The following is a 144,179-nucleotide window of genomic DNA, read 5'->3' as shown; positions in this document are numbered from 1 at the left end:
ACTTTACTCATTTGGTCATAATGTAGCAGTTAAAATGATATTTCATAGAGTTTATAAAAACAGTGTGGATGCTTGTGCTACCATGACAAGTAGAAAAGACAAGCTACATTTATTTGATATACAATATTATGGACTTATAGATACAAATTAAAAAACACTTTATATAAAAGGTATAGAAAGTAAATAAGTGAAGGGAACAGTGATTATTTCCTGAGAGTGGGACTATGTATATGTGACTATTTTCTGTTTATTTAGGGCCACACCCGTGGCATATGGAGGTTCCCAGTGCTAGATCCGAGCCTCAACTTTGACCCCCACCACAGTTCACAGCAACCCTGGATCCGTAACCCACTGGACGAGGCCAGGGATGGAAACTGCATCCTCATGGATGCTAATAAGATTCGTTTCCACTGAGACACGATGGGAACTCCTGTTTTTCTGTATTTTCCAACTTTGGAAAATAAACAAGTTTTTAATGACAATTGTTTTTTATTGCCTTCTCTAAATATGGGCTTTGCTGATCAAAGCTTTAGAAATACAGAATGACAACTTTATTTCTTTCTTGTGGTAGCTAGCTTCTAAGCTGATGTCAATGATGCCAGATTCCTGATATTTAGGTCCCTGTATAATCACTTCCCCTTGAATGTCTGCTGGACCAAGTGAATTGAATCTAATAAATAGGATACAGCAAACAAGAGGTGATACCACCATTAAGATTAGGTTAGAAAAATTGGGGCTTCTGACTTACACTTTTTTCTCTGGCCCTCTCTTCTTGTTCTGTCTGATGAGAGCTGCTCTGTGGGAGGGTTTACATGGCATGGAATTAAGGGTGGTCCCCTACTGACAACCAGTGAGGGAGCAAAGCAATCAGTTGAATATATTTTAAGAAACTGAACCCTGCATAAATGAGCTTGCAAGCAGACCTTTCTTAGCATAGGTCTCAGATAAGATCCCAGTCATTTCAGAAACCTGATTTCACCATCATCATGAGAGACTGAAAATCTATACCTGGACTCTGACAACTCTGACCCATCGAAACTAACTTTATAATGTTAACCTGTTAAAATTTGCAGCAATTTGTTCTGTAGCCATATATAGCTAATAAAGATATGCTTCGACACTTTTAAACATTTTAGATTTTATCTCACCCAAATAGTCACAAAAAGACAATTGTGATTAAAGGGTGATCTAATAATAAATATAATGTGGTAGAAATCTGTAGCATAAATAAAAATCATCTAAAGATAATTCTAATCTTTTGAGACAAATGATTGTTGTCTTTAACATTTGGCTATAACCTAAATCCCTAAGACAAGGGCTGTCACAGAACTGACTGAGAATATAAGGATTGCAATACATGAGACAGAGTAAATAATAAAATGAATAAGAAGAAAAGGAGAAATCCATGCCTTGTATGTAGTCTTTGGAAAAGGAAATCTCTCTCTTCTTATCTTGCACACTGGGTCCTCCAAGTTTACTCAAAAGCAATTAGCAATAATAAGATTGAACAGGGCTTCTCTTCTGGATGATCTTCTAAGAAGGCAAGAATAATGACTAATTTCATTACATATCACAACGCAATACACTGTTACCCCTAAGTAATTTTTGTTCAATATGTTAATGGCCTTTATTAGAGCTTTTAAGGGTCAATATAAATGAATCTCACAAATATTTAAAAAGCTTTAAATAAGGAAGCATAAAAGATAGTGAAATTTATACGAAAAATTAAATATTATACATTAAAATGTATATAATACTTCAGTGTTTAGCTAGATAAGGATATAATGAATGTTTGAGGAGACACATGACAATAATTTACAATAAATATAGAATAATGTATTTACAACTAATAGAACTCACAGTGGCCATTTCAATCAAATGATCAAACTTTGTATCATGAATAGTAGCAAAACCTAACATTACAGACAACCTGACATGATACAGTATGAAATACCCAGCATCACTTATGACTTTTTGACTAAATGATTTAGCTTGATTTATATCCAAACTTTATGTGCAACTTCCAATTTAAAGGAACTACAAGGGATAGAGGACCAGGTTAAACAATACTTGGAGGAAACAATCAGATCCAGAATGAGGGTGCTGTATATAACAACTGGCCTGATGTTTTCAAAATGTCACTGTCATAAAATAGAAAAAAGATAAGAGAATAGCTCTTTATTAAATATTTAAAGACTTCTAATACATTTAGTTTTCAATTTAAAGACTCATTGGATCTTGCTTTTTTTGTTTTAAAGCAGTTATAAAAGACATTTATGCATGAAGAGAGATACAGGCCAAGCAAATGTAGCAGTAGTTTTAGCAATTGGTAATAGTTCCAATTTAACACCATAATACTTATTCAAAATCTGTTTGAAAATTTTCATAATAAAAAGTTCAGAAAGGATGCATTATTTTTTCAGTAAAGGTTACTGAAATAACTGATTATCTATAAAAAATGTAGATTCTTACTTCACAACAAACATTTAGAGGAAAGTGTAAATGAATATATTCATGGCCTTGGGGTAGAGGAGAATTTCTTAAACCTCTTGCAAAAGGCAAACCACAGAGGAAAAGAAGTACAAAGTGATTATATTAAAATTAAGAACTCTGATATATCAATAGACAACCCTCTTACCCAGAAAGAAGAGCATGACACAGAAGCTTATGAGTAAGTTCTTTATCAGGGTATATGATCTCAGGGAGAAGGAATGAGGGGCAAGGAAACCAAAGCAGGAAATGTGGGAGAGCCAAGACAAGGGTGGATTATCAATATGACAACATTTACTGCTTTATCTCACAGGAGCATCTGATTAGCCACATGAAACACATCTCAGAACTCTCTGTTTAGGGGGAGTTAGAGAATGGATTACTCCACTGACCTCCATACTGATGGTCAAAGTTTTCCCTCATGGATTATTTACTCTTTCGCACTTCCAGGTTCTACCTGCTTAAAACCTGAACGGGTTCTTGATTGTTTCATGGCCATAGCAACAATAGAGTGATGTGAGCCTGAGGTAAGAGCTTTGTCAGATTGCACCTTCAGACAGACAACTCGTCAGAGCTGGCACAAAAATGGTATCCTCAGCAGTGGCTAGAGTAACATACAAGTGAGGCCCAGGGGAACTGAAGATGTGCAAAGAGGTATCTGATACAGTCTACTGCTTCCACCTAAACACAAAACATAGGATAGTGATTACAGCTAGAGAAGGAGGTATGGGAAATGAATTCAGGAGTGTAGGAAGTATAGAGGAGTCTTCGAATATATATGTAATATTTTTAAGATCATATGTGAGGCAAATAAAATGTTCAGATTTGAAAAAACTGGATGGTACATAGATGGGTTATACTATTTTTGATATTATTCTCTATGACATTCAATGTAATGTATTTCAATATAAAATTCAAAATCCGGAGTTCCCGTCGTGGCGCAGTGGTTAACGAATCCGACTAGGAACCATGAGGTTGCGGGTTCGGTCCCTGCCCTTGCTCAGTGGGTTAACGATCCGGTGTTGCCGTGAGCTGTGGTGTAGGTTGCAGACGCGGCTCGGATCCCGCGTTGCTGTGGCTCTGGCGTAGGCTGGTGGCTGCAGCTCCGATTCGACCCCTAGCCTGGGAACCTCCATATGCCGCGGGAGCGGCCCAAGAAATAGCCAAAAAAAAAAAAAAAATTCAAAATCCAAGGCTAGTGTTTGAAGAGGTAAATAACGTTATAAATTCATGTCTCAACATAAAGTTATTCTTATCTTTAGGGTATATTATAATATTTTTATTAAAATTCAACCTTATTTTGGAGAGATGATTATTGGGTTGATACTCTTTGTATGACATAAAACCACTGGACATCTAACACCCTCATGATTTTTCACAGTTGTCAATACTAAAAATGTAATTTTATAATGTCAGTTTTAGTGACTGCCTTCTTTCTCTATCAACTTTGCAAGGTGGATTCCCTCACTTCTTGTGTCTGTTCCCCACAGATCTCTTCTCTTAGCATTATATATAAAAGAACAAGCCTATAAAGTTTTATTTCCTTATTCTAATTTTTATTCTTGGTATCCAGTTAAGATGTGTATGTGTTTATTTTGTTTCATGTAATTAGAATGTAAGTTCTATGATAGCAGACTGTATTTTTTTTTTCTTTTGTCTTTTTAGGGCTGCACCTGTGGCATATGGAGGTTCCCTGGCTAAGGGTCGAATCAGAGCTGTAGCTGCTGGCCTACACCACAGCCATAGCAACACAGGATCTGGCCCGTATCTTCGACCTACACCACAGCTCATGGCAATGCTGGGTCTTTAACCCACTGAGCAAGTCCAGGGATTGAAGCCATGTCTTCATGGATACTAGTTGGGTTTGTTAACCACTGAGGCATGATGGGAACTCCTTTTCTTTTTTTGTAGATAGCAGACTGTTGTGTTAACCGCTGTGTGGCTAAGATCTAGGAGCATTCCTGGCATATTTTAAGTACTAAAAAATACTTAATCAATGAATGAATGGAAAATAAATTACTTTTTAAAGTCTTGTTACACAGATGTCATATTTATTAATATCCTTCATTATTTTTCACATGAAAGTGGAGACATAAAGACAAGACCAAAGGTGCAAAAAATAGAACTCATATCTCTGCGTATAGATATAAATACACACACATACAATGCACATGCAAATCAGTGTTTGTTTATACACGTTTATACATCTATAAATGTGTGTATACACACAGGTAATACATATATACTCATACTTTTTTTTCAGTTAGAAGGACATGGACTTCTTTTTGTTCTAAAGAAGAGAAAAAGAAAACATTAACAATATATATTTACGTTATAACAGCTTCATCTCTTGAATTTTAAATTATCTGACTTTTTAGAAAAGCAGGAACTTTTCAAACTTACTTGAGTAATATATACCTTATTATAAATCAAATCAGAACCTATTTGAAAAACTAGACTTTTTGGACCATGAATTCCAAATTATTTAACATTTAATAATAGTTATTATAATAACCTATAACAGAAGCATTTCTGTAGTTAAAAATAATGTGATTTTTATAGGTTCTTCATTCTATTTGATTTATTTTATATTATTTAATTTGTGTTATGCTATAAAAAAACTGAAAACATTCTTGCTTAAGATTTAAACAAAGTAGGAAGGTGGGCTATTCAATCCGTATCTCTAATACTGTAGGCTTTTGGAGCATTGAATTAAAAGCACATACTCTTTTTCCCAGAACTGTTTTACTTTGTCAAGCTCATCTTTTGAAGCTACTGCTCCTCCATTTTTGCCTCGTTAAAGTTACAGTGAATAAATTTATCCTGGGTTAAGGATCCAGTGTTGCTGTGAGCTGTGATGTAGGTCACAGACATGGTTTGGATCCTGCATTGCTATGGCTGTGGCATAGACCAGCAGCTACAGCTCCAATTCAAACCCTAGCCTGGGAACCTCCATATGCTGCAAGTGTGGCCCTACAAAGCAAAAATAAATAAATAAGTAAATAAATAAATAAATAAATTTCTCCTGAGATGACATGGAACTACTATCAAAGGTACAGGAAATAAACAGAATGTATCACCCTCAAAAAAAAAAAAAAAAAAAGTAGGATAGTGGGCCAAGATTTTGACATAGGAAGACTCTGATCTCACCTCCTTCCATAGACATACCAAATCCACTACTACATATGGATTCATTCCCCAGGAAGAAGAATTGAAAAGTTGCTGACAAGCTTTCTCCAAGGCAAGGGATAAGCTAGACAGGTAGGAGAGGCAGAGATGCAGTCTTGCCAAAAACCCCACCCTGGCATGCCAACACACAATAACCAGGGATTTTGTGGGCTTGGAGCTTCTTTCTGAGGAGCATAGCATTTGTGCCCCACATTAGACACCCCAGCCCTTGGGACCTGCACCAGAGTGACAAGGCCCTAAAAATATATGGCTGTGGAAACCAATGAAAGGGGCTTACATCCAGGGGACCCAGAGAGCTGTGGAGCTCTCATACTCCTTTTGAGGGGCTTATACACAGACTCACTCTTTCCAAGAATCATTGCAAAGACAGCAGTTTGAGAGGTGACTGTATGATATGTGAAGGAGGTTCAGTTGCTAATCTTTGTTTTTCCTTTTTTGTCATTTTAGGGCCGCACCCTCAGCATAGGGGAATTCCCAGACTAGGATTGGAATTAGAGCTGGAGCTGCCAGCCTACACCACAGCCACTGCAACATGGGATCTGTGTCTGTGACCTATACTACAGCTCAAGGCAACTCAGATCCTTAACCCACTGAGTGAGGCCAGGTATCAAACCCACATCCTCATGGATACTAGACAGGTTCATTGCCACTGAGCCATGATGGAAATTCCTCAGTTGCTAATCTTAAGGAGTCTGCCAGAGGGGATTACCTGGTATTTTCCTCAGGGACAAAGGCTCTGAAGTGCATTGTTGGCACTTTCTCTTTGCCTTGTTAGTGCAAGCCAGTGCACATGGATTCGACCTCACTAAAGCCAAGGGTGAGTCCCACCCCCAATGTTCTGTCCCTGGCTTCCCTAAAACCACAGGTGTGCCCAGCCCCCAGCAATCTTTTCCGGCATTGCTAAAACCAAAGAATACCCTACCCTAGCTCTCCTCCTAGGTCTCACTAAAGTCATGGGCATGTCCCATCTCCAGCTCTCCTTTTCGGCATTGCTAAAACCATGAGTGTATCCTGTCTCCAACCTCTTTTGCAACCTCGCTAAAGCCACTGGGTAAGCACAGTCCACACAGAGGATGTCACTTGATTGTCTGGATCTGATGACCAGAGGGCTTATGATTCTGGGCCCCACAGTGCTGTGACAATCAGAATAATATTTGTGGGCAGGATACTACACCTGGGGTACTACACAGAAAACTGAAACACACTCACAGTCTGCACATGAAAAATACCCAATTATTTGTCTTGGAGCTTCAACCTGAGGAACAGGCTTCATATTTGCTCACACATCTAAAGACCATAGGGGTGCTCTCAGGGAACAAAGGCAGGGAAACACTATCTGTGAGCCCTCCCTCGACCTTTCCACAGCTTGCTGGTACCTCCCAGAAAGGAGCTTACATGCTCATCCAAAGCCCCAGTTTTTTTCAGTTGTCAACCATGGGATACCTCCTGATCTCCTGGTCTGGAAGTCAACAAGCCTACAATTGCAATCCCTCTGGACTATATATATTTGCATAATTTAAAAGCTGCTGCCTCAGGATCTGGCTTTCAATAGCCTGAATTTCAGTGCTGACTGAAATCATTCCTTTTAGAATACTGACAGATCTTCACACACCCTCAACAACTGAAACCCAGTAAGAGTAAATTTGGAGTTTCTGTTGTGGCTAAGTGGCTGAAGAAACCAGAATAGTGTGTCATTGAGGATGCAGGTTCAATTGCTGGCCTCTCAGTGGGTGAAGAATCTGGTGTTGCCACAAGCTGCAGCATAGGTCACAGATGCAGCTCAGATCTGGTGTGGCTGTGGCTGTGGTGTAGGCCAGCAGCTGCAGCCCCAATTCAGCCCCTAATCCTGGGAACTTCCATCTAGCTACTCAATCAAAAGTTTCAAGAGATGGCCAAGGGACTTGGGGTCAAGGGTGAAAGAAACAAACATGAATATCATGCTGCTTGCTACCATGTTAAAAAATCATCCTAAACCTCTGAACTAGAAATCTCATGTTTTTTACCAGTACCTTTGAAACTGTGGAAGGTTAACTTCTTAGATGGCAAGTAGAATAAAATCTCAGACCCTTAACTGTCTTTGATAGATTTTGGTTACAGGGAAAGGACACCATCAAAGAAATAGCCTCTGGAAGAGAAAGTATGAGGGCCTTGCAAGCCAGGTTTGGGATATGAAATGACTATCCAAGGGCCAGTAGTATATGATATTACACAAAAGGTGGGGGCAGGTGGTGAAAGTCTCCCACTGTCCTACCTATTTACTGAGTGTTTAGAGGCTGAGAAATGAGTTTAGGATTGAAATAAGCCACCCAAGTTATTTTTTTTTCCACTGTACAGCATGGGGACCAAGTTACACATATATATATACATACTTTTTCCTCCCTTTGTTGTGTTGCGATATATCTATACATAGTTCTCAATGCTACACGGCAGGATCTCATTGTAAATCCATTCGAAGAGCTGTTCTCGCCCGTTAATGCCCCCCCGCCCCTGGCCAGGCAGCCACAATTTTATTCTCCAAGTCTATGATTTTCTTTTCTGTGGAAATGTTCATTTGTGCTGTATATTAGATTCCAAGTATAAGCGATATCATATGGTATCATATGTCTTTCTCTTTCTGACTTATTTCACTCAGTATGAGTCTCTAGTTCCATCCATGTCACCCAAGTTATTCTGATTATCCCTATTCTCCTCCAAGTGACAATTTGTTCAATAAGTGGTGCTGGGAAAACTGGACAGCCACAGGGAAAAGAATGAAATTAGAACACCCCCTAACACCATACACAAAAATAAACTCCAAATGGATTAAAGACCTAGATATAAGAGCAGACACTATCAAACTCCTAGAGGACAACATAGGCCAAACACTCTCTGACATAAACGACAGCAACATCTTCTCAGATCCACCTATCAGAGTATTGACAATAAAAACAAAAATAAACAAATGGGACCTAATCAAACTTCAAAGTTTCTGCACAGCAAAGGAAACCCTAAACAACACAAAAAGACAACCCAAACAATGGGAGAAACTAGGTGCAAATAGTTGACTGACAAGGGATTAATCTCCAAAATTTATAAACACTTTCTGCAGCTCCATACCAAAAAAACAAACAACCACATCCAACAATGGGCAGAAGATCTAAACAGACAGTTCTCCAAAGAAGACATACAGATGGCGAAGAGACACATGAAAAGATGTTCAACGTCACTCATTATTAGAGAGATGCAAATCAAAACCACTCTGAGGTACCACCTTACACCAGTCAGAATGGCCATGATCCAAAAGTCTACAAACGATAAGTGCTGGAGAGGGTGTGGAGAAAAAGGAACCCTAGTACACTGTTGGTGGGATTGTACTGTGGAAAACAGTGTGTAGATTCCTCAGAAAACTAAACATAGAACTCCCATTTGATCCAGCAATCCCACTCCTGGGCATCTATCCAGATAAAACCACGACTCGCAAAGACACATGTACTCCGATGTTCATCGCAGCACTCTTTGCAATAGCCAAGACATGGAAACAACCTAAATGTCCATCGACACAGGAGTGGATCCAGAAGATGTGGTACATATACACAATGGAATATGACTCAGCCATTAAAAGGAACGAAAGACCAGCATTTTTAGCAACATGGATGGACCTAGAAACTATCATGCAAAGTGAAGTCAGTCAGACAATGAGACACCAACATCAAATGTTTTCACTGACATGTGGAATCTTAAAAAAAGACAGAATGAACGTCTTTGCAGAACAGATACTGACTCACAGACTTTGAAAAACTTATGGTCTCTGGAGGAGACAGTTCGGGGGGTGGGGGGATGTGCCTGGGCTGTGGGATGGAAATCCTGTGAAATCAGATTGTTATGATCATTATACAACTACAGATATGATAAATTCAATTGAGTAATTAAAAAAATGGAAAAATAAATAAATAAGTGGGAGCAGGAGAGGATTTTATCATGACAATAGAGAGCAAGCCTCCAGGCCCCAGCTAAAGGCAATGTGGCTATAGAAACTGAGCCAAGGAGTCTCCAAAGGTAAAGTGTATGATGTCAACAATTAAGATACAGAACTTCAGGTGGATCTAATGCATTAGAGACTCATTTAGGCTAGCCATGAACATCTTCCTGGCTTCTCAAAGCTGAGACTGTCTTGTTTACTTGCATGGAGCCCCTTTCTTTCCATGTCCCTTGATCCTTCCTTTTTGTTTACTCTAGTCTCAGTTTCTTTAAGCACAAAGATAATTAGGACTGGAACTTATCCTCAAAGAGCACCAAAAGCTATATGCACCCAAGTATAGGATAGTGAGAAATTTAGGGAAGGGAAGGATTGAAACTTTGATGACTCTGTTGGCACGCAAGTCACCATCATTCCTGGTTTCATCAGAGGAGGGTGGACTCAGATTTAACTGATAGCTTTTGTACTGGGTTCACAGTATGGAAGCAAAACTTAAATGAACTAGTGAGTGGGGTCATTTAGTTTCATTTAATGTTATCTTTGCCTCTACATCTAAATGTACAGTAGAAACTGATGTTACATGCTTGTACTTCCTTTTCTATTTTTACCAGAGAAGATTATCCCGGTTGGGAAAAAATATGGAAGTGCTATGCATTTAGGACCCATAACTCTATTGACCCCTTGGAGATACACGTTTCTCTGACTGATGATTTTTTCCCAATCAGAATATCTGACAAAGGGAAGCAGTTTCCACCTGGAAGCACCCCTTGAAATTTTGGACTCATTACCTCTTTTGAAAATCAACTTTTAACTTGCCATTGGGGCTTTTGCCAAAATTGAACTTCTAACCTAAAGAGGCCTTATAACTCTCTTGTCTGATATATCCATTTGGGGGTGGATCAAATAAAATTCAATGACTAATATGTTGAGAAAGATAAACAAACCTCATTTTTTAAATGGAAATAGTATATTCAAGAATATAGGGGATTTCCCGTCGTGGTTCAGCAGAAACAAATCTGACTAGCATCCATGAGGATGCAGATTCCATCACTGGCCTTGATCAGTGGGTAAGGATCCGGTGTTGTCATGAGCTGTGGTGTAGGTTGCAGATGCAGCTTGGATCTGGTGTTGCTGTGGCTGTGGTGTATGCCGGAAGCTACAGCTCCGATTCTACCCCTGAACCAGGAACTTCCATAAGCCACAATGTGGCCCTAAAAAGACAAAAAAAAAAAAAAAAAGAAAAAAGAAAGAAAGAAAGAAAAAAAGAAGAATACAGGAAACCTGGTCTCAGTGGCATCTTGATTTTATGTGAAAAAGTGGCAGCTATCCCTTTGGGAGAAAATGTATCACTCACTCACTCTGCCACCTGAAACAAAGCTGCTGATTCAATGCAGCCTGCAATTAATAGGTTTTCCTCTCAAAGTCCCTGCCTGATTCACTGATAGTTAGACTAATCTGAAACAATAGTGTCCACCAGGCAATGGTACCTATTAGACCTAAGCCCCAGCTATACGAAATTGAAAATGGTCATGGTCACTCTACTCAGAGGACAGAATTCAAGGCTGTTGCCATGCCTGCCTCTGGCCAATATTCTTCTTCTTCTTTTTTTTTTTGTCTTTTGTCTTCTTTGTTGTTGTTGTTGTTGTTGCTATTTCTTGGGCCACTCCCGTGGCATATGGAGGTTCCCAGGCTAGGGGTCAAATCGGAGCTGCAGCCACCAGCCTACGCCAGAGCCACATCAACGCGGGATCCAAGCCGCGTCTGCAACCTACACCACAGCTCACGGCAACGCCGGATCGTTACCCCACTGAGCAAGGGCAGGGACCGAACCCGCAACCTCATGGTTCCTAGTCGGATTCGTTAACCACTGCACCACGACGGGAACTCCCAATATTCTTCTTATTATATATAAGTTATATTTTTATTACTGCCGGTGGCCTAAATCTTCAGATGCCATTTAGAAAACTAGACTGGCAGATTAAAGACTTCCCTCTTTGGGGCTGTAAGCTGTCGCTAGTAAATGCATTTGCATTTACTATCAGAATTATGCATGTAGACGCCATGTGAGGGCCCATTCTTATGGGACTGACTGGAATCAAGGTGCCACTCAGGTCTGTACTGATCAAATTGCCAGCCATGTTGCCTGGATCTATCACCAGCTGCACATGGCAAAACATCCACCATCATAGACTGGGCACAAAGTAAAGGATCTATGTTTCTGATGCAGACACCACAACTGGGTACCAGATTTGTGATCCCTGCCAAAGGCTGACTTGGTTGTCTCATGATGGGAGAATCAGCAAAGCGTAAGTCACATTGCCTTGCTCACTTCTGGAAGAATGATTTTACTGAACTTTAGACTCCTTCAAAAGTTAAGTGTATTGTCTCATGACTGTTGACACTTTTTCAAACTACAGAGTTTCTGTTTCAGTCTGATTAGCTGATTCTAATCAGGCCACTGTAGACCTTAAAACTAATGTATGTCATTTGTTCAACTTTCTGAACAAGTTATAGTCTGACGATGGTTCACATTTTATCACAAAAGTGACTCAACAATGGATTGATGGGCCCTTCATGCTTCTTACCACTTACAGATATCTGTTACTGATGACCTCTTCAAAAATCATCTCAAAAAGACTTCTCACACTATCTTTCTTACCTCCTCCTGATCTATACATCTCAGTAAGTTTTATTACTGAATTTACCTTTTTCCACAAAGGAATCACCGCCTCTCAGCAGCTTCCTATAAAATCATCAGGACAAAAGGAGTGGGAGTCATTATAATGCCTTATATTGGAAATTCGCATTTTTCCCTGACCATTTCTGAGCATATTTCCCTCAGCAATTGCCAACCCTAGTGAATACACTTTCCAGATATAGCACAGACTAAAGGAGGCCTAGTAGATTCAAATTTAATTCTAATTAAATTTTACTAAAATGTCCTGGCCCCTTTAGCATCTGACTCTTCTATATGAAAGGTCTGGGTGTGAATAGGAGATGACTGGGGGAAAAGGTAAAGTATGGTTGCTCTAATAGAATACACTAATATTGTGAAGATTGAGGAAGAGGAAAACCTTACATCCTAGGGTATATGGGGAAGTAAAGGCTACTAATTAATTTTGTCTTTCACCTGGAGACTTTTCCACAAAGAAAAATGTCCCTGTGTAGCTCTCCCAAACTCTTGTTCACAGTTTAACTTTAACTGACTACTGCATCTTCTATGGCCTACTAGCTACATACAACCACAAATTAATTACTATTCTCCTCAACCTTACTGAGAAGCCTATCAGAAACAGTAGGAGATGGCTTCAGCTCCTGCACCTACCATGCATAGTTTCAGATGTTCCCCTTTTACAGTCATTCTGTTGGGAAGATGATTGCTATCTTGCTGATGATAGTCATGTAGCACATGTTTAACTGACTGCCCTCAGGCAGACCCTCCAAAAACAAGGACTGTATTCAATTACTAAACTGAATCTGGAATGTTAAGATTTACCCACTGGCTGAGGAGGTTTCATTGGAGGCACTATACACCCATGCCTTCTGATTATGTAGGTGCCACTGATGGTGCCCCATCCATTATCAGCAATGCTTTCTTTCCAGGGGCTTCGTGTATACCCTGTACTTCCTGTGTAAAAGTCAGGCATCAAATTGCCTCTCTGCAGAAAGTCTAGTGATATGCACTTTAGCTAGGCATGGTTATAAAAGTCCTTCAGGTATTAAGGAAGAAGTGCATTAGCCCTGGAAAACATGCAAGTCTGTCTTGATTCACTGGCCATGGTTGTTATGAAAGCTAGACTTGTCCTAGATTTCTTCTTTATGAATCAAGGTGGATTCTGTGTTATCAAATCCTCTTGTAACTGTATTAATACCTTGGGTCAAGTGAAAAAGTCAATTAAAAATACTTAAGGATAAATATACCTGGCTTTCTGTTATAGACTGAGTATTTGTGCCTCTCCTGCTCCCTAGATTCACATATTGAATTCCTAACACCCAATACAATGGTAGTTAGAAATAGGGTCTTTATAGAAGTAATTAAGGTTAAATTAAGTCATAAGAATGAGACTGTGATTTAATAAGATTAGTATCCTTATAAGAAAAGACACCAGAGAGCTTGTGTTCTCCTCTACCATGACACACACAGAAGAAAGACCATGTGAGGACTCAGCAAGAAGGCAGGCATCTGCAAGCCATAAAGAGAGCTCTCACCAGAAACCAGATTGGCCAGAACCTTCATCTTGGACTCTAGCCTCCAGACTGTGAGAAAATAAATTTCTGTCTTTTACATCATCTACTCTATGGCATTTTAGTATGGTAGCCTAAACAAACTAAGACACTTTCTAAGGTAGATCATGAGTGGGTTATGGCATTTGTTCAACTGATTAGATTCAGTAATTTGAGATTGGGGAAGGTATATGGTTGAAGGCAATATACTATATGATGTTTTCATCCTTATGCTTGGAACCTTATTGATAGTAATATTTATTAAATGCTGCATTATACAAATTGATCACAGCCCTGTTGGTCAGATTAATCTGAGTAGTTACATACTTAAGGGAAAAATTGACAGATGCCAAAATGGTATAGAAATGAGAGATGGATATTGTTGGGAGATAATTGATCAGCTCCTTGTTTTGGGAAAATCAGGGTGTTTCAAATATTTTGCTGTTACAACAATGTTGCAGTGAATAACCTTATCTATCTATCTTTGTACACATGTGAGTGTTTCTGCAGGAGAGACTCCTTATAATAGAAATGTTATTTAAGATATATTCATTTATACACCAAAATGCTGTAATCATTTATATACCTGTCAATATCTCCTGAGAATACCACTTTGCCTATAGTTGAAAAATTCTATGTTGTTTTAATTTTAATTTCCTGATTGCTGGTGAGAGTGATTACTTTGTCATGTATATTGACTATATTTCTTCTATAAATATTCTTTTCATGTGCATGCTAAATTTTCTATCAGATAGTTTTATTTTTTATTGAGTTATAAAAGCTCTTTATATATATGGATTTTTAGTTCCCTTTGTTGTGCATTATGAAAATATACCTTCCGATTATATAACTTGTTATGAAGCTATGTTAATGGTGTTTAAGCCATATAGAGATTTGAAAATTTTATAATCAAATTAGCTAATCTTCCTTTATGGCTTATAGATTTTTCTTATCTTGTTTAGGAATTCCCTTATACTCTACATTTATTTTCCTATATACTGTTCTAATTTCTTCTGATAATTCTCAATTTTTCTTGTCTATTGAAGTCAATAATTTATTGCACTTGACCACAGCCACATGTAAATATCTATCATGTGACATTTTAACTTCGCAGTTACTATCTACTCAAAATTTTATAATTTCTAATCTGTTAAATGCCATCTGTTATTTCTATTTTAGTTAGTTATCCGTGTTTATTGAAAGGTAAAAATATAACATTCTTATGAATTTATATATCACATTATCCTCAGGGCAATGGAAATTCTGTTTGATCTTTCATAGAGATATTCTAAAATTGACCCAGAATGTATTGTGCAACTATTTTTAGATGAGCATAATATAGCCTATGTAGGTGAAAACTCTTGTCCAAGGTCATAGTCCCAGTTATTATACGTTTGCATGTATATGCTTGTGTTTTCTGACTGAACCACATTGACTCTTAATTGAGACCAAAAAAGGAAAATGTTTATTGAGAAATATGTGTGAATGTTACAGAAGAAAGATTTTAATCAAAATTATGTATTTAATTTTTCCACTTCTGTTACCCAGCTGGAATCCAAGTTCTTCCTCATTCTACTGTTTTGGATGAGAACAGCTGCATGTGATGACATCGGCAGTCTTCTCCAGCCTTCTGCTTCAGGCAGCAGTTTATGACTTTTTCTTTGAAATTAGCTGGAACCATTTTAAGCATTTTCCATTTCCTCTAGGCACATGCAATACTGGGATAAGGATTACAGCATCTGTCCTTCTCAAAATTATACGAAATTTTTACAATGTGTTTTTTTTATTATTATTTGAGGGCCATCAAATTAAGAAGGTGAGGAGAGAAGTTTGTAGCTAGAGTAGATCAAGAAATAAAAACAGATGGGAAATGGTCAACATTTAGAGTGTAGGGGAGGAAAAGAGCACTTGGGAGAAACAGGGCTATTTCACATAAAAGTCGTTCTACATTGAGACGACCAGGTGCCTAAAAGATTAAACTTGATGTGTAATAGACACCACAAAAAGAATATTCCTGTGCTGGATTGGTAAAAGAATCTGGAATGCTCTGGAATTTCTTGCTGCATGAACTCCTCTGAGGACCGTTTTTGCTCATTCAGCCTCTCAGATCACATTCTAATGGAATCTTCTTTTCTAGTCAGCCTGCCATTCTTCCCACCTGGCCACACTCAGAAAAGCCTACTAATATTCTCCATTACCAATGGTCTTATAATGCATGGATAGGCAGAAATATCTAGAAGTTTCCTCAGAGAGAATTTGGCTGGAGGTAGACAATTAAGGAAAATAAGCAAGGCACAAACATAATGATAGAAAGAAGATTTTATCAATACCAGAGAAGAAAAATACAAGTCTACCACAAAATACAGAAAGGAATTCCATCCATAGAATAGAAGAATAAAAAGCCTTTCCAAACACATGTGCATGTGCACAGACACACACACACAACACAGCAAAAAAGGTTGTTGAGTTAATGGTGGGAGAAAAATAATGCTTTGGGGTATTGGAAATTTAGATTGATTCAGTTGCTTTTGCATGAGATATGATGCTTCTTAAAATTAATAGTACGAATTCCCTTGCCAATAATGTGATAAAGTGTCTGCATACTGTAAGCCTGAACCACAGTATGAAGGAAGTGATGTCATTTGTATTTTCTTATTTTACCTCATTACCCTCAGATTCTACTAGAAGTGTTCTGTCTTGTAAGGCCTGGCCCTCATTTGGAACCAGCTATTCCCCATTATAGTGCTATGGGATTATACCTTTCCCCAAGCATTGACAATTTTCAAATACCTGCTCAGCATTCAAAAGCCAAATTCTCCATGAAGACTTTCTTCACTTCCTTCCTTCACAGGCAGGTTAGTTATTTCCTGGTCCTGAGATCTCTTACAAGTTCTGTGTCTCTATTATTGTACTAAAAACACTGTGCTATAATTATCACCATCTTTGTCTCTTCCACTAGATTGTGCACTTTTTTGTGGTAGAAGCCCTATTTGTTTTGTAGCTCCAGATCTATAGCTATACCTGAAAAAGAATAAAAACTCAGTAAGGTTTAAAGGAATCATTATCCATTTTTATTATTATTGCTTATGATTTGTGGCTTTTTCTCTCTTCAGTGTTCTCCCCCAGAGATGTGATAGCCTAAGGATTCTGATCTTGTCTAATGTGCAAGTTAGTATGGTATGGCCTGAAAAATTGGGCACTATTTCTCTGTAGTTTTTATTTCTGATAAAGGGTACTTCGTCATTTTATCTGAGAAACATCTAAGCTTGCTTTCTCTCTCCACTATACTTTACTCTTTTCTTTAAGGTCCCATTTTGTGAATCACTAGGTATATTACACCAACTACTTGATTGCTAAATGTGTTTTTGCTATGACAGATGATAACACTACTTTTCCATTTTATTGTATGTTTACATTTCACATTATAGTCCAAGGATTTGAGAATCAATATGTGTTGTAGAAAGACCTACTGCAATAGTATTTTAGTTGTGTTGATTTCTTTCATGTGAATTGCATGATAAACATGTAATAAGACGTATCATTAAATATTTTTACTATACTGAAAAAAATTAAGATATGAGACTACTGTCCTGATTAGGGGATAAGTGAATGGATTTTTATTCTGGAAGGAGGAAATATTCTTTTAGAAATTGCTATGATTACCAACTCTTTCTATAGCACTGGTTTTGGTGAACTACAGAGAGTTCTGGTACATATATATTTTACACTACTATGCTATCCAACCTGCTTTCCTGATTTTCAAAGTGTATGGAAATATCTAGAGAGACAATGTTCCAAATTCATGTAGTACTTGGTAATGAGAAAACCCTGGGTGATTAGACAGCCCAGGATGGCCCTGAGCTACCTTCCGAAGTAGGTGATGCCATTTACACTCTTTCATAACCATTATGGTGTTTATTACTGTCAAACTCTAGAAGTGTTCTGTATCCCATTATTCCAGGCTCTGGGTTTTGGTTAGCTGTCAACTAATCCCAATTATGGTGCCAGGAGATGATGTCCTAAGGAGTGTTATTCACAGTGAGGTTTGCTGATGCCTTGCATTAGAGTTATCTCTAAAATGCAACTCCATTGGTCTAACTCCAGAACTACTGAATCGGAAGATCTAGAGATGCGGATCTGCCTCTTTAATAGGCTCCCCAGATAATTCTGATTCAAAATCTTGTTTGCAAACTACTGATCTATGATATTTTATTTCCTCACATAATCAACATCTAAAGGAGTCAGCCCCTAGGGATAGATTTACAGGTACCATGGCCCAAATTGGGAGAAATAATCTTTTGGTGAGATAGTCGATTCTTTCCATCATCTCATAAATCTTTCTAATCATATAAAATTATTTCACACTTATAATAAAGTACTGATAGGGACATAGTATACTTGCTTATAATGTTCAAATGCATACCATCTTACTCCCATTGAAGCTTAAAAGATAAACATGCCCCATATGAAGATAGAAGAGTTTTAATTTAATGACTCAATTGTGGACCAAAGAAATATCTGGTATCACTATGAAATTGCTTCCAGGATAGGTGGTTTAAGATCCACTTTTTGCAAAGATCATCATTTTTGGTAGGCATTTCCCAATACTCGATTGGCTTATGGATAACCACTCTATACAACAGCTTTCTTCAGTTAACTAGGATTATGTTTTGCAAGCATCCAGTCTTAGGTCGCCAGAGAATAACATCTCTCAAGTTTTATGAGTGTTTAATCAGTTTCAGTTTGTAGATAAGTAAAGTATTTTGTTATATCCTGTTTTTAAAAAACCAAGCTTATAAATAATAAGGAAATGCACTATAATACAAAATTTTGGAAACTTGACTGCTTGTTCTTTTGTGGGATGGAACAAGCCTTAACTATTTGGAGAGGAAGTCTTATTACTTCATGCAGGCACTACCTGATTCATTTTTGTTAAAAAAATCAGTGAATTCATCTTTAGGTAAGTGTCCTCAATTTTATTAAGAAGGCTAAGACTCTATCCTAGTTTCGTTGATTATTAAAGCATATCTGCCTATATCAAAAAAGCATTAGAGATTAGCTTCACTCCCAGACTTGCCAGAGAGTATTATCCAAAAGCCTTTATCATGAAATACATGTCAAAACTTAGATGAGAGATTGTCTCTGGAAGATTGCCTGAAAGAACTAAAGGCAATCTGTTCTTCTAGATAATCTTCAGTTTGACTTCAGTTCAAGCCAGACATGGACGATATTCCTTGCTCCATTACCCATCTCATCTATAGTCTTAAACATAAGCAAAATTTCTTTTATGGAACTAAGTTTAGGCATAATGGCATAATACCAATTTTATACCTTGAAAATATTATACAACAACCTGCTGATATTGGTTGTTTAAGTTGTTGAGAACATATTCACTGCATTATATACTATAATACACATGAGGAATCACAATAAAGATTTTTCTCTAGTTGAATTTCTGAAAATAATTTTAATTCTTTTGAACATTTTTAATAGAATAGGCTACAGCTCATGCAACAAGATTTATTTTTCTATACTACACTGCATGCAACCTCTAGTTCAATTTTGCTTTACTAAATTTTCTAATTCCTTCACCACAATTTCCTCATTTATTTAAGGAAAGTCTTCTTGCACTGCTCATATTTGTGTATACATATATATATATATATATATATATATATATATATGAGTATTCAGTAAAAATGTGGCATATAAATAAATATAATAATCAAGGCTGATCCTAGAGAAAAGTAAGAGGAAAAGGCAAAGACCATAACATCAGCTCTCCAGGCATCAAAACAGACCAAATGTGGAGAAATTACTATTTATTTCCTAGATCTATCTTGAATCCTCAAGAGTATCCTAAAGATTACTATACTACCCATATTAGATAAGGAGATTTACAGACTAGAGATTACACTTAACCAAGAATTTTTTTTGTTGTTTGATATAACCCCTGAGAAGATTATCTGAGTAGGCCACCTCTTTGAGATCATTGTGGTTGTTATGTGCAAGGCTGAATGGTTCAGTTTTCGACACTCATGAATGTATATTTTGGACATACTTGAAACTTAGCCTAAGTGGAGTTTGTTCCCATAATCTAGTCAATAGTATTGTTGAATGTTTCCTCTTAACTTTCAAGGAAATAACTGCTTTCTCCTAATCACCCTTTTATTTATTGTAGAGCTGCTTATTGAACTTTCTTCCGTAAGACAGACAGACCACCGGCTAGTCATGATCATTAAAGGGAAAATGATTCCCAGGAGTGATGCAATGTGAAAACATAAAGCATAAACATTATAAGAACTAAATTAGAATTGAAACTCCTTCTTCAAGTTTCCTGCTGTGTCTCAGTATGAGATCAAGTCTGTTATGGATACAGGTGGCCTAATGTCTTATAAATCAATTTTGGTCCTTTTTCAATTTATATTTTTGGAAAGAAGTTAACCCATTACTGATCATTAGATCATTTTCCTCTATTAATATGGAGAAAAATGCTTTCAGTTCTTCTGTAAAATATTGCATCTTACCAATGTGAAATTCGGCAATTATCCAGTAATAGAGTGTAAAACTGAGACTAAAAAAGGAATAATAAATGTTGGGGGGGGGAGGGTCCAGCACTCTTCAATTGTATTTCATTTGATAGAGAAAAAAAAATCACCTATCCAAAGACACATGCCAAATTTGAAACCACGGAAATAAATGAATTCAATTAGAACAAGAATATTTATTTAAAAGAGCAGAGGGCACACAATTGAGGCTTTTCAATCTGCTTGCCTCTCTGCTAGCTCCCCAACATGACACATACCTTTTAATGAGAAATAAGCATTTGTTGCTTTTGTCACAGATCAAAGCTCTAAGGTAGAATAAAACTGATTTCTTTGCTACTGTGGAGATATGAGAGAGGGAATGATCCTATGTCAACATCATCTGTGGCTCATCCAAAAATAACAGACTGTCTTCAATCACTATTTTTAAGATATTCTGCTTACTCAGGTAGACTCCTCAGGGTATTAGAATCCTTGGTGCAGTTAGTCGGATCTATCTGATTCAAGTATTTCTTTGTCTTCACCAAAGCTGAAGCAACTTTTTGACTAAGAATTTCATATAAATTACAATGAGGACTTTTTGTAATGATAGTAGAAGAAAATTAATCATTAATTCATTTTATAATTAACTTAGGTCTCATTAAAATTAGATATAGTTACAGTGTAAATCTCATATAAATGTTAGTTCCTGCTCATTAGGGAATTAAATATTTCGGTATGACCACAGGACCTATTTTTGTTCTACCTCTGCCTAAGTTTTTCTTCCTTGTTTGTCTGTTTTGTGTGGTCAGTTGACCATATTCTGTGTTTAAAATACTGATTCATTTCTTACAGGTTTTCCTATCAATTCATGTTAGATAAATCCATCTCTCCGTTTGCAAACTTTATACAGTTTTAAAATTAAAATAAGAAATCTCTTTTGGTTGTCTTTGCACAATTCCTGTCATTTATACTACTGCACAAATTGTTCAAATGTTAAAACTTAGTCAAACTCATTTTCTCAAAACACTTTCTTCAAAACATCCTGTTGTAGCTGCTTGCTGATATATGGAAGATAATACATTGTAGGGCTCAGGGAGACCATGGCTAAAGTTAAACAGAGCACATTTAAATCAATTAACATAGTGCCTGCCACATAGTGAGTTCTCAAAAACAGTGAACTGCTATTTATGATAATTCTTCCAGTACCAAATTCCAGCTTCATTTGTTGTGTGACTTAGGGTGAGTTTCTTAATCTATCTGAGCAGTGAATTTCCATAATGATGTCTATGTTGATACAGTACATCAACAGGACACATTGGCACAAAGATGAAATGACTCATCTGGTAGATTACTATATCTAAAACTTGGTAGACTCCTTAGCTCTACTTCCTGTGCTACAGAACTTCATATGCCTTTAGTTATGGTTTTATCATGCAATAGTTTAATATCAATTTAATGTGCGATCTATATGAGCATAATGGTAAATATAGTCCAGGTGCTTGGTGGACTGTGACTAAAGTGAGTTTCTAAGACAAGTATGTTGTTAGGCAGGGCAGATGTCAGTTCTTAGGTAAAATAGAGGCAAAACAACTTCTGAAGTATAGCCAGTGAGGTATGCTTGGTTTCTACTAAGAAAAAAATGAAGAGTAGCTGGAATGCTTGCCAAGATCCTAAATGTTGATTTGGTTTAATGCTTTCTTCCCTGTGTACTCTAGGATTTTCCCAGAGGAAGAGGATGAAACTGGGAGGCATACAAATTGTGTTGACCTTCAGATAGGTCTCACAAAGGGTTAAAAGGATAAAGGAAAGGAGGCTGGTTCAGGCTGAACCCTGCCCAGTATTAGCAGTCCAGTAATTGTGTAAATTTCCCTCTTACTCTAATAATCACTACATATTTTATTGCCCAGTGTATACTTAATATTGCACTAAAGAAGACTGGAGAAGTCCCTGACCTTAAAGAACTTATAATTGACTTGGGGTGGTTAAATGCATATCATTGAAATAACAGTGAGAATTATAAAACAACATATAATTGAGCATTATATTTTGTAGTACAGAATACAGGTAAGGTTTCAGAGAGGCCATAATTTAGTGAGCAGTGAAGTGGCAAATGAAGAGTTTGTTATATAAGAAGTAGGGCATGAGTTAACTGATAGAATTTTGATGAGTAGAGGAAAAAAGTGAGTGTTTCTTCATTTTATTTATATATTTAAGAAATAGTTAAGTAGAACTTATTATGTGCCAGGCATTATAACAAGCAGCTCACTTAATCCTTATAACAAACGTATCATTTCCATTTTAGAGATGAAGAAACTGAGGTACAGAGAGTTTCTAGATGGTTGGTTCTATGTGCACAGAGATATAAAAATGAGAATATATATTCCATCTAACAATATGAAAAAGTCTGATTAGATGTGTTATGAAGCACTAGTGGAAAATAAATTTCTACAGGAACATGTTAGCAAGTACCTTAAAAGTCAAGCAAAAAGGTTTCTGTTGGCCAGTTGGAATCAATTACGATTTTCCAGCAGGGAATAACATGATGAAAAGTAGGATGAATAATAGGGGACATTGTCTAGTGGGGAGAGTTGTTAAAGTGGAGAAGGATCAGTCAAAGAAGACAGCTAAATGATTAAGTAGTCCATGCATGAGATAACAAGATCCTGTATTAGAGTGTTAGTGGAAAAAGAAAGTCTAGTGTCAGTAACAAATAAAGAGAAAATCAAGAGAATTTGTTTTTAATAACTTCAGTATGGCAGATGAAAAAGACAAGAGTCAGGAAATGGTTTTGAGTCTTAGTAACCAAGAGGATGTTAGTTGTACCTCTATCAATGGAAAGGATGTCAAAAGGCATTCCATTGTTTAGTAATTCATGTGCTGCTGAGATGGACCCATATGTAATTTTCTCCCCCTGTGTCTGCCTCTCAAGCTTTGCCACCTGAGTAGGTTTTTTGGAGCTGCAGCTTTCTCAGCTATATTGCACTGGTATTAGGGACTTGAACCAGGAGTATCCTATAACCGCAGAATTCTCAAAGCTGGAACCATGGCTTTAGCTGTACACTGTGTACCATTGTGTAGCTGTACACTGCGCCATGCTACTGGGATCCATTGAGCACATTTGTAATGGGCACTATTAGGCTCAAATTACCAATTAAAGCAATGCACTCGGCCAAAGTAGATTTAACTTTTACACTTTTCTACTTGGATTTTTGCCACATTTCACTGTTTCCTTCAGTCTGTTAATTGGCCCATGCTTCCTTTTTGGATTCATTTCCCCCCATGGGTGGCAAAGGCAACTTAGCTATTTGTTCCCACAAGGAAAAAGGCTTTGATAAATAGCATCACCTATGTAGTTTCATTTCTAGCAATACAATGAGCAAGGTTAGTTCATTTAAAAAATGGGCTTTTAAAATGTGTTTCATATCTAACATACACTGGGGAATGAATGACTTAGAACAAAGGCTCTGAAACTGCTTCTCCATTCTGCAGACCACTTAGTAAGAGACATTTTCTTATGGGAAATTTTGTCCTCTTCTCTTCTCTACCTGTGAACTTCTTTCTCACATCATCTACAATGCTTGAGGTACTGTATGTTTAACTAGCACATGTGACTTTTGGGTTGCATTTTGCGCAAGACAGATGACCTCTGTGTCAGCTGTTGACTGCAAAAAGAACATTAAATAAATTAATTCATAATAAATAAACTGAGAGATAGATGATAGATAGATAGATAGATATGATAACTAAAGAACAGAGAACTACAGGACAAAGTATTTGTCTTATACAGCTAGGTTACTCACATGAATAAACGTAATAGCAAGTACTACTCTGAGAACTCTGTCAGCAATAGCTTGGGATTGGGACTACATTTTTAAATTGATGATAGTTTTTTCACTGATTTTTTTTCAAGAGCTGCTTAAGAGACACAAGTGAGATGAAAGGCTTATATTTAAAAGTAACCCTGCCTATATTATTAAGGCAGGTATACTTTAAATCAAAATAACTTCCTTACTATTTTACTCTCTTTTTAGGCTGGATAATGAAATAAAATGGTCTATTTCACTTTGATGTTTTCCTTTTTGATTTCAGAGCCCACTTTGTTTGATGCCATTAAGTTTTGGTTTATCTATAGTGATCCACACTGATTTGTTGAGATTTAAGAATAAAATATCACAAAAAGATTTTTATTCCCTTATATAGCCAATTCCTTACTTGCCTGTAGTTCAGAGTCCCTATTCAAGCTAATGGATGAAGATACCTAAAATATATAAAGAATGGATCTCAGTAGAATTGGTAAATCCCTCCTTTTGATAGTACAATTTGATTTAATAAGTCACATTCAATTTGTTGTTGAAACTGAGAAGATTCCTGCCCACTATCAAGAAAAGTGAAAAGAAAATGTTGCTGTCCTGAGGAATATCAGCTAGGGTCTCTAAATCTTCTGTTTTGAGTGGTCTATAGTTGAGATAGATATTTTAGAACATATTCTCATTCTGCCCCTCTGTGAAGCTCTCTCACTTATGAGACTGGTCTACTCTCATTTAAAATTTTCTCTTGTACTAAGGGGAAGAGTGAAGTCTTTGTTTAAGCATAAAGTGGAAAGGATGTGACATTTAGATCCCCAATCAGTAAAAGGATGAAAACCAAGCCTATTGCCAACAAATGCATTTGGAATGCATTTCTCCTCAAGTGATATTTATCAAGTGTCCATATATACACGGCGCCATGCTAAGTACTATACAATACAAATTAAATAGATGTGGTCCCTGCTATCTGACAGTTTACATCTTCCTTTGATTCAAATGCTGTAGCAGAGTGCTTAAAAGGGCCAAATCAGATCATGAAGGTTATATCTCTCTCCCTAAAGGATAGGTTATTGAGGTTTCTCTTTATGTGCTAGGCCGGGTGGGGGATGCAGAAGTAAATGGCAAGGTCCCTCTCTATGCTTTTCGTCTGGTGATTATTCGCCAAGGTGTCTAAACATCTGAGGCTTTAACTAGAAATTTCATAAATTGTTTCTGGTTAGCACTAGCAGCTAAGAGAAGGAAATATCCATCTTTCTGGAAGGCCTAGAGCTGACTGCTTGAAAAAACAACTTCTCAGGTGCATTTTATCCTAGAATTTTTGATATAGATTTCTTTACCTCTATTCAAAACCAAGTGATAAACATAGACATGCTCTCTGCTAATCCCAACAATGGATTTAGGAGTCCTGTGGACAGTTTTTTTTTGTTTTTTTTTTTTAGGTTACTTTGAGTGGCTATGACGTATGGTATGATGGAGAAAGCTCAGACTTAAAGTTAAAAGCCCTGGATTTTAGTGCTGGCTCAGACATTAAATAGCTGGTTAAGTAGGGCAGGTCATTTTACATCTGGCATTTGGTATCATCTATAAATTAAGGTAACTGAATGAAATACTTTTCCACTTCAATATTTCATGTAACTACATGTGAACTGACCTCTATGTGGAAGTTATGCAGTCATCTAAGCATAAGGAGAGGGAATGTCCACTTATTTACTCTATGTTATCATTGTTTCTGAAATTTATTCTGAAATATAGGTAATACCCATTGTTGAAGTCAAATACTGAAGAAATCAACTAGTGTTCTAATTAAGATTGAAATAAGTAGCCTAGAAACCCTAGAGGAAAAAGTCTTTTGCTTAAGAATAATAATTGGGAGTTCCCGTCGTGGCGCAGTGGTTAACGAATCCGACTAGGAACCATGAGGTTGCGGGTTTGGTCCCTGCCCTTGCTCAGTGGGTTAACGATCCGGCGTTGCCGTGAGCTGCGGTGTAGGTTGCAGATGCGGCTCAGATCCCGTGTTGCTGTGGCTCTGGCGTAGGCCGGTGGCTCCAGCTCCGATTCAACCCCTAGCCTGGGAACCTCTATATGCCGCAGGAGTGGCCCAAGAAATAGCAAAAAGACAAAAAAAAATAATAATTGAAGATACAACTGGCTAGATAGGATCTAATCCTACATTCTACACAAGTAGCATAATTTCAAATGTAAAATTTGGTGGCTAGGGTATCTGTCCAAAGTTTTGGTCTCAGGAAGAGGAGGAGGGAGACATATCTGACCTCTTTTTCTCCTTCTCTTTAGATGTTACTGTTAATGGCAAATGGATAGAGCCCAGTTGAAAGACTTCCACTAAGTCTCAAAGGAAAACAACAAGCTTAAGATAAGGGAATATGGACTAGCCTATTTCCAGAATATAGTAATATTTTGTCTTTACCTTTTTTTAACAGAGTAAATGTTTCTGAATACTTTAAATGAGGAAAACATACAATTCAGGAAGTAAATCTTTAGTAAAATCTATTTTCTCCTCTAAAAAAATCTGACTTTCCCAGCATATGTCTCTGCAACTTTTTTTCTGTTTATTTTTCCATCCATTAGTTACAAATATAATCAAAGGATATCAGAACTCATAAGCATCTTAACAATCACATAGTTTAAACTTATTTTCCAGATGAGGAAGTACCATCAAGAGAAATGACTTTCCCAGGTTCCTACAATTTTCATTGGCAGAGATAGGGTGAGACTGTAGTGTGAACTGTGAAAAATGGAGGAAGGACAGGGAGATAGAATGACAAATAGGAAAATGAAGGGACAGGAATGAGAGAGAAGAAAACATAAAATGTCCAAATCTTCATCTAAGATAGGGGTCAGCAAATTATATCCAAATTCAGTCTATCTGTTTTTGTTCTGCTCTTAAGCTAAGAATGATTTTTACATTTTTAATGTATTGTTTTTTTAAAAAGAATATGTAACAGAGGCCATGCATGGCTTATAAAACCTAAAATATTTACTATCTGACTCTTTGTAGAAAATATTTGCTGACTCCCAATTAAGACACTGCAGAGACCACACACATTTTATAGCTAAGCAAAACCCAGTGACCTTCAGAAAAATCCCACAGTGACTGGATTCATCCAAGAAGACTTTGCTTTATCCATTTTCCATTCCAATCTACTACATCCAATACTCTGACCACAAAGACCAAAAGAAGATATTCTTTTCAGAAACCACCAAAATCTTATTCTCAGTAAGGGTATAATGTTTAGACTACGTCTAAGAATCAGAAGAAAAATATGGATTCTTTAAATGTTCCCCTTCCCTCCTGGAGTTTTCATTTTCACATTTTGAAGACCTGCCAGATTCCACTGTATTTATTTTCCTTTTCTACATCTCTGAGGAAACAACTATTATGTTGAACCATATAAAATTGCCAATATTCAATCAATTTTGACTTATAAAATGGCAATGCTCATGCTTAAACCTAATGTTTTCCTTTCTGGTCACCTTCACTTCTTAGAACTTTTGCCTCTCATCTATTTGATCGATTTTGCCTTAGTGATTCTTTCTTTTTATGGTGGCAGATGGTTTATTGACCTGATCCTTAGTATAGGTGCTGGGGCTTGCTCATGGTGCACTTAATGTACAAAGCCCAGATGTTCTGTCATTTTTTCTTGAGCAATGACACCAGGAAGTTGACAGCTAAGTGGATGTTGTACACAAGCTCATCATCTGCCATCTTCACCTGCACAACAGCCACTGCCAGACACAGCACCTTCTTCATCTGGAACTTGATGGTGGACTTCATCAACTCTAGCTACCATATTCTCATTGTGGGCCAGCAAGGAAGGGAACTTGCCAGCCTTATTCAGGCCAGGGCCCAGGATTAGTGGAATCTGTTTGATTAGAGACTCTGAAGCAAAAGAGGCATCACACTTCTTGGCCAGATTCTTGACCAGTTTCTTATTCTTGTTGAATTTCTTCATTGCCTTGATGTCCATGTGCGGGATATCCACAGCCTTGGCCTCATCACAATGCTGCTGGTCTCCCAGAACACACATGTAGACTTAAGCCTGACAGTGCCCAAGAAACGTTTGTCCTTTTGAGGGTCATAGTTCTTCAGGCTGATCTGAAGCTCTACCATTTCCAAAAACTTCTAGCGCTTGCGCTGGTTCCAATACAGAACCTCCCGCACCACCTCGTACAGTGTTTAGTGAGAAACTTTGCTGTTCATGATGCCTGGAGCAGTGATAACCAGAAAAGTGCCTTATTAGTGATTCTTTATCTGTGCTTATCCAACACCCCAATTGTCTAGAGTTTCTTTATACAATGAAAATTTAAGTCCTAAGTTTACAGACTGCCCTTTGCAAGATCTTAGTTGGCTGAAGCTGCTCTGAATACTTAAAGTGTACTGACCTAAGTGTTACTATCAACAGGCAGACACAGTGATATCAATTCAGTTCACTAGCTTCTATTGCCAGTTTCGTCTAGTACTGTGCAAATGCATAGTCCACCTGGAAAAGTGCCTAACTTCAATTTTCAGAAGGTGAAATTGTGGAGGGACAATTTGGATATTTTAGCACCCAAGTTTTACCATCCATGGCTGTATATGCTATAGGCTTGTATACTGAATTATCAACCTTCATCATTCCCACCTTTCCTTTTTTAAAAATGTTATTCAGCCAGGCTTGCAGAAATGAAGCTTACTGCTAAGAAATGAAGTTAAGTATAAATGGAAATGCTCTTTCTTGCCCATATATTAAGCATCATGATGCAACAATGCAGGACAAAAAGGTCAGTAAGCATAGATTCCTTTTCACACAAAGAGCTTAGTGAATATAGTTATGGATTATGCCAATGTATTTAAAGAGAAAGGAAGAAATGGAATTTAAGAAGCAGTATAGTTTAAAAGAGGGCTGTTTAGTTTACTCTGATGGTTTAGAGCATGCAATTTGGAATCAGATCAAACAAGATTTGAATCCCAGCTCTTCTTACTAGTTATATATAACTTTGAACTTTATTCCTCCCTATAAAATGGAAATATCACCTATCTCATAGATTTCTGGTGAATATTTTAAAAAGTAATATATGAAATATAAATAGTAAATTATAGACTTGTTATTAATATTAGTAGAAATAGTAATCGTGATAAGTTAACATGGATGATAGTAAAATGGATAATAATCCCCAAGTTTACTATCATCTGAAATGCTATAGGAAAAGAAATTAGATGAAGTCACTAAAATGTTAGCATAAAAAACAACTCAATAAAATGAGTTCAAAGAAGATATACATTGCCAATTCAATGATTGACATAAGCAGGATGGGACTGAAATTTCTATACATTTACTTTATTAATATGTATATTCACTCACTTTTATAATATGTTTCTTTGAGTACCTGCAACTAGTAAGGGTCTGTACTAACATGGGGAGAATAACTTATTATATAGGAGAAAGTTTATACACTTAGAATGTTGTAATCCAGGAGTTCCTACTGTGGCACAGTGGGTTAAGGATCTGGCATTGTCACTGCTGTGGCACAGGTCACAGTTGTGACTTGGATTTGATCCCTGGCTGGGAACTTATGTATGTCACAGGTGCAGCCAGAAATTAAAAAAAAAAAAAGAATTCAGTTATCCAGAGGTTTGTTCAAATTTATAAAATCATACATACAATCCTGATTGAAAACAGAAAAAAAAAAAAAGGAGAATTTCTTTGGTTAAATAGGAAGTGAAGGAACATAAAATCATACACATTTAGGGTCACTCTTTCTACAACCCATTCCATGGTGGCTGTTGACAACTCCTTTAACCCTAAATTTCATGAAACACTGTTTGAAAAACCACTGATCTAATCTGTTATAAAGATGGTATGCACAAAATCCCAGTTTTAGAGTTTATTCTTTTTTTATTGTAATCAATTGTTATCTCCCCAATATATTTTTTTTCTACTGTACAGCATGGTAACCTAGTTACACATACATGTATACATTCTATTTTCTCACATAATCATGATCCATCATAAGTGGGTAGACATAGTTCACAGTGCTACACAGCAGGATCTCATTGCTAATCCATTCCAAAGGAAATAGTCTGCATCTATTAACCCCAAACTCCAAATCCATTTCACTGCCTCCCCCTCCCCCTTGGCAACCACCAGTCTATTCTCCAAGTCCATGATTTTCTTTTCTGTGGAAAGGTTCATTTGTGCGATATGTTAGATTCCAGATATGTGATATCATATGGTATTTGTCTTTCTCTTCTGACTTACTTCATTCAGTATGAAAGTCTCTAGTTCCATCCATGTTGCTACGAATGGCATTATTTTGTTCTTTTTATGGCCGAGTAGTATTCCACCTAAATAAATTAGAAAAGGAAGAACAAACAAAACCTAAAGCCAGCAGAAGGGAGGAAATCATAAAGATCAAAGAGGAAATTAATAAAATAGATATTCAAAAAATAATAGAAGAACTCAATAAAACCAAGAGGTGGTTCTTTGGAAAGGTAAACAAAATTGACAAACCTCTGGCTAGACTCACCGAGAAGAGGAGAGAAAAAACCCAAACAAACAAAATAAGAAAGGAAAAAGGAGACATCACAATAGATACTACAGAAATACAAAAAACCATGAGAGAATACTATGAACAATTGTATGCTAACAGATTTGACAACATAGAAGAAATGTACACCTTTCTAGAGACCTACAGCCTGTCAAAACTGAATCAAGAAGAAATAGATCAGGAATTCCAATCATGGTGGAGTGGAACTAAATCTGACTAGGAACCATGAGGTTGCAGGTTTGATGCCTGGCCTTGCTCAGTGGGTTGAGGGTCCAGCATTGCTGTGAGCTGTGGTGTAGGTTGCAGACGTAGCTTGGATCCCATGTTGCTGTGGCTGTGGTGTAGGCCGGTAGGTGTAGCTCTGATTAGACCCCTAGCCTGGGAACCTCCATATGCCTCAGGTGCAGCCCTAAAAAAGACAAAAAAAAAAGACCAAAAAAAAAGAAGAAATAGATCACCTGAACGGACAGACCACTAGAAATGAATATGTCATAAAAACACTCCCTACAAATAAAAGTTCAGGACCAGATGGTTTCACAGATGAATTCTACCAAATACAAAGAGGAACTTATACCCATCCTCCTTAAACTTTTTCAAAAGATTGAAGAAGGAACACTCCCAAAGGCATTGTATTACACCACCATCACCCTAATTCCAAAACCAAAGATACCACCAAAAAAGAAAACTATAGGCCAATATCTTATGAATATAGATGCAAAAATTCTCAGCAAAATTTTAGCCAACTGAATACAGCAACATATAAAAAGATCATACACCACAACCAAGTGGGATTCATCCCAGGTGCACAAGGATGGTTCAACATATGCAAAAAATATGCAAAAAAATCAATCATATGCAACATATGCAAAAAAATCAATCAATGCCATATACCACATTAACAAAAGAAAAGTCCAAAACCACACGATCATCTCAATAGATGCAGAAAAAGCATTTGACAAAGTCCAACATCCCTTCATGTTAAAAACTCTCACCAAAGTGTGTATGGAGGGAATATTCCTTAACATAATAAAAGCCATTTATGACAAACTCACAGCAAATATAACATTTAATGGATAAAAGCTGAAAGCTTTCCCATTAAAATCTGGAACAGGACAAGGATGCCCACTCTCTCCCCTGTTATTCAACATAGTATTAGAAATCCTGGTCACAGCAATCAGGGTTTATTCTTTATTCCAGAACTCTAGTAGCCCCTCTAGATGCATATCTTATATTAGAAGCATAATAGAATAGGCTATTTTCCACTCCTATAACCATAATTACATTACCTAACTATTCTTCTGTCAAGGACCACTGAAAGACAAGACAGAAGAGTAGCACATTTTGAAAAATGTTGATAGTGTCTAGGAAGTCAAGGCTAGAAAGCTCCAGTATAGGGAACATAGATTGGATGTGCTAAGCAGGAAACAAATACAAATAGAGAAGGGAAAGAATGTTTGAATTCCCTCAAAATAATTTGCTGTCCTATATCTTTTCTTCTGTCAACTTCATTATGAAAGAAAATTCATTTTTTCTGTATTTCAGATACTAAGAAAGGACCCTAAATTGGCTTAAGTTGAAACCATGTGCTTGGCTTATGTCACAAAACAAAAATACATCTGAATAGCATATGAAAAAAAAAGAGAAGATGTTAGAGAAACCATCTTAGATTTGATCAGTCCAAGAGACAAGGAAAATGGCAACATCTCAATATACAGGGAGGAAAAGTTGGCATCAGGTTATCCTAAGGGGCTCACACATGTTAAAAAGTCCCAATTTTGAGCAGTTAACTCTTGGAAGTAATTTCTGTAATAGACAATATACCACCTAGTATAGGTATAATGGGTACATTAGACATAAATAATAAATATATGCCTCTGAATTCTGCTAGACACAATACTCTGAGATGTCAGAATAACCAGAAGGGGGCATTTTACTCCATATCAAATTGAGTAGGACAGGGCAAGATCTGGTGCTTTCTCCCCTCTATTCCAAGACTGCCTTCTCAGCACAAACTTAGCCACAAACTAATACAGTGAACATTCCTTGTCTTTAAACTTTATGTGTCTGAAACACCTTTTTCCCATTCCTATTACTAAATCTTGCACCACCCTCAGTCCTAGGTTAGACTTCACCTTCGAACAATGACAACAACATTATCAACAAAAAGTCCTTCTTTGGCTGCCTCCAGTCTCCATGTTGCTTCATGTCCAAGCCAATTGCATTTCCCATATGCTTCCTTTTATTGTCTCATAGCCCTTCCCATATAATAGTATAATTGCCTTTTGCTATTCCTTACTAGACTGTAAGTTCATTGAGGATAAAAAGCATATCTGTTTTGATTATCTCTATATCCCCAAGCACACAGAAAGGAATAAATGGAATGAATAAAAGAATGAAAGAATGAATGAACAAATAGTTCCACATATCAGTGACTGCTTTGTGTGTGATATGACTTGAGTGATTCTAGGACAAATCTCTTCTCTAAAATAATTCCCTCACTGCTTTTCTTCTGATCTGAGTTTCCACTATTTAGAATTCAAATTTATTTAGATTATGAAGACCATTTGTTATTTGGATAGTTCTCTTATTATTATGCAAGTGTATCTGGGTAAAAGTAATATGTTAACGCACTCTGTTTCCACCTTAAAAGAAAGTATGAGTCAGGAGCAATGGCACATACAAAATAAGATTCTAGGTCAGCATTGTCCTGTAGAAATTTTTGCAATGGTGAAAATGTTACTAGCACAACTGATAAACTGAATTTTGAATTTTATTAAAATTTGATTAATTTTAATTTTAATTGAAATTTAATACAATTTTAATTAGTTATATTAAATACAGTGGTTACTGCATTGCACAGTGTAATTTTGGAGGAGATAATACACCAAAAAGAGGAAAAGAGTAAATGGAATGCAATATGGAAGCTTCAAAGACCACCCCATAAGGCTTACAAGTCCAATTCTAGTTCAGGGATAATTTGGTTGGACAATACCTGACAACAACAAAGCCAGAAAGGAACCACAACACATGTAGAACTGTGAATGGAGAATATCATTATTTTACCATCCCTGTATTCGAGAAGCCTTTAAGACTGGCCAAATCCAGAAAGAATAACTACCTTTTCTCAAAGACTGAAATCTCGGAGTTCCTGTCGTGGCACAGTGGTTAACAAATCCAACTAGGAAACATGAAGGTGCGGGTTCGATCCCTGTCCTGCTCAGTGGGTTAAGGATCCGGCGTTGCCGTGAGCTGTAGCGTAGGTCACAGATAGGGCTTGGATCCCTCCTTGCTGTGGCTCTGGCGTAGGCTGGCAGCTACAGCTCCAATTAGACCCCTAGCCTGGGGGAAAAAAAAAGACTGAAATCTCACCACAGTGCACACAAATCTAAATGTTCATGTCATTTGATTTAACTTAATTAAAATTGGAGTCTCAAATTTATTGAACATTTTTTCTTTTAAATTTAATTCATCTTTTTACTTGTCCTTGTTTATAGCATTTGTAATGTTGTTGAATCATAGCATGCTGACATTTTCCATAATGCTTAATGGTATATGATGACTTTGCAACCAGAAACACAGACCATTTAGGAGGCATTTAATGAATGGAACAGTCACCGGAATCAATAAATGCACTGGTTCATTTCTAAGTTTAAGATAAATCTTTCATGTGTGCAAATAACTAATCTAATAACGTTACTTTTTACTATTGGTGCAGAAACTTGAGATAAATATGCAAATCGTGATGTTCTTTGACTTTCTGTAATTTGGCATCATTACATGTGCTTAATGTCCATAATTTATGACTGTGTAAATGCTCATAAAATATTTCATCTTTCCTGGCTGCCAAATGTATGGTTGAAACTTATAAGAGTTAAAGGTGGTGATGAATTCAAATAGAATGAACTAAAACAAAGGCCATTCCTACTCTGATACATTTTAAGGACTAGTTTTAGCATTTATATGGCTGCTTCTGATATATAACCTTTTCATATAGGTATCAGAGTAATTTGCCTGTTCTATGTAGATAATTATTACAAATTTGTCCACCCAAAGCTGAAATACCAATTGATTTAGTGACTCTGTCAAATAACCAGTCAGTTAAGCAGAGAAAGAAAACATCATTAAACCAATAGTTTGACTCTAATGACTGAGTGACTGAATTGACCAGTTGAGTCAGAGATTTTGTTCCAGAAGCCTGAGATAGAATAGACTTAGTATCATTCCTTTGGATAAAAAGAACAAAGCTGAACAAAGACCATTTTTATTTGTGATTTTATATATAGATATTTCATAACAATTGCATTAAAATCTGACTTGAAATTGTAGCCATGTCAAAAGTGTGTGAAAATGAACAGAATTCTAAAAGTTAAAGCCGCCACTGTTCATATGCTGATAAAGTATTTTAGGTTTAGATTTTTTTATCATATTCTTTTGTCAAATTAATCAACATGGCCTATCTTTCTCAATGCAAGATCAGATGAAAACCCAGAAATACTTTCTTTTTCTGCCATGCTAGTATGTTGAGAAACTGAGCCGCTCAGTTTATAAAATATTGTTTGGAAATCTTTTCCATTCCCCCTTGTCTCTGGGGCCATGTAGATGCAGGCCCAATTCAAATAGGCTGAGATAAAGAAGTAAAATGAGCATCCACCTAAGCCTAAATCTAAATCTACTTTCAAAGTTCAAAGTTATTCTCTGGAGAATCAGTTATTTGCCAGGTTCAATTCATCATCACCCATCTCCATGTCCCTGTAAGCATAGTAAAGTTCATGTTTACAGATTACATTAGGTTATCAAATATCTCCTAGTAAGGCAAGGACATGATATACTGACCATGGATTTTACAGTTACTGTATAAACCAGCTACAGTGAGGACAGAAACCATAGCAGGCTCATTAGCCTACCTACACCCAGTTTATGCCAAGGTAAATTATTTGAATAAACATGATCTAGTGGCTAAAGAATTACATAAATTCCAACCTAGCCTCAAATAGCATTGCCCACTCAGTAGCCATAGGACTTTGGTCAAGTTACACAACTTCATTTATTTTTAAAAAGTGTGATGTATCTTAGTTAAAAGAAAAAAATTAATTAGATACACACAATGACATTTGCATATGAAATACATGTTTTTGGACTTCTGGGCAGGCAAAGCAATACCTAGAGACCTGTCAGGGAACTTTCATATCAGGATGACTTCTCCCCAAGTTTTAGTGCCTTCCCTCAATCAGTAAATATACCCCCCAAAGATGTGCCCAAATATCTAAAAGTTGAGACAATTTACTGCATAGATGTCCTAACACTTTTGCTTCGTCAAGCAAGGTAGCCTTTATGCCCCAAAATTATTTCTTCAAAAATCACCTAGAAAAAAAATTGAGAGGATTAAGGAATCCATTAAATGACAATGTCACAGGACTGTAGGGAAGAGTAAATGAGGAACATATGTACAGATTACCACAGTGCTTAATACATTGTAAGTCTTCCATACATAATTTCTTTATGCATCCTACCCTATTACTTTTCTGAGCATGATTTTAAGATTATAATGGCATTGGGTATACATGATAACTGAACTTATATTTCAGCTATTTTATATTTTAAAGGGCAATATAATAATAATAATAATAATATGTGTGTACTTCATGTCAGCCACTCATCATTCTGGTAGAGAGCCCATTAAAAGTCAAAGTTTAGAATTTTGTGACTTATAAGTATGGATCTCTGAAATTTGGCTTTCTGTATCATGACCTCCTGTATTTTACTTTCTTACATTTACTAAACCAATACTTTACCATCACCATGACTAAATTCCCTTTAAATCCTTCTGATTTTCTTAGATAACACTCCACTTCCACATTAATTTGCTTCCCTACTTATTCTAGAAGCCATGGTCAAACACTTGAACAACATTTTACACAGCACCTTAGAATTCTTAGCCTCCTTAGCTTTCTGCATAGTTGCTGCATATAATCATAAACTCAGAAAAATTCCCAATGTCTATTTGCTCCACACATTTATGCAGGCCGCTGAGCATTACTGAAGCAAGTCAAGAAACTGCACTGATTAGGTTTACCTTCATTTGGTCCTCTGCTGTTGCTCAGCAATTCTTTCATTTATCTTTCCTTGATGCCCTTCTGTAATCTCTGCAACAGTTATTCTAAATCATGTCCACTCTCCTTAAGCCTTCAGCCACAATTCTACCTCTTCACTCAGTAAATAACTTAATTTCTTACTTTATTGAGGGAAAAAAAAAAAAAAAAACGCCTTGCATGAACTCCCTTCTTATATCCTCCTCCATCTCAAAGCTTCTCTAGATTTTCCTTCATTATCTGTTCCCTTTATCTTGTCAGTGAGGAAAATGTGTCCCTCTTCCTTTCCAAGATTAATCCCTCCATCCTCTCCTTCTGTTCTATTTTGGTACCAATATTTTATACATTAGTCCCTTCTCTCTTACATCTTTGGTATCTTCCTACGCCCACTAATATATTCTGGTCTAGGAAAAGCCAAAAGGAAAACAAACAAAAATAATGAAGGTAACAAAGACTTTTCCTATTCACTGAAGGTTATATATCTGGCCTTTCTTCCATAACCAATCATTTAAAAAATTGAATCTGTACCTGCTTCTATTTAGTACTGTCTGCTTTTCAACCCACTTGCATTCAAGCTATTTTTTCACTAACCCCCATTGTAACTGGGTTTTGAAGGTTACTAATAACCTCCCAACCTCTATATTTCAGTCTCTTCTTAGCCCTTATATTATATTACATTACACTAATTCCTCTTTATTGAAATTATTTGCCCTCTTGGCTTGCAAGATTGCTCAGCCTTCTGAATTATACTACTGTTTTGACCATTTTTCTCTGTCTCTTCTGCTGACTCATTTTTTTTCCATTTCCTGCATTGTAAGTATTACCTAAGATTCTGTATTTCCTACTATTCAATTATTTTTCAATAATCTCCACTATAACAACTTAATTCATAGGTGTGATTTCAAACATCATCTCTGTTCAAATGATTTTTCCTAATTTATATCTTCAATAAGAACTTCCTTCTTTAGTATCAAAACCACAGTTCCAGTTCCAAATCCTGAATGAACATTTAAATGTTTTCACTTGGATAATACCTAAAATTCAAAATATCCAAAATTTGACTAATATTGGTATTTGTAGATTTTCTCCATTTACTTACTTATATTTTCCAAATCCCCTAGTTTCATAAATCCAGAAGTCATCCTTAAAGTTCTCACTCTCCCTCAAGCCACACTACTCCCTCAGAATTTCTTAACTCTATCTCTGTAGTCTCTCTCTCTCTTTTCTCCTCTCTTATTTTCATTCTCACTACTACTATTCCCATTCAGCTTTCTAATTCCTCACATCTATGTTATTCTAATACTTTAGCCACCTCACCTCCAGTATGTGCCCACTCCACTCTGTTCAGAGTTACAAAACTAAAGCTTTAGCCATTTTGATCAATAGCATGAGATATTTTATGTGGTTTCTCCTAACCAAACAGATGAAGTCCAGCTTCCTTAGCTTAGTATGGAAGTTCTTGTAGTAAGACACTACTGTACATCTTCTAATTTTATCCCCAACTGCGTCCCTTCCCATACTCTATGCTATAGCTAACCTAGACTACTTTTCTGCCTACATTGTTTTTCCCTTTGGGAAGACCCTTTCTACATCTTTGTTTTTTGAAATCCTGAATACTCCTTAAGGCTCACATAAAGTTTTCTTTCTCCACATAGCTTTCCTTGTTTCTCCTTGGCAAGAAGTGATTGCTACTTTACTTGGGCCCCCATAATGCTATTTTTATCCACCTTATCTTATGTGCCCCATATTGCCTAAATAACAGTTATTCATATTTGTGAGTGGCCCTGCAACTTAATCGTTAGTCCCATGAATAGAGGAGTTTAGGTTTATTTATTCTTATCCTTCCATAACACCTGATAAAGTACTGTATATAGTAACAGCTCCAAAATATTTGTAAAATGGATACCTAATTACAAATGGATGGAATATTTAAATATAGAGCTTTTTTCTGCAGAGCTTCAAACTCTCTGGGAATTATCTCACATCTCAAAAACATTTTTGGGAACAAAACAAAGGACAGTGACCATTATATCTGTGAAGGACTAAAGTAGCAAAGCAATTTACTACAGTTGGTAGCAGAGCTGCAAATCCAAAGTGCCTGACTACTAGACAAGTGCTCTATCCCCTCGACCATGCTTGCTCTCAAATTAAATTAATTCAGATGAATCTAGAAGTAAATTTCCATACCTTTTGTTTATCCAACAGTTAGCTTTAATAGCCACATTTCTCTGGGTGGATTGTTGCTCAGAAGTCCAAATCACCTCACTTCCTTTACCCTCTGGCCACTGGCAGATCTCACTCCTCCCGTCACTTGTGTGGAAATACAGTCTGGTTTGGTGTCCTTTATTCTGGATATTTTACTTTCATCGCACCAACAATCAGTAGGCTTGTTCAGCTTCTTTTCTGTGGTCATTCTTCGAGTGAGCTGAATTTACCTGCACTAAATTTTACATGTCATAGTTGGCCTCACATATTGGAGGGCAGAAAATGGCTCCAGCTGAAGGGAGGAGAAGGGAGGATAATGACTCTATTTTCTGCAGAAAGAGATGAGATCATTTTTTAAAGATGTCATTTCGTTTTAGATATAGACGGTTGTCAGACTCCCCTTTATGCCCTTTTATTGTTCAAAGTCAAGAAGAAAGTAGGAGGAAGTTACTTCCTGGGATCATAGTGAAACTTGAGCTGTGAGACATTATTTAGGCATAAAGATCATGAAGTACTTTGCTAACCGCCAGTGTAACCAAGATGTCTGTGGGCTGGATCATGATAAACATTCCACTGTGGCAGCACAATACATCAGCTTTAGATCTAGTAGTAAAAAATAGGAATTGGGGAGAGACAGCCATTATTTGACATGCCCAGTCTTGACCACACTGTTACTGTGTGTCTGTTAGTAATGGTCAGATGGATTAGTATGTGTGTGTGTGTTTAAGACATATTTCCTGTCAACAGAATCCTCTGGATCTGGTGATCCAGGTAGTACTTCCACAGTCCCAAGGACCAGTTGAAAACAAAATAATATTTGAAGTATTTTTATTTTGTTTGTCTGATATCAAATAGCTGGATTGACTATGGTTTTGCTATTAATTTGATTATTCTGAGAATACATTTAGACATTCTATGAGTTCTTGTGAATTTGGACTTATCAGGATTCTACCTTTTCCTACAAAGAAGGTAAATGCACACAACATACTTGCACTTCTAATTTCTGATTGAAGTTTGGAGGGCTCACAGGAAGCTTTCAGCCCTGGAGGACTAACTCACATCTAATTCCCTCTGTTGTATATGACAGCAATACAGGTAAAATAATTCATCATGTATTCTAACCAAAATAAAAATATGCATTCAATCTATAATGTCCTCCACTTCTGCCTAAATCCAGTAAGACAAGATGGCGGAGGAGTAGGGGGACATGCTCACACTCTCCCACAAACACAACAAAAAAAAGCACATCTACAGAATAAATGACTCGCACAGAACAGCAACCAATCACTGGCAGAAGAACCTAAACTCCAATAATGGCAAGAAGTTCGTGACATTACTGGGCAGAATGGGAGAAAAGAGGAGAGTGAGAGAAGGTGAATCCGAGTGGGACGGGCGCTCCTGAAAGGGAACTGTGGAGGAGAAAGGGATCCCGCACCGTGGAAAGTCACCTACACGGGGGAAAGATCAAACAAACCGGAGGAATCTCCAGATGCAGAGAAGAGTGTAGCAGTAAGTTGGAGTACGGAAAAGCTGATCAAGAACCGAATGGACCATCTGACCTACGGGCACAGTCACCAAAAATAGAGATGCTTGGGTGGGGGCTGGGCACCCAGTCCTCGGCTCCAGAAGTTAGTCCCCCGGCTGGGGGGGCTGGGTGGAGCGGAAACTGCTTGGGAGGTCTAGAAACCATTTGACGGGGCAGAGACTGCCTGGGAGACTAGAAAACAAAGCTGTCGCAGAGAAAGGGAGCAATACTCTAGGGGCGGGGAAGTGGAAAGCCGCATCAGAGGGAACCTGGGAGAAGAGCCTGGTCTGCCCCCGTGCTGGGGAGGGGACAGAAGAAGGGGTGGGTCCCCACAGAATACCCACCATGCCGAGCAAGCTTACAGGCCCACTAGCTAGCTAAAAACTGTGCTTCCCAGTGCATCCCCTCCCCCCACCCCCACCACCCCCTATGCTCTCGCCGAACCTGGGGCTGCCTGCCATCCGGGAGGGCTGGCCTCAACAATTGCCTGAAGCCTACCACTGCAGGGGCTGTCCCTGCACAGGCCTGCTTGCCCTTTGGAGGGGCTACACTTCCACAGAGCAGCACCAAACACCACCAGCCCCCAAGAAAAGGCCTGCAGCCCAGAAAAGCTAGAACAAGCCTAGCCAGGCAGTGAATTGATCTGCCTAATTCCCAGGCGGTTTTTCTGAATCGGGCTGCCCCGGGGAGGAGCCTCTTGGGTTTCCAATGGCCCTGCTACCCGCCCAAGCCCCCAGGGTGTGCCCTAGTGGATCAGCTGCATAGGACTGCCAGCTCCAGGCAGGACCCCCTGTAGCCCAGAAAAGCTGCAACAAGCCTGGCCGAGTTTGGAAAAGATCTCAGACGATTTTTCTGAGTTAGGCGGCCCTGGGGAGGAGCCCCTCGGTTTCCAGTGGCCCTGCTACCCGCTCAAGCCCCTAGGGGGTGCCCCACACCTGCGGAATAGCTGCTCAGCACCACCAGCCCCCTAGAAGAGCCCCTGCAGCCCAGCAAAGCTGCAACAAGCTTGGCCAGACTGTGAAAAGATCTGCCTACATTCTCAGGCCAGCCTTCTGAGTTGGGCTGCCCTAGGGAAGAGCCTCTTAGGTTCTCAGTGACCCAGATGGCTGCTCCAGCCCCCAGGGGGTGCTGAACTCCTGAGGAACAGCTGCCCAACACCGCCAACCCCCTGCAAGAACCCCACAGCCTAAAAACACCAGTGCAGTGACACCCCACAGCACACACCACTGCACACCCCACTGCAAGAACCCCACAGCCTAAAAACACCACGGCAGTGACAAGGCAAACACTGCCCGATCACGGAGAGTACAACTCCCTCAGGAGAAAGAAAACAACAAGCAAGATGAAGAAGCTGAGAATCCACCCCCAGTCAAACCAACAGGAGAACTCACCTAAAGCAGTCAACAATGAAACAGATCTCTGCAGTCTGACAGACCTGGAGTTCAAAAGAGAAATAGTGAAAATACTGAAGGAATTCAGAGAAGATAGGAACAGTAATGCAGATACCCTCAGAAAGGAACTAGAAAATATAAGGAGGAGCCAAGAAAAACTAGAACATTCATTTGCAGAGATGCAAACTGAACTAGGGGCAGTAAAAACTAGAATGAATCATGCAGAAGAACGAATCAGTGATATGGAAGATAGAATAATGGAAGTCACCCAATCAGGCAGCAGACAGAAAACCAAATCAAAAAACTGGAAAGCAATATAAGAGACCTATGGGATAATATAAAGCAGGCCAATCTACGCATAATAGGAATTCCAGAAGGAGTAGAAAAAGATAAGGGGATGGAAAATGTATTTGAAGAAATTATCACTGGAAACTTCCCAAATCTAAAGGACACTGGGTTCAAGATACAAGAAGCACAGAGGGCCCCAAACAAACTGAACCCAAACAGACCCACACCAAGACACATCATAATAAAAATGGGAAAAGTTAGTGATAAAGAGAGGATCCTAAAGGCAGCAAGAGAAAAGCAGAATGTTACCTACAAGGGAACCCCCATAAGGGTATCAGCTGACTTCTCTACAGAAACACTACAGGCCAGGAGGGAATGGCAAGAGATATTTAAAGTGCTAAAAGGAAAAAATATGCAACCTAGAATACCCTATCCAGCAAGAATATCATTTAAAATAGAAGGGGAAATAAAAATGTTTTCCAACAAACAAAAGCTAAAAGAATACAGCAATACAAAACCCAGGCTAAAAGAAATATTGAAAGGGCTTCCCTAAACCAAAAAGAAAGGAAGGAAAGGGAAGAAAAAAGAAAAGGAAAAAAAAAGAAGAAGAAGAGGAAGAACTAGGACTGAGGAAACCACAATCAGAGAGCAGTCACTCAAATAAGCCAGCATACAGATTTAATCATGAACAGGCCTCAAACAAAATAAAATTAAAAAGAAAAAAATAAAAAAGAGTCATCAAAACCATAAAATGTGGGCAAGGGATGTTAGGAAGTAAATAACCCTTTTTGTTTGTTTGTTTGTATGTTTCTCTTCTTAATTTTAATATATTAAAGACGTATTTGAACTTACAGCACCATCAGGCTAAAATACACAATTATGGGAAGGGGTTAGCATACTTAAAAAACAGGGCAACCACAAGCCAAAACCAAACATTACATTCACAAAAAATGAAAAAAAAAATACACTCAAGCAGATAATAACAGGAGACCATCCAACCAAAAAAAAAAAGAAAGGAAGAATGGAGAACCATAGAATCAACTGGAACACGAGGTTCAAATGGCAACAAATAATCATGTATCAATTATCACCTTAAATGTCAATGGACTGAACGCCTCAATCAAAAGACACAGAGTGGCTGAGTGGATAAAAAGGCAAAAACCTTCAATATGCTGCCTACAAGAAACTCACCTTAGGACAAATGATACATATAGATTGAAAGTGAAAGGGTGGGGAAAAATATTTCACACCAGTAGACATGAGAGAAAAGCAGGAGTCGCAATGCTCATATCAGACAAAATAGACTTTAAAACAAAAGACCTAAAGAAAGACAAAGAAGGACACTACTTAATGATTAAGGGATCCATCCAAGGATAGGATATTACTATCATCAACATATATGCCCCAAATACAGAAGCACCCAGATACATACAACAAATACTAACAGACATAAAGGGGGATATTGATGAGAACACAATCATAGTAGGAGACTTTAATACCCCCCTCACATCAATGGACAGATCCTCTAGACAGAAAACCAATAAAGCAACAGAGATCCTAAAGGAAACAATAGAAAAGTGAGACTTCATTGATATCTTCAGGACACTACATCCAAAAAAAACAGAATACACATTCTTCTCAAATGCCCATGGAACATTCTCAAGAATCGACCACATCTTGGGACCCAAAGCTAATCTCAATAAATTTAGGAGCATAGAAATTGTCTCAAGTATCTTCTCTGACCACAAGGCCAGGAAATTAGAAACCAACCATGGGAAAAGGAAAGAGAAAAAACCTACTGCATGGAGACTAAACAACATGCTACTCAAAAAGCAATGGGTCAATGAGGAAATCAAGAGGGAAATTAAAAACTACCTTGAAACAAATGATAATGAAGACACAACCGCTCAAAATCTATGGGATGCTGCGAGAGCGGTGCTCAGAGGGAAATGTATAGCAATACAGGCCCTTCTGAAAAAAGAAGAAAGATCCCAAATGGACAACTTAACCCTCCACCTAAATGAATTAGAAAAAGAAGAACAAAAAAGGCCTAAAGTCAGCAAGAAGGAAGGAAATGATAAAGATCAAAGAGGAAATCAATAAAATAGAGACTCAAAAAACAAAAGAGAAACTTAATAAAACCAAGAGCTGGTTCTTTGAAAAGGTGAACAAAATGGACAAACCCCTGGCCAGACCCACTAAAAAGAGGAGAGAAAGAACCCACATAACCAAAATTAGAAATGAAAAAGGAGAAATCACAACGGATACAGCAGAAATACCAAAAACCTTAAGAGAATACTATGAACAGATACATGCCAACAAGTTTGACAACCTGGAAGAAATGGACAGTTTTCTAGAATCTTACAGCCTGCCAAAACTGAATCAAGTAGAAACAGACCAACTGAACAGACCGATCACTAGAAATGAAATTGAAGAGGTCATAAAATCACTCCCTACAAATAAAAGTCCAGGACCAGACGGCTTCACAGGTGAATTTTATCAAACATATAAAGAGGAATTGGTGCCCATCCTCCTTACTCTTTCAAAAGGTTGAAGAAGAAGGAATACTCCCAAAGACATTCTATGATGCCACCATCACCCTCATTCCAAAACCAGACAGAGATACCACCAAAAAAGAAAACTATCACCCAATATCTTTGATGAATATAGATGCAAAAATTCTCAACAAAATCTTAGCCAACTGAATCCAACAACATATCAAAAAACTTATACACCATGACCAGGTTGGGATCATCCCAGGTTCACAAGGATGGTTCAACATACGCAAATCAATCAGCATCATACACCACATTAACAAAAGATAAGTCAAAAATCATATGATCATCTCAATAGACACAGAAAAAGCATTTGACAAAGTCCAACATCCATTCATGATCAAGACCCTCGCCAAAGTGGGTATAGAGGGAACATTCCTGAATATAATCAAAGCCATTTATGATAAACCCACAGCAAATATAATCCTCAATGGGGAAAAACTGAAAGCCTTCTCACTCCAATCTGGAACAAGACAGGGGTGCCCACTCTCACCACTGCTCTTCAACATAGTTTTGGAAGTCCTAGCCACAGGAATTAGACAAACAAAAGAAATAAAAGGCATTCATATAGGAAGAGAAGAGATCAAACTGTCACTGTATGCAGATGACATGATACTATACATAGAAAACCCTAAGGACTCAATCCAAAAACTCCTTGAACTGATTCATAAATTCAGCAAAGTAGCAGGATATAAGATTAACATTCAGAAGTCAGTCGCATTTCTGTATACCAGCAATGAAATACTAGAAAAGGAATACAAAAATACGATACCTTTTAAAAGTGCACCTCACAAAATCAAATACCTCGAAATACACCTGACCAAGGAGGTAAAGGACCTATATGCCGAGAACTATAAAACTTTCATCAAAGAAATCAAAGAAGATGTAAAGAAATGGAAAGATCTTCCATGTTCCTCGATTGAGAAAATCAATATTGTAAAAACGGCCATACTACCCAAAGCAATCGACAGATTCAATGCAATCCCTATCAAATTCCCCAGGACATTTTTCACAGAACTAGAACAAACAATCCAAACATTTAGATGGAACCACAAAAGACCCAGAATCGCCAAAGCAATCCTGAGAAACAAAAACCAAGCAGGAGGCATCACTCTCCCAGACTTCAAGAAATACTACAAAGCCACAGTCATCAAAACAGTGTGGTACTGGTACCAAAACAGACAGACAGACCAATGGAACACAAGAGAGAACCCGGAAATAAACCCTGACACCTATGGTCCATTAGTCTTTGACAAGGGAGGCAAGGACATCAAATGGGAAAAAGAAAGTCTATTCAGCAAGCATTGCTGGGAAACCTGGACAGCTGCATGCAAAGCAATGAGACTAGAACACACCCTCACACCATGCACAAAAATACACTCCAAATGGCTGAAAGACTTAAATATACGACAGGACACCATCCAACTCCTAGAAGAAATCATAGGCAAAACACTCTCTGTCATCAACATCATGAATATTTTCTCAGGTCAGTCTCCCAAAGCAATAGAAATTAGAGCAAAAATAAACCCATGGGACCTCATCAAACTGACAAGCTTCTGCACAGCCAAGGAAACCCAAAAGAAAACCAAAAGACAACTTACAGAATGGGAGAAAATAGTTTCAAATGATGCAACCGACAAGGGCTTACTCTCTACAATATATAAACAACTTATACAACCCAACAGCAAAAAAGCCAACAACACAATGGAAAAATGAGCAAATGACCTGAATAGACATTTCTCCAAAGAAGATATACAGATGGCCAACAAACACATGAGAAAATGCTCAACATCGCTGATTATAAGAGAAATGCCAATCAAAACTACCATGAGATACCACCTCACACCCGTCAGAATGGCCATTATTAATAAATCCACAAATAACAAGTGCTGGAGGGGCTGTGGAGAAAAGGGAACCCTCCTACACTGTTGGTGGGAATGTAAACTGGTACAGCCATTATGGAGAACAGTTTGGAGATACCTTAGAAATCTATACATAGAACTTCCATATGACCCCTCAATCCCACTCTTGGGCATCTATCCGGACAAAACTCTACTTAAAAGAGGCACGTGCACCCGCATGTTCATTGCAGCACTCTTCACAATAGCCAAGACATGGAAACAACCCAAATGTCCATCGACAGAGGATTGGATTCGGAAGAAGTGGTCTATATACACAATGGAATACTACCCAGCCATAAAAAAGCATGACACAATGCCATTTGCAGCAACATGGATAGAACTAGAGACTCTCATCCTGAGTGAAATGAGCCAGAAAGACAAAGACAAATACCATATGATATCACTTATAACTGGAATCTAATATCCAGCACAAATGAACATCTCCTCAGAAAAGAAAATCATGGACTTGGAGAAGAGACTTGTGGCTGCCTGATGGGAGGGGGAGGGGGAGGGAGTGGGAGGGATTGGGAGCTTGGGCTTATTAGACACAACTTAGAATAGATTTACAAGGAGATCCTGCTGAATAGCATTGAGAACTTTGTCTAGATACTCATGTTGCAACAGAAGAAAGGGTGAGGAAAAAAATGTAATTGTAATGTATACATGTAAGGATAACCTGACCCCCTTGTGTACAGTGGGAAAATAAAAAAAAAATTAAAAAAAAATAAATAATAATCAGTAATAACCTGACACATACAAATATGCTTTAGGTAATAGTGAACATTAAATACATGAATTGTTTCAACAGAAGTGTACACACTTGTAGGAATGTAATGGGGCAAACATCTTGTTGTGCTTATCTTTTTTAATTATTCATTTGTATCTCAAATCCCAACTTTGTTGAGGATTTCCACTAAATTTCTAATGGGGAGATTCTGGTAACATTAATTTAAGAAAGGATGACCAAAGGTGATTAAATAACATAATGCAATGTTAAGTGCTTTACATGACTTCAACCCAAATGAGACTTCAGCACTTCCCACTCAATGAGAAAAAATAACCTTTTATTTAGCTTAAGAAAAGTAAGTTGGTAAAGAATATTTGATTCACTGGTAATGAAGCAGCTCAAATAACAGTAGCAATTTTTATACAGTGGTATGAAAATAACCAAGAGGATAATTGTGAATGTAATGAAAATAAAAACAAAGCTGAAATTGCCATGTAAATAACAATAATAAAAAGCGGCTGCTTCTGCCAAAGTACTGTCAACTAATATAGATTGTACAGCACCATAATTATCAAAACTGACATTTGTAAAATGATTATAAATTAATGGTTTGTAGAACAAAGGCATATGTTATAGATTTTTACTAGGTAGATACATAATCACAAGGAACAAAAAACCTTTAAACAATGTAAAATTATGAAATTAATCTAAAATGGTGTACTGCACACATAGTGTAAATTATTAGATCATTTTTCATATGATTAAAGATGAATTTATCTAGACACTTGAATGAGTGGACTTCATTATATACAGCTATTATTACTGCCTGTGTGACAGATTTGGTCAGCTTTACTGTAAGTAACAGTAAGTCAATCCCAGGAAAGGTTACAAAGTTGGAAATTAGATTTATCACAGGTTGTGTGATTGGTTCCAAGAACTAAAAAATAAATTGGAAAGGTTGTTGTTCCTATGAATTTACATGAATTAAGTACAAACAGCATGCTAGTTAAACAATTTGTGTAAGACCATAATCTTATGAACACCTCAAATGTTTTCTTTAAATAATATTTTATTCTTTTCACTTAATAAGTTGAAGAATAGGAGTGTAATTTTCTCAGAATGTGTTAACTCATTTTGCCATTAACTTGAGAGTCCTTTCTGTTTGAAGCTGTAGTCATGTTGTATCCATTGGAAGATTTCCTCTTTCTAGTAAATGTTGTATCCCTGTTGTGTTATTTTCTGTATTTTGGGCAACCTTTCTATGTAACAATATATATATGGCAAGGACATGAGCAGATAACATTGTCTGTTTTAGGAAAAGTTTCCCAGGAAACACAATTTTCTTTCCAGTTAATATACTCAGAAAATTGTAAGTGTTTATGCATAATATAGCTTTGGTTTACTAATGTTTGGCCAATGCTAGCAACATGCATAAATAAAAACTGGGCCATAAGAAAGGGATGGTAATGTAAATCATAACTTTTTGAGAAAAGACTGTGTTAATGTTTATATCAAGATTCCATTTTTTGTGAGCAGTAGACTGTGTCTACATGACACCAAAACATCTGGATGCAAAGTGAAAAACATAGGTAGTCATCTAGACATTTCTTAAATACACAGATGCTTTTTGTTGATTAGACAAAGATTCCAGATGATTGACTGAGTCCTTCACCCTCACAGTTAATACAAATAGATTACTTCAACCAGCACTCTAGGAGGTAGATAGATAAAAAGAAATCAGGGGGTGGTGCATGAGATGTTACAAAAGAAGGAGTGGTTTGATGATACCTATAATTATTTTGTTCTCATGCAATTTTCAAAATTGATTGCTGCCCTTTTTGTTTTTCATTAAAACAATAAATCAAGATAAAAATTATTATTATTTCTTGGAAACCCAACTATTTAGTCTTTTGAAATAAATGTGTTGATTAATTGGAAAACTTAATAAGCTATCATGGAGTCAACAGATACTAAATAGATAAAAAAGAGAATAGTTTTAGATAATGTCCCCCTCAAGTACCAGTGTATTTAAAAATAACATATAATAATTATAAATATCAAGCAGGAAAAACATTTTCAACTTCTAGGGTCAATGAAGAAGCATTTATTGGACACGTGTATAATTAATTTACTCATTCCTTCACTAAATGTTGAGCCACATTATATGCCAGACACTCTTCCTAAGATCAGGATGCAAGTTAAATCATATAGCTTTTGCCTTCAAGCAATTCACATTCCAGTAGGGGATATAGCAGTGTTAACAGATAATAAAGGTAGAGTGAGATAAGTGCCAAAAGAGCAATGTGCAAAGTGTTATTGAAACATCAATAATGGAACCATTGTCTGCAGGGGGGGGGGGAAGGGCAGTTGTTAGAGAAAATTTGATAGAATGGTTGTTTGAGAAAAAGAAAAGGAGAAAGAGAAGAATCAAAAAAGCTAAAATTATACAAAAAGTCTCTTCTTTAGAGGTTTCAGAGAGCTACTGAGGAAGAGAGAATTGAGAAATCAAAATTCAAGAGAAAATAGAAAATTTACCCTGCATATGCTCAACATTTTGCCTTGCATTCCCCTCAAGAGTTTGGTGATTCATAAGCAGCATAATAGAGAAGCTAGTAATCTAAGCACCTGTGTAGAAGTGGCTGCTAAGAGTCAGAGGGGTCTGCAGAGCTTTTTGGCAGTCTCATGAGGCTGAGAGAAAAAAAAATGGAGCTCACAGCTCCCAAAGCAGTCAATAAATGACTGGCAAAGATCCCGACGAAAAGGAAAGAGCAGAAAAGTAAACCTGACATTTCAAGCAGATTTTCCTCTTGAGGTATTCACCAAATTGTAAGTGGCACAAACATAGATCTGAAGAAACCTAGCAGAATGTGGCTATTGAAGAGGCTGAGAAAGAAGCTAAGTGGAGGTTATCAGTTAGGATTTGGTCAGGGACTCAGAACCTCTTTGAGTGATATGGAGGAAAGGATTTATTACATGTGTTGCATCTTATGCAACTGTGGGAGTTGATGTAGAAGACAGGCTGATGCCTTCATACCAGGTGGGTAGATCTAAAGTCACTACAGGTCTGCAGGACCAGTACTGAGAAGAAAATTATGACTTGAAGCAAAAGAGAGTTAAGGCAGACTATAACCCACAAGGACTAACTAACTGAAACCCAAGAGGACACACTGTAACTTGTCTTTGTCTATCACTGCCTTTGACTTCATCAACACAGGTGATTTGCAGAAGCAACTGGCAAATTTTGACATGGGGCTTCATGGGTGTTTAACCTAGGACTCAGAACATCTGAAGGAGATCTGTTTGGGGCTACAATAGCTGCATGCTTGGCTGCTACTCTAAGCTAACAAGATGAGTTAGCAGATCAGCCAAAATGTACATGAGCTGCAATGGTTCTTAAACCACTATACCTACACCAACCTTGAGAGCATAATGGTTGCTGTTTTTTACTTCAACCTTCCAAATCTTACAGAAGTTTTTTCTAGAGGTCCATACTAACTTGGAACCAAACAGAGAAGGGGATTCTAAAATGTATAATTACTCCTTGATATAGTAGAAAAATCACTGAAGGCTGACCCTTATCAACCTGACATTCATCTATACCTCTTTTAACCATATTTTTCTTCCATATAAACACAGCAGCAACATGGTTCAACTACCCTTTGTACCACTGAAAATGCTTTAACTGAAAGAGAATAATTATCCATCTCTGGGCAATATTCATTCCTCCTCTAAATGAATTATATCCCTGCATTAGTCAACTTGCACTGCCACGACAAAATACCATAGACTGAGTAGCTTAAGCAATAGAAATATATTTATGGGCTTTTTGTTTTTTTTGGGGGGGGGGTTTCTCACAGTCCTGGAGGCTAAAGATCCAAGATCAAGGTTTCAAGAGGTTTGGTTGCTTCTGAGACCTCTTTCCTTGGTTTGCAGATGGCCACTTTCTCAGTGCCTTCTCATATAGTCTTCCCTCCATGCATGTACACTTTTGGTCTCTCTTTTTGTGTTCAATTTCCTCTTTTTATAAGAATACCAGTAAAATTGGATTGGGGCCCACTCTAATGTTTTTATTTAACATAATCTATTCTTTAGGACTTCAGTATATGAATTTTGAGGGTACACAATCCAGCCCTTAACTCCCTCCATGCCTTTGATGTTCTGTGATGGAAATAGTGAGATCCAACATCAACTACTATAACCATATCTTCTGTCACATGCTAGACTATGAGAGTGATTTTTAACAGGTTAATATAGTCACAAATATATTCATATCAAAATTAGAGGAAATATTCATAATAGGGTATTTAATGTTCTCCTTGCCACAATTTGCTCATGTGGTCATAGCGAGTATTTATAACTTCCTATATCCACTATCTATTGCATATTTCCTCTGTCCTCCACAAGCACCTTGACTGGTCCTTGCCTGGTAGAGTGAGTGATCCAAGACTTCATTCTTGAAGGTTCTAGGCCATTACCATTCCTGCCTGCATTCAATTGTTTTAGTTTTTTGGCTTTTAAAATAGGTATATATCAGAGGATATCCTGCGTGTCAGACATATTCCTTGTTGCCCTTCTCCCTGAGAAAGAGCAACTCAAAATTTCCCTTTGATATTCAGGATCCATCACCCCAGCCAGTACAATGGTACCTTTTGACTGTAAATTCAGTGGCATTGGAAGTTCAAAAGAGTCAGGTTAGGGTCTCAACTTCTAGTTTGATGGACTCATTAGTGTGTCCCTTGGTGGAAATATTTATCCCATGGCAACTAAGACCTCTGGACTAGCAGAGCCCAAAATGATGGGGAAGATAAGAAAAATGTTTGCTTATTAAATTACCAGGGACAGTTTGTTTCCTGGACCTACTAATTTTATTTATTAAGAAACAAAGTCATATATGATTCACCAATGTAGAGCATTATCTTACCTTCTAGAGAATGTTACCCTCACCACACAAGGTATTACCATGCAGATGGAATCATGATTGAATCTTCAAAGGACTGTTCCATGGTTCTATCTGCCCAGCTACTTCAGGGTAGTGGTAACACTGTAAGACCAAGAATCTCATGAACATGAGCCCATTGCTACATTTCACTTACTATAGAATGAGTTCCTTGATCAGAAGAAATGCTCCCATTATCCCTTGAACCTAATTGGTTGTAACTGTTCTATTCTTATTGTTTTCCCCCCACACTCCCCCATCCTTCACTCTTACTGAACTACAACCCCTCTATGAGGAATATTCTTATTCATTTTTATAACTTTATAGCTTACATTTAGGTACATGTTCAAAGGAAACTAATTGAATAAATGATAGAAAAGTTGACAATGTCAAATATAACAAAGAGGTCAAACAACATGAAGCCAAATATTAAAAAGACCGTTATTCAAAATAAGAACCATTTAAAGTTGGAAATAAACAGGTGAAATAAAAGAAGAGAGATTTCAGGATGGAAAACTTTCTTACTAGCTGTATCAAACTGGGCCTCTGTTAATGGACTGGAAGTTTATGTTCTCCTAAATTCATATATTGGAGCCTTAATCCCTAATGCAATGGTATTAGGAGAGGTGTTTGGGGGAGGCAGTTATAGCTTAGATTAGGTTATGAGAATGGGCCCTTATAATAGGATTAGTGGCCTTATAGGAAGAAATCTGTGTGTGTGTGGGTGTGTGTGTGTGGTCTATGTGCGCATCTGAAAGTTCATGTGAGGTCATAGTGAAAGGAGGCCCTTACAAGCCAGGAAGAAAGTCCTTGCCAGGCACAAAATCAGGCTGACACCTTGATCTAGGACTTCTAAACTCCAGAACTATGAGAAACACATTTCCATTGTTTAAGCCACCCCATCTATGGTATTTTTTTATGGTGGCCCTAGCAGACTAATTCATCCTCCATTTCCTTTTATATAAAGTAGATATAAAAGATATTTAACCAGATTGATGAGAATAGTAGAGATAATGTATGCAGAGTGCCTTGCCAGGGTTCAATAACAGTCAGTGCTATATAGCTAGTATTGTGCTGGCCTGACATATTCTTTCTCCTTCAAGTCATTTAGGGCTTTTGTTTTCTCTTTGTGTGACCATTTGATCATTTACCTTACTCTGTTACTTTATCTATGGATCTCTTGACTGATGACTGTTTGCATAAGCTTGTATTCCTTTGGCCTGTGCTATTTATGAACTCTTGATTTTTATTGCCTATCTGGCCTCTGACTCATCAATTACCAGATTTGCTTTCCTGGTGTTTACTCGGTCCCTTTGGCCAACAATGATCTGGCTTATGTCTTGAATCCTTATGACAAATCTGGGAGTATTTTTAAGGAAATTCATATCCCATATATCCATAAAAGTCCTGAAAGAGTGTTCATAAAAATATCATGACATGTTATTTCACCTCCTCCCACCTTAACATTCACTTTTGTCATTATAATTTCCTTTCCTTTTAGATATCTACTCATAATTAATGGCTATACTTACTTTTCTACATCTCCAGTAGTTTTATTGCTTGCCTTCTGAAACAGACAAGGTCCCACACATTGGCGCTTTAAAACTTTCTGGATCAGTGATCCTTTGAGAATCTTACGAAAATCACAGGGATCCCTATCACTACCACTCCCAAATATCTATATTCATTTCCACATAAAATTGTGTATACAATTTCAGGAAGTTCATGGGCCTTTTGCAACACAGGATTTCAACTCCAACTTATGAAACATTCAGTATTATTTCTTCTTCTCACCCCAACATACTTTAAAAATATTTAAATAAAACATTTAGTCCAGGTTTTTAAAATTAATTGGTAAATAATCTAAACCTAGGAAGTAGTTAGAAGGAAGTATTAGGTTAAGAAAAGCATTGGAAATGGTAAGAAAGAGGCACTAATGCGTGAACTTTATGCTGAAAAGATTTCTTGATCTTTAATAGTGGTGGAAAAGACAATGCCCTTCCCTTGTTGTCCATGTTGAAAAAAAAATATGCCACCATGATGGAATTGTCAGGTGTGATGTTAATGACTATTGATTGGCTCACACCTCACTCCCTATTTGCCATCTTACTCTTCACTGACGCTTACTAACACCATTAGAGTGAGCCCTGGCCTTGACATTTCTATGGTTCATGGATTAATATATGAGCCATTATTTGATTTTTTTCATAACTTAATATAATTCTCAGATATGTACTACAATATGTATTGGCATCCCTTTATAATCACCTCCTTCAGTGTGAGTTCTCAAGATTTACACTTTATTAGTTCTGCTATCATATTCATTGTGACATCAAACTGGCATCATAATGGATTATTTTTGGACTTGAATCTTTATGTATTTTCTCATTTTAATCTCTCATTATAATGGCATCATAACTGGGTCCCTGCAGACTTTCATTGAAGTTATTATGAGATAGTTAACATCATGGCAACTCCAGATTAAATTGCATAGGAAATCAGCATTGTAAAAAGAACTTAAATTCTTGATAAGTAATTACTGGTTATGTTCAGTGATTATTTTGTTTAAACAACTCTGTCTCTCTCTTAATTCAAAAAGTTCCCTAAAGAGAGTATTCCATATTAAAAAAATAACTACCTGGCAACCAGGAAAATTGTACCTTTTAAAGTGAGCCAATTTTCAGTTGAAGTTTGGCAAAACATCCAAAAGCATAGCTTGTGCTTTAATAACTAGAAAATAAACTGATATTTTATTTTATGTTGATTTTTTTAAAAAGCTGGTTTCCAACACACCTATGAGAAAAATGAAGCTGAATATATTACACTTCTACCAAAAACTATCAATTTAGAAAAAGCAGAGTCTTTGCCTTTCTATATGTAGGAACTGAGGAGAAGAACCTGTGGCATAATGCCCTTTCAAACCACTTAACAATTGAAAGAGAAAAAATGTTTACTTAGAAGGAAATGAATAGTCCTTCTATAAGAGCTCACCACCATAAGCATTATTGAACATCTTTGGTGCAAAGCTATGTATTTAATTCAGTTTATATCAAAAGATGTGGCAAATTATATTCCCTGTTTATGAGAATGTACACTGTAATTTTGGGAAAAAATAATATATCTTAAAATATGGATATTAATATAAGGCTGTCCCACTAAATATCTAATGAATGTGTGATTAAGACAATCAATGCTGCATCAGGAGTTCATAACAATCAAGCATGTCGGGTTCCCCTATTGCTTCTCTAACAAATCGTCACAAACTTAGTGGTTTAAACAAAACAAATTTACTATTTTACATGTATGTAGGTTAAACATTTAATACTGGTCTCACTTGGCTGAAATCAAAGTATTGGAAAGGCTGCATTTTTTTCTGGAGACTTCAGCCGAGAACTTATTTCTTGGCCTTTTCTGGCTTCTAGAGGCCCATTGGAGTCCTTGGCTCATGGCTCTTTTATTCATCTTGAAAGTCAGCAGCAGTGTAGTTCTCCAAGCCTTCCTCCCATAGTCACATCTTTCTCTTGCTGATCTTCTCTTCCACTTTAATAATCCCCTGCAATTATAATGGGCCTACATTGATAATCTAAGATAGCCTTTCCATTTTAAAGTCAGCTGATTAGTAACCTTAACTCCATCTGCAACCGTACTTCCCCTTTGCCATTAAACCTAACATATTCACAGCTTCCCAGGATGGGAGTGGGTGTTATTCTGCCTACCATATCAAGTAAATATTAAGATATTGGAGGAAGTAAGTCTTGAATGGAGTTTTGAAGAGAAATTAAAATATAGACAAGATATAGATTGGGATATAAAAGTAAAACCAAATTGTAATTAATTGTGTAGCACTCTTCTAAGCCAATAATTTTAGCATAGTAAAGGTTAGAAGTTTGAAATACAGACATTGGAGCCAGGCAGACTTAGTTTCAAGTCCTGGCTCTGCCAGTAGGTGACTGTGTGATCTTGGACAAGTCACAAATCTATTTGAACCTCAGTCCATCATCCTTAAGATAACAATAAAATACCATCTAACTCTTAGCATCATCATGCAGGTTAAAAGAGACAAAGCATGAGGACCATTGGTTTCCAGTCTAACATATAAGGAGCTTGGAAGTTATCATTAAATCCTAATAACAGATAAAAAGCTGAACAAACTGAAAATTCAACAACTCTTCTTAGATCTATCAGAGAAGTGAGGTCATTATGCTACCCCAAAAATTGGAGAGATGGAAAGATAAACACAAAAAAATCACAACTTATTAAAATAGAACCTCCAAAGGAGAAACCTCTGAAGGAACCAGTTCTGGGGTAGGAAATAACTGAACTGTAATTAATGAATTTCTAGAAGTTAAATATATAGAAGTTTAAGAGGTAACTCAGTTATATTGCAATTGCCACATTTTAGTGAATTTTTAAACTTTAAAAAATGTTTTAATCCTTTTTAACTGAAGTATTGCTGACCTACAATATTATATTAGTTTTAGTTATACAACATAATTATTCAATATTATTACAGATTATAATCCATTTAAAGTTATTAAAAATAATGGCTATATTTCCCTATGCTGTACAATATATTCTTGTTGCTTATCTATTTTTATAAAGTACTTTGTATCTCTTCATCTCATTCCCCTATCTTGCCCTTCCCCCTTCCATGTCTGCACTAGTAACCACTAGTGTGTTTTAAATTTTAGATTTCACATATAAGTGATGATAACATAGAGTATTTGTCTTTCTCTGCCTGACTTATTTCACCTAATATGATTCTCTAGGTCCATTCATGTTGCTGTAAATGGCATCATTTCATTCTTTTTTAATGACTGAGTAGTATTCCATTTTATATATATGCCACACCTTCTTAATTCATCCATGTGTCAATGGACATTTAGTTTGCTTCTATGTGTTAGCCATTGTAAATAATACTGAAATGAATATTAGGGTGCAGATTTCATTTTGAATTATGTTTTTTTCCAGATATATACCAAAGAGTGGGATTTCAGAATCATATGATAGTTCTATATATTTAGTTTTTGGAGGAACCTCCATATTGTTTTCCAGAGTGGCTGTACCAATTTACATTCCCAGCAATAGTGCACTAGGGTTCCCTTTTCTCCACATTCTCTTCAAAATTTTTTATTTGTAGGCTTTTGATGATAGCCCATTCTGGCTGGTGTGAGGTGATAGCCCTTTGTGGTTTTGACTTGCATTTCTCTGATGATTAGCTATGGTAAGCATCTTTTATTTTCCCAGGTAGCCATCTGCATCTTTTTGGAAAAATGACTCTTCGGGTCTTCTGCCCATTTTTTTAATCAGGTTGTTTGTTTGTTTGATATTCGGTTGTAAGAGTTATTTATATATTTTGAATATTAAAACCATATCAATCATATCATTTGCAAATATTTTCTCCCATTTAATAGGTTTTCTTTTCATTTTGCCAATGGTTTCTTTTGTTGTCCAAAACATTTCTTTAATATATTTTTTCGGCTACATCTGTACCATCTCCTGGGTCAGGGGTTGAACCTACACCACAGCAGCAACCCAAGCCACTGTAGTGACAACTCTGTATCCTTAACTCACTGCACCAAAAGAGAACTCCTGTTGTCCAAAAGCTTTTACATTTAATTTGATCTCATTTGTTTATTTTTGCTTTAGGAGACAGATCTGAAAAATTATCATTGTGATTTATGTCAGAGAGTGTTGTGCCCATGTCTTTTTTCAGAAGTTTTATGGTTTCAAGTCTTAAATTTAGATATTGAATCTATTTTAAGTTTATTTTTAGTGTGAGTTTATTTATATTGTTTGAGAAAAATGTTCTAATTTCATTGTTGTACATGTGGCTGTCCAGTTTTCCCAGCATTAGTTATTGAAGAGACTGCAGTTTCTCTATTGTATATTCTTGCTCCATTTGTTGTAAATTAATTGACCACAAATGCATTGGTTTGTTTCTGAGCTCCTTATTCTGCTTCATTGATCTATGCATGTGTCTGTTTTTGTGTCAGTACTATGCTGTTTTGATTACTCTTAATTTGTAGTATAGTCTGAACTCAGGGAGTCGGATACCTCTAGATTTGTTCTTTTTTCTCAAGATTGCTTTGTCAATCGATAGTCTTTTGTGGTGCCATATAAATTTTAGGATTATGTGTTCTAGTTCTGTGAAAACACACTTTAGTGAATGTTACCTTTAGTGACTATCATGTTTTTAAAAATTTCTAATTGTTTTTAAAATTCCTTATAAACTTCATGGTACAGACAGGTCTGAACACAATCCTTGTCCTCAAGATCTTGCCATAATGTAAAGAGAAAACTAATAAACTCATAACGGTAGTACAAGGTCAAGTAGACTTACCTTTGAGAGGTAACATATTATAAGGGTTAAAAGTATTGGGTCTATATAGGTTTGAGTTTATAAACCCAGCTTTGCCATTTCCTAACTGTGCAATGGTGAGCTAGCTACTTATATCCTCTAACTCTCAGTTTCTCCATTTGTAAAGTAGGGAAAAGTAGTTCTTACTCCATATGATTATTAAGAGGCTTAAATTAAATAAAGCATAGTTTAGTGAACAGCACATAATTTGTAGTTGGTATTGCTATCAAGATATATAGATACAATTTATGTTGTGTTCAAGAGAGCTCACATCTAGTTTTGAAGATGAGGGAAATATTTAAAAAGAGATAACACTTACTATGAATCTTCTTAATTTCACCTGTCTTTGTCTTCCACTCCTTGAAAATCTCACCGATGGGCTCTGTCTTTAAGCATAACCCTGTCCTAGGTCCTAAGCCAAAACAAACAGAGGCAGGAAATATATCTGTAATGTCATCCTCAACATCTCAGCATCTGAAAATAGTTCTTCTCATCCTTGGTATCCCAATTATTATTAATTAACCTCTTCCTCCACTGTTCTTATTTCTTTTGTGCAAATTTGGTCAGGGTCTGAGAGTATGTGCAGACACATTTTAAAATAATGGGTCATGAAATTTCTCCTATCTCTGTAAAAACTGATGCATTGATGGTGCCAAATACCTTAATGTGGAAGTGCTAAAAGGCTTAAGTAGGAGCAAAGCAGTTGAAAAACATGTTCTTGATTATAGGGTGAAAGCAAACTTGATTTGTTTTTCATCAGGAGTGAAATTATAAAACTATACCGAAGGGCACAGTGTCATTGTAAGTTGGACTTTTATAATTTATTTCATTATGTAAATTTAAAAGATTATTATTATGAACACCATATTTTCTCACAGTAGAGATGATGGAATTGCCATAAGGGAGATTTTGAATACTGAGAAGGAAGGAACTGAATAATCTATTTCTAAATGCTGACAGCTTTAGAGAAGGTTTGAGGGAAAGTAAGCACTGCAAAAACACAGATTGTAGATCTGTATTGCAATCATGCTAGTGTTCTGGAAGTGGTGAGCTGGAATTGTATCGTACAGCCTCTGACCCCTATTTAAATCTTTGGTTTAAAAAAAAACATAGAGAAGGAAATCATAACTCTGTATGTTCTCATCCCACTCCCACACCTGGCCTTTTTTGTGAGATAAGCTTTGACTTCATGTATGAAGCAGGACTGAAATTTATTTTTGAACTCCTTACCTCTCCTCTCTGCATCCTCTCTCCAACTTTCTACTATCTGACAATATTTAGCCTATCTTTGCACATTCTGAGTTTACAGTTAAGTAGAAAACAGATATGCTCTCACCTTAAGTTTATCACAAGCTCCTTGAGAACAAAGAATATATCTTATATGTCTGCATATTCTGCACAGTGCCTATGTCATGCAGTGAGTGTTCAACAAATTTCTTTTGATTGCTTCATTGCTAACGATAACTGTTTACCTCTGGTGCATATCTACCCAAAACTTAATGCATGCAAAGCAATATTCTAACTACTTATGTTATTTCTTTAATATATCAAAAACCCCATGAAGTAGGCGACTTCATAATTGACAATAACTATTTACATCTGGTGCATATCTACCAAAAACTTAATGCATGCAAAGCAATATTCTAACTACTTATATTATTTCTTTAATATACTAACAACCCATGAAGTAGGTGACTTCATAATTGTTATTTTCATTTGGCTTAAAAAGGCCAAACAGCTACTAATTTTGTAAATAAGATTTTAATCTGTTCACTATGGTGTCTCAACTCTTAACCACTAAACTCTATTCCCAATGCTCATTTTTAATACTCTGTTATTACTGGCATCATGTTGTACATCAGTTTAGCATATTATGTTTCCCCAAAGTATCTGCATTTAATTTATTTTTTCTTGTTATGGCTGCACCTGTGGCATACAAAAGTTCCCGGGCTAGGGGTCAAATCAGTGCTACAGCTGCTGGCCTACACCACAGCCACAGCAACATGGGATCCAAGCCACATCTGCAACCTACACTGCAGCTTGTGGCTATGTCAGATCCTTAACCCACTGATTGAGGCCAGGGATTGAATAGGCATCCTCACAGAGACAATGTCAGACACTTAACTCACTGTACCACACAAGAAACTCCAATATTTGCATATTATAAGACAGAGTTCAGAAGCATATAAACTAAAGAGATTAATCTCTAATAATGGACTTCCAGGCAGAAACTATAGGAGGAACTGGGATAACATTTTTGCAGTACCTTTCCAGCTGTTTTCATGTTGCATCACTGAGGTGTTGTCTCAATACAAATGGTTAGTAAAAGTAAAAGTAAAGAAGTCTAATTAAAGAAAGGAACAAACCTTGGCAATGGCAGAAGTACATTTTAAAATAACTCTTTTTAATATAAAAGCCATATGTATCCTGCCATCTTCTCCTTGAACTAATTTCATAGTTTCACTGTTTCATTTGTATCCTTCTGGAAATTCAGATACCTATGCAAATACTATCAACATAAGGATCAAACTATATACTGTTTTCTGCACCTAGTCATGTGTTGAATTATTATTATTATTATTACTTTTTAGGGCCGAACCCCTGGCATATGGAAGTTCCCAGGCTAGGGGTCTAATCGGAGCTACAGCTGCCAACCTATGTCACAGCCACAGCAACACCAGATCTGAGCCACCTATGTGACCTGCACCACAGCTCACGGTAACACTGGGTCCTTAACCCACTGAGCAAGGCCAGGGATAGAACCCTCAACCTCATGGTTCCTATTTGGATTGGTTTCCACTGTGCCATGATGGGAACCCCTGAATTATGTTAATCCTCCCTAACATTAAACACTATTACCCTCTTGCCTTTTTTGCCTATGTTCCATTATATATGTGTATATGTATATATATATATATATATATATATATATATATATATATATATGGAGAGAGAGAGAGAGAATGAGAGAAGATATATACCACATCCTCTTTATCTATTTCTCTGTCAATACTCATTTAGGTTGCTTTCTTATCTTGGCTATTCTAAATAATGCTTTTTGTGGTGAGTTTAATTGGAGTATAATCTATAAAAGTTGAGTCACTATGTCATATACCCAAAACTAATATGATATTGTAAATCAACTATACTTTGATCAAAAAATTATCAAATTCCTAGGAAGAACTCAAAACCATATTGGTATATTACTCTTTAAGTGTAGGTTCTAATTATCAATATTGTCTTTAGGACTGCTATATCTGTTTACCTAAGTGAGAGCAACCTTAGTTTTCTTTGGGAAGCTATTTTTAGTGAGATTTCATCTCAATGTTATGTTGCTTTGTAACAAGAATCTAGAAATTTACTTTTTCTATGCTCAGGAACAGTCGAAAGACTTTCAGAATTAATTATTTTTTGAATTCTTGATGGAAATTACCTTATAAAGGTAATCGAGTTTCCATCACTCCTTGAAACTGGTGCTTGTTTTGGAGAAAGGCGTAGCTCTTTAATAAGACAAGATTTTTTTTCTTTCTTTTTGCCTTTTTAGGGTTTCATCCACAGCAGGATAGGGCTCAAATCGAGGCTGTAGTTGCCAGCATACACCACAGCCACAGCAATGTAGGATCTGGGCCAAATATGCGAACGTCACCAAACTCCCAAGACTAGATTTTTTTCAATGGCAATTGGTTTAATTAAAAAAAAATCTTATCCAGAGGCCATTTATAGCAATTTATATTTTCACAGGAAATCATCTATTTCATCCAGATTTTGAACTTTATTTGCAAGGTTGAGCAAAGTCATCTCATATAATTTTTTTCCTTTTTTTACATCTGTAGTAATTTTTCCTTTATCCATTTCTAATTGTGTTTGTGCTTTAGCCATTTCTTCTTCATTAAATTAGCTAGTGGCTTATCTATTTATTATCATGATTTCTGAGGAAAAAGGTTTTGGATTTATTCATTAGTGCTAATGCTTTTTCTATGTTATAACTCAATATTAACTTTTATCATAATTTTTATTTATGCTCTTATGTAAAATTGTATACTTACAGTAAGACATATAATCCTTATAACAACCCTAAGATGTAAGTTATTCTTTCATTCCCCTTTTACAGAATAGGACACTGAGGCAGTAAAAGGTTAGGTCATTTGCCCAGTGTCATGCAGTTGGTAGAGTTGTAGAGTATATGAAGTTTGTTCTGCCTCCTTCAGTTTCTATTACAGCTTAACCCTCTCACTTATTGAACTGTTAAATGCTTAATTAATATATTTTCAGTATTGATCTTTTACCAATAATATTGTTTAATGCCATAATGTGTCTTCTGAGTACCAGTTTATTGGGACTGATATGTGCTTTAATTATTGTTATTTTCTGCAATTTCATATTTACTTTATTAACTTTATTATAAATTAATTTTATTATTTATTAAATGATTAATTTGATATTTTTTTCTTTTGATTCAAAACTTATTCAGTACAGTTTTTATTTCCTGATTTTGGGATATTGAGGGTTTTGTTCATTTGTTTGTTTGAATATTTCCTCTATAGATAGTCTATTTCAAGTAAAATATATGGTATTTTTTTTCTTGTTTGATGGTAGTATTTTTTCATGAATGGGTATTTATTTAGTTAGTTTTTTTAACTCAATGAATTTTACTATATTTATAGTTGTATAACATTTATCACAACCCAGTGAATGGGTATTCAACTTTTTTTAATGTTTGCTTAATTTCCTTATGTTCAAACTTCCTTAAGATTCTGTGATAGTCATTTTGCATTATTGTTTTAACTCACTTTTGAGTTTGGGTTGTTAATATTTATTTAGGTTCTTTGTCTCCATAATCACAAATAAATTTTTCCTAGATTTTTATTGGCTATCACTTATACTATCCTTGTAATATGATATGGTATTTTTGCTTGCTATTTAACAGTATATCAGACAAGTTTCTCAGTTGATAAAACCAAAAATCATTTATAGTTTTCTTAGGTAGAAAATTAATCTAACATTAGGATATCATGGAGTTTATGTAATGGGAATACTAGAAAACAATGTTTATAAAATACCCAAGAACAATGTTTATAAAATATCCAAGAACAGGAGTTCTTGTCATGGTGCAGTGGCTAACGAATCCGACTAGGAACCATGAGGTTGCGGGTTTGATCCCTGCCCCTTGCTCAGTGGGTTAATGATCCGGCGTTGCCGTGAGCTGTGGTGTAGGTCGCAGACGTGGCTCGGATCCTGCATTGCTCTGGCTCTGGCGTAGGCTGGTAGCTACAGCTCCGATTAGACCCCTAGCCTGGGAACCTCCATATGCCGTGGGAGCGGCCCAAGAAATGGCAAAAAGACAAAAAATAAATAAATAAATAAATAAATAAAAAATAAATAAAATACACAAGAACAAAAAGAAGTTATGCAGTTGAAAAAAACTAGACAATTGCACTAATACTGCTGGGCTTGCCACCAATGGACATTCTTCAAACCACCTCTGGACTTTCAATTACAGTAAAATGAACACAATTTGTAATTCTCCCAGCACCCTTTCTCACTTTCTTCATATTGTCAAAGTTTTGGGTAGAAACATGCAATTAGTTGCCTTTTCCTAGCATATGTTAGCTACTGGGGTTAGGGAGTGGGAGTGAATATACCCCTTCAATTTTCCTAAGGTTAAGAGCAAAGTTTGATATATGATTAACTTTTTTGAAAGTTCCATTTAGTTTGAAAAGGATATGAATTTTCCAAATAAGTACAAAGTTTATTGGTTATTTAATTCAAATGTGTCCATTTAATTTTTCTTCGTCGGTTTGACAGTTGTTGTCTGAAAAGATAATTGGTTGTTCCAACTATAACTCAGTATCCATTTCTTTTGCAGTTTTTGTTTCACATGTGTTGCCACATATTTGGCATTTGTGGCATAAACAAATAAGATCCCATATTTTCTGCTCAAGTTTAGAGTCAAGTGATAGACACAAGTCATTATATGAAGATCAAAACACTTCAGTTATGATTATACCTGATAGAACTGATAGGAGAATGTGGTTTAAGTCCTTAAGCCAAGCGATCTTTTCAACACTTCATCTCTTCTTAAGAGACAGACTTAGCCACTCAGTCATGGGAACAGCTCGAAACTGCATGCCACACCTGCAAGGGCCAGCCCCTGCTGTGTGTCACTGAGCAGATTAGAGCATTTGTGTTTGCATATAGCAAGGATGGCTCACAAAGAAAAGAGAGAGACAGAGAGAGACATAAAGGCTAAGCATAATGGTTATTATTCCAAACTCTTTGCTCCTCTTTCCATGAAGAGAAGTAAGCAAGCAATGCCAAGAGTGTGTGTCTAGCAAAGTCCCTCACATGAAAACATGAAGAATAGAAAATACGTTTTCTCCTTAATGCATTAAGTTGAACAATATTCAATTCCCAATATTTCACCCTTTTGACCTAAAATAATCACAGTTTTACATTTCAAAGTTATTTTATGTTACATTAAGTTCATTTTTTTCTTGAATTAAAATAGTTCCCCTTATCTATGGGATTATGTTCCAAGACCCCCAGGGGATACAGGAAATTGTGTATAGTACCAAATCTTACACATACTATGTTTTTTCCTATACATATGATAAAGTTTACTTTATAAATTATAAATTAATCTTTAATTTTTTTTAATAGAATGCTCCTCATACAGGGCTTGTCTGATGTTTCAGGTTACACATTCTTAACTAGAACACCACATAGGTCACAGCATACATGTGCACCTCATTTGTGAAGTCATTTTGATCACCCAGTCAAGGTGTTGTCCAATTTATTCATTATATAGTTACTATATATTTTTTCCTAATACCCAATAGGAAGTCTGTGGAGAGACATTTTAAGATTATCTAAATATCTTCCTCTCCATCAACATTTGTCCCTAATTTTAGCATCCTTTAATGATTCTTGCCTGATCTGATATTTACTATGATTGCAAAATGCTGATTTTCCAACTTTAGTACTTCCTCCATATTTACTAGTCAGCACTTGCCATTCTATTGTAAACAAGAGCCCTTCCTCTTCTGGTTTGATTGTTTATTTGTTCAGTTAGTTATTAGTAGTACGGACTCATCAACTCTTGTGAATAGTTTATAATTAATTATTGTACTAATTTCTTTTTACTATTTTATCATTAATTCTGTTTTATTATCCTATTAATATTGATATACTTGCTTATCTTTTGTTAATGTTTGTACTTTTTTATGTTTTTATTTTCAACAATCTCACTTTAAGTGTGTTCTTGTAAGTAGCATGTGTTACATGTTGCCAGTTATTGTGTGTTTTATTTTTTTTACAGAATTAAAGAAATAGAAAATTTTTTTTTCTTGTGAGGATAATTCCAAAGATTTATTCTAACAACTTTCATGTATAACATACAGCTGTGTTAATTAAGTTTATCATTGTACATTACATTCACAGTAGTTATTTATAACTGGAAATTTGTACCTTTTGACTACTTTCATCCAGCTCCCCACCTCCAAGCACACTGCCTCTGGTAACCACAAATGTATTTCTTTTTCTATGAGTTTGTTTGTTTGTTTATTTTCAAATTATAATTGGCCAGCAACTCTATTAGCTCCTGGTGCACAATGTTTCTATATATTTAAATTTTTATTTGTTTGTGTTATACTGACCAGAAAGTATCTTTTTACATGTGAGATTAACCCATTCATATTTTTCGTGATTACTGATATATTTACTGATGACTTACTCTTGTCATGTTTTATTTTTGTTGCTTATTAATATGCTTTCTGTTTTTTTTTCCCATTTGTGTTTTATGTTTGATTGAGCAGGTTTTCCTGAGACAAGCCTTAAGCATAAGTACAGTCAAAAGCTACCTCTAGAGTGTGATAAGTAGGTCACTAAAGATCATGGGCTTCAATTTTTGTTCATGATCTGAGTTCCTGTTGTGGCTCAGCAGTAATGAATCCAACTGGTATCCATAAGGATGTGGGTTTGATCCCTGGCCCCGCATAGTGGGGGAAGGAACGGGCATTGCCTTGAGCTGTGGTGTAGGTGGCAGATGTAGCTCAGATCTTGCCTTGCTGTGACTCTGGCATAGGCCAGCAGCTGCAGCTCCAATTCAATCCCTAGCCTGTAAACTTCCATATGCTGTGGGTGAGGCCTTAAAAAGACTAAAAAAAAAATTTTTTAAAAATATTGTTCATGATCATTCTTTGGAAGGCATCTGTTCCTGACCCACTAGATTTTTATAAGATTTCTATTCAAATTCTGATAGAACCTGAATTACTTGCTGGTGTTCCAATGCAATTTGTGAGGTCACTTTCCATTTATAAGTCTCTTAACTACATGACCTGTTACATTAAATGTGGAAATGCATTGGTCTAACTGCAACAGATTCAAGTAGGAAATAAAAATAGATATTTCTACTCTGTCTAGCATTCATTCAATTTTGATTATATCCACATAAATGAAGATTCAGTACCCATTCTTCTCCCCTTAGCATCTAATATACAGAATTCTCAGACTTAATATGCCTTTCTATAGCTTCCACATTATGGGTTAAAATAGTATTGTCCCTAATCATAGCAGATGAAACTATTTTTATAAAATCGATTTCAATTTTAAGAGTAACTTTAGAATTGCCAACAGTTTTTAAATTTTTGTTATTAAACCAATAGCAGTTTCTAAACCTAAGATTTTTGAGATTGAGACCATCAATTTTGCCTCAATTTGATTAAGTGTAAAGGTAGTAACTGAAAGAATTATCTCGGGTAAAACTTCGAGCCATCTATTATAGCATTATCTCAACTTGTCATCATATTATCCAGTGATATATCTGTGTGTGATTATGTATGTGTGTTTGTGTCCATGTCTACACTGATGTTAGACCAAACCAGAACCCTGGAATGCCTAGGTACTATAGAAGGGAAAACAAACTAACATTTATCAGAACATGCTAAGTGCTTAAAGCTTTATATACAACATGAAATTGTGTCCTTTCAATAACTTTGTGTTATATCACTTCCTTTTTTAGATGAGAAAATTGAAGTTCAAATACATTAAGCAACTTGCCCAAATTCTCACTATGTGGGGATTTTTTTTTTTCTACTTATTTTTCTGCTAAGTGTCCAGTTCCTCCTTCTTCTAGTAATGAATGTTTTATGTTGCTTGACTGATGTTTCCACCTGTACTTTCAGCCCCAGAGTTTAGGATATAACCAGGTGTAGCTAATCAAAATATTACACTCCTCTGGATTTGTTCAAATATGAGTGCAAGATCTAATCCAGAACAATGAAATTTTCATCCTAACACTCATACTGGGAGTCTTGAGAGTTTCGCCCATCTTCTCTGTAGGTAGAAAGCTGTTATAATATAAATCTAAAGCTTCCAGAGGCCACCTGCCTGAAAATGATGCTAACCTAAAGAAAAAAAACAGGCAAAACATAGAGATGGTCTAATGTCATCATTTGATCCCCTGAGTTCCAGCAACGAGTAAAACTAGGCTCATAGTCATAGACCTGATATTCATAAGGGCAAATAAATTATTTTTTGTTCTTAAGATTTGGTGGAGTTGATATCACCAAAAAAAAAAAAAAAAGATAATCCTGACTTATAAAGACTTGTAGTTAGAGATAATTCTCTTTTTCTAAACTCTACCATACTTTTTACAGCCCACTTGAAGTGCAATCTCTACTGTAGAGCTTTCCCTGACATTCCTTCCCTTCCAGATGTATTCTCTCCTTCCTAAGCACAATATATATATTTTATAGCACTTGTTACATTCTAGCCTATACCGGTCCTTTAATTACTGACATATTCCATATTTCTTCCTAATAAACAATATTTAGTGAGAAATAATTTTTCTGTCATTCATTGAAGCCCTTAAAATGCACCTGTTTTTTAGTAAGTATGTGGTAAATGTTAAATTAACACTATCTTATTCTTAATTTTTTACTTAAAATAAAAAGCTGTGAAGTATTTTTGCTTCCTAAGATACATTTTGGAAAGATTCTCAAAAGAATGATTTAATAAAAATCACTAACTTACTGGTGTAGACTTGTTTAGACATTCACATATTGGGCTGTATCTACATTTTTTTTTTTTTTGCAATACAAAACTTTTAACATTATCCATCTAACTAAAACATAATAGCATTATTCAGAGCCATGTTTAGAAATTCAATGAATTACATTTTTTTACATGCATTAAAAAAATAATAAAACTTCTATATACCTTGAGCCAAGTTGTGAAAACCTTCAAATGTTTCACAAATATCCATTTTGGAAAATTATATTGTTCAAATGTCTTTCAAAATTAAAATATAAACTATTGGCCTATGATCTATTGAAAATCTTTAATCATCCCTAAGCAAACAGTTTTCACAATCAAATTTGCCATAGCCCTAACAAATTGTCTGGGTAAATAAATTGTAAACTCATATGTAGATTCAAAGAAAGAGGAAAAAAAACAAAGTTTCCTCCAGATGTTTCAGCGGAGCATCTCACATCCTTGTCACAATTCAGGAATTTCCTTCTTTGAGATCTCAGGATGTGTTCTTGAAATATGTACTAAAAAATATAGTACCACTGTATATTCAAACTGACTTATGTCCTTGAATGTAATTCCCATTCTAAAAAAAAAATGATTAATCACAGTAAAATAAACCAGTAGAGAACCCCACCATTCCATCCTCTGATAGAAATTTAATATTAGAAACCGCCCAGAAAAGCTTGTTAATTGCTATTATTAAACTGATTACAAAACAACTGTGTATATGATCTAAATATGTGTAACCAACATAGCAAAATATTATGTAGAGCTTGTAAATTGCTTTCCTGTCCTTCCTGACATCTCCTTGATCCTTGAGGGTTTTATATAGATGTGTACCATTTGGTCAAAGTTTTATCATAATTGAAAGAAAATCATATTCTCAATGCAGCCTATTTTATTTTATGTGGACCTTATACTTTACACACTCAAGTTTATATATGGATTCTTTTTTTCTTTATTTACCTTTATTTATTTTTCTTTATGAAAGTAAACTATGTGACCTCTTCCTTAAACTTTGACTTTAACATGGAATTTTAGTATTTTACCATAAATACTATAGTTCTAAACTGCACTTCTCATTTAGCACTTGAGGCTCTGCAGTCACCTAATCCTCTACTGTATAAATTCATGATTAATAATACTTATTCTCTATTTTATCAAATCATGTTTTGCCAGTATTTTGTTTGTTTCTAAGGACATCAATATTGCATAAGGATTAAGATCACTTTGAAGTAAATTTGGAAGAAAGAGCAAGCTAAATTGAAAAGATCTTCCTGGTCTTTAGGAACGTTGGTTTGCTACTTCCAGACTGAAAATTAACTAATATCCCTTTAATTTCAATGCCAGCTCCAGGGACATTAGGGAAAGTAAGTCTTCTCAATTACTCTTCTACTTAATGAATGAGGAATTGGGAATAAACTATTTGGTGAAGAAGTAGACATAGTATCAAGCAAAATTATTTTAGGGTTATATTCTATAACATCAAAGGTAAACCTATAGATTAAATGAATAAATACATATTTATTTATAACAAATATATAATAATAATATATAACTGGAACTAGTAATAGGGAAATGGTACTGCCAGCAAATTATTGCTGTCATGTGTGAAATTCTTAATAGAAATCTGAGGAAGACCATAGGATTTATGATATTATGTATATTGCAAGGAAAAGGGAATATTCTATCTTTAGGAAAGTCTCCATTATACAGAATAACTTAATTTCTTAGCACTTCACTAACTGCCATGGAATTTTCTTGAATGTTCATTTATGTTTTCCCCTTTCCAGCTTGCATCTATTCTAGAGTCACATATGTTGAATTTTGCAGCAGTTCTTAGAGTTGCTCTTTCATGATTGCATTTTCTTTCTGCTGAGTTTTATGCATGTAAACATAGAACATAAAAACTGCCACTGTAACTCGAGACTTTCAGTTCATCTGCCATCAACTAAAGAAGCTAAAAATGAAATCTGATCTTTTTGCCTGTAATCACACTACAGGCTTAAACTCAGATGGTTAGCTTGCTTGCAAAATCCATAGATCCACAAAAGTAAGAAGCACTTGATTGACCTGAGTGTTGATAATGGGTTCTCATTTTAAATTTAAATTTAACTTGAGTCCTTTAAATTAAATTATTTAAATTAGAATTGTAATAAATAAAATATAAATTAAATATAATACTTTTTTTGCCCCTGGCAATATTTGATTATTCAGTTGTGTCAAGCATATTAAGAGAATCAACTTAACATTTTGCTTTTCAGCAAAGATTTATCCTATGTCTTTGTACCTGATAGAATGTTTTAAAAATAAATGTTTTATTCTGCTTTTAAAACACTTTCCAAAAGGGAAGAAGTTTATACTTATTCATCTTTTATTTTCTGTGCTTTTTTTGTTTTTTTTTATTTATAGATTTCAACATTTTTGCATGTTTCAGGTAATTCAGACATATCTGAAATGAACTGGAAAATATTTTTGAAGATTTTTTAAAATACTACTTTTATTTTCTTTAATAGAAATCAAGAAATTTTTATCCTGCATTGTTAAATTTAATATGCTAACATTTATAGTTAAATAAATGAGAGAGGATTTATCCAATCCCAATATTTGTATATCATGTGCAACTGAGTCCAAGGATATAAGGAAGATCATTATTATGACCCTTCGTTTCTATGGCTGAATATTTTAGTAATTTATCTGTATTTGATTGTCATGACAAATTTTCACTGTCTTCTTAACCCTTCTTTTTTTTTTGTCTTTTTAAGTGCTGCATCCACGGCATATGGAGGTTCCTAGGCTAGGGGTCAAATCGGAGCTGTTGCTGCTGGCCTATGCCAGAGCCACAGCAATGCCAGATCTGAGCCACGTCTGCAACCTACACCACAGCTCACAGTAAGGCCGGATCCTTAACCCATGGAGCAAGGCCAGGGATCGAACCCGCAACGTCATGGTTCCTAGTCAGATTCATTTCCACTGTACCACGACAGGAACTCTGTCTTCTTAACTCTTATGTTAAATTTTATTAATTCACTTATGATATTAAATATACTATGAATCAAAAAGTCAAATCAATCAATGATGAGGGATATCCTTGGTTACTCTAGAAAGGAATAGATTGAATTACTGGGATATTCATTTTTACCCACAGAATTAAAAGAAAATAGTGTAACTCATACTATTTTAATTAGCTATCTGGAGACCACAGGTATTTACTTTGGGATATTATAGCAAGTAATGGAATAAATGTTTTACTTTCAAAGCCCAAATCCTGATTCTCAGCTCTGTCTTCAACTATACAGAGAATTTCTAATTGAATACTATCTTTGGACCAAACCAATGGTTCTAGATATTTTGGATTAAAAGATCTAGATAATACACACCATCTAATAATTAAAGTCAAGTAGAATAAGCATACATGGCATATCTATGCAACTGAATGTTAGCAATAAAAATGAACATGATACTTAAACATGCAATATCATGTATGAAGTTTTAAAATATCTTGTTAGAGTAACTTCATCAAGATGTTGGAATAGAAGTCCCAGAACCTCCATTTACCCATGGAGATACAAATTCAACAATAATATACAGACAAAATTTCCCTTGTGAGAAATCCAGAAATCAGTTAAGAGGCTCCTGTTCTCCAGGCAAGGGAGAAACTAGCTGCATGGAACCTGGCAGGAAAATCTACACACTCACTCACCATACTCCCTTTCCTAGATCCATGTGTTGTGATAAAGAGAAAACTCTGAGCTCCTGATTTCTCACTGAGAATGGAAAGAAAACACTGAATCATACATCTGACATTTAGACTTTTCAAGAGGCTTCCTGATGGACTGGTTTCTGTCTTGCCTGAATCTAAGTGCTCATAGTATAGAAGACAATAGGTTCTAGGCCACTGAGGACAAAGCAACAGTTTAGGTTATATTAAATACTCATTCACCATAGTCTGTCCTGCTAGCTCAATGTCAAATGAGTAGGAGAAAATACCATCAACTCCTGGCTTGGAAAGGGAAAGAGGTGAATTGTGAATCCAATGTTCTGGCTTTTTGGTGGGACTACCAGAGGCCTTGGTTTCTGTCACACCTGCTTCAGACTGACTAGATCTGGCATACTGGGAGAAGAAAAGAGGTGGATATCTTGATGCTGCTCTGGAGGATCCATGGTACAGCAGACAGAGGCCAATAGATATGAGAAATCTGTCCCTTAGGGTTGGATTGTGCATGCAGTGCTCTAGCTTTTCAGGACACTGCCCAGGGGACTGATTTCTATATCAACTGACAGACTACTGAAGGGTCTGGCATACTCCAGATACCTTGTGGGCTACAGATTAGAAAGGAAAGCTGGGCAGTTTGTTCAAGCTCCAAAAAATCTTCTATAATGCAGACAGACACCAGAGGGAAGAAAAGATTACCAGATCCTGAAAAGAGAAACCAACAAATCCCTCCGCTAGGGAATTTACATATTAAAGACCAGAGAAGTCACATCCACAGAAAAAAACATGAGTAGCCCCCAGAATTTCCAGCTGCACTGATTGGTGAAGGTCTTGCCCTTATGAATCCTGTTCATAACCACTGGGAAAAGCAGCTGTTTATCAACTGTTGAGATCACTACACAAAGCTACAAGGTACACAAAGAAACAGGAAAACATGTCCAAAGCAAAGGAACAAATAAATCTACAAAAAAGTGACAAAAAGAAACAGAAATATATGAATCATTTGACAAAGAATACAAAATAACCATCATAAAGATCCTCAGTAAACTCAAGAAAAAGATGCATGAAAAAAGGTGACTATCAACATAGAAAATTTAAAAAAGAACCAAATAGAACAATTTGGAGCTGAAGAATACAATAATTCAATTGAAAAATTTAGTACAGGGTTTCAGTAGCAGACTTAGTCAAGCAGAAGGAAAAAAACAAACAAACAGTAAACTTGAAGACAAATTATTTGAAACTACCCAGTCAGAGAAACAAACTGAAAAAAAAAAGTGAAAAAGATTAAGGAAAGCCTACGGGACTTGTGGGACACCATAAAATGGACAATATTTGAATTGAGGAATCCCAGAGGAGAAAAGAGAAAGGACAGAAAGATTTTTGTTGAAATTATGGCCCAAAACTACATAAATCTGGTGAAGAAAATGGACATTCAATTTCAAGAATAATGACAGACTGCAGCTAGAAACACTCTAAATTTCACACCCAGACACAGTATAATTATATTGTAAACTGTCAAGATAAAAAGAATATTGTAAGCAGAAAGAGAAACACAACTATTTATATGCAAGAGAGCCCCCATAAGGTTGTCAGTGGTTTTCTCAGCAAAACCCTTGCAGGCCAGAAAGGAGTGGGATGATATATTCAAATTGCTGAAAGAAAAATACTGCCTACCAAGAATATTATATCTGGAAAAAATTTATCCCTCAAAAAAGTATGAGAGATAAAGATTTTCTAAAACAAACCAAAGTTGAGGGAGGTCATCACCACTAGACCTGCTTTATAAGAAATGCTAAGAGAATTTCTTCAAACAAATGAGAAGATGCTATATAGCAATATAAAAGTACATAAAATTATAAAACTCCCTGGTAAAGGTACATATATAGACAAATATGGACTATCATAACACTGTAAGAGTGGTACATAAATCACTTTTAATTCTGATATAGAAGCTAAAAAGCAGAAATATAAAAAGATAACTAAGGAAAAAATGCTAATGAATAGACAATATAAAAAGTTATATTTTGCGACATTAATAACACAAAGTGTAAAGGAGAGGTAGTAAAATACTGGGTTCTTTTATGAAACTAAATTTAAATTATCCACTTAAAATAGATTGTTATAACTCTAAAATGTTCCATGGAAGTAACACAATAACCACAAATATCTAAAGAAAATACACAAAGTAACGAGTAAAGAATCAAATCATGTCACCACAAAAGTCAATCAATCACAAAGCAATACAGCAAGAAACGTAAAGAGGGACAAAAGAGTGACAAGACAGAAAACAATTGACAAAATGATAAAAAAGTAAATCTTTATCAGTAATTACTTTATATGTAAATGGATTAAATTCCCCATCAAAAGACATAGAGTGGCTGCACCGGAAAAATAAAACAAGATCCAACTATATGCCTATTTAGATTTAAGGGCACACATACAATAAAAAAGGATTGGAAAAGATATTCCATGCAAATAGTAACTGAAAGAGAGCAAGGATAGCCATACATTTATTATAAAAAATAGACTTTATGTCAAAAAATGGCACAAGAGACAAAATATTGTATACTGATAAGAGGGCCAATTCACCAGGAGGATATATTAATTATAGAAAATATATATACTCAACATCAGCACACGAATGAAGCAAACACTGACAAAACTGAAGGATGGAATAGGCAGCTACATAATAATAGTGGATCTTGATACCCCACTTTATATAATGAATAGAGCATCCAGACAGAAGATCAATAAGGAAACAGAACTTAAACAATGGCATAAGCTAAATCATGTAACAGATACACACACACACACACACACACACACACACACACACACACACACAAAGTATTCCTTTATAGCATCAGAATTCAAAAATAAGTGGAAATTAAAAAACACACCCCTGAAAAAAATGGATCAAAGAATAAATCAAAAGGGAAATAGAAAATATCTAAAGACAAATTAAAACTAAAACACTGCACATGAAAAATTACAGGACACAGCAAAAATATCAATAAAAAGGAAGCTCATAGTGATAAACATCTACATTACAAAAGAAGAAAGATCTAAATTAGACAACCTGAATTTATGCCTCTGGAAACTAGCAAAAGGAGAATGATCCTAACCCAGTGTTAGCAGAAGGAGGAAATAATAAGGATTAGAATAGAAATAAATGAGATAGAGACTAAAAGCACAATAGGAAAATTAAAAAAGACAAGTTAGGACTGGTTTCAGTTCAAGAGGGCAGTGAAGGAAGATATGGTACTCCCCTGCTTCTGCATATACATAGCTACATATCTATAGCTACTTATGGAACAGTCATCTCTTTAAAAAAAATAAAGGCTGATTGAGTGACAAGTATATATCAGGCAAATAAGGCAAAGATCACATTAAAGTGAGTAAGTGAGGCTGGGACACATTCTTGCCATAAACCCCATACAATGTGGTGACTCACAACCAGAAGAAAACTCAAAACCCAGAGCTTCTTCCTGAGTAGTGAAAGGGTCAAATCCTACATCAGGAAGCCCAACTTTCAAGACATGTACTTGAGAGATGACCCCCCCACACATCAAACAGTTAATTTTGAAAACCAGCATGACTTGTGTCATATGACCCACAAGATAGTAGCAATCCAAGAAATGCCTCTTAAAATAATTGCATGCTTGAACTCACACACCTTAGGCCCCAACTCAGAGGCAGCCAATTGTACTCAAACTTAAAATGAAGGAGGAAAACCTGTTTATATTAAATACCTGAGATACAAGCATTTAATTTAATACACACACATAAAAATCTACTAGAATACTCTTACAGGACAGAGACTGGCAGGAACCATCTTTGTGGTCCCCCTTTGTCATGCTCCAGAACACTAGTATCTCCCAGAAGGGAGAATTTAGATGTGACTTGTGCCCTGATTTTTGCAGCTGTTACTCAGGAGATGGTTTTCAACTGCCTAGCCCTGGAGGCCAGGTGAGCTTTTCTTCCTGGTCACATGAGACTGTAATAATTGGTGTCATCCAAAATGGAGCTCATTCTCCTATCTGGTGCCCTAATTTTTGTGACTGTTGTCATGGAACACCTCTTGATCACCTGGCTCTTGTAGCCAGTGGAGTTTATACCCATGGGTCCTACAGGTCTGCAACGAATGGAGAAAGTATTCTCAAAGAGTTATGATCCTGAAGAGATAGCAAGGCAATCTATCTCTGAGACAACAGAAGCAACAGAACCAGGAACTCTGTTTCTGTGAAAGAGGCCTATTAGGCAACTGTCATAGTTTGATGTGGGGGGCAGCAGGCTCCTCCTTAAATAAGCATTGAGTGGCTGCCTATCATCCTTTCCAGAGACCTCAGAGGGCAGATGTTATTTTCTAACCACAATAGTACTTAAAAGTAATTAATTACACAAATTCAAGTATATGTGGAGATTTAGATTTTGATATTGAATGAAACATGACTTAAAGAATAAATCAAAAGAGAAGTAAATGAATACATTGAGACAAATGAAAATGGAAATGTAGCATACTAAAATTTATGGGATTCAATTAAAGTAGTTCTAAGAGGGAAGTTTATAGCAATACACTTCTACCTTAAGGAATAAGAATTCTCAAAAAAAACCTCTTTACATTTAAAGAGTTAGAAAAGAACAAAAAAAAAATCCCTAAAATTAGTGGAAGGAAGGAAATAATAAATATTAGAACAAAAATAAGTGAAATGGAAACTAAAAAGAAGAAAGAGATTGACCTAAGCCCTAGTTCTTTGAAAAGGTAAACAAAATAGACAAATCTTTAGCTCCACTAATTAAGGAAAAGGATAAAGAGTACAAACAGAATCAAAAATAAATGTTATAACCGATACACAGAAATACAAAGTATCATAAGATTACTGTCAACAATTATACACCAACATATTGGGCAACCTGGAAGGAATGGATAAATTCATAGAAACATACAATCTATCAAGACCGAATCATGATAAAATAGAAAAGCTGAGCAGACGATTACTAGCCAAGGGCTTGAACCAGTAAACAAAAACTTACCAACAAAGATAGTTCAGGACCAGGAAACCTTATTTTTATGTTTTACCAAACATTCAATGAATAACTAATACCAACTCTTCTCAAATTATCTCAAAAAATAGAAAAAAAAGGGGAACTCTTCCAAAAATATTTTACAAGGCCAAAATTAACCTGATATAAAAACCAGGCAAAGATATCACACATAAAAAAGAAAATTACAGGCCAGTATCCCAGATTAACATAGATGCACATATCCTCAACAAAAAATTAACAAACCAATTCAATAATACATTAAAAAGAGTTCCAACTCTGGCACAAACAAGGGGATGTACAGTGTCTCTGGAGCATTGAAATTCAGCTTCGATCCTCAGCCTGGGACAGTGGGTTAGGATCCAGCATTGCCACAGCTGCAGCAAAGGCTGCAACTGAGGCTCAGATTCGATCTGTAGTATGGGAATTCCATATGCCTTGAGGTGGTCAAAAAAGAATAAAAATCATGTCCCATCATGAAGTTGGATTTATTCCAGCTAAGCAAGTATGGTTCAACATCTGCAAATCAATCAATGTGATATACCACATTAAAAAAATAAAGGATTAAAATCATATGATGATCTCAATAGATAGAGGAAAAGCATTTGACAAAACTCAACATTCACTTATTATAAAACTTCTAAATAAAATGAGTTTAGAAGGAACATACCTCAACTTAATAAAGGCTAAACATAAGTCCACACCTAACATCATGAAAAGCTGAAAGATTTTTCTCTAAGATCATGAGCAAGACAAAAATGCTCAATTTGGACCCCTCTACTCAACATAGTATTGGTAGTCCCAGCCAGAGCAATTAAAAAATAAAAACAAAAAAAAAGATATCCAAATTGGAAAAGAAGTAAAACTGCCCATAATTGTTGATGATATGATATATATATATATATATATACATGTATACATATGTATGTATATAATCCTAAACATTCCATAAAAATGGAACTAATAAACAAATTCAGTAAAGTTATAGGATACAAAATAAATATCCAAAAATCTGTTTCATTTCTTTACACTAAGAACAAGCTATCAGAAAGAGAAATTAAGAAAACAGTTATAATTAAATTACATAAAAAATAAAATACCTAAGAATAAATTTAACCAAGGAGGTGAAAGAACAGTGCCTTGAAAACTATACATTAATGTAAGAAATTGAGGAAGATACAAATAAGTGGAAATACATTCCATGCTCATGGGTTGGAAAATTAATACTGTTGAAATGTCCATACTACCCAAAGTGATATACAGATTCAATACAACCCCTATCAAAACTTCAAAAGCATTTTTCACAGAAATAGAACCTGCAATCCTAAAATTCATATGAAAACACAAGAGAGCCCAAATAGTCAAAGCAATCTTGAGAAAGAACAAAGCTGGAGGCCTCATGCTTCCTGATTTCAAACTATATTACAAACTATAGTAATTAAAGCAGTGTGATATTGGCATAAAAACAGATAAAAATATCAATGGAATAAAATAGAGAGCCCAGAAATAAATCCACACAGGTTTGTTCAAATGAACTCAACAATAGTACTAAGACTACACAGTGGGAAAGGATAATCTCTTTAACACATGATATTGGAAAAACTGGATATCCACATGAAAAAAAGTGGACTCTTACCTTACACAGTACACAAAAATCAGCTTACATGGATTAAAGGCTTGAACCTAAGACCTGAAACTATAATACTCATAGAAGAAAATATATAGAGAACAAGTCATAACATTGGCAAAAGTTTCTTGAATGTAACTCCAAAAGTCCAGGCAACTAAGGCAAAACAAAACAAAACCAGAAACAAACAAATTAGTTATATTGTTTCAAACTAAAATGTTTCTGTATAGCAAAGAAAACAATCACCGTAGTAAAAAGGCAACTTATGGAATAGAAGAAATATTTGGAAACTACATGTTTGATAGGGGATTAATATCCAAAACATGAAGAACTCCTAAAACTCAATAACAAAAAATGCAGACCTCAATTAAAAAATGAACAAAGTACTTTGAATAGACATTTCTCCAAAGAAGATATATATACACAGAATTACAAATGTTGGCAAGAATGTAGAGAAATTGGAACCTTTGAGTACTGCTGAGGAGAGTGTGATATTGTGCATCCACTGTGGAAAACAGTATGTAGGGCCCTCAACAAAATTAAGCTAGAACTACTATGTGATCTGACAATTGCCCTTATTTATTTGAGGGAATTATAAATAAGATTTCAAGGAGATATTTGCATTTCCATGTTCACTGAAGCATTGTTCACAATAACCAAGAGACAGAAAAAACCTAAATATCCATCACTGAATAAACAGATAAAGAAAGGAGTGTATGTGTGTGTATGTCTATGTATAAATATTATTTGTTATTCAGTCTTAGAAAAAGAGGGATGCCCTGTCATTCTGCTACTAATGGATGAAACTTAAAGACATTATGCTAAATGAAATAAGCCAGTCATAGAAGGACAAATACTGCATTATTCCATTTATATGAAATATTTAATACAATCAAACTTGTAGATACAGAAGAGTGGTGGTTGCCAGTGGCTGAGGGGAGAGGGAAAGGGAGCTGCTATTTACTGAGTATCGAGTTTCATTTATGTAAAATGAAAAAGTTTTAGAGATCTGTTTTACAATAATGTGCATGTAGTTAGCAAAGCCATATTATACACTTAAATTTTTTTGAGATAGATCTCATGTTACATGTGTTTTTTTATTATAATACAAAATAATTATATTGAATTAAAGAAATCAAACCTCAAAGAATACATAATGTATGGTTCTTTTTATATGGAGGTCAATATGGTGGTAGAAATTAGAAAGTGATCGCCTTGGGTGAGAGTAGGCATGAGAGAATATTCTGGGCTCATTTTGTTTTGAGTGGTAGTTACATGGGTGTATAAAACTAACAATTCATTACAATAAACCCCAAGGTCTATTGTATCTAAGTTATTCTTAAACATTGTATTTGAACTATTCTAAAAGAAAAAGAAACAAAAAATGTTAAACTATTTTATTTTTTCTAGAGATTAAATAGGTTATCTTTCCTCCTTAGAAAAAAGAAGAAACATTCCTAATGAGAAATGATTATAACTTGTACTTGATCAGGTGAAAATAATCCTATGTCTAGTTATAGAAAAATTGGATATAAGTTAAAAAAAAAAAAAAAAAAAACCTCAATTGGAGTTCCCGTCATGGATCAGTGGTTAACGAATCCGACTAGTAACCATGAGGTTGCGGGTTTGATCCCTGCCCTTGCTCGGTGGGTTAAGGATCCGGTGTTGCCGTGAGCTGTGGTGTAGGTTGCAGACACGGCTCAGATCCCGCGTTGCTGTGGCCCTGGTGTAGGCCGTTGGCTACAACTCCGATTAGATCCCTAGCCTGGGAACCTCCATATGCTGCAGGAGCGGCCCTAGAAATGGCAAAAAACAAACAAACAAAAACCCCTCAATTGTATCATATTACTTTGAGCCTGTAAATAGGAATAAGAAGTGGAAGTGGGAAATGGGATTCGAATTTTTACCTCAAAAGTTAACAGTAAAGATTTATAAGACTAGTCAGTGCTATCCTGTGGTATAATTAGAACAGAATGCATTTTCAGATAATTCCAATAGGTCTACAACAGTAAGACTTAAATATAGGGGAGTTCCCGTCGTGGCGCAGTGGTTAACGAATCCGACTAGGAGCCATGAGGTTGCGGGTTCGATCCCTGCCCTTGCTCAGTGGGGTAACGATCCGGCATTGCCGTGAGCTGTGATGTAGGTTGCAGACACGGCTCGGATCCCGCGTTGCTGTGGCTCTGGTGTAGGCCGTTGGCTACAACTCCGATTCAACCCCTAGCCTGGGAACCTCCATATGCCACGGGAGCGGCCCAAGAAAATAGCAAAAAAAGACCAAAAAAAAAAAAAGACTTAAATAAAGGATACAATCTGGGATGAAAACTAAGATCGTAGAACTAGGGGGTAAGACAAAGGAAAGAATAGATACCACACCCAAGAAACAGGCCAGGGTCAGGAATCAGGAAACATAAGATTAACAAAATTAAAACCAAAAGCCAAGCTCAGATAGATGTTGAGATTGAGGTTAATTTTTTTTAATCAAAAAAGTAAAAGTTGATGTTTTTTTTTAAAAAAAAAAACTGAAGCAGGAAGTTTTTGTTTTTGTTTTTTTAAAACACAGTTCTAAAGCTTATACTAGTATCCTCTTTCCTGGGTGTAACTAGGAAAGCAGTACAAAGATCCAGAAGCCAGACACAAACTCTGAACAATAGTAATTCAATAACATCCAGGGTTTAAATATAAGCAGTCATTCTTTTAAACCCGCAATGGGAAAACAATCCTGAGAATATATATATTAAAGTCTACTTGGGGCAAAAAAGAAATGTATTGATACTGGTTTGATCACTGGGGAAGACTTTAAAAGCAGAGCAGAAAGACTGTAGTTTGGGGAAAGTGAGTACTCTATTTTTCTGGTTTTTACTACATAATAAGTATGTTAGAAAATCTATGAGATACCTATATATATTTATCTCCAAAGTGGCCAGATATGGAGAATTGCTTCACAGCTTGGTGATCATTTAATCTTGTACTTTATATGGTCTGTCAGTATTTAACTTGTCATTTAGCCGTTCAAAATAAACACAAATTACAATGCCCCCACAGAGCTTGTTATGGATTAACTCTGCACTTGGACCAAAATAATAAAGGTCAACACTTACAAAGAGAGATTTCAGAAGAAAAAAAATCAAGAAAATTTTACACATACGTACATACATACACACATACAATAAAAACATATTTTTTCTCTTATAGGATAGGTCTCAAGCACTGTAGCTTTGCTTTAAAGTTTCACTCATTAATATGAACCAAAGCAGAAATCCATAATAAATATTTGTTATAATTTCAGCATTGTAAGCACAACTCATAAATTTTCTCATAGAAGAATTATAAGACTAGAAATATACTTTAAAGGAAATATATTTTAAAGGAAGTCTAGCAGCATGAAATTTTAAGTAGTCATAAAGAAAAATAAAGTTTTGAATAAGGGGAGTTACAGAAGAATCTTATGTTCTGCAACATGAAAAGTTGTTAACATTTTACTTTTCCACTATAATGTAATATTTTATGTACTATTAGGGAAAGTTTTTGATGCCCATTCTTTCTTTTATTATGTGTTTTTTTACTCTACAAATATTTTCCCAGAGTTGTATAAAATATGATTATCTAGTCTCTCCATTTCCTGTAAGTACAAATTCTTTTTAAAAAGTAAAATAAATATATTATCAAGTATCTACTTTTGCAGACCCCAGCAGTTTTATTGAACAGCAAATGTTCATTAGTATACGCTGATATAAAGATGAACTTACTGACAATTCCCAAGAGTGTTCCTTCTTTCATAAACAGATTGTTGATGGCTGATGCATAATCCATCTGAGCATTGCAATAAAAAGAAAATATCACAAAATGTGCATAAAGATTCATAGAAAAGAGTGCCAAACCTTTCTAGACGAGGAGAGAATATTCACATGTGCATACACACAACCATGTTCTTTACTTAGATTTGACTGATGTTATTTTCAAAAAAATTGACTCCTGTTCTTTTTTTTATTGAATAGATATACCAAAAGTGGGTTTCTTTCAGTTCTCTTAAATGCAGATTTTTATTCAATCAAAGAAAAAATACTGTAACATTACCAAAGTGATAATATGGTTTGAGAGAGTTTAGCTATATTACCAATGCCAAAGCATCCAGAGGAAATGTAAAGAAATTCTCTTAATCATATATTTGTTTTACTATGTGATGCCAACTACCCAGATACTCTAAATATGTGGATGTTTTGGCATCACATGAAATAAGGAGAAAGAACCCATGATAATTCCTGGTAATTAACTCATGTATGTATTTATTCATTCTACAAATATTTATTTTTCAATTATTATATGCAGTGTGTTCTGTTGGGTGTTGCAAAGGAAGCACAAGGAAAAGGGACCAAAACCTGTGTTCAAGAAGCTTACAATTAAGATTGAAGGGATACATTGTACAACTATAAATGTAACAAATTCAATGAGTAATATAAACAAAGTTAGAAGGGATAGAATGTGAATGTAAGACAGAATGAGGTCTATGCTTTAAGAAGCAAAAGTTGTTGTGACCATTAAAAAATAAGACAGCCTTCCCAATTTGATGATCAATGTAATGCTTAATGTGACATTTGAAATAATGGACAATAGTTTTATAATCAATGACTGAATACAGTGGGATATAATGTAAGGAAAAAAAATTGTGCAAGAAAATTCCATGTGCATTCACAAAGAGTTGTAATCCAGAAGAACAGTAGTAAATAACACTGAGAAAGTAGGTTTGATTTATATTTGAAAGGACTTTGAATGTATAATTTATATTTTATTTAATTTTTTTGTTTATTTTTTAAATTATTATTTTCTCAATACAATTTTTTTTCTACTGTAGAGCATGGTGACCCAGGTACACTTACATGTATACATCTTTTTTCTCACATTATCGTGCTCCATCATAAGTGACCAGACATAGTTCCCAGTGCTACACAACAGGATCTCATTGCTAATGCACTCCAAAGACAATAGCCTGCATCCATTAACCCCAAGCTCCCAATCTACCCCACTGCCTCCCCCTCCCCCCTGGCAACCACAAGTCTTTTCTCCAAGTCCATGATTTTCTTTTCTATGGAAAGATTCATTTGTGCTGTATATTAGATTCCAGTTATAAGTGATATCATATGGTATTTTCCTTTCTCTGTTACTTCACTCAGTGTGAGAGACTCTAGTTCCATCCATGTTGCTGCAAATGGCATTATTTTGTTCTTTTTTATGGCTGAGTAGTATTCGATTGTATATAGATACCACATCTTCCTCATCCAATCATCTGTTGATGGACATTTGGGTTGTTTCCATGTCTTGGCTATTGTGAAGAGTGCTGCAATGAACATGCGGGTGCATGTGTATTTTTCAAGGAAAGTTTTGTCTGGATATATGCCCAAGAGTGGGATTGCTGGGTCATATGGTAGTTCTATGTATAGATTTCTAATGTACCTCCATACTGTTCTCCATAGTGGTTGTATCAGCTTACATTCCCACCAACAGTGCAGGAGGGTTCCCTTTTCTCCACACTCCCTCCAGCATTTGTTATTTGTGGACTTGTTAATGATGGCCATTCTGACTAGTGCGAGGTGGTATTTTATGGTAGTTTTGATTTGCATTTCTCTAATAATCAGCCATGTTGAACATTTTTTCATGTGTTTGTTGGCCATCTGTATATCTTCCTTGTAGAAATGTCTATTCAGGTCTTTTGCCCATTTTTCAATTGGGTTTTTAGGTTTTTGCGGTTGAGCTGTATAGGTTGTTTTTATATTTTAGAGATTAAGCGCTTGTCACTTGCATCATTTGAAACTATTTTCTCCCATTCTGGAAGGTGTCTTTTTGTTTTTTGTTGGTTTCCTTTGCTGTGCAAAAGCTTGTCAGTTTGATTAGGTCCCATTGGTTTATTTTTGCTTTTATTTCTGATGCTTTGGGAGACAGACCTGAGAAAACATTTGTAAGGTGGATGTCAGAGAATGTTTTGCCTATGTTCTCTTCCAGGAGTTTGATGGTGTCTTGTCTTATAACTAAGTCTTTCAGCCATTTTGAGTTTATTTTCATGCATGGTGTGAGGATTTATTCTAGTTTCATTGATTTGCATGTAGCTGTCCAGGTTTCCCAGCAACACTTGCTGAAAAGACTGCTTTTTTCCCATTTGCAAATTTTATTTTTAAGTGACAAGACACCACTAAATGTCATGTACTGTGCTGAAAAGAGCTTTATAAAATCAATTCCTTACATAAGTAATTCTCCCTTCTTCATCTTCAGATTTCTCTCTGTTAAATAAGGGGGACATCATGATATCACCTTTAAAGTACCTTCAGTGGGAGTTCCCACTGAGGTGCAGTGGAAACAAATTTGACTAATATCCATGAGGATGCATGTTCGATCCCTGGCCTTGCTCAGTGGGTACCAGGATCTGGCATTGCCACGAGCTGTGCTGTACGTCACAGATGCAGCCCAGATCCCTTGTTGCTGTGGTTGTGGCTTAGGCCAGCAGCTATCTCTCCAATTGGATCCCTAGCCTGGGAACTTCCATACGCTGCAAGTGCAGCCCTAAAAAGCAAAATAAAAAAATAAATAAATGAAAAAATAAAGTTCCTTCAGTGGCCAAAAAACATGAGAAAAAGATTTCATTTGGTCAGCAAGAGAATTCCATTCAAGGACCATGACATGACAAAGATAACTCTCATCCTAATATTCTAGGAAGTTGTATCTGTTATTGATGTACAGATATATTGAATTATGGAGACTGTGAATGTTAGGGAAAGTAGTTAGAAGGCTTTTGTGACTGTCATCACAGAGCTTGAACTGAGATGACAAATTTGGAAATGCTAAGGAGTAGACACCTTTGTTGGTCAGAAAAGTGTAGATATACAATCAGTGTGTTTTAAGTTTTATTTTTGGTTACAACCAGACCATTTAAATTTTTTATAGTAAAGCTTTTAAATATTCAGAGTAAGACTCATAATACCTGTACTGCCATGAGGAATGTCTAGGGAGTCAATGCTTTTTTTTTTTTTTTGCATGTTTGGAAATGCTGTGATGAAATATACTTTAAAAGCAAAGTATTATCACTTTTCGTATTTTCTGTCATTCACATTCAGTAATGGGCATTTCTATGAAAACTTGATTTCCTCTTATCCCCATGTAAAATACAAATTAGCCTATGCCTGTGTGACAGAACACCTTCTCAATATTTATCTAAACCAATTTTAAGCAGAGACAAACATAATACATTCACAATAGCTCAATGAACAATGAGACATCGTGTTTATTTTTCATATAAAGATATGTTTCATACTCTCCCATTTCCAGTGGGAGTCCTTCTGATGTTGTAGAAGCCAAACACTAAAATAAAAGAAAGAAAAGTGTTCCATATTAAAAAGAAAAAACACAATTTGTACTGATTTTGAAAATTGACGAATCAGTTTGAAACTTCAGCCTCTAAATAGCTCTGTGCTGAAATTCACTTTACTTGTCTGTAAATATTAGAATAATGATATCATAAAAATGTGTGGCACATGTCAAATAAGACAATGAATGAAAGGTCTAGTACAATGACTGACATAATATATATGTTTTAAAAAACATTCATAAGTAAATTGTAGTTATTAGGTTGTCTCTGCAAGTGGATATGATTGGGGTGAAAGAGAAAGCAAGATCAAATATTTAGGAACAATGAATGTCCAAAGCACAATTACTCTTCTAATGTCATTTTCAGAAATCAGGAGTATAGCAGCAAATAGGAGTCAAGGAAGCAACAAGAAATATTCCTAAAGACTGGCAATATATTTAATGCTTATGAATTAATGCACTGTAAGCCAAGTTTTTTCTTACTACTTATAGCCAGATATTTTTCTATACTGGTCATGAAAAATAAATGAATATAGTCTTAACACTGTGGCCATACAGAAGAGTTTTAATAATGTAAAGATAGTCTAAGTTAATGAAGCTGTTCTTTATATGTATACTTTTCTACAATAAATATTACAGAGATGAACAATTGGGAAAAATTTACTTCTAGCATTGAATGAAGTGATTCGAAAGAGAGAAACAATAGCATATGGAGAAAAGCTAGTTGTTTCAAAATAGATCAAATTATTATTATTTCCATGAGAACTACATTGGAGTCTTTGGTAATTTGAATTTAGTTTCCAGTGTCCAAAGAACTAGGCATGATAGGACATATATAGTAACAAATAAGAAATATCCAATTCCCTTTAAAAAACTTATATATGACAAAATAGCATTTTATATCATTTTCTAAATATAAAACTTATTTACTTGCCTGCAATTCCTTCTTGTGACAAACATGGATTTTTTTTTTTTTTCCTGGTGAGCCTAGAAATCTGAAATCTTTAACCTTGGGCTACAAAAGATTTGAAGTACCTTCCTGCTGTCAGCAGACATGATGCCATGGAGAACTCTGATTGTGATTGTGATTAATAATGTGTTATTCTCCAGACTGTTTCTGTTAGTTTCATGATGAATTGCAGTTACAAATTTCCACTGTATTTTAATGGTTGATTATTGGTGTTTATAAAATGAAAGGTCAATTCAATAGTTGAAAATAGTTTTAATAACATTAATAGTGAATGAAAATATTTGTAAAAAAGGAAAAGAGTAGAGAAAATCTGGTCATTAAGGTCATAAAGTTGAACTGCTGTATATGTCTAATAGCCCTATTTTCTTCCAAAGGCCATAAACTTTGTCACATTTTGTAAATGTCAGGGTTTGCAGTCTCACACATAGAAATATATGTAATACACTGTATCAAAGATAGGAGTTCAAAGGAAGATGGAAAGGAAATTTTGCATAAACCCTACTCTAAATTATCTGGTGAAAAAGGCTTGAGGAAATTTTGAAGTCAGTATTGAGAAAAAGAAAGAAAGGTATTGCAAGAATAGAAAATATTCTGAAGTTATTTAAGTACCCAGATCGATTTGGTTTCAGTTGACTACATTTTGACAATATTCACATTTTATTACGTTCATGAGGCAGAAAAGAAGAGTAGGAAGAAGTTATTTGCAAGATATCTGAAAGTCGATGCTTATATTTAGCATTTATTTTTCTTTCAAGTTTCAGTTTTGATGCTCAATTATTTTTGTTTTAGGACAAGGGGAAAAAGAAACTCTTTACAGTTCCAGAACTTGGCTCTAGCATTTCCCAAAATGTGTTGAAGTTATTAGTTTCCATTATAGTCAAACTTATTAATGTTTGTAAAATACTGCACTTATAATTACCTAATAATTATAATTATTTCTTTCTTTCTAGTGTAAGTATCAGATAAAAAATAAATCACTCCAGGTCATATATATTTTTTTCCTAGTTTTTCTAAAGTCATAATATGTCTGCTATTCTGTTTGTCAAAATTATATCCATCCTTTTTATTGATTTTTTTTTCTGTCTGTACCATCTGCTGTATTCATTTCTCCAATCTCATGTCCATCTTGGTGTGGGAGTGGGGGTGGGGGTAGGAGATAATCTTATCAAAAGGCACATTGGTGCATGTGTGTTTGCTAGCTCACTTGTCCATGAAAATATTTTATGATATTAAAGAAAATCTTTTGAAATGGCTGTTTTTTTAACAAAAAATCATATGGGTGTATTTATGAATTCTGTTTGGTTTCATTGATCTATGCGTTTATCCCTTTACTTAAAACCACATCATCTTTAGTCTTAAAGCTGAGAAGTGTAACTCTCCAACTTCATTCTTTTTCAATTGTTCTACATATCTGACCTCCTTTATTTTTTCATACGTATTTCAGAATCATGCTGTTTCTGTCTCCATATTATCTTTCTGAGAATTTGTTTGGAATTTCATTAAGCCTACAGATCAATATGAGGAGACAAGATTCTTTATCATGATAAATCTTCAATTCTATAAGTAAAAAATACCTTCTCATTTATTTATGACTTTGATTTTCTTCATTTTTAGTTTTCAGCATAAAGATCTTGAATATATTTGCTAAATTTGCACTTTAGGTATAATATTTAGTATTTTCCTTTATTGAGATAAAGAGAATTATCCTTGGACTTAGAATCCATTGAAAAATGATTTTTTTCAAATTTCTGTTTCCAGTTATCAGTTACTAGTATATAAATATACAATTGATTTTGATGTGTTGACCATGTATCCAATAACCTTGCTAAACTTACTTGTTAATTCTAGATTTATTTTATTTTTAGGGCCAAACTTGTGTCATATGAAAGTTCCCAGGCTAGGGATCAAACTGGAGCTGCTGCTAAAGGCCTATGCCACAGCCACTGCAACTGCAGCTGCACTGGATCCTTAACCCACTGAGCAAAGACAGGAATTAAACTTCTTTACAGAGACCGTGTTGAATCCTTAACCTGCTGAGCCACAATGGGAACTCCAGCTCTATATTTTTTAAATTGATTCATTTAGATTTTCTATCTGGACAATCATGCTATCTGCAAATAGGGACAGTTTTATGTTTTCCTTTCTAAACTGCATGTCCTTCATTTCTTTTTCTTATCACACTGGCTAGGATTCCATTATGATGGGGGTGAAGAGAGCAGTCATCCTTCCCTTGTCTCCAATCTTAGGAGGAAATATCCAGTCTTTCAGCTTTAAGTATGATGTTGTTGTACATTTTATTCTAGACATAGTTTGTCATGTTGAGGAGATCCCCTTCTGGTTCTAGTTTGCTGAATGTTATGTATATAATTGGATCCTGCCTGGATCTTGCGTTGCAGTGACTGTGGCGTAGGCCAGCAACTATAGCTCCAATTAGACCACATGCCATGGGTGCAGCCCTAAAGAGACAAAAAAAAAATTTATAAATCAGAATATAATTTTCCTTGGTTAATGTTTCATGTGCACTTAAAAATAATGTGTATTCTGCTTTTTTGTTTGTTTTTGGAGAGATCTCTATAGAAGTTTATTAGAACCTGTTGGTTGAATGTCTTATATAGCTCTTAGATATTATTGCTGATTTTCTTCCTATTAGTTCTGGAAAGATGATTGTTGAAGTCTCCAACCATAACTGTGGATTTATTTATCTCTCCTTTAGGTTTTGACAGTTTTTGCTTCATATTTTGAAGACAGATTTCTCCAGAAACATTCGAATAGAATAAAGATTTCACTATTGAAGAGGACTCCTTTCTTGTTCTTATGGAATATATGCATATTCTATGCCATGTAAAACCATAGGCAGTAAAATGTATGAAGAAGAAATTTTAGGAGTTCCCATTGTGGCTCAGTGGAAATAAACTCAACTAGTATCCATGAGGATGCAGGCTCAATCCCTGGGCTCACTTAGTGGGTATGGATCCAGCATTGCTGCAAGCTGTGGTATAGGTTGCAGACACCACTCAGGTCCTGTGTTGCTCAGGCTGTGGTTTAGGCAGGCAGCTGCAGCTCAGATTCAACCCCTACCCATGGAACTTCCATATGCAGCATGTGTGGCCCTAAAAAAGAAAAGAAAAAAAAAGAGAGAGAGAGAGAGAGAAAATTAAAATTTTTCTGCTCAGATTTTTGAAATACGGTTAAAAAATTTTATTTTAAAAATTGAATTTTACTCTCTACATAAAACTCCTTAATCCTATATTCTTTCTTACTTTTAGGTTTTTCACAGATTTTTACCTTGTAAATATATTTGATAATGCTCTATTGTTTAAACACTCCAGCAGTTTAATGTCATACATACATATTTCCCTCTATCTTAACTTACTTCTGTTTTTTATAGTTCTTCCAATTTCTCTTTCTAACAGAGATGTTTTTAAAAACCATCTGTGTATTGTTTACACAACTCTTTGCATTCCTTCTTAAATACATTGGCCCATTTTGTCCTTTTCCATCTTCAGTTTTAATTAAATTGCATTTTATTGAAATCTTTAAGTTTTTTAAATAATTAAAAATTTTTGCAGAAGGTTACAGAAATCCCTATGCAATACATTCAAAAGTCCAAAAGACATACCAATATCCCCTCAAAGTCACTTCTAAAATCACAGGATGCTATTTTTCTTCTTTTATGTTCATGCAGCCCTCTGTTTTAGATGTCACAAATTTCAATGTTTTAATCACAACTGCTTCATTCTCTCCCCACCAAAAATTGGAATATTTTCATTTCACATAATTTAAGAGAGGGAATCTTTGTTATCTTTGTGAAATGTGCTTCTATATAACTGATATTATAGCCAATATCTGAGTGATTGAAACATCCAAAATTTAACCACCAAACTATTTCAAGCTTCTTCTATCAGCAAAAGCATTTCCTGATCCACTTTCCTCACTGCCTTGTTGCTCTGAAATAACATAATAATATTGTTGCCATTATCTTCTAAACTATTATGTGTCAGCTAAAATATTTTTATTTTTATTACTCTTTGCAGATTTAGCATTCTTTTGCCACTTTCATCAATCTACTTTCTCTATTACTCTCCCATTTCTCTAATACATATTTTTTTCAGTTTCATAATTTTTTGCTTTTTTATATTATTGAATCTTTAAAATAAGTAGTGAAAAATGTCCAATATTTAGTTAGGGATCTGGAGAAGATTTTTCATTTTCCTTATTACACATTTTATTTCCTAACTTTGCTTTGTCATCAATGTAAAGTTCTCAAGGATAAGAACTAATTTTTTATGCAGAACATGTATGTTATCTCTTTTATGCATCTTCTATCTGCAAAAAAATAAATAAAATAGATATTGCCTGAGGTAAATCTTATTAGAATGTAAAGAGTTTTCTGAAATGTTGGCAATTTCAATAGTTACATAATGTTCCTCTTCATACAACTTACACTTAGTAACAAGAGAATAACATAATTGTGACACTGTTAATTCTTGGAAAGATCAGTTAAATACTAGTATTTTTTTAAGCCAAGTTAATATTTAGAAGCACTTTCATGATTATTCTCTCATATTTTGAGAGTTTAAAAAATATTTCCACTTTGAAGTTTTATGCATTCTAACTTTAATATGAATCTTGCCTACCAGGCAATTTTCCATAATGGTAAGAAATCTATCTGCCCACATTCTGCCAAACACTCTGGAGTTTGCATATATTTTCTCTGAAATTATCCTATTTGCTTAAAAATTATCCAAAATATTCCACTTAAGGACTGTGTAATCCCTGACTCATCTCTAAAATCTTACTCATGGATGAATCTCATCATAACTGGTTCATTTTGAAAATAACAAATCAAAACTAAACAACAACATCAATATCTCTTTTATACATTTATAAACAATGCTTAAAATTCTAGATTCTCAGGAGTTCCCGTCGTGGCTCAGTGGTTAACGAATCCAACTAGGAACCATGAGGTTGCAGGTTCGATCCCTGGCCTTGCTCAGTGGGTTAAGGATCCGGTGTTGCCCAGAGCTGTGGTGTAGGTCACAGACGTGGCTTGGATCTGGGGTTGCTGTGACTGTGGCACAGGCCGGCAGCTACAGCTCTGATTAGACCCCTAGCCTGGGAACTCCGTATACCACAGGAGTGGCCCTAGAAAAGACAAAAACAAAAAACAAAAAAATTCTAGATTCTCGGAGTTCCCATTGTGGCTCAGCAGTAATGACCCTGACTATTATCCATGAGGATGTGGGTTCAGTGGGTTAAGGATCCAGTGTTGCTGCTTGGCATAAATAGCTGACAGGGCTTTGATTCCACATTGCTGTGGCTGTAGTGTAGGCCAGAAGCTGCAGTTTTCTTTTGACCCCTAGCCTGGGAACTTCCATATGCTGCAAGTGTGGCCCTAAAAAGAAAGAAAGAAAGAAAAGAAAATTCTAGATTCTCATCTCTCTATTCTAGCATTGGCAATGTCAATACCCAGTGGATTCCTATGAATCAGCATTTAAAGAAAAAATAAACATAAAAAAATAGTTCCCTGGTGGCTCAGTAGGTTAAGGATCCTGCATTGTCACTGTTATGACTGGTAGCTGCTGTGGTGTGGGTTCAAACCGTGGTCCAGCAACTCCTGCATGCCCTGGGAATGGTCAAAAAAAAAAAAAAAAAAACTTGGGAGATGGAAGGAGCGCATGTTCGATATAAAGGGGTTGGATCACTCCAAACACTTGCTTTAAGAATAGATTACCTCTCCTGTCTCTCCTGGTTGTACAAAGCCAGAGTTCATGCACTGATACTGAGTAATAATACCAGTGAAGAGCAAAAGGAAGATTGTTTCTGTGAAGGGTGGAGTGCTTCATTAGTGACCTTATGGGCTTAAAGGAGAGAAATAGGTCCCTGATTTGCTTCCATCCTGAACTTCAATTTCCTTAATGGTTTTAGGTCCTGTTAACATCACGCCTCTATACCCACTAACTCATCTTTTTGCTTTTAGGGCTAATTTGTTTTTTGGGTTTTTTTTTTGTTTTTTGTTTTTTGTTTTTTGTTTTTTTGGTCTGGAATAAAATGTGTACAGTTACCGATCTTGAAAAGGTGATTGTTGAAGGAGAAAAATCACTGTAAGAGGCTACTGAAATTTAGTGGAGATATTGAGATTGTAAGCACTGAAGAAACAGGGGAGTTACTTGGGCTGATACAAGCATGTGCTATAGAAATGGAAATAGCAGGTTGAAATTGAACATGGCAAAACTCAGTCTGAATGTCAGGAAAAGTTGTCAACTCTAAGATTTAATTAGGTAGTGGAGTAGTTTCCCAGAAGAAATGGCAGAAATTTATTGCTGGAGCTATTTAAAACTGGCCTGGACAAAGCACCAGGGAATATACAGAAAGGTGCAATCCTTCACAGATTCCTGAGGATTAATGGAGATAGCACTGGTCTTTTGCATTTCTAAGGTTCTTGACCATTATTCTAGCATATCACTTGACAATGCTAGCTAAATGTGTTCTCTTTACCACCTTAACCCTGAAAATCAGAACATTACATGATACCCACAGGGATATCTACAGCTACTTTTTGGAAAAGGTGATCCAAGCTTAATATTCCCATTTACTTTGTTAATTATATGGCCCTTCCTTCCTTCATTCCTTCCTTCCTTCCCTTTATGAGTGGGCAGAAAAATTGCTTCCAGGAGGCTTCTGGTAAGTATGCTTTTCTTTCCTATCTCTCATCTCTGTGTGTAGACCCATAACACATTTATTTAGTTAGTTAATTAGCTAGTTATTTATTTATTTATTATTTTAACTTTTCCTTTTTGGACAAATAATCAATTATTTCAATAACATATCAACTTTTCAATATTAAATCTGAATAAGGTTCCCCAAAAGGATTTTTTCCTCTTTAGCTCTCTTGCAAAGCCCTCTGGATATGCTCATAATCATTAGATTCAGGATTTTGGTTTAGCAATTCTTTTTTTTTTTTCCATTGTCTCTAAATAAAAGAGAGAGAAAGTAAAATCTGAAACTAGGTGAAGTTTTATTGATAATTATCTTTTCAATAACAGCCAAATCAATAATTCTGGTTTGAGTGAGATATGTATGTATAATATATATGTGTGTATATATATATATATATATATATATGTAATATATATACACAATATTCCTTGACTACACTCAGTAAGCTTGGAATGTATTTTATTCATTTATAACATTGCTTTCCTTTTAGCAAAAGTACTGGAAATATATCCCTCACTCTAATTAACACACACCAAACTGAACATTATAGGCATACAATATTCTAGTCAGTTTTTTATGCTTTTTTTGGACTTCTTCAGCCACTTTGAAAGTTAGAGGAGTACCTCTGTATCCCTTCATTTTGTTCCTAAAAATAATAGCAAACTTAAAGCAAAACAAAACAACAACAACAAAACCCTAGCCAATGGGTTTTGTTTGGTTCTTTTCATGAATTATCATATTGAATCATCACAACAACCCTATGAGTTAGCTATCCTTATTAACCTCATTTTCAGAAAAGTAACCCTTCCAAGGTCACACAGCTAGTGATTGGTAGAGTGGTAGAGTTAAGGCATGGAATACAGAGAGTCTGTCCTCAGTTTACATATTCTCAAAACTTTGGCACTGAAATGACTGAAGCGCCTCCAAATATGGAATAGAGATTCCTATAGAATGTTCTGTGAGTTTTAAGAACCTTAAGAATAAGTGCCAATGAATTATCTTTAGTATGATAATGTATGCTACAGCGATGTGTTCAAAAAAGCAAAAGGCAAGAAAAATTCTTTTAATATTTGATATTCAAATTCTGTGTGTCTTTTTGCTTTTTTCACAGATTTGATTTCTAGTGTCTGGAAGAAGTTCAGATGAGCTGCAAATTGGGAAGTCCATTTTTCACTAGATGTTAGTAACCCAATGGCTGAATATTTGGAGACTTTCTCCTAGCTTTTAAATACTAACCTAGATAACTTCTCTCTTAGCCAAAAGTTCCAAATCCTTTCGTAATTTCATAATTCTGCAAAATGTAATTAGGTCACCACCAATTTTTTTTTTCAAACCATAATTTTTTTTCAAACCTTAAGCTATCATTAGTATATACACCTCTGAACTATTTGGGGACAGTGTATATATACTAAGTTAAGCATACATGTCATTCTCATAGAACAGTATAAGTAGAAAAAAATAGCTTGGCAGAGTCTAATGAGAACTTTACAGAAAGGGAAATCATCTTTGTTATTCTGTTCCTTATTTCCATTGTTTTAATTATTTATGATATTCTAATATAGACAATGTTGTATTATTTTTCAAAATGTGTTACATTGCTTAAATCATAATCAATTCCATCATTTAAATTCAAAATACTTGTTTTATAATCTGTATTACTAATACATGAAGGTTACAGAATATCTAAACATGGGAAATCAGATATGATCCATACTCAAATTTGATATTATTATGCAGTGAATTTTCTAAGGTCTTTTTAATCAGCAGAAAATGCTAGAAGTAATATCAGTCTAAGGGGAACAAACTAACAATAATGATAGTGGCTGAAAGCACATCTTGAAGCTGTTTTTGTTTCTGTCAATACCAAAGAAAACAATAGTATCAAATGATAAAGGTAGCTTTGAGGGATTGAACATTTTTTGCACCAGAAGCAAGTATATATTACTAATTGGGTAGTTAGAAATAAGAAATTAGTGGAGAAAACTCATAAGAAATTTATGTACATGAAATAATTTTCTGCTTTGGGTCATGTGTTTGTTAGGTGAGATAATTTTGAAGGGTTGACATTAATTAACAGTCATCTTTAAAATGAAAAACCTGAAGATGGTAGATAAAAATCTGACAAAAAGTAAAATATCATTGTGAATATTTATTTTCATTTATCAGTGGGTAAGAGAAATTTTTAAAATGTCACCCTCCCCCAGAAAAGGGTGGATTAGATTGTGTGAAAGTTAAAAACAATCACTTAAAATGTCACACAGACAGATGCTTTGAGCAAAATTTCATGAGGTAGGTTATTATTCTTTCTATCATAAGAAAGGCTGATATCCCATTGGAACTTGGAATACAGATGGATATAGACGGTGGATGAAGGGCTGGGAATTGTAAAAGTTGGAATATGGCCAGGAATCTTTTTGAATTAGTGTGTGAAGACTAATATGAAAAAATATGGAATTATTAGCCCAAGGAGGTTAAAGAAAAGAAACATAAAAATTAATTATATTTATCCAAAGTCCAATCAGAGTTAAAATGCAGAGGGGCAAGGCAGGAAATGGGAAGAAATATCTGCAAATAAAACCAACTTAGTAATGGAGAATGACTGGGGCTGGAACTTTCAGCAAGCTATCAGAATGTTTGATAAGAGCAGAGTTAGAGAGTTGATGTTGGTGAGAAATTCTCCAATGCTGAATAATTTTGAGATTAGTTTTAAGAAGGGTAATTACTTCCCTTACAAAGAAAAATGATAAGATTCTTTATAGGCTTCTTGATAAGTCAGAATCTAAGGTTAAACTATAATAGAGATATATTAACTCAGCTGTAAGAATTGAAGAATGCTAAAGCCAGGTATTTTAGCAGGTTTTTATAATTCTATCTATATTTTCAGTATTATTTTCCCCTGTATCTTATCTTAGGTGCTTTGTTCAGCCTGAGACATGACACTCCTATACAATCTCAATAGGCCTGCTTATTCATCTTCAAAGATTGGGTAGCCAAGCCATCCTTGATGATTCTTCTTAGGGGGTACTCTAGCAGCTATAATTTGACTTGATCTTCCAATATGGTTAAATATTCTATTTATTGATTGTGTTGGTTATAACTTTAGCCCTCTTCCAAAGATGACACTGTGATAATTGGCTAATCCTACTCTCTGAGTTGATGCTTTCCCATGGAGAAAAAATGCTGAATGTGTCAGAAAGTCTCAGCTATAGCAGAAAAGGTTTTGACACACTTAATGTGCTTCTGTGAAACTGTTGTTCTATGATTGCTGTCATACACAGAGAAGAAAACAACCCAGTATGTACTTTTACCTATCAGGATGAAGCATTGAATAATGAAAAGAAAAATATTGCTCTAGAATTAAATAGCTCTTAGCTGTGTGATCTTGGGAAGATTGCCTCAGCTTTCTAGAGTTCTGTTTCCTTGTCTTGAACAATGGGATAAATATTACCTACCTTACATAATTATTAAGACTGAATGAGACATAATGCTGGTACAAATGTCTGGCCCATATAGACTCTCAATAAACATATTTTTTAATGTAAACAAAAGGATTGTACCTGAAACTAAAGCCAGGTCTATTCAAGTTAGGATCATTCTTGTCTTCCCACATAGCAATATTCTTTACAATATCATTGTGCATTTTCTAGTTATTCATGCACAGAGACTGCAAAGTTTTCCTAAGAAAGATTGACAAAAGGTTATATATCCTAGTGAAGCAATTTAAGCAACAACTCAATTGAAGGGGCAACATTAATATCCATAGGTGTGCCTCATACCAAATGGTCTGCACAATTCTATAAGGAGAGACAAAGATCAATAGATTCCCTTTCATGGAACTAAATCAAGAAACAGAAATGTTTTGTGAGGTTTAACACATCACGATATAATTTTACCAAAATAAAAATGTAAGAGTTCTCTCTTTTCTGCATAGGTCATAGAGGGAAAGGATGGCACAAAACATTTTCACTTGCCAAACTGTACCCCTCCCTTTTTTTACAAAAAGATTTGTTGTATGATTTTTTTTTGAAAGGATTCTTAAAAACATTCAGATGAGAGCAAACTAAGGGATTCCTTTCCATATACATATACAAGTACCCACTAACACACTTTTAGAGATTTTAAATCTGAAATTGTATACAAATTATTCTCATATGTGTAAAGGAGAGAGTGCATAACAGGTCATTTGCAGTTTGTAGTCCAAGTAATATTTAGGACTACTGTCTTCACTGTTTATACATCTATTTCACCCTTCTCCATTTGAGATTCTTCTCAGTAATGAAGCAATGAGGAGTAAGTACATAAGAATTGCCTGTGCATTGCTATGATCACATGATTATTTTGTGACATAGGTTTGTTCTAATTATCAGTTAAGGTAAGCATGCAGGAAATTCTTGTTTATTGTACTGACTTCAAGTATAATTGGCTGAAGTTACCTACCTGCATCTTCTGAAACTTTGAAATAAAAGTAATCTACCCAGTTTCTGTTTGGCAATTTACTTTCTTAAATACTTTTAAAATTTAAATGAAAGGAACTCCTTTTGCTTTTATAGTAAAATGTCTACCAATGCCCCCAGGCAGGACAGACTGACTTCTCAAAGGATCTAGTAAAATCTTCATGATGGTTAGCTCTTAGAGATTATTTTTGAGAATAAAATTCCACTTGTGTCTTTCTACTCTTAAAATGTACATCATATACCAACCTAAAATAAGTAGCATTTATGTTTTACACTACTCTGGATATGCCTTAACAACAAGCTAATCAAGTATTTAATTATTTTTTTCAGTAGTCATCTGTTGAGTACTTACTATATGTTGGCCACTGTTAACCACTGTCGATTCTATGGTAAGCAAATAGATCTGGTTCTCCCAAAAAGTCCTTATCTAGGATAAATTTAATGGATAGAAATACATTTACCTTCACTAAAATCAGGCAGTAGTAACAATTCTAGACATTTGAAAAAATGACAAGTTAATAAATATTTGGATAGCTGCAATCTGTACAACGGAGTCTCAAACTTCTGAGTGAAGGAGAATCACAAGAGAAATTGTTCAAAATACATATATTATGGATTCAATCTCAGAGCTTCTTATTCATTAAGTTTGGGGTGGGGCAGTAATGAATATATTTACAAGCATTCAAAGCGATTCTGATGCACTTGTCAATAAATTTGATTTAGGAAAATAAACTACCCTATAGACTGTCACTGTAAAAGACTATAAAATTCTCAGTAACTTTCACTGTAGATCTCTATCTTCAAAGTGACAAATTTGAATGTTAATGTTCCTTCTGGGAGTTGGCGGAGGGTATAGAAAGCAGAAAGAACATCACTTCTAACTTTACAAGGAAGCAAAGGCAGAAAAGCAATAGGTTCACAACTTTTTTTTTTAACCAACTAGAATTAAGTTTGCAGCAAATTGACCTGAAGTCAAAAGAGAGACAGGATGGAGTTCCCGTTGTGGCGCAGTGGTTAACGAATCCGACTAGGAACCATGAGGTTGCGGGTTCGGTCCCTGCCCTTGCTCAGTGGGTTAACGATCCAGCGTTGCCGTGAGCTGTGGTGTAGGTTGCAGACATGGCTCGGATCCCGCGTTGCTGTGGCTCTGGCGTAGGCCGGTGGCTATAGCTCCGATTCAACCCCTAGCCTGGGAACCTCCATATGCTGCAGGAGCCGCCCAAGAAATAGCAACAACAACAACAAAAGACAAAAGACAAAAAAAAAAAGAGAGAGAGACAGGTGACTGCAAGAAGTCTCAAAGCACTAATTTACTGGTGCAAAATGCAGCCCCAAACCACTAAATGTTCAGCTAAGGTGACTGGTAAATTGGTGGAGGCCTGTTGAGTCAAAGTCCCTGCAGCTTTAAGTACAGGAGGAGTGCATAGATATGCTGAAGAGACTAGGAATCCTGACAAAGTCCCTCTTGTGGTACAGAAGGAGAAAAGGCCAAGGTAGCCAAAGGAGAGGCACAAAACTCCATGGGGACCTTTCTCCCAATCAGCCCTAAGAAATAAAGAAAGCTTTATGTTCCTAGAGTAGGGGTGAGGAACGGCCGCATACACAGTTGCCCTTGGGCCCTGGTGAAAACCCATCTCAACTAGGAGAAAGGAAACAGGAAAAACAATCCCTCTTTTCTGGAGTGGTAAGCAAAATGCATATTGGGTTTAGAATTATAGCCTTAAGAGGGCAGAAACATTGCAAAAGTCATTCCCCATGACTGAGGAACATGATGCCAGCATAAGATTGAAGTTTAATCAGAACAGTGGAACAAAATAAAAAACCCAGAATAAAACCCATGCACTTACAGCCAATTAATCTATGAAAAAGTAGGCAAGAATATACAATGGAGAAAGGACAGCTTTTCAATAAGTGGTGCTGGGAAAACTGGACAGCCACATGGAAAAGAATGAAATTAGAACACTCCCTAGCACCATACACAAAAACAAACTCCAAATGGATGAAAGACCTAGATATAAGGCCAGACACTCTAAAACTCTTAGAGGAAAACATAGGCCAAACACTCTCTGACATAAATGATAGCAACATCTTCTCAGATCCACCTATCAGAGTATTGACAATAAAAAGAAAAATAAACAAATGGGACCTAATCAAACTTCAAAGTTTCTCCACAGCTAAGGAAACCCTCAACAAAACGAAAAGACAACCCACAGAAGGGGAGAAAATATTTGCCAATGAATCGACTGACAAGGGATTAATCTCCACAATTTATAAACACCTTCTGCAGCTCCATACCAAAAAAACAAACAACCCCATCCGAAAATGGGCAGAAGATCTAAGCAGACAGTTCTCCAAAGAGGACATACAGAGGGCCAAAAAACACATGAAAAGATGTTCAACATCACTCATTCTTAGAGAAATGCAAATCAAAACCACTCTGAGGTACCACCTTACACCAGCCAGAATGGCCATCATCCAAAAGTCTACAAACGACAAGTGCTGGAGAGGGTGTGGAGAAAAAGGAACCCTAGTACACTGTTGGTGGGAATGTAAATTGGTGCAACCACTGTGGAAAGCAGTATGGAGATTCCTCAAAAAACTAAACATAGAACTACCATTTGATCCAGCAATCCCCATCAGAGGCTATACCTCAATTCCCATTGTGAGGCTAAGAAGGGTGGAGCTGCATATAATTTGTGAAAGAGATACTCCAAAGCTAAGAGTGGAACATATATAAGGATGGAGCATATAAAATCCCTCTGGGAAGTCAACCCTCATCCTAAAAGCCAACCCCCATCCTAAATATAAGGTATCACTAGAAAAAGTTAAAATCTGTGGTATACTGATAGTAACCACAGCAACAACAAACCAAAACCTGCTCAACACTTTAATTAGATGAATTCAAATGCCTGCATTAGTGATTCAACAAAAGGAAACCACGCACATTTCCAGGTATAAAAATTATTTACTCCTTTTTTCTACTCTACTACACAAGATGTTTGGTTTCAAAAAATTACAAAGTATAAGAAATGGCAAAAAAAAAAAAAACCCCACTCATCTGAGACAAGAAAGCATCATAACCAGATCTACATATGACACAAATGTTGGAACTGACAGGGAATTTAAAATACCTACATATAATATATTAAATATTTGCCTAGAGAATGTGGAAAAATGTAACCAGGTGGATAATTTCAGTAGAGAGATGGAAACTATAAGAATCAAAAGAAAATGTTAGAAATGAAAAACATTGTAATGGAGATGATGAATGTCTTCAGTGAACTAATCTGCGGACTCTAAAATGACTGACTTCCACATACTGCAGGAGCAGCCAAAAAAAAGTACAAAAATGGGTAAAACCGTTCTATGGTATGAGAATCAGGATAATGATTACTGTGGGGGGGGTTGTCAATGACTAGTAGAGGGCACATGAGGGCTTTCTGGGGGCTGAGACTGTTCTATTTCTTAATTTGGGAGCTGGCTGCATGAATGGGTTGTTTGTAATTATTCATTTATGATAGCGTACTTCTCTGCATGTAACATAAATCAATTTTTTAAAGTTAAAAATTTGCAAAAAAAAAAAAAAAGAATAGATCAGTGAGCTTAAAGATAGGTCTATAGGAAAAAAAGAGTGAGAAAGCCAATACCAAATATCCATGCAATCTAAGGGACTGGAGAGGAGAAAGACTGGAGTAGAAGAACTATATGAAGAAACACTGGCCAAGAAATTTCCAATATTAATGAAAAATGCAAAACTACACATCCAAAAAAGCTCAGAGAACACCAAGAAAGAAAATACCCAAAAGAAAGTAAGGAAAGTATAAAGGGGGAAATATGAACCTAAGTGTATCATATTCAAATTGTTGAAAACAAAATGACAAATACTTTTTGGAGCCTGCCTGGAGAAACTTTGGGTAAAGTCTGCCTTTTTTATTTTCAGTTATAGGTAGAATAATGCAAGCTCTCCTGAAGAGATCATCTGGTCCCCAAAATCTGTGAATATATTGCCTTAGAGGGCAAAGATGACTTTGCAAATGTGATCAAGTTAAGGATTTTGAGATGGGAGATAATCCTGAATTATCTAGGAAGACCCTAAATGCAATCACAAAATCTTTATAAGTGAAAGAAGGAGGAATAAGGATCAGAGTCAGAGATTTGAAAGTGTCACACTACTGGCTTTGAAAATGGTGGGAGGAGCCACAAGCTAAGGAAAGGTGTCAATTTCTTGCAGCTGGAAAGACAAATGGAAAGGATTCTTCCCGAGACCTGCCAGAAGCCTGCTAGCACCTTGATTTTTATCCAGTGTAAACTCAATATTCCTTATTATACTGACATTATGGACTTAGAAAAAAGTATCTCAAAATTAATTATAATAAACTTACATCCTAACATAAATCTTGTCCATATTTTAATCTCTCTTCGAAGCCCAGTTTAAGGCCCATCTGCTTCAAGAGGCCTTCAAGTCTCCTCCAATATCTTATGGTGTAATTGTTGTAGTAGGCAGAATAATGCCCTGCCCATCCTAATCCCCAGAACCTGTGAATATTTCAGCTTATAGGGCAAAAGGGAATTAACATTGCAGATGGAATCAAGGTTGCTAATCAGCTGATCATAAAATAAGGAGATTATCCTGGTTGTTTGAATAAGTCCAAAATAATAGCAAGGGTCCTTAAAGTGGAAGAGGTCAGACAGAGGAAGATATGGCTATGGAAAAAAAAAAAAAAACGGAGAGATATAAAATTTCTGGCTATAAAGGTGGAGGAAAGGGGTCATGAGCCAAAAGAATGTGGCCAGGCTCAAAAGTTAGAAAAGACAAGAAAATAGCTTGTCCCCTAGAGCCTCCAGAAAGTCAAAGAGCCTTACTAGCACCTTGATTTTATCACAGTGAGACTTGTGTTGCACTTCTAACCTACAAAACTGTAAGGCAATAAATTTGTGTTGTTTTAAGCCATTAAGTTTGTAGTGATTTGTTACAGCAGCAATAGGAAACTGATGCATTTTATGCAATCATTTTCTAACCTAGTAGTTTCTCTTTTTATCAGTTGTAACTTCTAAATTGGAATAATTTAGCAGTCTTTAAAGTAATGAGTGCAACTAATGATACAGTATTTTCTTTTTCCAGCAAGCCTAAAAATGTAAACTACATCCTCACCCTAAATTTAGGGCAAATTTCATATATCCTCAATTTGATGTAGTTATAGTTTTAGTTTAAGAAATAATTCTAAGTAATAGTATTCAATTTAATAGTTTTCACTGTTAAAAAGAACTTCTTCCCTGTTTATAGATGAATCACCTGAAGCTAGGAAATAATCTTTTTTTCTCTACCTATTTTGTCATCATCCAGTTTAGCAAACATTTGCTTAATCCCATGTTTTGAAATGAGTGGCATTAACAAAATAAAGTTTAACAACATTACATCATATGATTTAACAAATATTTATGCAATAGTAGTATCAGTGATCAAGGACTGACATTTTAGTTTTGCTACTCTTCCAACCAAATGCAACAGCCTTATTGGCTGCTTTCCTTCTGTACAGTAGAATAGCTGAAATTTTTTTTTCCTTTAAATTTAAAAACAGAAGAAATTGCCCTCTCAGTGTGAAACTAGACAAACTCTAATTAAAATAAATTTCTATGAGGTTATATATTTGGCTGTAACAATTTTGCAAGCAGACACAAGTGACCCAATGCTTAACTGGTTAAGCATATAGAAAGAAGGCTAAGCCTGCTGGGTCTAAAGAAGTAAGTGACTGAAAGAATAGAGGATGCTAAGGGAACCCTGGAGCCATTTTAACTCTAAGAAATAAGAGCAAAAATTTTAAAAAATGGCTAATAAGAAATGAAAACTCGGAGTTCCCGTCGTGGCTCAGTGGTTAACGAATCCGACTAGGAACCATGAGGTTGCGGGTTTGATCCCTGGCCTTGCTCAGTGGGTTAAGGATCCAACATTGCCATGAGCTCTGGTGTAGGTCGCAGATGCGGCTTGGATCCCGCGTTGCTGTGGCTCTGGCATAGGCTGGTGGCTACAGCTCCAATTCGACCCCTAGTCTGGGAACCTCTATATGCCGCAGGAGTGGCCCAAGAAATGGCAAAAAAAAAGACCAAAAAAAAAAAAATGAAGACTCTTGTTGGTAAGGGGAAAGATTTTCCTCTATCCGTTCCAGGTTTTTCTGGCTGGTTTAAGAATTAACTTGATATTAGAAAGACTGATAAGAGAAAATCAAATTTAATTACATACATATTGGAACCCCATAAGTAAAATGAGAATTGAGGGCAAGTTAGGCAATTGAGGCCTTATAAGATATCTGAGAGACAGAGAAGAGGATAGGAGCTCAGGATTTGCCAGCTCCAGCGGCCAGGGAGCGTGAAATGCAGCAATATAGGTCTTAGATAAACAAAAAATTAATGGAGGAATGAAGTTACATTTCTGTAAAAGACGATAGTGACTTCTTTTTTGGCTTAAATCTTTTCTCTACTTCCATTAAATCCTCCCTTTGTTTAAGCCCATTTGTAAGCTTTTCTTCGGCATTCGTTTTATGACTGAGTCTCACTGTGAATCTGAGTTGTAATATGCTATATTTGATAGTGCTAGTATAAAAATAAACTGGATTGTTGTGTTTTCCATTTAAGTCTAGATTTAAATAAACATTTTTTTCTTGATGCTCCAAAGATATGCTAAGCTTAAAACTTCATTAGTCCTACATTCATAATTAGAACTTGATTTTTAAAGTAAGCTTGACACTTTAAGAAGATAGTCTTCTATTTGAATCTTTTAAAAAATTATTCCTAAATTGTTGGCTTTGAGAAAATTAGTCTACATTCAAATATAATGAGCAGAGCATGCTTTTGAATGAACAAAAGAGCATAACCCTTATGATAACCATTTGATTTTATAGTCTACCAAATAAAGTGTGTTTCAAACTAGTCTCTTGTGAATGTATATAAGCAAAATTTTATATTTCAGTAGATGATATTTCATTGATTTGCCTGGAGCAAAACTAAATGCTCAGCTAAAAAGATGATGGAAAAGTCATTTAAGCTGTTAAAACCTAACAAGTTTATATTCATTTAGAAGAATTACTTTAAGAAATTATTGAAATTGTTGAAAACCTAATGCTTTGTTTAATGATAATATGTTGATGTTTTTTAGCTGTTCTACCCTTTTTTAATAATGAGATAACAATAGATAGGAAATTTGCTAAATCATTATAAACAAAAAGTAGAAGTTTTTATTTTTATAATCTTCTATTTCTTTGTAGTCTATGGTTTCTTTATAGACTTTCCAAATAATCAGACACCTTTTTAGTGAGTGTAAAACAATACAGTTTCATTTGAAAACTCTTTAACTCAAGGCCTCATTAAGCATATGGACTTTACATTGTTCTCTGCATGAAAAGGAACATATTACATCCCAAAGTAGACATGTCCTCTCCTAATCTAATTAACACTAAGAACTGAAAATTGAATATTAGCACTGCCTGAAGTAACAACTCTTGATATTTAGGAAAATGCTGATTTCTAAGATAACAAGTTTCCATAACAAAAAGAATTTTCCGTTAAAATTGATGCCTTGGACTGAAGCCAGAAATGAATAAGTAGGAGTTCCCGTCGTAGCTCAGTGGTTAACGAATCCGACTAGGAACCATGAGGTTGCGGGTTCAATCCCTGGCCTTGCTCAGTGGGCCGAGGATCCAGCGTTGCCGTGTGCTGCAGTGTAGGTTGCAGACGCAGCTCGGATCCTGCGTTGCTGTGGCTCTGGCGTAGGCTGGTGGATACTGCTCCGATTGGACCCCTAGCCTGGGAATCTCCATATGCCACGAGAGGGGCCCTAGAAAAGGCAAAAAGACAAAACAAAAAAAAAAAGAATAAGTAGTCAATTCTTAGGAAAAAAAAGGTGGTGGGGAGAACAACAGTAAAAATGCTCCATAGAACTAATACCACTAAATACCTTTCGACCAACATTCAATCTGGTTTTGCAATTTTGTCATGCATGAAGCAAGTTTACATCACTCATTCCCAAATCCTAATTTCAGTTCTCTAGTCTAAACATTAAGGTACTTTTTCAGTGTTACGCTTCTTCTAAATAATGCCAAGGACATTTATTATTATGCACTGTTTCCATGCTAGATCTTGGAGCAGTGCTTTGGTAACACAGTAGGTGTTTAATCAATCCCTTGTTGAGAATTTCCCTTTAGTAGAATTTCATTCATGGGTCATTCTGCTATGGCCAGCAGTATGTAGAAGGACATCATTCAAGTAACTACTAGAACTGATAGTGATGGAGTAGGTACAGGTAGTTTTAGAACTCCCAATAAGGGACCATAGATAAAGGGGGAAACTTAGGGGACTTTGGGAGATCTCCATAAGTTAATAAATTGCTCAAAAAAAGCCATCAGAACAAGGCAGGCTTGCCTGACTAGTGGAGATGTGAGAATTGCCTCAGGTCACTAAGTAGGGGATGGGATGAGGCCTGTATTCAGATTCAGACCAAGGGGAGGAGTTTGAGGATCACCCTTCTGCTGATTTGAATGCACACCTTACCAGATACCAAGGAGGAGCTACTACTCCTAGAAAGGAAGAGGTGTTCTTTTCTGACCCCCCTCTCCCCTTGGATGATAAATGTTTAGCCCACTGGATTCTTGGGGCAGAGCTTCCTTGCCTGCCTGCTTGCATTCTCTCACAAGCATCCTATCTTAATAAATCTATTTCTTTCCTAACACTCTCTCACTGAATTTCTTCTGCATGGAGGCATGAAGAACCTGAACCACAGTGAGTCCAGACACCGGGTGATAGATTTTAATTTAAAACCACGGGCTCACATCCCAATCCGTCTTTAGGCTGGGTTTGAGTCCCAGCATATGGATTCAAGTCCCAATCTGTGTTCTGGCTAGGTTCAAGCCGTTAGTGCTGTCAGTTTCAGAACCAGAAAAGTTTGTGCTTATTTCTGTGTTTACCGAACTGTGCTTTTATGTCACAGTCAACTTAATTTTATGATTATGGCAGATTAGTGCAAAGCTTAACAGAGGCTGTATTTGGTAACTATCATATAGAGCAGAAAGCACCATTAGAATCTGTTATATAAATATATTTTTAAATGATTTTTATTTTCTCCATTATAGTTGGTTTACAGTGTTCTGTTACATAAATATAGAATTGCGTGTGTCTGAAAAAAAAAAAAGTAAAACCTAAAAGTTGAGAGTTATGTTTTATTCAGTGGAGAAAACTGAGGACATAAGCCCGGGAGGCAGGATCTCAAGTAACCATGAGAAAATTGCTCCCAGGAGGCAAGGGGGGAGTTAGGATATATAGGGGTTTTGCAATGAAGGGCAGGTAGTAGGAACAAAAGATGACTGCTAATAACAGAAAACTAGATATCTAAAGTTAAGGAATTTAGCATTTTTCTACATATGGAAAGTTGCAAAATTCTAGGCTCACTGAAATCATTCCTCTGATATGCACCTCAGCTATCTGGGGCCATTATCCTGTGTTTTTACATCCTGAGTTTCCTCAGGGTTTACCTTCCAGAGTGGCTATAATTTGATGAATACTAGATGGCAAGTATTTGTTTCCTACCTGAGTTCCCTTGGGGCTCAACAGCTCACCCTTGGAGGTGGCTGAAATCATTGATGACTGTGCCATTTTTTGTTTATTGATATGACAGGAAATACTTTATCTCATAATTATATAAATTAAATCCACAACTCAAAATATGTTAAGCATGACTGATATGTGTATGTACATATGTAAATATAAATAAATATATATATATACACATATATATTGCACTGATTTATGATTCATAACAGTTAAAAACCTGTATATTATTTTTTCCTAGATTAGCTGCTAATTTAAACAGTTTAAGCACAAGTTCCTTAGTAGCTAATAATTGCTCTCCAAATTGTTAACACAATCAATAGCACTTTGTAGTATTTTCCAAAAGTAAACTCTTATACACAGTTGCATTCTCCTTTCTTGACATTATCTCTTAATTGCATTATGTGAAAAATCAACACATAAAATCTTTTCTCAGTATTTTACTTGTTCTAAATTAAATCAACATGAAATATACAGTAGGTTGTTTTTTCAAGTAAAAAGAGAAATGCTTATGTGAAGCAATAAAATTGTAACCCAGTGTTAAGTAATTAAAGTTACAACTTGCACTGTTTTGACCAATCAGCTATAAATAGTTGTTTTTGGCAGAAGTCAATTAGTACATCTTTAATAGGCTAATCATTTTATATTTAATTATCATATCAGTAACACCAACATACTCCTACAGTTAAATTGATAGTTATTATACCAACTAATTAAAACCAAAATTAAAATATAGTTTGATAAGTGTTCTGTTCATGAAATGCAAATTCCAAGAGAAAAAATAGACAAAAAATGGTTCTTGAGAGTTTCTCTTTTAAAAATTAAGTTTTCTTACTAAACATATCATTTAACTGCCTATGGAAGTGAATAATCCAGAAAAAGAAATGAATTTCAACTATTTATGTTTTTATAAGAAAGACAAAATAAAATATACATGTATGTACATATTATTAATTATGAATAAAAGATTAAATATTATATATTGAGCACTTTTATTTTGATTAAAAATTATTCATGTAATAAACATTTATGACCTCTATGGAATGCTGGAGATACAAAGCTGAGGAAGGTCTTCACCTCAGAACGTGTATTAGTAGTGGGAGTAGACAACAAAGAACTTGTTAAATGCTATATGATAAGTACTATAAGAAAGGTATGGACAAAATACTATGGAAGAACTAAAAAGGGAAGAAATAACTGCAGAAAGTCTGGGAAGACTTCATGGAGGATGCCATAATAAGCTGAATCTTAAGGTAAGTAGGATTCTTTCTAGGATAGCAAGAGAAGAAAGGGCATTTTAAACAAATGCAAAGGCATAAAGATATAAAAGAAGATGGAATAGTTAAGGAAGTTCTGTACAGCTGGAATTTAGTTTGCATGTCTGAAGAAAAAAGGCTTTTGAGGAAGGAAATAGATCTATAGAAAGACTGATAGGTTTGAATTGTGAAGGACTATCTCTGTATGCCACAGTAAAGAATTTGGACTGTACACTATAGGCAGCTGGGAGTCGTTACCCTGAAAGTTATTAAGCAGAAGAGTGATGGAATCATAATTGTTTTAGAAAGATAATTCCATTAATAGTACAAAGAATTGTTTTTGTGGCCATTATTGAGACAAGATTCAGGGAATCCTCTATCAACTTTTTCAATACAACAAGTAAAATGATAGGGGATGAAATAAGATTGTGACAGTAGAAATGGAATAGAAGTTGAAAGCTTGAAAAATATGTCATAGATAGTCTAGAAATGCCTTGGAGACAAGCTTGCCTGTGGGGTTTGAGAGAAATGAAGGAGTAAAAGATTAGGTCAAAGTTCCAAGCTGAGGTACAAGGATTAAAGTTTGTGAAATTAAAAATAGTTAAGAAGGTTATGAAAGGGAAATATAAGTGATAATGCTTTGATAATATGTCAATTGGAAGTACTTCAGACACATTTAAAACAAGGAGGTAAAATATAAGTCAGGAACTCATGATGAAATTGGGATTTTAGAGTTAACATACTCAGTATTTTTAAGCACATGAATAAGAGCACCTAGGAGAAGAGCAAAGAAGAGGGCAGGGGACAGTAGACACTGGAGAACAACATAAGAGGATGTATGGAGGAAGAAAACATAAAATAGGAAAAAAATATTGGTAATGCTTTTTATTATATTTAAATTTTAATTACCTAAGGATATTATAATGACTATTGAAATCCTTAATTTCCATATGAATTTTGTTTTTGGCAAGTTACTATAGCAAATGCTTTATTATAAATGTTTCTTGTGTATATAAAGTAAAACTCCAGAACATATTCAATTACATGTGAACCAATGCCAATTTTTGGTTTTGATGTTTGCTAAGAGTTTTTATCATGAATGGCAGTTGAATTTTGTCAAATGCTTTTCCTGCATCTATTGAGGCAATCAGATGATTTTTATCTTTTATTTGATTAGTGCAGTTTATCACATTGATTGATTTGCATATTATGAATCATACTTGCATCACTAGAATAAATTCCATTTGATCCTGTTGTTTGATCCTTTTAATGTATTGTTGAATTCTGTTTGATAATATTTTGTTGTGGATATTTGCATTTACATTCTCAGGGATATTGATCTGATATTTTCTTTTTTTGTAGTGCCCTTGTCTGGTTTTGGTGTCAGGATAATGCTGGCCTTATATATTGAGTTTGGAAGTATTCCTTTCCCTTCTATTCTTTGGAAGAGTTTGAAAGAGATTTATTTTAACTATTCTTTAAATGTTTGGTAGAATTCACATGTGAAGCCATCTGTCCTGGGCTTTTCTTTGTAGGGAATTTTTTGTACTGGATTCAACCTCCTTACTAGTAGTTAGTCTACTCTTATTTTCTTTCTCCAAGATTCAGTCTTCAATAATGGATAAATAACTTTCAATAATGGATAAATCATTCAGACAGAAAGAAATATTGGACTTAAACTACATGTTAAACCAAATGGATATAACATTTACAGAACAATCCATCCCAAAGCAGAAGAATACACCATCTTTTCAAGTGCAAACAGGACATTCTTCAGAATAGATAATAGGTTAGGCCACAGAAGAGGTCAATAAATTTAAGAGGATTTAAATCATATCAATCATCTTTTCAAACCACAATGGTATGAAACTAAAAACCATTATAAGAAAACTGGAAATTTCACAAATATGTGGAGACTAAACAAGATTAAACAACATCCTCAATGGTTCAAAGAGAAAAACTAAAAGGTAAAAAAAAAATCTTGAGACAGATGAAAATGGAAATACAACATACCACAATTTATGGCATGCAGCAAAAGCAGTTCTGAGGGAAGGTAATAGTCAAAGAGTCCACGTTAAGAAAAAAGAAAGAGCTCAAATAAGCAATCTATCTTTACATTTTAAAAAAATGTATAAAAGAAAGAAGCTAAGACCAAAGTTAGTAGAATAAAAGAAATAGCAAAGATTAGAGTATAAATAAACAGATACAAAAAGACAATAGACAAGATCAGTAAAATCAAGATTGGATTTTTTTGAAAATATGAAAAAATAGAGAAATCTTTAACTAGGTTCATCAAGAAAGGAGTGATCTCAAATAGCAAAAGATAAATGCATAAAGAAGATATGAGATACACACACACAATCACACACACACATACACACAATGAAATATTACTCAGCCATAAAAAAGAATGAAATCTTACCATTTGCAATAACGTGGATGGATCTGAAGGATACTATGCTAAGTGAAATAAGTCAGACAAAGACAAGTACCATACGTAATCTCTTATATGTGGAGTCTATAAAATGACACAAACAAATTTAACAAGACAGAAACAGATTCACAGATACGAGAACAAACTAGTGGTTACTGGGGTGGGGCAGTGAGGAGGAGTGAAATAGGTGGAGGATATTAAGAGGTAAAAACTACCAGTTATAAAATAAATAATTTACAGGAACATAATATACAGCACAAGGAATGTAATATTTTACAATAACTTTATATGGTGTATAATCTATAAAAAATCAAATCACTATGTTGTACACATGAAACTATATGCAATATGATATTGTGAGTCAACTGTACTTCAATTAAAAAAATCAGATAAAGTTAGAAGTGAAAAAGGAAAGATTACAACTGATACCACAGAAATAAAAAGGATCACAACAGACGGCTATGAACAAGTATAAATCAACAACTTGAACAGTGTGGAGTAACAGTTAAATCCCTAGAAACATACACTCTACCCAGACTAAATCATGAGGAAATGGTTTTGATGTTATACAACAATTACATAAGATGTTACCATTTGAGGAAGCTGGATGAAGGGTACCCAGGACTCTATGTAAAGTACAATACTATTACCTATATGCAGAATTCCTTTGTCGCATTTTTAAGGTGGTTTGAGTTGATTTTCCATCACTTGTAATTTAAAAAGAACTCACCAATTTTGTGTCATTGCAGTAAAAAATAGATATTTTCCTATTTTTGAGTGTGCTACAAAATAAATAAAAAGGAAATATCCTTTTCCATTCTCTTCTTCTCCTTCTGCTTCTTCTGTTTCTCCTTCTGCTTCTTCTCTTTCTCCTTCTCCATCTCCTTTTCCTCCTTCTTCTTCTTCTCTTCTCTCTCCTTTTTTTTTTTTTTTTTTGGTGTGTGTGTGTGTACATAGAAGGCTTGCAGGAAAAGAAACAGCTTTCATGAGCTAGAAACAAAAAGGTTTACATTCTCCAAAATAAGGGAGAAAAATGGGTTTTTACTTTCAGTATCACCTCATCCTTTGTGACCTAAAGCTTAGGGTAGAAGAGATTACATGAATAAGGATATATCTGGAACTCAGGCAGGAAGTAAGATCTGAGCAGAGATTCCTCTTTATCTTCAATCGAGCTACATTCATTTTCCCCATCAGATTTCCTAATTATGAGCTTTTTCATATATGTCTTTGGATGTTGAATTCACGTTATAAGTATAGCTTGAAAATTCCAAGCCAAAATGTCAGTGTGAAAAAGTGCAGTGCCCAGGAACATGGCAAAAACAAAGTACATGTCCGAAGGAACACACTTTAATGGAGGCTTCAATTATACTCCAAATAAAATTATGAAGAACATTAAACATATATTATCTCAATAAAATAGTTATGATTTTTAAAAATTAAATAAATTATGAAGAACATGAAGTCACAATACAAATAAATCACCAAGCAAATGAAGAAACAACACACAATAAGTGAGAATCAGCAGAAAAAAGAAACTAGATATAATAATTACAGATACTGAAATTTTCATATTCAGAATATAAAAAGTTTATATAAAGTTATTAAGAAAATAAATGGAATAAAAAACAAGATGAGAAAAAAACAGATAGAACTTGAAGAATTAAAAAATATGTAATTACTAGAGCTAAAAACTCAACAGTTGATATAATCACTAGGTTTAACAAAGCCAAAGAGAAAAATTGCGAATGAAAAAAGACTGCTAAAGAAATCACTTAGAATACAATCATAGGGACAATGCCATGTTAAAACATTAATAATCATGAAGGTTAATGTGAAAAGATCTGATATATATCTACTCAGATTTCCTAATGAAATAATGCTTAAATTGACAGCTGATTTCTGAAAAACAATTAGGAAGACACAAGACTGTAAAGTGATGTCTACAATGTACTGAGAGAGAGAAAAAATTGACAACTTAGAATTGTTTTCTCTTTGAAATAAACATTCAAGGACAATTTAATAAAATATCCACATAAGGAAAACAAAGAAAGCTGAAGAAAGGAAATGATTTTTTTAAAGTAGGAGAAGTTAATAAAATAGAAAATAAAGGTACAATAGTGAAAAATCAATAAAGACAAAATTTGTTCTGTGAAAACACTAACAACATTAAACAAACTCTTTAAAGAAGGGGGAAAGGAGAAACGATGCAAACAAACCAACATTAGGAGAGAAAAAAAGAACAATACATATAAAGCAGAGATCTAAAATACAAAACAATATTCCGAAGAACTTTTTGGCAATAAATTTGAAATGCAGGTAAAATGGGGGAAAAAAATCCAATTACCAAAGCTAAGTTCATGAGAACTACAAACATGAATGACCAAATGGTGACATAGACAAATTCTGCAAATATTCAATGGCCAGATAATTCCATACTTAAACAAAATTTTTGGTAAAAAAGAGAAATCAGAATTTTTTATGAAGATAGTAAAACCATGACAACACAACCAAAAAAGGGTAGTGCAAGAAAGAAAATTTTCAGGCCATAGAGAGATAACAAACCTGAATATCATATTAGCAAATTAAACACAACAATGTATTAAAAATAATTCATTATTTCTAAATTAAGTTTTCTCTAGGAATACAGGGAAAGTTCAACATCAAGTTAATAATACTGCATTACATACTTGAAAATTTTAATAGAGAGCACGGAACAAGATGGCAGAGGAGTAAGAGCTCATGCACACCTCCTCCAACAAACACATCAAAAAAACACATCTACATGTAAAATGATTCACACAGAATGTCAACTGAAGGCTGGCAGAAGAGTTTAAACCTCCAAAAAGGGCAAGAAATTCTTGACAAAACTTGGTAGAACAAAAGAAAAAAGAGAGATAAAAGGAATCAGGATGGGGCTAGCATTCCCTAGAGGGAGCGGTGAAGGAGAAAAGGAACCCACCTGGTGGGAAGCCACCTAACTGATGAAAGATCAGCTGAGTCGGCGGGACCCCAAAGATGCCTGAGAAAAATGCAGCAGATGGACTCAGAACAGCAAAACAGTGAGAGCCACACAGATCCACTGAACCACTGGCCCAGACACCACAGCCCCAGATGCTCGGGTGGGGGCTGGGCATTGAGACTCAGGCTCCGAAGGTCAGTCCCGGCGAGAGAAATGGGGATGGCATGAGGGGCTAAGTAACAGTGCATCACAGGCTAAGGAGGGGAACATCACAGCAGAGGGAACCTGGGAGAAGTTCTGGACCCACAGGAGAGGCGAGACACAATTGTTGGGGATGGAAGAGGAGGCGGTGCAGGCTGCCAAAGGAAACTCCCTGCACCGGAGCAAGAGCATGTCCACCGGCTTAGAGGGTGGGGCAACTCTGCAGAGGCTACAGGCAGTGAGAAGCCTCATGCTCATTTAGGGGAAATTACGCACTTCTTGTCCAGGCTACCAGTGGCCATGCACATATTGTGTGGCCTAAGAGCATAAGGGGGCTAAGTGCGACACGGTGCCTCTTGCACAACCTACAGGTGGCAGGGACAGACTGAGGTAGTCATCTCAGAGACCAGAGGGAGACGTGGCTTGCCGCCACTGGGGGCCTGTGAGTGGGCTCCACCTGTGACTCCAGTCACCTCAGGGGTTGCCAAAAAAAGAAAAAAAGAAGGCACTGCAACCAAGCACCATATGCTGTTGCTCTCACTCTCCTGGGAGCACACCCACCCTGCAGGTGCCACTGCCAAATGCTCTGGGCGGTGGCCAGACACTTGGTCACTGTCCCTTCCCAAGAGCCTACAACCAGGAGCAGCTGGTATAGCACCTCCTGTGTGGGCTACATAGGACAGGGTGCTTCTTGTGTGGTCTGCAGGTGGCAGGGGCAAACTGCCCCAGTTATCCCTGATTCCAGAGATGGGTTTGGCTTACTGCCATTGGAGATGACTGAACGAGAATCACTTGCAGCCCTATTCACCTAAAGGGCACCACTGAGGAGGGCATTGTGACCAAACACCACCTGTTGGTTCTCTTGTACCCCCAGGGAAAACACCCACCCTGCTGCTATTGCTGCCAAACATTCTGGGTAGTACCCACACACCTGATCTCTCTCATTTCCAAGGATCCTGCAACCAGGAGCACCCTGTATAACACCTCATATGTGGGCTAAGTGAGACAGGTTGCTTCATGTATGATTTAAAGGTGGCGGGGGCAAAACACAGCAGTTAGCACTGACTCTAGAGATGGTCATGGCCTGCTCCCAATAGGGGTTCCTAAAAAGGCACCATCTGCAATTCCAGTCACTTCAGAGGAGGGCATTTCAATCAAACACAAACTGTTGCTGCTCTCACTCCCTTAGGAACTCATGCACCCTGTTGCTGCTACTGCTAAATGCTCTGGTCAGCTTGAAGATCTGCCTTGAGCTTATTACCACCTCCCAGGGCCCTGGAACTTGGAGTATCCAGTGCTACATTCCTGAAGGTCCTTGCTGCTGTTGAGAGCCCAAAGACCAGGCACAGACTCCCGGTCCTACCCATTGCCTCCTTCTCCCTGAAAACACACTGAGCATCCTGGGAATAAGAGCCATCTCACACCGAATAAAGAGATAGTGAATATTCAAACTCCCACACCAAAAATAAATAGTAACTCCCCCCAAAATACAAAGGGTTATTCTTACATAGAAATAGACTTATAAGACTACAGTTTGCTTACCAAAACTCACAGAAAAAGAAAACACAAGCAAGATGAACAAGCACAGAAACCATTCACAGTTAAAGGAATAGGAGAATTCACCTAAAGCAGACAACAATGAAACAGACCTCTGCAATCTAACAGACATTGAGTTCATAATGGAGATATTGAAAATAATGGAGGAATTAAGAGAGGATATGAACAGTAATGCAGATTCCTTTAGAAAGGAACTAGAAAATATAAGGAGGAGCCAAGAAAAACTAGAGAACTCATTTGCAGAGATTCAAACTGAGCTTAAGGCAATAAGGAGCAGAATGAATAATGCAGAGAAATGAATTAGTGATGTGGAAGATAAAATAATGGAAAACACCCAATCAGGAGAGCAGACAGAAAACCAAATGAAAAAACATGAAAGCAATATAAGAGACCTATGAGAGAATATAAAGTGGGCCAATCTATGTATAGTAGGAATTCCAGAAGGAAGAGAAGAATAAAGGGGGATTAAAAATATATTTGAAGAAATTATGGCTGAAAACTTTCCAAATCTGAAGGATACTGATATCAAGAAACAGTAAGAACAGAAGGCCCCAAACAAGCTGAACCCAAACAGGCCCACAGCAAGACGTATTATAATAAAAATGGCAAAATTTAAAGAGACGATTATAAAGGCAGCAAGAGAAAAGCAAAGCATTAATTATAAGGGAACCCCCATAAGGCCATTAGGACAGAAGGGAGTGGCAAGATATATTTAAACAGAAGGGAGTGGCAAGATACATTTAAAGTGCTGAAAGGAAAAATATTGCAACCTAGAATACTCTATCCAGCAAGAATATCATTTAAAATAGAAGGGGATATAAAGAATTTCTCTAAGAAACAAAAGCTAAAAGAGTAGAGCAATACTAAACCCATTCTAAAAGAAATACTGAAAGGTCTTCTCTAAATTAAAAGAGAGAGAGAGAAGAGAAAAAGAAGATTTAGGATGGAGGAAAACACAATTGGAAAGCAGTCACTTCAATAAGCCAGCATACAGATCTAAACATGAAGATGTAAAAACAAACAAACAAACAAACCAAAAAAACCCATCAAAATCATACAATGTGGGGAACGAAAGAAATAAAATATAGAAACTTTTTTTATTTTAATGATGCATTTGGCCCTATATGACTATCAGGCAAAAGCAAGCAGATATAGGAAGAGTTTAATGCACTTAAAAAATAGGGCAATCACAAATCAAAACCAAACATTACATTAACAAAAACTGAAAAGTATTCAAGCATAAAATAAATGGAATCCATCCAACCCAAAAAAAGAAAAGAAAAGTCAACTGGAAAACATGGTTCAAAAAGGCAATAAAGACTTATCTATCAATAATCACCTTAAATGTCAATGGGTTGAATACTCCTATCAAAAGACACAGAGTGGCAGATCAGATAAAAAGGCAAAAACCTACCATCTGCTGTCTACCAGAAACTCACCTTAGAGCAAAGGACACATATTGATTGAAAGTGAGGGGATGGAAAGATATTTCATGCCAATGGACAAGATAGGAAAGCAAGAGTTGCAATGCTCATATCAGACAAAACAGTCTTAAAAATGAAGGCCATAAAGAAAGACAGAGAAGGACACTATTCAATGGTTAAAGGATCCATTCAAGAAGAGGATATTACAATTATCAAAATATATGCTCCTAATATAGGAGCACCCAGATGCCTCCAAAAAAACACTAACAGACATAAAAGGAGAAATTGATGGGAATACAATCACAGTAGGAGACTTTAACACCCCACTCACATCAACGGACAGATCCTCTAGACAGAAAATCAATAAGGCAACAGAGATCCTAAAGGACGCAATAGAAAAGTTAGACTTCATTGACATTTTCAGGACATTGCATCCAAAAAAATCAGAATACACATTCTTCTCAAGTGCACATGGAACATTCTCAAGAATTGATCACATCCTGGGCACAAAGCTAACCTCGACAAATCTAAGAGTATAGAAGTTACTTCAAGTATCTTCTCTGACCACAATGGCATGAAAGTAAAAATCAACCACAGGAAAAGAAATGAGAAAAAATGACTACATGGAGACTAAACAACATGCTACTAAAAAACCAATGGGTCAATGAGGAAATCAAGAAGGAAATATAAAAAAAAAAAAACCTCATGACAAATGATAGTGAAGACACAGCCACTCAGAATCTATGGGATGCCACAAAAGCAGTGCTCAGAGGGATATTCATAGCAAAACAGGCCTTCCTCAAAAAAAGAAGAAAAATCTCAAATTGACAACTGAATGCACCATCTAAATGAATTAGAAAAAGAAGAACAAACAAAAGCTAAAGTCAGCAGAAGGAAAGAAATCATAAAAAATCAAAGAGGAAATCAGTAAAGCAGAGATTTAAAAAAAAAAAAAACAATTGAAAAAAATAACAAAACCAAGAGCTGGTTCTTTGAAAAGGTTAAACAAAATAGACAAACCTCTGCCTAGACTCACCAAGAAGAGGAGAGGAAAACCCAAATGAACAAAATAAGAAATGAAAAAGGAAAAGTCACAATGAATACTTTGGAAATACAAAAAAAAAAAAAAACCCACAAGAGAATACTATGAACACTTGTATGCTAACAAATTTGACAACCTAGAAGAAATGGACAACTTTCTATAGACTTACAGCCTGCTAAAACTGAATCAAGAAGAAATAGATCAACTGAACAGACTGGTCACTAGAAATGAAATTGAATATGTCATAAAAATACTCCCTGCAGGAGTATAAAAATCCAGGACCAGATGGCATCACAGGTGAATTCTAACAAACATACAAACTTATATCCATCCTCCTTAAACTTTTTCAAAAGGTTGAAGAAGAAGGACACTCCCAGAGATATTCTACGAAACCACCATCACCCTAATTCCAAAACCAGACAAAGATACCACCAAAAAACAAAAGTATAGGCCAATATCTTTGATGAATATACACATAAAAATTCTCAACAAAATTTTAGCCAACCGAATCCAACAATATATCAAAAAAATCATACACCATGACCAGGTAGGGTTCATCCTAGGTACACAAGGATGGCTCAACATATGCAAATAAATCAACATCATACTCCACATTAACAAAAGAAAAGTCAAAAACCACATGATCTACTCAATAGATGCAGAAAAAGCATTTGACAAAGTATATCATACATTCATAATCAATACTCTTACCAAAGTGCATATAGAAGGAACATACCTTAACATAATAAATGCCATTTATGACAAACCCACAGCAAATATAATACTCAATGGAGAAAAGCTGAAAGCCTTCCCACTAAAATCTGGAAAAAGACAAGAATGCCCACTCTCACCACTCATATACAAAACAGTATTGTAAGTCCTAGCCATAGCAATCAGACCATCAAAAGAAATAAAAGGCATCCAAATAGGAAGAGAAGAGGTAAAAGTGTCACCGTATCCAGATGACATGGTACTATATATAGAAAACCCTAAGGACTCAACCCAAAAATTACTTGAACTGATCAACAAATTCAGCAAAGTAGCATGATATGAGATTAACATTCAGAAATCAGTTGTATTTCTGTATACTAATAATGAAATTTTAGAAAAAGAATACAAAAATACAATACTTTTAAAAATTGCACCATAAAAAATCAAATACCTGGGAATACATCTGATTAAGGAGGACTTATATGCCAAAAAGGACTTATATGCCAAAAGCTGTAAAACATTAATCAAGGAAATTATAGAGGATTCAAAGAAATGGAAAGATGTTCCATGCTCCTGGGTTGGAAAATTAATATTGTAAAAATGGCCATACTACCCAAAGCAATCTGTAGATCCAATGCAATCCCAAACAAATTACCCATGACATTTTTCACAGAGCTAGAACAAACAATCCAAACATTTATATGGAACCACAAAAGACCCAGAATTGCCAAAGCAATCCCGAGGAACAAAAACCAAGCAGGAAGCATAACTCTCCCAGACTTCAGGCAGTATTACAAAGCCACAGTCACCAAGACAGTGTGGCACTGGTACCAAAACAGACATACAGACCAATGGAACAGAATAGAGAACACAGACATAAACCCAGACACCTATGGTCAATTAATCTTTGTCAAAGGAGGCAAGAACATAAAATGGGAAAAAGTCTTTTCAGCCAGTGTTGCTGGGAAACCTGGACGGCTGCATGCAATTCAATGAAACTAGAACACACCCTCACACCATGCACCAAAATAAACTCAAAATGGCTGAAAGACTTAAACATAAGACAAGACACCATCAAACTCCTGGAAGAAAATGTACCAAAACATTCTCTGACATCAACATTATGAATATTTTCTCAGGTCAGTCTCCCAAAGCAACAGAAATAAAAGCAAAAGTAAACCAATGGGATCTAATCAAACCAACAAGATTTTACACAGAAAAGGAAACCGAAAGGAAAACAAAAAGACAACTTGTGGGATGGGAGAATATAGTTTCAAACGATAAAACTGACAAGGGCTTAATCTCTAGAACATACAAGCAACTTATACAACTCAATAGCAAAAAAGCTAACAACCCAGTTGAAAAATGGGCAAAAGAGCTGAATAGACATTTTTCCAAGGAAGATATACAGTTGGACCACAAGCACATGAAAAAATGCTCAACATCCCTGATTATTAGAGAAATAAAAATCAAAACTACCATAAAATACCACATCACATCAGTCAGAATGACCATCATTAATAAGTCAAAAATAACAAACGCTGGATGGGGTGTGGAGAAAAAGGAACCCTCCCGCACTGTTGGTGGGAATGTAAGCTGGTATGCCTACTATGGAGAACAGTATAGCAGTATAGAGGTACCTTGGATAGCTATACAAAGTGCTCCCATTTGGCCCAGTAATCCCACTCTTGGGCGTATATCCAGACAAAAGTTACCTTAAAAAAAACACATGCACCCACATGTTCATTGCAGCACTATTCACAATAGCCAAGACATGGAAACAACCTAAATGTCCATCAACAGATGATTGGATTAGAAGGATGTGTTATCTACACTCAATGGAATACTACTCAGCCATAAAAAAGAACGAAATAATGCCATTTGCAGCAACATAGATGGAACTAGAGACCCTCATACTGAGTGAAGTCAGTCGGAAAGAGAAAGACAAATATCATATGATATCACTTATAACTGGAATCTAATATATAGCACAAATGAACATTTCCACAGAAAAGAAAATCATGGACTTGGAGAATAAACTTGTTGTTACCAAGGGGGAGGGGAGGGAGTTGGATGGATTGGGAGCTTGGGGTTAATGGATGCAGACTATTGTCTTTAGAATGGATTAGCAATGAGATCCTGCTGTGTAGCACTGGGAACTATGTCTGGTCACTTATGATGGAGCAGGATAATGTGTAAAAATAGAATGTGTACATGTATGTGTAACTAGGTTACCATGCTGTACAGTAGAAAAAGAATATATTGGGGAGATAACAATTAAAAAATAAAAAAAATATTTTAATAGAATTGATCTTAATTGTTCTCACAATAGAGAAAATTGGTAATTATGTAAGATGCTGGATATGTTAATTAGTTTGGTTAATCATTTCACAATGTATATATGTTTTTGAAAACATTACATTGTATACCTTAGATAAAGGCAATTTTTTTGTGTGTCTTTTTTTTGCCATTTCTCGGGCCACTCCCTTGGCATATGGAGGTTCCCAGGCTAGAGGTCGAATCAGAGCCATAGCTGCTGGCCTATGCCAGAGCCACAGCAATGTGGGATCCGAGCCACATCTGCGACTTACACAACAGCTCATGGCAACGCCAGATCCTTAACCCACTGAGCAAGGCCAGGGATCAAACCCGCAACCTCATAGTTCCTAGTTGGATTCGTTAGCTACTGTGCCATGAAGGGAACTCCTAAAGGCAATTTTTATTGCTCAATCTTACATAAGCGAAACTAGAAAAAATTTAAAGTATTTCTTAATTTAGAATCTGGAGACAATTAGTTTGATAAATTATTTGCATGACACTTCAAATCTTTCAGTATTTGGCTGTGTGTTTTCCATTCATAGTTGTCTGCCACTTCTACTGTTATTCTTTTGTTTGTGTGTTCATTTGCTTCACATTGTAAACATACTATATATATTTTTGCGTGTGTCCTATTTTTCCATTAACATATTTTACATACTTCCACATTAGTACATAGTCTGATGTTTCAGCATAATATTCAATTCAATGTGTTTATTATAACTTTGATCCTGTCTCTACTGAGAATAGGAAGCACAATTTTATTTTTGAAAGTTTGGGGTTATAAGTGGTGTTCGGAATATATTAAATAAAATTTCTCCAAAAACAAATAAATTAAAAAAAAATAACATCTCAATCACTAATAAAAATGCAGAAAGGTCATTTAATAAAATTTAAGATGAAAGGAAAAAAATTAAGGAACTAATGGGTAGAAGGGGTTTTTAAAAATTGATAAAGGGCATCTTACCAAAACATAAAGCTTGCATCATAATTGTGAAATTTTAAAAGCAATCTTCTTAAAATCAAGAACAAGACTCACCGTATTTTTCAATATTGCTTTAATGTTTCTTGTTACTACAGGAAAAAAAGGAGAAAATAAAATATGTAATAAATAAGAGAAAGCAAAAGGTTGATGATGCTATTTGCTACATAAAACCTCAGAAGACTCTACAGACAAATTATTATAATTAACAGGAAAATTTAGCAAAGTTGCCCTGTATATGACTACTATACAAAAGTTCATTGACTTCTATATTTTAACACCAGAGATTTTTTAAATGCATTATTCACAAAGGTGAAATTTAGCATTCTCCTTCTTTGTAGCTCAAAGCAGCTTGATGCAGATGAGTCAGAAAAAATGGATAAACAATTCATCTGAGAGCCACTAAAGTAACAAGGAGTACAGAGGCTAAGGTTCTGTAGAAGAAAGAACTTTGGAGAGGTGAGCTGAGTTCAGCTTCTTTTCCACTGGGCACATTTGACAAATTTGGATACAGACAAGAAGCTAAAAATCTGAGCTTGTCCTAGAAAAGAGCCATTGTTAAAGAATTTAGAAACATATCTACAATATGATTCAGTCATTCTAATCATAAATAATTGTCCCAGAGAAATGGAAACATGTTCACACAAAACCTGTATGAGAATATTCATAGCAATTTTATAAACCCTAAGTGGAAACAACACAAATTTCCTTTAGCAGGTGAAGAGTTAAACAAGTTCTGGTACATCTATACATTGAAATATTATTCAGCAATAAAAAAGAAAACTAGTGATACACATACCAACCTGAATGGATAGCAAGGTCATTATGCTAAGTGAAAGAAGCTAGATATAAGTTAGTATATATAGTATGCTTCTAATTGTACAAAAGATCTTAGAAAAAATCAAACTAAACATTATTGATCAAAAATAAATCAGTTGTACAATGGAATATTGCTCAGCCATAAAAAAGAATGAAATAAAGTCATTTGTAGCAACATGGATGGACCTAGAAATGATCATACTAGTGAAGTAAGTCACAGAGAAAGGCAAATATATGAGATCACTAATTTGTGGAATGTAATAAAAAGTGATACAAAGGAACTTACAAAACAGAAACAGACTCAAAGATATTGAAACAAAACCAATAGGGGAAAGGTGGGGCAGGGAGAAATAAATTAGGAGGTTGGGATTGATGTATGCACACTACTATATATACAATAGGTAACTAGCAAGGATTATAGCACAGGGTAATCTATACAATATTGTGTGATAACTTATACAGGAAAAGAATCTGAAAAGGAATGGATATATGTATATATGTATAACTGATTTACTTTGCTGTACACCTGAATCGGACACAAATTTTTAAGTCAACTATACCACAATAAAATTAAAAAAAAATAAATAATGCTGTGGTGTAATATTTCACCTGTGAGAAAATTTCACTTAGAAACTCTAAGAAAATACACCAAAATGTTTTTTTACCCTGAAAAAAATATATTAAAGGGATTACCCTCATTAAATGCTAAAATGTACCTTCATTCTTAAATTAAATCATAAAGAACATTTAAAAAAGAAAAAGAAAAGATATCATTTGTTCCCTGGGGTTGAGGGTAGAAGAGAGGTAAAGGACCAAAATAACAATGGGTATAAGGAAACTTTTGGAGGTGATGGAGATGTTCATTGCTTTGATTATGGTGATGGTTTAATGGGAGTATACATATGTGAATATTTATCAAAACACACAATTTTAAATATGTGCAGTTAATTGTATGTCATTATACATCAATAAACCTATTGAAAAAGAAAGTTCAAGAAAATATAATTTCTACATGTTTTAAAACATTTCTTTTTTTGGCAATTCCCTCATTTTATTTTATATTATTTTGATTTTTGGCATCTTTTCTTTTTTTTTCTTTTTTCTTTTTTTTTCCACTGTACAGCATTCCGACCAAGTTACACATACATGTATACATACTTTTTTCTCTCGTTGTGTTGTGATGTAAGTATCTAGACATAGTTCTCAATGCTACACAGCAGGATTTCATTGTAAATCCATTTGAAGAGCAATAGTTTGCATCTGTTAACCCCAAGCTCTGGATCCCTCCCACTCCCTCCCTCTGCCCCCTCCCCAGGCAGCCACAAATCTATTCTCCAAGTCTATGATTTTCATTTCTGTGGAAATGTTCATTTGTGCTATATATTAGATTCCAGTTATAAGTGATATCATATGGTATTTGTCTTTCTCTTTCTGACTTACTTCACTCAGGATGAGAGTCTCTAGTTCCATCCATGTTGCTGCAAATGGCATGATTTTGTTCTTTTTTATGGCTGAGTAGTATTCCATTGTGTATATATAGCACATCTTCCTAATCCAATCCTCTGTCGATGGACATTTGGGTTGTTTCCATGTCTTGGCTATTGTGAATAGTGCTGCAATGAACATGTGGGTGCATGTGTCTTTTTTAGGGTAAGTTTTGTCTGGATATATGCCCAAGAGTGGGATTGTCAGGTCATATGGTATTAAAACATTTCTTTCTGTGTGTTACACCTCGATAAAAAGTTTACTGTAAAAGTAATTTTATCTCTAAAAACTGAGCATATGTATTTAATTTTAAAACCAAATATGACCCAAATTTTAAGCATGTATGACAGAATAAATAAATTTTAATATGCTATAAGTGGTGTATATTTAGCTAGTTATTGCAATTGAATTAAATTCTTACTTTTATACCATGATCTATAATGTTATTTTATTTGAAATACAAAGTAGTTAATATTGAAAACTCACCATATAACACTGTAAACCAGAATTATGTGTAAGTGAGCATGTGTCTCTTCTTTCCCTTGCATGATGTTTCTCTGAAACACTCATAATAGTGTACATTATTTAAAATATTCATAGTACTGTGTAACATTTCCCCATGGAAATAAACCTGCTTTTTATTCATGTTAAATTCACTGGGAAGTGAGCTTTAGTTGAAACAAAGTTCAAAACTATAGTCTGCCCATTCCTTGATTAAAGTTCATTAACTCTGAATTTGTGGGTTTAGTTTTTATTTTACTTATTTTAATATTTCTAATATTATACCTAAAAAAGTTTGAACTATCTTTTTTTATTACTCAATGAATTTATTGCATTTATAGTTGTATGATGATCATCACAATCCAATTTTATAGGATTGCCATTCTTCAACCCCAAAGCATCCCCCCACCCCCCAAACTGTCTCCTTTGGAAACCATAAGTTTTTCAAAGTCTGTGAGTCAGTATCTGTTCTGCAAAGAAGTTCAGTCTGTCCTTTTTTCAGATTCCACATGGCAGTGAAAGCATTTGATGTTGGTGTCTCATTGTACGGCTGACTTCACTTAGCATGATAATTTCTAAGTCCATCCATGTTGCTAAAAATGCAGGTATTTCATTCCTTTTAATGGTTGAGTCATATTCCAGTGTGTATATGTACCACTTCTTCTAGATCCACTCCTCTGTCGATGGACATTGAGGTTGTCTCCATGTCTTGGCTATGGAAAATAGTGCTGCAATGAATATCGGAGTACATGTGTCTTTGCGACTCGTGGTTTTCTCTGGGTGGATGCCCACGAGTGGGATTGCTGGATCAAATGGGAGTTCTATTTTTAGTTTTCTGAGGAATCTCCATACTGCTTTCCACAGTGGTTGCACCAATTGACAATCCCACCAACAGTGTACTAGGGTTCCTTTTTCTCCACCCCCTCTCCAGTACTTATTGTTTGTAGACTTTTTGATGATGGCCATTCTGGCTGGTGTAAGGTGGTACCTCAGAGTGGTTTTGATTTGCATTTCTCTAAGAATGAGTGATGTTGAACATCTTTTCATGTGTTCTTTGGCCATCTGTATGTCTTCTTTGGAGAACTGTCTGTTTAGATCTTCTGCCCATTTTTTGATGGGGTCGTTTGTGTTTTTTGGGTTTTTTTTTGGTATGGAGCTGCAGAAGGTGTTTATAAACTTTGGAGACTAATCCCTTGTCAGTCGATTCATTGGCAAATATTTTCTCCCATTGTGTGGGTTGTCTTTTCATTTTGTTGAGGGTTTCCTTAGCTGTGGAGAAACTTTGAAGTTTGATTAGGTCCCATTTGTTTATTTTTGCTTTTATTGTCAATACTGTAAGAGGTGGATCTGAGAAGACATTGCTGTTATTTATGTCAGAGAGTGTTTGGCCTATGTTTTCCTCTAAGAGTTTTAGAGTGTCTGGCCTTATATCTAGGTCTTTCATCCATTTGAAGCTTATTTTTCTGTATGGTTCCCAGTCTGGAAAACAGGAGGGATAAAAAGAAAATTCAGGAAACTCACTGCAGTGTCATTTCTCAAGTTCTGAGTTCTTTCAATCCAACTTCTTTCCATCTTTTGGAGTCTTTTAATGATTGTTGAATTATTTCCAGGTTATTTGATTATATTTAGGTGGTAGGAGGAGGAAAAAGTGACTCTCTACCAAGTTTTCCAGACTGAAATGCACATACCCACAGACACAGACACAGACAGAGACACACAAACACACACACACACACAGAGCTGATTCTTGTTGGTCAATATAGTTTTATATAAAGTAGCCAAAATACTGAATTAGTGAATAATAATCATTGCTGTGAGAAAAAATAAAGGGCTAGGTTTCTGTGAACCAAATTTGTCAACCAATCAATACATAAACTTATCTTTTGTGTGCTTCTATACAAAGACATCTTATTTAAAATATATGGCTGATCTACTAAATTGAACTCACAGCCAATAGCACTATAATCCTGAACAAAGCTTATCTAGGGAGTTCCCTGGTGGCTCAGCATGTTAAGGATACAGCATTGCCTGCAGCTCTGGTTATAATTGACATATAGCATACTTAAGTTTAAGGTATACAATATGATGTATATATGATTACCACAATAGAAAAATCTCTGTCACCTCATATATTTATAATTTGTACGTGTGATCATAAAGTTTAAGATCTATTATCTTAGCAACTTTTAAGTATGTAATACAGTATCTTTAATCATAGTCACTATGCTATAAACAAGATTCTTAGAACTTATTTAAAAATGGAAGTTTGGGGAGTTCCCACTGTGGCTCAGCTTATTAAGAACCTGACAAAGTCTCCATGAGGATGCAGTTTCAATACCTGCCCTCATTCAGTGGGTTAAGGATCTGGCCTGGCAGCAAGCTGCGGCATAGGTGGCATATGCGGCTTGGATCTGGTGTTGTCTTGGCTGTGGCATAGGCCAGCAGCTGCAGCTCCATTTCGACCCCTAGCCTGGGAACTTTCACATGCTGCAGTTGTGGCCCTAAAAAAAAAAATGAAAGATTGTTGATTATACTCCATTTAAAGTTATTAAAAAACCATGGCTCTATTTGCCTGTGCAGTACAATACATCCTTGTTATTTACCTATTTTATACATAGTTGTTTGTATATCTTAATTTGATACCCCTATCTTGCCCTTATCCCCTTCCCTCTCTCCAAAGATATCCATTAGTTTATTTTCTAAACCTGTGAGTCTATTTTTGTTTTGTTACATTCATTTGTTTGTTTAATTTTTTAGTTTCCATATATAAGTGATAATATACAGTATTTGTCTTTCTCTGACATTTCACTAAGCATAATACTCTCTAGGTCCATCTACATTGTTGCAAATGGTAGAAACCATTCCTTTGTGTAGTTGAACAATACTACATTGTACATATGTATATATAAATACAACATATTCTTTATCCATCCATCTATTGATGGATACTAGGGTTGCTTCCATATCTGGGTTATTGTATGTAATGCTGTTATGAACATTGGGGTGCACGTATCTTTCTGAATTACATTTTCAGATTTTTCAGATATGTACACAGCAGCGAATTGCTAGATTAAATTGTAGTTCTATTTTTAGTTTCAGAGGAGCCTCCATACTGTTTTCCACAGTGACTGCACCAATTTATATCCCCCCAACAATGTACAAGGTTTCCCTTTTTTCCACAAGTTCAACACTTGTTATGTATAAACTTTTTGATGATGGCTGTTCTAACAGGTGTGAAGTGATATCTCATTGTTGTTTTGATTTGCATTTCTCTGATAATTAGCAATGCCAAGCATCCTTTTATGTGCCTACTAGCCATCTGTATGTCTTCTTTGGAAAAATATCTATTCACGTCTTCTGCCTATTTTTTAATCAGGTTTTTTTGCTTTTATGATATTTAGTTGTATGAGTGGTTTATATATTTTATTTGCATATAATTTAGATGTAATATAATCTATAAAAATATTGAATCACTAATATATACATCTGAAATTGATATAATATCTTTAATACAATATATTTCAATAAAAATTTTAATGGAACTTTTTAATGGAATTTTTTAAATTTTGCCTTAAACTTAGACATGCTATATGTCAATTATAGCTTAATAAAACTGGAAAAGAATGGATTGAAGATTTCAGGCAACAGATGCAAGAAAACCTAAAAAATATAAGGAAGAAAAATTTTGCAAATGTATCTAGATTCATCATAGTAAACCCTTTGATCATCTCCCAATTTTGCCCACCCTGCAGGTCCTGGCAAACACCATTCTACTCTGTTTCTATGAATTTGGCTTTTTTATGTTCCATACATAAATGAGAACATACAGCATTTGTGTTTCGTTGTCTAATCTATTCTTCTTAGCCCAATGCCCTCAAGATCCATTTATGTCTTTACAAAAGTCAGGGTTTCCTTCTTTATTCTTCAATCCATTTTTGAAAATTATTGGGAGGACAAGATGGTGGAGGAGTAGAGGGACACGCTCGCCCTCTCCCACAAACACACAAAAAAAAAGCACATCTACAGAATAAATGACTCGCACAGAACAGCAACCAATCGCTGGCAGAAGAACCTAAACTCCAATAACGGCAAGAAGTTTGTGACATTACGGGGCAGAACGGGAGAAAAGAGGAGAGTGAGAGAAGGTGAATCCGAGTGGGACGGGCGCTCCCGAAAGGGAACTGCAGAGGAGAAAGGGATCCCGCACCCTGGAAAGTCACCTACACGGGGGAAAGATCAAACGAACCGGAGGAATCTCCAGATGCAGAGAAGAGTGTAGCAGTAAGTTGGAGTACGGAAAAGCTGATCAAGAACCAAACGGACCATCTGAACTACGGGCACAGTCACCAAAAATTGAGACGCCTGGGTGGGGGCTGGGCACCGAGTCCTCGGCTCCAGAGGTTAGTCCCCGGGAAAGGGCCGGGGGATGCCTGGGTGGAGGCTGGACACCGAGACCTCGCCTCCGAGGGTTGGTCGCAGAGAAAGGGCCGGGGTACGCCTGGATGGGGGCTGGGCACTGAGACCTAGGCTCCAGAGGATAGTCCCCGGGCTGGGGGGCGGGGTGGAGAGGAAACTGCTTGGGAGGAATAGAAACCATTTGATGGGGCAGAGACTGCCTGGGAGACTAGAAAACAAAGCTGTCGCAGAGGAAGGGAGCAATACTCTAGGGGCGGGGAAGTGGAAAGCCGCATCAGAGGGAACCTGGGAGAAGAGCCTGGTCTGCGCCGGTGCTGGGGAGGGGAGAGAAGAAGGGGTGGGTCCCCATAGAATACCCCCCACGCAACAGCAAGCTTACAGGCCCGCTAACTAGCTGAAAGCTGTGCTTCCCAGTGCAACCCTCCCCCCACACCCGCCACCCCCGCCACCCACTACGCTCTCGCTGGACCTGGGGCTGCCTGCCATCCAGGAGGGCTGGCCTCAACAATTGCCTGAAGCCTACCACCACAGGGGCTGTCCCTGCACAGGCCTGCTTGCCCTTTGGAGGGGCTACACTTCCACAGAGCAGCACCAAACACCACCAGCCCCCAAGAAAAGGCCTGCAGCCCAGAAAAGCTAGAACAAGCCTAGCCAGGAAGTGAATTGATCTGCCTAATTCCCGGGCGGTTTTTCTGAATCGGGCTGCCCCGGGGAGGAGACTCTTGGGTTTCCAACAGCCCTGCTACCGGCCCAAGCCCCCAGGGGGTGCCCTAGTGGATCAGCTGCATAGGACTGCCAGCTCCAGGTAGGACCCCCTGCAGCCCAGAAAAGCTGCAACAAGCCTGGCCGAGTTGGGAAAAGATCTCAGACGATTTTTCTGAGTTAGGCGGCCCCGGGGAGGAGCCTCTTCGGTTTCCAGTGGCCCTGCTACCCGCTCAAGCCCCTAGGGGGTGCCCCACACCTGCGGAATAGCTGCTCAGCACCACCAGCCCCCTAGAAGAGCCCCTGCAGCCCAGCAAAGCTGCAACAAGCTTGGCCAGACTGTGAAAAGATCTGCCTACATTCTCAAGCCAGCCTTCTGAGTTGGGCTGCCCTAGGGAAGAGCCTCTTAGGTTCTCAGTGACCCAGATGGCTGCTCCAGCCCCCAGGGGGTGCTGAACTCCTGAGGAACAGCTGCCCAACACCGCCAACCCCCTGCAAGAACCCCACAGCCTAAAAACACCAGTGCAGTGACACCCCACAGCACACACCACTGCACACCCCACTGCAAGAACCCCACAGCCTAAAAACACCACGGCAGTGACAAGGCAAACACTGCCCGATCACGGAGAGTACAACTCCCTCAGGAGAAAGAAAACAACAAGCAAGATGAAGAAGCTGAGAATCCACCCCCAGTCAAACCAACAGGAGAACTCACCTAAAGCAGTCAACAATGAAACAGATCTCTGCAGTCTGACAGACCTGGAGTTCAAAAGAGAAATAGTGAAAATACTGAAGGAATTCAGAGAAGATAGGAACAGTAATGCAGACTCCCTCAGAAAGGAACTAGAAAATATAAGGAGGAGCCAAGAAAAACTAGAACATTCATTTGCAGAGATGCAAACTGAACTAAGGGCAGTAAAAACCAGAATGAATCATGCAGAAGAATGAATCAGTGATATGGAAGATAGAATAGTGGAAATCACTCAATCCGGTCAACAGACAGAAAACCGAATCAAAAAACTGGAAAGCAATATAAGAGACCTATGGGATAATATAAAGCAGGCCAATCTATGCATAATAGGAATTCCAGAAGGAGTAGAAAAAGATAAGGGGATGGAAAATATATTTGAAGAAATTATCACTGGAAACTTCCCAAATCTAAAGGACACTGGGTTCAAGATACAAGAAGCACAGAGGGCCCCAAACAAACTGAACCCAAACAGACCCACACCAAGACACATCATAATAAAAATGGGAAAAGTTAGTGATAAAGAGAGGATCCTAAAGGCAGCAAGAGAAAAGCAGAATGTTACCTACAAGGGAACCCCCATAAGGGTATCAGCTGACTTCTCTACAGAAACACTACAGGCCAGGAGGGAATGGCAAGAGATATTTAAAGTGCTAAAAGGAAAAAATATGCAACCTAGAATACCCTATCCAGCAAGAATATCATTTAAAATAGAAGGGGAAATAAAAATGTTTTCCAACAAACAAAAGCTAAAAGAATACAGCAATACAAAACCCAGGCTAAAAGAAATATTGAAAGGGCTTCCCTAAACCAAAAAGAAAGGAAGGAAAGGGAAGAAAAAAGAAAAGGAAAAAAAAAGAAGAAGAAGAGGAAGAACTAGGACTGAGGAAACCACAATCAGAGAGCAGTCACTCAAATAAGCCAGCATACAGATTTAATCATGAACAGGCCTCAAACAAAATAAAATTAAAAAGAAAAAAATAAAAAAGAGTCATCAAAACCATAAAATGTGGGCAAGGGATGTTAGGAAGTAAATAACCCTTTTTGTTTGTTTGTTTGTATGTTTCTCTTCTTAATTTTAAAATAGTAATGAAGTGTTTGAACTTACAGGACCATCAGGCTAAAACACACACTTATGGGAAGGGGTTAGCATACTTAAAAAACAGGGCAACCACAAGCAAAAACCAAATAGTGCATTCATATAAAATGAAAAAAAAATACACTCAAGCAGATAATAACAGGAGACCATCCAACCAAAAAAAAAAAAGAAAGAAAAAAAGAAAGGAAGAATGGAGAACCATAGAATCAACTGGAACACGAGGTTCAAATGGCAATAAATAATCATCTATCAATTATCACCTTAAATGTCAATGGACTGAATGCCCCAATCAAAAGACACAGAGGGGCTGAGTGGATAAAAAGGCAAAAACCTTCAATATGCTGCCTACAAGAAACTCACCTTAGGACAAAAGATACATATAGATTGAAAGTGAAAGGGTGGGGAAAAATATTTCACGCCAATAGACATGACAGAAAAGCAGGAGTCGCAACTCTCATATCAGACAAAATTGACTTTAAAACAAAAGACATAAAGAAAGACAAAGAAGGACACTACTTAATGATTAAGGGATCCATCCAAGGAGAGGATGTTACTATCGTCAACATATATGCCCCAAATACAGGAGCACCCAGATACATACAACAAATATTAGCAGACATAAAGGGAGATATTGATGAGAACACAATCATAGTAGGAGACCTTAATACCCCCCTCACATCAATGGACAGATCCTCTAGACAGAAAACCAATGAAGCAACAGAGATCCTAAAGGAAACAATAGAAAAGTTAGACTTCATTGATATCTTCAGGACACTACATCCAAAAAAAGCAGAATACACATTCTTCTCAAATGCTCATGGAACATTCTCAAGAATCGACCACATCTTGGGACACAAAGCTAATCTCAATAAATTTAGGAGCATAGAAATTATCTCAAGTATCTTCTATGACCACAAGGCCAGGAAATTAGAAATCAACCATGGGAAAAGGAAAGAGAAAAAACCTACTGCATGGAGACTAAACAACATGCTACTCAAAAACCAATGGGTCAATGAGGAAATCAAGAAGGAAATTAAAAACTACCTTGAAAAAAATGATAATGAAGACACAACCGCTCAAAATCTATGGGATGCTGAGACAGCAGTGCTCAGAGGGAAATTTATAGCAATACAGGCCTTTCTCAAAAAAGAAGAAAGATCCCAAATGGACAACTTAACCCTTCACCTAAATGAATTAGAAAAAGAAGAACAAAAAAGGCCTAAAGACAGCAAGAAGGAATGAAATGATAAAGATCAAAGAAGAAATCAATAAAACAGAGACTCAAAAATCAATAGTTAAAATTAATAAAACCAAGAGCTGGTTCTTTGAAAAGGTGAACAAAATTGACAAACCCCTGGCCAGGCTCACTAAAAAGAGGAGAGAAAGAACCCACATAACCAAAATTAGAAATGAAAAAGGAGAAATCACAACGGATACAGCAGAAATACAAAAAGCCATAAGAGAATACTATGAACAACTATACGGCAACAAGTTTGACAATCTGGAAGAAATGGACACTTTTCTAGAATCTTACAGCCTGCCAAAACTGAATCAAGTAGAAACTCACCAACTGAACAGACCGATCACTAGAAATGAAGTTGAAGAGGTCATAAAATCACTCCCTACAAATAAAAGTCCAGGACCAGATGGCTTCACAGATGAATTTTATCAAACATATAAAGAGGAACTGGTACCCATCCTCCTTAAACTCTTTCAAAAGGTTGAAGAAGAAGGAATCCTCCCAAAGACATTCTATGATGCCACCATCACCCTCATTCCAAAACCAGACAGATACCACCAAAAAAGAAAACTATCGCCCAATATCTTTGATGAATATAGATGCAAAAATTCTCAACAAAATCTTAGCCAACTGAATCCAACAACATATCAAAAAAATTATACACCATGACCAGGTTGGGTTCATCCCAGGTTCACAAGGATGGTTCAACATACGCAAATCAATCAGCATCATACACCACATTAACAAAAAAAAAAGTCAAAAATCATATGATCATCTCAATAGACACAGAAAAAGCATTTGACAAAGTCCAACATCCACTCATGATCAAGACCCTCGCCAAAGTGGGTATAGAGGGAACATTCCTGAATATAATCAAAGCCATTTATGAGAAACCCACAGCAAAGATAATCCTCAATGGGGAAAAACTGAAAGCCTTCTCACTCAAATCTGGAACAAGACAGGGATGCCCACTCTCACCACTGCTCTTCAACATAGTTTTGGACGTCCTAGCCACAGCAATTAGACAAAGAAAAGAAATAAAAGGCATCCATATAGGAAGAGAAGAGATCAAACTGTCACTCTATGCAGATGACATGATACTATACATAGAAAAACCTAAGGACTCAAACCCAAAACTACTTGAACTGATTCATAAATTCAGCAAAGTAGCAGGCTATAAGATGAACATTCAGAAGTCAGTTGCATTTCTGTATACCAGCAATGAAATATTTGAAAAGGAATGCAAAAATATAATACCTTTTAAAACTGCACCTCACAAAATCAAATACCTCGGAATACACCTGACCAAGGAGGTAAAGGACCTATATGCCGAGAACTATAAAAGTTTAAGCAAAGAAATCAAAGAAGATGTAAAGAAATGGAAAGATATTCCATGTTCCTGGATTGGGAAAATCAATATTGGAAAAATGGCCATACTACTCAAAGCAAACTACAGATTCAATGCAATCCCTATCAAATTCCCCAGGACATTTTTCACAGAACTAGAACAAACAATCCAAACATTTAGATGGAACCTCTAAAGAGCCAGAATCGCCAAAGCAATCCTGAGAAACAAAAACCAAGCAGGAGGCATAACTCTCCCAGACTTGAAGAAATACTACAAAGCCACAGTCATCAAAACAGTGTGGTACTGGTACCAAAACAGACAGACAGACCAATGGAACAGAAGAGAGAACCCGGAAATAAACCCTGACACCTATGGTCAATTAATCTTTGACAAGGGAGGCAAGGACATCAAATGGGAAAAAGAAAGTCTATTCAGCAAGCATTGCTGGGAAACCTGGACAGCTGCATGCAAAGCAATGAAACTCGAACACACCCTCACACCATGCTCAAAAATACACTCCAAATGGCTGAAAGACTTAAATATACGACAGGACACCATCCAACTCCGAGAAGAAAACATAGGCAAAACACTCTCGGACATCAACATCAAGAATATTTTCTCAGGTCAGTCTCCCAAAGCAATAGAAATTAGAGCAAAAATAAACCCATGGGACCTCATCAAAATGAAAAGCTTTTGCACAGCAAAGGAAACCCAAAAGAAAACAAAAAGACAACTTACAGAATGGGAGAAAATAGTGTCAAATGATGCAACCGACAAGGGCTTAATCTCTAGAATATATAAACAACTTATACAACCCAACAGCAAAAAAGCCAACAATGCAATGGAAAAATGGGCAAAAGACCTGAATAGACATTTCTCCAAAGAAGATATACAGATGGCCAGCAAACCCATGAAAAAATGCTCAACATCGCTGGTTATAAGAGAAATGCAAATCAAAACTACCATGAGATACCACCTCACACCAGTCAGAATGGCCATCATTAATAAATCCACAAATAACAAGTGCTGGAGGGGCTGTGGAGAAAAGGGAACCCTTCTACACTGTTGGTGGGAATGTAAACTGGTACAGCCATTATGGAGAACAGTTTGGAGATACCTTAGAAATCTATCCATAGAACTTCCATATGACCCCGCAATCCCACTCTTGGGCATCTATCCGGACAAAACTCGACTTAAAAGAGGCACGTGCACCCGCATGTTCATTGCAGCACTCTTCACAATAGCCAGGACATGGAAACAACCCAAATGTCCATCGACAGAGGATTGGATTCGGAAGAAGTGGTCTATATACACAATGGAATACTACTCAGCCATCAAAAAGAATGACATAATGCCATTTGCAGCAACATGGATGGAGCTAGAGACTCTCATCCTGAGTGAAATGAGCCAGAAAGACAAAGACAAATACCATATGATATCACTTATAACTGGGATCTCATATCCAGCACAAATGAACATCTCCTCAAAAAGAAAATCATGGACTTGGAGAAGAGACTTGTGGCTGCCTGATGGGAGGGGAAGGGGAAGGGAGTGGGAGGGATTGGGAGCTTGGGCTTATCAGACACAATTTAGAATAGATTTACAAGGAGATCCCGCTGAATAGCATTGAGAACTTTGTCTAGATACTCATGTTGCAACAGAAGAAAGGGTGGGGGAAAAAATGTAATTGTAATGTATACATGTAAGGGTAACCTGACCCCCTTGCTGTACAGTGGGAAAATAAAAAAAAAATGAAAAAAAAATAAAAAAATAAAACTTTCTATTGAATTAAAAAAAAAAGGAAAATTATTGGACATTTTCTCTTTCTCCTTCTCTTATTATCTTTTTCTTCTCTGGGAATATAATTACACATACAACAACTATTTTTAATTTGTCCCATGTGTATCTTATGATCTCTTCTCTAATCCTATGCCTTTTTCCTCTCTGTGCTTCAATCTGGATATTTTCAATTATTTTGCAGTTGACTAATTGTCTTGGTTGCTTTACACAATCTGTGGTTATACTTTGTTCTTAATTATTTTATTTTTTAATCTGAGAATTTCTATTTTATTTTCTTTAAATTTTAGTTTTCTGGAGAAATTCTCCATATTTTCACCTATTACCTTAGATATATTAATAGCAGGTATTTCATATTCTACATGATAACTCTAATATCTCAGTCATTTGTCATTCTATTTACATTGGTTTTTAAATTCTATTTCTTGACATTTCTGTTTTGTTTTAGTTTTTAGTACTAAACAGTGTGTATGCTAACTTTCTGTGGCTCTGTATGATGTTCTCTTCTTCCAGAGAAAGTTTTGCTTACCTTCTGATAACCAGATGCAGTGTTAACAGATTATTTTTATCCAATTAAAAACTGGGATTATTGGGGTGTTCCTTTTCTATTATATTTTATTTTTTTGTATTTTTGTCTTTTTAAGGCCACATCTGAGGTATATGGAGTTTCCCAGACTAGGGGTTGAATTAGAGCTGTAGCTGCTGGCCTTTGCCATAGCCACAGCAATGCAGGATCCAAGTTGCATCTGCGATTTATACCATAGCTCATGGCATCGCCAGATCCTTAACCCACTGAGCGAGGCCAAGGATCAAACCTGTGTCCTCATGGTTGCTAGTCAGGTTCATTAACGACTGAGCCACAGTAGGAACTTCATACTGGGGTGTTCCTGTTATGACTCGTGGGTTAAGGACCCCACATTGTCTATGAGGATGCAGGTTCGATCCCTGGCCTCACTCAGTGCATTAAGGATCTTGGCATTCCTGCAAGCTGCACTATAACTCTCAGATGTGCCTAAGATATGGCTGTGGCTGTGGTGTAGGCCTCAGCTGCAGCTCTGTTTCAACCCCTAGCCAGGAACTTCTATATGCCACATATGCAGCCATAAAAAGAAGAAAGGGGGAAAAAAAAGGAACTGGCATTACTGGGCTTTTGGTAGCAGCTTTGTAAGACTTCCTATAACTCTGGCTCATTTCCTACTTCTAGGGTAAAGTCCTCCCCAGAAGCCCACTGAGCTGTTGAGCTTTCAGTGGGACTTTTCCTCATTGGTGGGTGGTAAATTGCAATTTATGTCTTCTTAAGATCCTCTGAAGTTTTCATTCTGCCCTTCAGGCCTTTCTTGTTTCTTACCCTCATGGTTTGCACAGTTTAAGAATTTGGCAAATATTTAGAAAGGGAAAACTGGCAGTATGTCAGGTTCAGTTTGATGTATCTCTTTTCTTACAAGGTTCTTACTGGCTGTTCAAAGCAGACTAAAACTCCAATTTTTGTCTCTCTTGACCTATAAGATTGCCAAAAGTTGTACTCCTTTCTCTGTCTCTTGGCAGCAGCCCTATGTTCTGGCTGTTTGCCAGAAGAGCAGATTACAAAAAGCAAATGCTATAGAAATCTCTCTCACTATTCTGTGACTCTCTTCTCCCTATTACCCCTCAAGTACTTTTTGCTCACAAGTTATTTGATAATTTCAAATATATTTTTAGAATTTTTTCCACATTTTAATTGTTATGATTGGGAGGATTGGTCTACCTCAAGCTATATTATTGTAGCCTGAAGAAATCTCTTAACTTGCTAAATTTTTATATAGTTGTAAAGTAGTCCCCTGTTACTATCCTTTCTTTTTTTTTTTTATTTTCCCACTGTACAGCAAGGGGGTCAGGTTATCCTTATATGCATACATTACAATTACATTTTTCCCCCAGCCTTTCTTCTGTTGCAACATGAGTATCTAGACAAAGTTCTCAATGCTATTCAGCGGGATCTCCTTGTAAATCTATTCTAAGTTGTGTCTGATAAGCCCAAGCTCCCAATCCCTCCCACTCCCTTCCCCTTCCCCTCCCATCAGGCAGCCACAAGTCTCTTCTCCAAGTCCATGATTTTCTTTTTGAGGAGATGTTCATTTGTGCTGGATATTAGATTCCAGTTATGAGTGATATCATATGGTATTTGTCTTTGTCTTTCTGGCTCATTTCACTCAGGATGAGAGTCTCTAGCTCCATCCATGTTGCTGCAAATGGCATTATGTCATTCTTTTTGATGGCTGAGTAGTATTCCATTGTGTATATATACCACCTCTTCCGAATCCAATCATCTGTTGATGGACATTTGGGTTGTTTCCATGTCTTGGCTATTGTGAAGAGTGCTGCAATGAACATGCGGGTGCACGTGTCTCTTTTAAGGAGAGTTTTGTCCGGATAGATGCCCAAGAGTGGGATTGCGGGGTCATATGGAAGTTCACTATCCTTTCTTAAAGTGATACATAATACTTTTTTTTCCACACCTGTGGCATTTGGAAATTCCCAGGCCAGGGATCTAACCCGAGCCATAGCAACAATCTGAGTAGTTGAAGTGACAATATTGGATCCTTAACCCACTGCACCACAAGGGAACTCTGACACTTCATTTGTAACAAATTTTCACATCAAACAAAACATTATATATATATATATATATATATATATATATATATATATATATATGACAGTAATATTTATAGCCATGTACTTGAAGTATTTTGTTAGGACAAGAATTTTTATAATCTGTGGGCCTTTTTAAGTTTTAACTGTTGTCAAAATAAAATTCTGAGTATAGCTTTTTAAGAGAAAATTGACAACCATCTCCATTTGTTTTCCTCTGTTATGCATTATATTGTCACCATAAGAATACATAGTGACTAGTTATAACACAAACTCTTCTTAGATATGGACCATTAACCATACACTGAGGTAATGAACTTAATTGCAGAACTATAAAGTGATGTAAGTTTCATAGAACTTCATATATCATGGATTTATGTTTGGTGACAGTTCTCAAGTGAATTTGTTCAGCAGGAAGAGATTCTGGTAGTGCCAGTTTGTCTTCCTTCCCAAAGCCCACATTACCCTTAATTTTGATGAAAAACTAGAAAATAAGAAGGTCAATATGAAATATTATTCATTTGAGAAGCATGCTAGTGAAGAACCAAAGGGCAACATTTTAAGACATGATGAAATTAAATTAAAATTTTGGACGAAAATAAAGAGTGAATGAATGAAAGAATGAGTGACCGAGCTGTAAGAATAAAGTAACAAAATCTCATCCCCATCCTTAGCATGTTTACAATCTTATAAATATTTAACTTTCTTAAGTGAATGTAGATTAAGTCTCATACATGGCCATTTACTTTGATATCTAATTCTGCCTGAATTATACAGAAGCTGATAGGGTCAAAGTTATTGACAGTCATCCTGAAAATAATGAGAATGCTTAAAATTATTTTTCTAACACTCATTTTCTCTACTGAGTGTCTAAAAAACTTGTATTATCAGCAAAAATTCTAATCATATCTTTAAAAGTTTAATTAATTATGCTTTCTATTATATAAATATGAATATATATACATATATATCATCTATTTATTATGTGTAGAATATATATTCTATTCTTCACGTAAATATATATCATTTGTCTTTATAAAGATTTACATATTCTTTCTATTTCAGTAAGAACTACTCAACAAAATGTAAGCCAAATCTTCCTATAGCAGTTACTTTTTATGATAGAACTATTACAGCAAAATAAACAGTGTCATTGTTGAAAGGAATGTCAAGCTGCTTTTGAATTGACTAAACAGCAACTGATGTCCTCAAGGATTCTAGTGTATTATGACCCTGCCCTGCCAATCTGTTTAGCTACTGACGCTTCACCATATGGGGTCAGAGCAGTGATTTCTCACATAATGCCAAATGACCTAGAAAAGCCTGTAGCATTTGCATTGTGAACACTTGCTAAAGAATTAGGCACAGATGGGAAGGTTTTACCTTATATGTTTGGATTTGTTATCATTAAATTACTGAATGTCACTTTTATGTATACTTTGGCCATCATGGGAAAATCCATGGTGCTGAGCCTCTAACGTCTCTTGGGGTCTTTCTCAATATTAAATATTCCACTTTGCCTTGAACCTAGTAGTTTTTGTTTGTTTTGTTTGGTTTTGTTTTTGTTTTGTGGTACAAATGATTCTAAAAATCTGAAGAATAGAGAGGGAAAAACAAAACAAAACAAAAAAAAAACCTTGAGTGAATTGTTAGCCAAAGATGTTCTAAAAGAGATTTTCCTCTAAGAGGGAGAGAGATATTGGATATAAATACTATAGTTGAAAAGCAGGTAAAGAATTCTATAGCTCTTATTAATCACTTTTCTGCATGCCTGCTCATATAGAAGAGTTATTTCTCAATGTCACGTGAAAAAACATAAAAGCAAATGGTACAGAGAATGCCAAGGGCAGTTTCAGAGTGTTTACAGGATCGTCATTGAGAACACAGGCAACAGACACAGTGAATAATATTTGGCTTTATAGACAATTAAGGGCAAATGTTGAGAACAATATATAGAAAAACAGATACCTTGTTTCAATGAAAGGGAACAGAAGTTGTTGCTCTACCAAACATCACTTTGAAAATGAACATACTAGAATTTAGGCAACAAAAAGGATTACTGTTGACATTAAAGATATTTATTTTAGGGCTAGAATAGCCAAAGAAATGTGAATGCAGTTAACAGACACCAGCTTTGGTTTAGTTTAATGAAAATAAATGGTGGGAGGGAAATGAGTCCTTCTGAATGGCAAATGGGGGGGGTGAGTAGCACAACTAATTCATAGAGCCAAAAAGCATATTATCTGTTTTTTTTTTTTTGTTTGTTTGTTTGTTTGTTTGTTTGTTTTATTTTCCCACTGTACAGCAAGGTGGTCAGGTTATCCTTACATGTATACATTACAATTACATTTTTCCCCCACCCTTTCTTCTGTTGCAACATGAGTATCTAGACAAAGTTCTCAATGCTATTCAGCAGGATCTCCTTGTAAATCTATTCTAAGTTGTGTCTGATAAGCCCAAGCTCCTGATCCCTCCCACTCCCTCCCCCTCCCATCTGGTTTTAATTGAGAAGCCATAGATGTTTTTCACCTGTTGCCCCATGCTCTCCCCTATTAATTTTCATTCATTTTTATGTTGGTTTGCTGATGACTATATTATGTTCCTCCTTTCATCATCTTTCTCTTAATGATACACAACCATCTGACTTCGATCTCTCCTCATAGATGACCACTACAACAAATATTCACAATTAAATTGTAACCTTGAAAAATATATCCTTCAGTGAAAGATGTCCAATGTTCTCAATTTTCAAGATTCCTGAAATCTATTCAGGATATGAGAGTTTGAAAAAAGAGAGGTTATCCTGAACTATTATACCCAGTTCAGAAATGCTGCCAAATCCCTAGCGATGAGTAAACTACCATTTCATTTTCAAATAGCTTGATGTCTTGTTCTACATGATTTTGCATCTAGTGAGCCTACAAAATACATGTGTTCCAGTTCAATACACACTAAATCTTCTCATTCTGCTTTCTGATGAGTGATGGGATAATCTGTTTTTGGCCTTGGATTAAGGTCTCACTCTTTTCTGCTGATGAGAGTATCATCTGTTGAACTCTGATTATACATTAAATTCCTCCAAAGTTTTCTAGGAAAGACTACAATTTTTAATTGGGCCACTAGTGCAAAAATTTAAAAAATGATATATTAAAATCTGTGGTAGCCATGATTATTGCAAACATTGCAGAATCCTAATAAATAGTATTCTCTTCATTTCTAAATTGAATTAAACCACAAGACTGCATGCAATCTTCAATATAACCAAACCCCAGAAACTGTTGAATGTTGCCTTTTCTGAAGTTAAAGAAAACTAGCCTTTTTTCTAAACTTGCCTGATAGTTTGTACTTCCCAGAGAATGTTCTTTCCTTGATGCTTTATTATATGAAAGAAAGTATTTTATGTGAACAAGCTAAAAAATCTTTAAGCATAAAGAAGGTGCTTTAAGGAGCAAACTACCTTCTGGAAACCCTGCCTGAAAAAGGAAATGTAGACAGCATTATGAGGATGAGAGACTTGCCCAAGTAGAAATTGTTACATGGGAAAGGGATGTTTTGCAAAAGCATAAGGCAGAAGGAATAAACTGAATTCATTCACTTTAAATTGAATAGTATCCCTCATAAAAGGAGGTTGCTGAAGGTATGAAAAAAAAAACAGAGGAACTCAACTGTACTCTGCATAGATGTATGCTATATTGCATACTCTTTTATAATAGCTCACCAAGGGCTAAACTTATGTGTTTCCAGGGCCTACCTCTATGTAAATATTTCAGTATATAGGAGAGCTTAGAATTACAAATTTATGTGCTAAGGAGATAAATGTGTGCCTGTTGGCATGCAAAAGAACAACTTGGATGTGGAATGAAATATTTGTGTGCAAACTCTTAACTCTTGGATTTGTATTACAGAATAAAAAAATGAATTTTTCCAACATATCAACCCAAGGCAGCCCCCCACCCCAGTCCCCACTACTTGTACTCACAGAAAGTGTTTTCACTCTGTAGGTACAGTAGCTACACTGCACTTATAAATGGCATAGAGGCATCCTAGTTGCTGTCTCCTTTATGTCTATTAATCATCCCAAGTAAAAATGTTGCTATACAACAAACTTTCTTCTTAATATGCCCAAGAGTGAGATAAAATTTGTGAAAAATGAGCTATGACATAAGAATTCTGGGTAAATTTGGGCCAACAGGAAAATCTTAGGCCAAAAAATCTGGTCAAAAAAAGTCCAAATGTGTGCAAATACATGAATGTTCATCTATATAATTCTAATTTATCAGCTGTATTT

At 35.9% G+C, this 144,179-nt stretch overlaps 1 pseudogene; it reads right to left on the bottom strand.

The window, feature by feature from the left end:
* Positions 1-27,780: 27,780 nt before the first annotated feature.
* LOC125118932 (60S ribosomal protein L10a-like) lies at positions 27,781-28,410 on the bottom strand (annotated as a pseudogene).
* Positions 28,411-144,179: the final 115,769 nt, after the last annotated feature.

This window comes from Phacochoerus africanus, chromosome X, assembly GCF_016906955.1.
Source record: "Phacochoerus africanus isolate WHEZ1 chromosome X, ROS_Pafr_v1, whole genome shotgun sequence".
Classification (NCBI taxonomy): Eukaryota; Metazoa; Chordata; class Mammalia; order Artiodactyla; family Suidae; genus Phacochoerus; species Phacochoerus africanus.
The sequence above is the reverse complement of the archived record's forward strand: the minus strand, read 5'-3'. Positions and strand labels throughout refer to the sequence as shown.